Raw genomic sequence first — 108,638 nt, 5'->3', positions numbered from 1 at the left:
AGAAAGTTTATTGGAACTTAGACAAAGAAACTCTAAATTCGTCAACTTGGATAAAGAATCAGGTAACATGCAGACAAAATAATTGTAAGATATCTAACTTCTTCAAATTAGTCATTTTAAGAAGAATACCAGTTGGAAACTCACCATTGAAGTTGTTGCTTGAGAGATTAATCTGTTCTAAAGAATACCTTTAGGAGCAACCGATTTCTCTGATTTGTTCAAGTCGATTTGTCCTAGCCGACTTCTTATAGCCGATCTTACTGGAATCACTCAATCAAGAATCTGCAAAATAGTTTGTGGTAGTAGGAGAAGAAGATGATAATGATAGGAAGAAGAAGAAATATAGCAAACTGACCGGTTGGGCGATGATTTACAGATCTCGCACCCTGGAGAAGAACTCGGCGGATGAAACTTGGGAGAGAGGGAAGACGAAGAGAGATACAAGGAAAGGGAAAACTGTTTTAAAATCCAATGATATTAGGGATAAATTTGGGCCAAAATTAGGTCAAATAGCGGGAATATTTGCGCCAAAATGGGCCGCCATTTTTTTATCCCACTATTCTAAAAATCTGTCCCCAAAGCACATGAATGGTCCCTATAGTGATTTCATTAGGGACAAATAATAAACAATTGTCCCTATTTAGAAAATATTAGGGACATACATAAAAATGTATGTCCCTATTGAGCCTGTTTTTTGTAGTGCGGTGGGACTGGGCCCCATGCTCTCGGGCTCCCAAATGGGAGCCCGGGTTGGGGGGCTCCCAACCCTGAATGTGACCGTTGAGGTGGATCCCCTAAAAAGGGGAGCCCGATGTTGAAATAGAGAAAAGTCTCGGGACTCTCAAAATTGGGAGCCTGAGCCCCATATTGATTTTGCTCTTAGTCCTTAGAGCATCTCCACTGCAACACTCAAATGGAAAAACTTAGAGTGCCACCTAAGATTTTTTGAGTTTTTTGTAAAAAATTCTCTCCAATGCAACACTCAATTTGGATCTCAAAATGATGTGGCATCATTTAATATTGAGATATCTCAAGAAGAAACTCAATATTTGAGATTTCTTTTGAGGATCTCAATAGGCCAACATTAAAAGCAAATCTAACCATCTAAGAAATGACACCTAAGTTATTTTTAGGTTTTTAGAGTGTTGCATTGGAGATGTCTTTTGAATTGCGGATCTCAACATTGACATCTAGAAAAGAGAAACTCAATTGAGCATTAACACATAGAACTATTTGAATTTTTTTTTTAAGTTTTGCATTTGAGATGCTCTTATGTCGGACAAACTTTTCTTTATCCACTAGAACCTCACTAAATAAAGTATAAAAGAGCTTTTAAAAAAGAGTATTAAAATATTTCAACAAAAAAAAGTATTAAAATATTTGCATTCATATAGAGATTCACATAATTACATTGGCTCCATGAATATACATTATTTGACAGTCCACTGTGAAGAGATGTGGGCTTGAAAAAACAAAAGAGATTAGGATCAAAATTCTCTGTTCCACGTGTTGAGGAAGGTATTTAGCTTCCACATATCAGCATATCCATCCTATTTTGAACTCTCTCAAGTTTATCCTCTCCTCCACCTTCCAACTTGGACAACTTTAAACTTTCTCTCTCTCTCTCTCTAAAACCCTTTTTTTAAATCTTTTAACTTTCTCTCTCCTCCCTCTCCAGAATCTTGTCTTGATACAGGAGCCCCGCCGCTGATTTGCGTTTTCTCTTCTCTCCATTTTTTCATGCAAATAACAAGATTTCTTAACTCTAATTAAGTACTACTATTTATATTAAATCCTAATATCTCTCTAATTATATAATTTCTTTCTCTAATTAATCTCTCTTTCTTTTCTTGTTTATCCGTCACTATTAAATCTAAATCACGAGATCACCGTTCCCTCTTTTTTCTCTCTACCTTCTTCCTAATAACCGATTCGGATTTCTCCCTCTCTCTCTCTCTCTAGAGCTTTCTCTCTCTAGAACTTATGGCAATGGATGACGATGAAAGCTGTAGTAGCAGAACTGTGGAATCATCGCCGACGCATCCTCGACAACAAAGACAAAAGCTAGAAGTTTATAACGAAGTTCTTCGAAGATTGAAGGATTCGAATAACGAAGAAGCAATTCTTCCTGGATTTGATGATGAACTTTGGTCCCATTTTAATCGTCTACCTACTCGGTATATTATTAACCTTTTTCTTTATTTCTTCTAATTTTCCTCATCTGTGAACTCTTTATTGACTACTAGTTATTATTATATTCACTTTGTTTTCTTCCGATTACGATCTTCCTGTATGACCTAGCTCAATCGTTTTCTATCTATTGATTCCTGTCAATCGATTTTGATTTCGCTTTTGATTTTCTTTTTTAAATTATTTATAAGGATTCATCTAACTTTCATACTTGATCATGGCATCACAATTGATATGGTTAGGGTTTCTGCATTAGATTAAAACCTAGGGCACAGAAGGAGAGGTGTTTGTTATTTTATTCTTCTTACCTGGAGAAAAAAAATTCGATTTAGTTTCCGTGTATATATTTTGAATCCCCAATTCTGAATTGTTATATTGCGAATTTCTATGTGTTAGTAGACTCGTTAGGTGCTGGAGGATTACTTATATAAATAATTTTTGCCATGCTTGATTATTTTATTTGTTGAATCTTAAACTCTTTTATTATAGGTATGCACTAGATGTGAATACAGAGAGGGCAGAAGATGTGCTTAGACACAAGAGTTTGCTGCAACTAGCTCGTGATCCTATTAATAGACATGCATTCGATGTTCGTCTTGTGCAGGTAAAATATTCTCAATTTTTCACCATGTTCATCAATCCCTGAGCTAGATAATATTTATTTTAGACGGTTTAATCAATCGATGCTTGAATATCAATTTTATGGCACAGATTGATCATGCATTGTTTTTATTATCTACACTGTTCAGTATGTATGATGCGAAATTTGGTCGACATCGTGAAATCTCTGAATAATGATAGCCATAGTATAATTCCTATAAACTTTCTACAATTCCGTACTTTGTTCAATTATACTTTTGTTATTGTTGAATTGGTTGGATGCTTCTTTTTTCTCCTCTCGGCTGTTATTTGATTACATTGTCATTGTCTGTAAGCTTGCAACTTATATGGCTTATGGGTTGCATTACATGCGTATAGGATCCAAATGTCAATTCTAATACTTCCGGCTCCGGGGATTACTACAATTTTAATTCTTTGTTGTGTTTAGTTGTTCTACTTCTTTACTTGTTTTATTGTTTAATGCGCATAACGCTTCCACTTTTATCCTTTCAAGCTATTATTTTGTACGAAGTGTGAATATATTTGGCTTAAGTGTAACTTATTGTCATAACATTTTCTCATCCAGGTGTCTCCTATCCTTAACGGAGATTTGGATGATTCTTGTCTTCCAAATTCCCAAAGTGAAAGCACTGGTGCCCAAAGTCTTAAATACCCTAGTAAGCAAAGGTATATTTTACTTGCTATAGTACATAATTTACCAGTCTTAAATTCCTGAGTGAATGTAATGATAGTTATATGCTTGTTCGCTATTTCCTATGCCTGATTATTTCCCAATGTCGCTTCAGCATTCATCCTCCTCCTACATTTGGTTCATCTCCTAATCTTGAGGCCCTCGCACTTGAAGCTGGGAACTCTCATGTTGAAGATGGAGGTAGTTCTGAGGGCACCTATCTAAGATTTTCACGGTAAGTTCTGTTTGAAACTAATCTTTGAATCGAAATATTAAAAGAAGTATTCTTGGATATTTACATGTCTATCAATTATGTGTGCGTGTATGTATGCATGTTAACTTTCTTGTTAAATTTCAACTAATTGATTGCTATTTCCTTTTGGGTGGTCTTTGTTATTGGATATTCAGACACTTAGATACTTTTTTTTCTCATATTTTATACTCGCAGTCACCTTAACGAGTATGAGGTTTTGTATGTAAATCTTGTGCAAACTCAAGTTAAAAAAACATTTTATGCACACTTACATTTAAAAAAAAAAAACTGTGACCATCATATACAACTATAGGTTAATGTCCTTTGACATAATGTGTTAATGGTTGGGAAGGGAAAAGTTGTGAGTAAAAAATAAATTAGATGATAACTTGCACCAGTTTCAGATGTCTATACTCATAAATCTCAATGCTACAGAGGTTTAGAAATAGTTCTGCATATTATCTGATGAAAAATTGCATTTAAATTAAAATTTGTATGATTGTTTAATTAACTAGTCGTATTTTATTCCAATATAGCTCAGGATTAGAATTTGTCGGTTCTCGAAATAACTTGCTATTTTTGAGTTTTCTCAAGTCCTGGCTAGAAATTTTGAGGTAGTTGTCTTTTTGTCTTCTTCTGTTCTCTAAAATATACTTTTTATTGTTAGTACTAGTGACATACTTTTTTGATCCATCTAACGTTAATAAGTTTTTTTTAAATTTTAATTTAATGTATGAACGGCATTGTATAATTTTTTTCATCTTCTAATACCGTCTTTACCTGGCCAATGGACTTTATTCTGTTCTTCTTTTGACATGATGTTGTTAGAATACAGATGATAGTTGGCGACTGATATTGATGTATTTCTGTTCTTGGTCAATTGTGCTCAACAAATGTTTGGACGGTTGGTAATTCGAGAGTCGTCAGTGTTCAACAGTTTATGTTCCCCGATATCCGATTTGTATCTGATTGGTTGATCATTGTGCAGGCCCATGCATGAAATTACATTTTCAACAGATGATAAGCCGAAACTTCTCAGTCAGGTATATCTATCACTTCTCTTCTAGAATTATCATATAGTTATGAGTCAGTGATTGAGGAAAATGAAATTCAATCACACAAATAAGCATCAATTATTCACTAGATATTTGTGAAAATTTTCCATGGTACTCATGATTCCTCCGAGGTTAAAGAATTTCTTCTATAATATTGGTCCGCTCGACCAATATTCCTCTGCCGATAGCTTTGCGATCTTCTTAAATATTAACTATTTCGAGCATCTTATGATGGATTTATTTCATTTAAATTTTCAGTTGACTTCATTACTTGCTGAGATTGGTCTAAATATCCAAGAGGCGCATGCATTTTCCACAAGGGACGGATATTCCTTGGACGTCTTTGTCGTCGATGGCTGGCCAAGTGAGGTATGTCCTACTAATTTCCTCTGCATCCTTCAACAAAATGTTGAATGTGCTTAGTCTTGCTAGAAGCACTCAATTTTTACTACTCATGGGCATCAGAACATGGATTATACTTGTACGAAGGCCCTATGACATGTCACCCTTACTTTATACTTTACGTGTGCATGTCAAAGCTTTTTATTGGTTTGTGATCCTAAGGATACTCTGATCTTGATTATAGGTTAAAATGTGTAGGATTTTGTTATAACCCTATAAGTAATCGTGCTAAGCATTTGTATGTCCTTCGAAAAGTTCATACCTATATTCTATGCTTTTCACCTCTCCGGGTTGGTGAAAATTATCTCAACTACTTTCTTTTTCAACTGTTTTAGGAAACTGAGGAGCTTAGACATGTGCTGGAGAAGGAAATGCTAAAGTGTGAAGTAAGTTCTTTGCCTCCATCAACACCTATTATTTTCAAGATTGTCTAAATTGTTCCAGTATTTGCCAAAACAGTATAAACTTTTCTCGATTTGGTAGTGATCCTATGATAAAGAATGAATCCATCAATTAATTAAAAAATGGCACCCAGAGTGATCTGACATTGTAGTTTTTCAGTGTTTTTATCTACTGTTTACTGCTCGTGGATAACATATGTTTCTAAACCTAAATGTTATGTATGCTGCAGAAGAAATATTGGTCAAAACCCCAAACTCATTCTTCGTCATCTATTACCATTGATGGAGAAAGTGCTATAGAATGGACAGCAGATCATGTAAAGATACCTACTGATGGGACAGATGTCTGGGAAATTGATGTCAGGCAATTGAAATTCGAGAACAAAGTTGCATCTGGGTCATATGGGGATCTGTAAGTACTTCAACTCTAGAATCACATTATTGTACAACTGCTGCGTAACTGTATTCTAACCTTACCCTGGACGCGCTCTCTGAATTTTTCAGGTATAAAGGTACCTATTGCAGCCAGGAAGTGGCTATTAAAGTCCTTAAACCCGAGGGGGTAAATGTTAATATGCAACAGGACTTCGCTCAGGAAGTTTATATTATGAGGTTTGATGATTAAGTAAAAAAATATCATTGATATTTGCTTCCTACTTTTCTTTTCTCACTAATATGCGTAGAATTCATTTCTAAGAAAAGTCTTCTCCAAGAGAAGATTTATGAATTTAAAGATCTCCATAGAATACTTCCTCACTTGAATGTTTCAGGGTTCTAAAAGAAACAATTTTTGTCATGGGGATGTCTTAGAAACTTGGTTGATGTTTTATAGGAGTGCATCCTTCATCTCTTTGTGGCTGTTCGTTTTTATAGGACATCTTTAAAGATAAAATTAATTTTCAACAATCTTTTCCTTATCTGGGTTCTCAGGGTCTCGTTTTTTTCCTCTCAGGAAAGTTCGTCATAAGAATGTTGTTCAATTCATTGGTGCATGTACAAAAACTCCTAACTTGTTCATTGTGACAGGTATACAATTATTTCCTGAAATCTACCCTACATATCAATTATGGATATTGAGTTTGACATTATTCTTTTGTGATTGTCACTTTAAATTATTTGCAGAGTTTATGTCTGGTGGGAGTGTGTACGATTTCTTGCATAAACAAAGAGGTGTATTTAAACTTCCATCTTTACTCAAGGTGGCAATCGATGTTTCAAAAGGAATGAACTACTTGCACCAAAATAATATAATCCACAGGGACTTAAAGGCTGCCAATCTTCTAATGGATGAAAATGAGGTAAAATATTCCTATAAGTTAATAAACTTCCTTTCTCATCTATCATATATCGCCGTATCAAACCTGTTAAGTAACTATCAAATTTTTTTCTATTTAAAATAATTGTTAGCATTAAAATTCTTGTCCTTGTTAAAGATAAACTACTTACACGAATTGCATTTCTCAGCTTGAGTTGTCTTAGTCAGGGCCCCAAAAGTCACTTTGTATTTTCGAGACAGCAACCTCTTAATTTATATTGTGTCGGACTCAATTGGATCCAAAATCAGCCCGAGTCAGACATACAGGCGAGTCAAACGTCACAAGTCAAACAAAAACATGCATTCTGAAATTTGACTTGAGTCAATTTAGCTCTCGAGTCAGATTTAAGATCTGACATGGGGAAAAACAAACCCCATCTTAGTTTCATTTTGGCAAGGATGTGACATGCTTTCTATGTCTGTAGGTCGTAAAGGTTGCTGACTTTGGAGTAGCAAGAGTGCAAATGCAATCTGGAGTTATGACTGCAGAAACAGGAACTTATCGCTGGATGGCTCCAGAGGTTAGCATTCCCGATTATCATTTTGCCGATTAATTACTTTCCTTTACTTGCTTAGATGTTTGAAGCTATAAATACGAGCAATTTTCCAGAAAAATTAAAATGATGTGAATGAATGATATTCTGGTAGAAGGTTTAGTTGCATTTGCTTACTGTTCTAGTTTTGCATTGAAGGTTATAGAACATAAACCATATGATCACAAGGCCGACGTTTTCAGTTTCGCGGTTGTGCTGTGGGAGCTGTTAACAGGGAAGGTAACAAAATTTTATTCTCAACCCTAGATTTTACAGATATTTGGATCAATGAAAAACTTCTAAACAGTACTAACCAACAAGTTTACGATGATTTTACCAGCTGCCATATGAATACTTGACCCCATTACAAGCAGCAGTAGGGGTTGTACAGAAGGTATTCACCCTTTTCTTTCTCCTAAAGGTGTTAGGTTTTGGCAATTTACATTTGAAGTTTTTGTGTTGGTTTAAGAATTTTCGGTTATTTGATCCCTTTTTCGAACGTCAAACTCGTCTAGATGGCCGACTCAGGCAGATTTTGGGTCTATTCATTCGAAGTTTGAAATAATTTAAAATGATTATTGAACCCCTGAGCGAAACAAGTCAGACTTAGGTAACGCAGATTCAGATTACTCACTCGCTCGAGTCCAATTAATCCAATAAGAAAAGAAAACAAACACCTTCTTGTTATTATCACTTCTCTTGTTTTGGGTTAAGAGGCTGAAAGGTCGATAATTCTACTGTAGGGCCTCCGTCCAACAATCCCAAAGCAAACACATCCAAAGCTTGCAGAATTACTAGAGAAATGCTGGCAACAAGACCCAACTCTACGGCCCAATTTCTCCGAGATTATCGAAATCTTGAAGCAAATTGCCAAGGAGGTAAGTCCAGATTGATTGCAGTTTTGAGCCTCAAGATAGTTTCTCTTATTCAGGAGTAAATTTTTTTTCTAGAGCATTATTCTCAAAAATTGTATTAATATAGGTTGGAGATGATGGAGAAGAACGACGTAAGGAGAAACATAACAGATTTTTCTCAGTTCTTCGGCGAAGTCACGCGTGAAGAGAGTAAAAATTATGTATATTTATATCCTGCTCTAGCAATCTGGGCCATTTCCCGTCTTCTCTCTCTAACCTGTATTGTACAGTAATTTAGTTTGTGTTTTGAGTGACCTGCTCTAGTTTTAACCTTTATATTTCTTCTTAGGGTTTCATTTTCTTTCTTTTATTCCCTTTTATTTTTTTTAACATGTTTAACGTTTTTGACTGTTCGTCACTCAACCAGATTCCTGGTTCGGAATTACGTCGTAATTCCTTTGTTTTGGCAGTATTAAATTTATTGAATTCTTTCGTTTAGTGTGGGGTTTTGTTTCAGTAGTTTGATTTCTGGTAAGACTCCAAGTAGAATCACATTCTTTTCCATACCCCCAACTTTTTTTTTGTTGAGAAATCCGTATCTCCAACTTGTTCATGTTCGAAAGGATATTTGAATTTTGTTAAAATTTTCGCTCTGCCCTTGATCCGAGTTGCACAAGATCAAAAAAAATTTGTTATAAAACTACAATTTTACTAATTTCCGTAATGAAACTAGTTAAAATTATAAAACTATTTGACAAAATATTGAAGTTAGAGAAAATCCAGAAAGGGATCGAAAATGTAGCAATCGAAGAGCTCTTGCCATTGGACTAAGAGAGAGCTGTACTTGTTAAAATTTGGGAGAGTTATATGAGTTTGTGTAAGTAATTTGTTAGGGTTTGCGGAGAAGGGTTGCCGCGAACTCATTCGCCTCCACTCGTATCCTGTCTGTTACTGCAAACTCACTCTCCTCCATTGGAACCCTGTCTGTTGCCACTGCAAACTCACTCGCCTCTGCTGGAACCCTGTATGTTGCCGCGGACTCACTCGCCTCTGCTGGAACCCCGAAACACGCCTCTGCTGGAACCCCGGCTGTTTCACTCGAACGCTGTAGCAGACATCATGAGCTAAATACAGAGTGGAATAGCTTACTGAAAAGAAGACAACCCTGACAATTTATCTTTTGCTTTGTGCAGGCAACCCTTATCTTTATACAGCAAACACCTTCTTAGGCAAGACTGTTGACGTGGATACATTAAATTCCACAAGGAGAATTCTTTCCCTAGCCAACAATCTTACCAACCAAGAATCACAAAAAAAATAAAGAAAAGGAAATTCCCATTTTTTTCTTCCTCTTTTTTGTTTAAAGCAATTGACCTATATCAAGCAGAACAAAACCTCAAACCAAATAACCAATCAACTACTGAATTTGGTGCTCTAATGGCGACTGTCAAGGTTTACGGGCCACCCATGTCGACCGCTGTTTCAAGAGTTTTAGCTTGTTTGCTCGAAAACGAAGTAAAATTTCAACTCGTCCAGGTTGATATGGCCAAGGGCCAACATAAGTCACCTGATTATCTCAAGATCCAGGTAACCCAAACAACAATCTTAAATCCTTTTTTTTTCTCAAAAATGAGCTCTCTCTTACTCAGTGTATGATGGCAGCCATTTGGACAAGTTCCAGCTTTCCAGGATGGAGAGTTCACTCTTTTTGGTAATTCGAAAGAATACCCGATTTTTAATTTGCACTTTACTACAATGGGTTGTTTTTATATTTTGATAATTGAGGTAACTATAATTTACAGAGTCGAGATCGATATGTCGATATATATGTGATAAGTACACGAAAAAGGAGAAGAGGGGACTTTTCGGATTAGAGACATTGGAGAAAGCTTCAATTGATCAATGGTTAGAGGCAGAAAGCCAGAACTTTAATCCTCCTACATCTGTGCTTGTTTTTCAACTTGTATTTGCACCAATTATGAAGCTCAAGCAAGACCCTGGTGCTATTAAACAGAACGAAGAAAAGCTTAATGAGGTGCTAGATGTGTATGATCGGAGGCTTGGGGAGAGTCGATTTTTGGCTGGGGAGGAGTTTACATTAGCTGATCTTTCTCACCTCCCTAACACACAGTACATAGTGAACAAAACAGATAGAGGAGAACTATTTACTTCCCGGAAGAATGTGGGAAGATGGTGGGACGAAATCTCTGGTAGAGATTCATGGAAGAAGGTGGTGGAGATGCAAAATTCACCACCTCCTCCTCCGGCAAAGGCTTGAATTTACCTTGTTGCTAATTGTCGTATGTACCAAGGAATGAAATTTCGGTTTCGGTGGAAATTTCGGTCGGTCCAAAAGTGGAAACGTTTCGTAAAAATGTGTCGGTCAGTGTGGAAATCTTACAAATCTACAGAAATGATAGAAATATGATGCAATTATGTATAACAAGATTATTAAACCATAATGATGCATAAAAATGATGTTTAACATTATCTATTAGTTTGAGGGAGTATTAACAATTACACAGTTACTTCCGGGGGTAAATTGAATAATTTTTTGGCTATAACACCCAAAAGATAACATTCTTACTGATAACAAACTATGTTAGTTTGAGAAGGTATCGTCAATTACGCAGTTATATTAGAGGTGTTACTAAGATAAAATCAATTTAGGCAGAATTGAAGACGTTAAGGGAACTATTTTCTCATGGGTTAGGAGAATTGATAAGCTTAAGAATGTATCCTATCTAGATGTTGTAGTTCATTGGGAGGCTTGGATGTCGTGAGATATCCGCTTTAAGCCACCCCTCTCTCTGTATATAGCTTTTTCTCCTTTAATATATTCATTCTAAGTTTCAAAAAAAAAAATCAATTTAGGCAGTTAAGTCAAGGCGTAAATCATTCAAATAGATTTAAAAACCATGGAAAACATAACATAAAAATCAGGAGAGATCCAAGAGAAATGAAGATGAAAAAGACGAAGAAATGGATATGTTTCTAGTATTAGTTTCTCCCGTTTTTTTGCTAGATTTCTACTATGTCGGTCGAAATTTCCATCATGTCGGTGGAAATTTCGATATTTCCAACAACTTCGGTGGAAACTTCGATCATGTCGGTGGAAACTATGCAGGAAATAGTTGCAAGTGTTATTTCGTGCACCTAATCTCATTTTAGGAAACGTTTCGCGAAATTTCGGTGAAATTTCGGGAAGTTTCATTCCTTGGTATGTACTTTGGTTAAGTTTTCCTTGTTATTTCCTTTACTTTTTCTTCTCAAATATCCGCTAAATTTCCTTCTTCAGAATTGAGAGCGTAATGTTGGTCCATTTCATGTTGGTTTATGTCCATTGAATTCGGGGTGCTTGAGTTCTCTATTTCAAAACTATTTCGTTTGATAGAGAGGGTATTACTTATATAATAAATGGTTATCATATTATGACATTTTGGAGTAATTTCTACTATTGTTCTTGGTGAATTCATGAACATCGATGGGGTTTTGATCAAATTATTGCTTGTTGAACTGATTCTCACACACTCTTAAGAAATAATGAGGTATCGAAAGATAAATTTACAAAAATTCATCAAGTTTTAGTACAAAAAGAGAAGAAAAGCAAAATGAGTAGAGAAAAAGAAAGATTGAACCAGATTGAATTATCTGTTTAGGAGTATCAATAAACGATAATGGCAGGCGGTGGACGGTGGTGGTTACAGTTAGATGCTCTGGATGAGGAGCTGCCTTGACCGAACCCTCAGCTGCAACCGGATGAGTGCACCCATGCAAAGCAGAGCCATTCTTTGCTGTTTCCGTACACGCACCCCGCGGACCAATGCCTGCACTTTTACTAGGCTCCTTAGTGCTCTAAATGCTCGTCGAGCCTGCAGTTATACACAACAATTAATGGAGCCATATCTACTTGAAAAACGAAAGAAAACGATACAAAAAGTTTGTATATATTACCAAAAAACCGCGGAAGAGAGATTGAATCTTTATAGCAGAAGCTTCTAACTTTTCCTTTTGAGCAGAAGCATCTAACTTTTCCTTTTGAGCAGAAGCTGCCAAATTTGCCGCATCTTCACCACCGACATCGTCTGGTTTTTCAATAGGAGGAGCAGCTACTACTGTAACAACTACCTCATTGGTGTCCAATGTGGTGTTGTTATTTGTACTAGTTTTCTTCTCATTTCTAACTTCATCTTCTTCTTCTCTGAAGCTTCTGCTGTTATTAATATGAACTACTATAATGGTGTTCTTTCTCTCTGATTTCCCTATCTTCCTTCTTACCCATTTCCATTTCCCTCCCATTTCCCACTCTCTATCTCTCCCTCTCTCTCTCTCTGCTCTTTGTCAATGGAATATTGAGATTCAATCTCCCTTTCTACAGTAAACAAATATATTAGCTTTTTTGTTGTATGACGTGCCAAGGAACAATAGTTGTTGGACACATTTTAGAGAGAGTGATAGAGTCTCCCTCTCTCTAGTTTAGAACTCTAAGGGACGTGAAGGGATGTAAAGTTATTTTGTTAGGTTGGACTCTGGAAGCCGGCAGGCCTAGTGTTTGAAGAGGGTTGAAGGTTTCCACCATGTCTCATTGTTTTCTAAAAGGGCTACTTCAATTTTCTATTTTGGTACTCCAATTTGTGACCAACTGACAAATTTAGCCCGTAATGTATAAGGAGTATGGACGGGAATCGGGTTGGGCCGACACCGACACCCTTACAGGTTGACTGTTACAGTAGTCTGAAAAATTAGGTCGGACAATAATTTAGGATGGGCGCTTTGGGGCATCCTAAGGTTGGGGGCGTGTAAGACTAGTTCAATCGGTTTTGACCCAATTGACTAGAGGGTAACCAAATGTTAACTTCCAAAATGAAACATGTTTGTAGTTTATCTTTTAATCTTCATCTTCACAACCACCTCCAACACTACCATTATCTCTTCTTCACCATACCACTACGCGCGATTGCCATCTCCAAATACTCTTTAATAATTCTTTAGTAAGATGAACAATGGTTATTTGGCTATATAGTCGAGCTTACATGTTAGGTACCATCAAAGGCCCATAATCAGGCCACATTCGGTGGCTAGCCAACATACTTTCTTGCCCACGTCTTGCCCTCCTATTCAATCAGTTAGTCAGGCTTTGCCTGACACTTGCTTGGGGACTTTCATGGTCTTACTTAGAGTTTGACGAACAAATGCAACAGTAGGCTGCTGCCAATACATTGATAACTGTCCACCTGACCGACGGGTTGAAAAGAAATAAGAAGACGAGAAAGACAAAATAAAAGCATACGCAAAAAAATACATTGAAAGTGTAAAACTGGAAAACGGAAAAAAAATTGCGAACAAAACTGACATCCAGAAAACATATGGGTGTTGGGGTTAACCCATTCAAAAAATTATAAAACTAACATACCAAGTCAATTGAAAAAATTTGCAACAAAAATAGAGTTAATTCTTCCCCAAAAAAAAAAAATCAATTAAAAATTACTCCATCAAATAACAAGCATTAAAAGATAACAGTTGGATACCTCATTATCTCGTAGGTTCCTCGTTTGAGATCCTTAGAGCAAGTCCAATGGGTGTCTGTCTTAGGTCGAAAAAATCACTTTTTCACCTAAAATTTTTTGCCTCAGTTGAACCTCAAAAATTCAGCTCCGACCCCAGCCTCTCTTGATGCCGAAAATTTGTTTATGTGGGAAATGCGTGTATGGCGTTTTTGTTGGTGTGCGAGAAACGTGTGTGGTTTTGTGTATATACAAAACACGTGTTTGAACTATTTTCGAAATAATTTTTTTTTCCTAAGGTTGAAAAATTATTCGGGGACCGACACTTTCATTCAATGTATTTTAATTATTAATGTGGATTTTTTTTTTTGAGTTGAAAAAAAATTAAAACTAATTACATTAAAAGAATGCAAAAAAAATAAGAGAAGATCTTGGCCGTTGGATTTTTTCCAACAACCAAGATCATCCCCAACATGATCTTTGGGTCCCCAACGGTCATGTTGGGGATTGCTATGTTAGGGGCGACTGAAGCATCGGCTGGGCCTTCGTCCCAACCGACTGCCGTTAGAGGGCCTGGTTGAGGCCAAAAATTTGAATTTTTGACCTCAGTCAGCCCCGCGTTGGAGTTGCTCTTATAACGTAGTAGCAGAACAAGTAGGAACCACAACAAGAACAATTATTAATAGGTTTCGCGAATGAGATACCCTAACCAGAGCGAATGTGTTTTTATACACGTACACCGTTTCAATTATGGAGATTGAGATCCCCCAAAAAGAATTAACCCTTTGACTGTATGCTTTCAGCTTTATTTGCTTGTTAATTTACTGTTCTCCTTAAACCAACTTTGATCTAGGTTTAGCAATTAATTGCTATTGGTCGGTTCCTATTTGGAGTTAACTCAGTTACATAAATTGAAATTGGATATGGGAGTGTCTTATTTTTCTTGAAGGTGGTAGTGGTGACTGATGAGGGTGATCATGGGGGAGAATGTTGGTGACGAAAGGAGGAGGAAGAAAAACAAAAGTATAGACAGAAAAATTGAAACTCACCTAGAAATGGCGGGTTAGTAGTTGTTCACAATCATTCCAGCTAATGAGAAAGGGGTTATAACGTAAAGAAAAATTTGAACGTTATTTTTTACTAATGGAAATATAATATTGGGAGTAAAATTGGAATGTTAGAGCAACCCTAATACAGGGGTCTCAATTTTGAGAGCTCCTGAATTTCTTCGATTCCACTATCTCGCTTCCAAATTGATTTTGATTTCAATTTTCATTTATAAATACTAATTCAAAAAATAAAATTTAAGTTTGATATTATTCTAAAGAGAGGGAATACTACCATCTTCTTCGCTACATTTCTTTTCATTTAACTGAATGATCCATGGATTCTGTTACTGAATTATTTTAATCTATCTTGGACTTAGTTTTTTTTTCTTTTTTTTTGATGAGATTTGAACTTAGTTAAAGATGGGTATCTTCTTTTTTTTTTTGTTAAGGAGGTATCTTCTTCTCTTTCCTCTTTTCTGATCAGTTTAGCTTTAATTGCGTTTTTGTTTGCTCAATTCTTGAAGCATTACCCTAAACCCTAGGAAACAGACTTCCAAATTGTATCCTGACCTGTGATTTCAAATAACTGTAGTTTTAGTTAATGGAAACATAGTCATTACACGCTAAAACATTGGCATTTACTCTTCTTGGCCGATGGTATGACAGTAGAAGCGGTAACATCTACCAATTTTGATCTGCCTTTCGCTGCTTCGGCTCAAGCTCATCCACCAGAGAGGTATTACCAACACGCTGAGTTTGAGAGCATACCTATCGTCTAGAATCCACTCTCCCAAAGGAAGTGAGACAAAATGAAGTGAAAAGCTGAAATGAACTTGAAAATATTGACAGATTTCTCCTTCACTGTTGCTTCGATCCATATGAACGAATTTGGTGGTCAAGCTGCGTCGAATGACTAGTAAGAAAACCATGAAATCTCAAATGAGAAGATAAGGAAAATACATCATAAAAGCAAGGAGAATACCTCAAGATAGATCTTGAATCTACTTTCCAGTTTGCGGTACTCGTTAGTGATAGTATTCAAAATCCGAATGCACCTAAAAGGGGATAGAACTCTCGTCAGAAGATCGGAAAATCTTTTTGAGTAACATGACTCTTTCGTAACAAACACCAATGAACATGGTAGGGTTTGGATTATTTCGTAAATGAATTAAATACAACGAAAGGGCCAAAACAGTGACCATATGTAAACTTAGATCTCCTACACAACAGATACGGCCTATGTGTGGTGGGTTGCAGTGGGCTGGTTCTAGCCCAACCTGTTAGATTCACCTGTCGTTAGCGGTGTAAAAGTAAGGGCCAACCAACTGTACATTTAGCGTCTCCATGAACAAATGATTTTCACATGAAATATTTCTGAAGTAGATAACGAGAGCGAAATAAGTAGCACAATCATGACCTAATAAACGGTTTAAAGCCTACTCAATATCCATCTATTCAAGGAAATGAATCTGCACATGTCCATGTTACTCAATGTGTGAACCTCTTTAAAAAATATCAAGAGCTCGATTCTGAGTATTCGGGAGCACAACTTAGATTTATCCTATGTAATTTACACGTGCGAAAATAAAACATATATTTGTTCGATAGAAGGTTTAGGGTTCTTTCGGAGGTCCTTAAAGGGCTATGTGTACTACCATTTATGAAAGTTTTGTGGCAGTTGTGTTGATTCCATTCATATCAATGTGATATGATGTGCTCATGTCTTGTGATGTAATGTATCAAAAGAAAAGAAACTAACCTAAAATTCAGCAACATAGAATAGAAATATTATATGAAAATGACTTCATACCCGTCCTTGTCACGATTCTCCAAAACTTGACGAAAGTTAATGCAATGAAACTTTATACATTGTGCGCCAATACTGCAAATATCAACAAGGTCATAAATTAGAATGAATATTGATCTCTGATAGTGGAGATTTAAAAAAGTCAGGAAAAGTAACATAGAAAGAACAAAATGACGACACTTCTTTTTGTCCTAGACAGTTTTATGGTAATTCCATGCCGATATCTATAATATCTAATCCAAAGTTCTCCATTATAAACGATGAGACTCAGATTCTCTCTCCTCTTTCTCCATCTGAGTGTATCTGTCCTCTTTTAGCAATGTTTGATATTCTTTAGTTTCATAGATCAAGTGGTATCAGATTTCAAAAGCACATTAGAACTAGGGTGCGAATAATTGTGCTTCATTTTAGGTATTCTCACGGTTAAATGTCTTCCTATAGTCAACCATAAATTAACATTATTTGTGTCGCTAATCTCAATTATAAGTATTCGAAGGTATTTACTGAATTTGAGAAAGATTGTTCACCTTGAGCTACTTCCTTTTAGTTGGTGAACATAAGCTCCAACCTTCTCATAATCCACAACCTCCATATTCCTATATACCAAAAAAGAAATTATCAAAAAATGAATTCGAAACAGATATCTTAAAAACCAAACAACTTTTTTTTATTATGAATCAGACGGCCAGTATAATGTAATTTTGAGGCGTACATAAGTTTAGAGAGTTCCATTAAGATCCTATCAGTGTCTTGGTGGAACAAGCTGATAACTTCAGCGACGAATCCAGGATTAGTTTCATCATCTAATTCTTGTAGTTGAGCGAATTGGGAATCCAACAATTTCTACATAAAAAATTGGTCATAAAAATTAAACCCAAATTATGAAGAAACATAGGAAAATCTAAGGAAAAAAAAAAAAAGAACAATCAATTAATCTCTAAGACTAGTACAGAGAGAGAAACCCCTAGAGTCAAAGGACAGAGAAGTTTAAATTACCTCTTTATGAATCAAAGAGGCTACCAAATCGCGAAGCGATTGCTGAACATCCATCCATCTACGAAACTTTGAGGATCTGAAAAAAAAATTCTAGGGTTATTTTGTATATGGGTAAAACATAAGTTTCTACAAATTGAGAAAGAAAGAAGGGAAATAAATTGAATTTTTAATGTACACTCATTGAAATTAAATTTCATTCATAAAAATATTTTTCTTTCCTAAACTACTACTTATTAGGTCAAACACTTACCTCTTTGGATCTATAAAATTGAATAAGACGTGTACTATTGAGCTTCAATTTATTTCCCTAGTTGTGCATAAAAAATAGCCAATCTCTCACTGCTTTTCCTCTCCCAACAAAACTACCAACATCATTCTTCTTCCCAATTCTCATTGGACTATTCAATCTATTCATCATCTCCCAAACCAGAGATTTCAATGGGGATTTCCCAATTATATTACTGTGTTTTCCTAACCCACAAACCACCTTAATCTCTACTGGTATTATAAGTTCATTTTCTTCTTCCTCAAATCTTGATTTCAATTCTTTCATCCATTCTAACATTATTAAATATGCAGTTCCTAAGTGCATTCCATGCAAATCTAACTTTCCTTCTGAACAATCCCATTTTAGATTATCAACTAAAACTGATGAATTTATTAGTTCTTCAACCAATAAAGCTTCATCTTTCTCCAATTTCTTAATCAATTCTTCGATTCGAAGAGGAACGAATTTGGGTTCTTGTAGTAATGACATTATAGTTGGGCATGAATTTAGAACTGAGTTATAAGTTCGAATCGAAAATGGTATTTTTGATTCTTTCATCTTTTGAATCCATGAAACCATTTCTGATAATTCTCCATAAGTACCATATGAAGAAAGAACAATGTTTGAACTAATTGTATCTAAAGTATAACAAGATTTCTCCATTAATTCAAGAACTCTTCTCATCTCATTAAACAAACCTAATCTTCCATACCCAAGAACAATTGACCTAAATTCAAAATCAGAAGGTTTAAATCCTTCAATTCTCATCTCTTCCATCATTTCCTCTGCATCATTAGGTAAATCCAACAAACATAAACCATTAATCATAGATTCAGAAGCTTGTCGATTCAAAGAAGAAGAGGGAGAAAACCCAGAGAGGAGTTTCTTTAGAGAAGCATAAGAATCAAAAACCCCTCTTTTAGATCCAAATTTAGAGTATGAAGTAATAAGATAACAGTAAAAGGTAGCAAGATCTCGTTTTTGAGCTTCTAATCTTCGAATAGAATCAGAAATTAGTATCTGGGTAGCATCAAATCGTCCTTGATTATCAAGAGAAGCAATGACATTGGAGACTAGTTTAGGGTTCCAATTGAACCAGGGTGTTTCAGTTATCCTCTCGTACATCTGCAGTAATGAAGTGAAGTGTTAGTGAGAGAAAGATAGATAGAGAGAGAGAGAGAAGGTTAGGGCTTACGGGCAGGGAAAGGGAAGAGTGGTGGTGGATGTCGGAGGAGAGGAGATGAGAGAGAGTGTTGAGGGCGACTGATTTAGAAGATGAAGCGACAAACTTGCGGATAAGTCTTTGGGAAGCGGCGAGGTCTCCTGAAACAGCGTCGAGGGAGGAGAGAAGACGGTGACCTTTCTTGCAGATCGAGCATACCACGACGGAGGACGGTCGTTGGTGGTGGTGGTTAAATGATAAAGACACCATTGATGAGTGAAGAAGCATCTTCGTTTGGATGAGGAAAAACCCAAGTCACTTTTCCACCCACCACTTTATGACCAGTTTTGTTCCTAGCCCTTGTTTTTTTTCCGAAATGTCTAGATTGAATTTTTAAACAAAGGAATATAACAAATTTCACACAAAAGATTGGAAACTTTTGCACAAAAGCTTGAACAAATTCGACAACAAAAAATTCGAACAATTACAACGAATCTCAATTTATGAAAGCAAAAGTTCAGACGACTAGGACAAGGAATAGTGAAGAAAGCGAATCAATAGCTATTCTGGAAGGGATGCAATGGGCAGTGGAACATAATGTCAGACATTATCATAGAAAGCGACAACATCAACTTAATACAACACTTAAAACCCCAAGGCACAACATCCAATGGCAATCAAGGTTCCACATTACGCAAATCAGAGCAAACACTCTCGCAGATAAGGTGGTTAAATGGACAAGGAAGAAGAATAGATCGAAATTCTGGAAATATGTTCCTCATTTCCTTTCTAATATGTATTGTAATCGAACTCTTGTTAATAATATAATGTATCCTTCAACAAAGAAAAACAAAAGGAGATTTTGAACAATTTTAATAGCAACATACATGGGTAAAATTGAAAGACATAAACTAACCCTAACAAAATATGGATGGGAAAGGCAACAACCCTTAATTGAAGTGGTAAGAAGTATAATCTTCCACCTTAAAGGTCAAGGGTTCTAGACACACGCTGAACAATTCAAGAAAAAATTTAGATGGGAAAAACATACAGGAGCCATTAGAGTATATCGAGAAACACAAGATAATAGGCAGGAATCTCACCATTAACTACGGGCCAAACCCTTTTTAACCTTCTTATATAGAAGCTTGATAGGACCTTCAATCTATAGAAATTGATGGGACTCTGTAAAATTGGTAACTTATCGATCTTTCTAGTGGGGTTGGTGATGGCTTGAATTTTCTTATGTTGTCAGAGCTAGGTTATTTTTTGACAGAGGCATATAAAAACAATCTCAGCGGAATAAAAATTTTGGTCAATTAAATTTGACCTAGAGGGCAATCTTGCTTTGAGTCTACACATCGACTTGTTTGCCTTTTGCCTCCTAACTTCATCTTCTACCCCACCACTTCCGACCACTAACACCACCACCGCTTGTGATCACTAACACCACCACCGCTTTCGACAACTATACCACCATCACCACTTCTTGTCCCTTCCTCTTTCTCTTTATTTCCCTGAAGGAAAGCCTTCCCCGAAACCAATTTGGTCTAGGGGAGGTTCCCCCATACTACATTGCAACTTGGTACTAGGCCCTAACCTAGTTTAGGGGATTACCAAAACCAGATCGGCGTTTGGCGAAGGCTCTTTCACCGGAACAGAGAAAGACGAAGAGGGAGGAAGAGATATATAGAGGAGAGGGAGAGAATGAAAGGAAAAGGAAAGGGAAATAGTGGTGGTGGTCTTCAGAAATGGTGGTTGGAGTTGGTGGTGGTCGTCAGAAATGGTGGTGGAAAGTGGGAGATGAAGATTAGGAAGCAAATATAATCAAGAAATTTTTTGCACTAAAAATAAAGATGCACCTAAATAAATCTTAATTGATAAAATCTTTATTCGATGGAGAATTTTTGGCTGCCCCAAGACCACGAGCTTTTTATGTTGTAAAGGAGACCATTTATTATTATCTTTGGGGGCTATTTAGTGACTTGCTCATCTTTGCAGGCCTAAGCAAAAATAATCCCATCATCCTAACCACCAAACCGAACTCTTCTTTGGGGCGTAAACCATTCAAATTCATCCGCACTTGGATGTCTCACCCAAACTGTGCTCAATTTATCAAAACCAATTGGGCCTTTCTTCCTAATCATATCCAATCCAAACTTAACTCTCTGGCCATTCGCTTATCGAAGTGGAACAAAGAGGTCTTCGGTCATTTGGAGACTAACATAAAGCAACTTACCAATAAAATTCAAAACATTCAAGACCCGGTAATCTTTAAAGAGACGTTCACTCAAATCGAAACCCTTCTTCTTCAGCAAGAGAGTCTTTGGAAAGAAAAATCCAGAATTGCCAATATTAATCTGGGTGACAGAAATACTAAGTACTTCCACGCCAGAGCTGCCACTCGTAATCGTAATAATCAAATTTACTCCATTAAAAAAGATGATAATTCTTGGACTAACGACGAGGCGGAAATTTCTTCCATCTTTTCCAATCATCTTCTTAACATCTCCACCTCGGTTGGCTCATGTTTCTCCACCAATCTTTTAGAGTGCTTCTCTCACCAAATCAGTCCCCTCCAGAATGAGTCTCTTATCTCTATCCCAATTATGGAGGAGATTAGGAAGGCTACTTTCTCTCTCAAGCCAGAGGCAGCCCCTGGTCCAGACGGATACCCCCCTTTCTTCTACCAATCCAACTGGGAAACAGTGCAGGAGGACATAAAAGATATGGTTACTCACTTTTTTAGCACTGCATCCCTCCCGCCCCAGTCCAATCACACTCACATCTGTCTTCTCCCTAAAACTAAAACTCCTCAAACCCCGGCTGACTTCAGACCGATTAGCCTTCTCAATACAACATATAAAATTATCACCAAAATCATGGCGAATCGTCTCAAAATCATTCTGCCAGATCTCATTTCCCCATTTCAGGCAGCTTATGTTCCAGGCAGGCAGATCACTGACAACATTCTCATTAGCCAAGAACTGGTCCATTCCTTTAAAAAGATTCGCGGGTCTAAAAGCTACTTCGGACTCAAACTTGACATGTCTAAAGCTTTTGACCGCATCGAATGGAGCTATCTGGAGAAAATCATGGGTATCCTGGGTTTCTCTTCTCAATGGATAAATCTGATCAAAGCTTGTCTAAACTCCAGCACCATGGCAGTGCTTATAAATGGCCGATCTGGATCTGCTTTCGAGGTTAGCCGAGGAATTAGGCAAGGTGATCCCCTCTCTCCCTTCTTGTTCGCTATTGCCATGGAAGGTCTTAGTCGTTTGCTGGAGAACAACAACAACCAGAACACTTTCGTCGGTTTTCCTATTCCCAACTCTAATCTTATCATTAAACACCTCTTATTTGCGGATGATTGCATCATTTTCGGCCAGAATACTCTCGAGAATGTGCACAACCTCAAACAAATGTTGAAAGAATTCAGTGAGGCCTCCGGTCAAATGATAAACTATACTAAATCCAACATCTTTTTCTCCAAAAACTCGCATCCCAAATTCAAAAGAATGATCATTCGTAACCTCAAAGTCCATCAATCTTCGTCCGGAGACAAATACCTTGGTACTAATCTTTTCATCGACAGAAACAAAAATAAAGCTTTCAAATCCCTTCTCACTCAAATTAAAAACAAACTCTCCAAGTGGCAAACCAACCTTCTTTCCCAAGCTGGTCGCTCGATAGTTATTTCAACTATTGCAGCAGCCGTTCCCCGATACCAAATGCAGTGCTTTGCCATTCCCAAAGGCATTTGTAACAGCATCGAGTCCCTACAAAGGACTTTCTGGTGGGGAAAATCCAAAACATTCCATACCATCAACTGGTCCGCCATTTGCAAGCCACGCAAATTAGGAGGACTAGGGTTTCGACTTCCTCTCCTTGATAATCAAGCTTTCCTCAACAAACTTAACTGGCGGCTGCTCAATAATCCTCATGCCATCTGGGTTCAAGTCTTCAAAGCTAAATATTTTCCTAAATCGCATAAACCCTCTCCACCTAAAGCTAACCACTCCTGGCCTTGGAAAGCTATAAGTAAACAGTTTAGTCAAATGGATGGTCTAGTCTTCTGGGATATTAACAAAGGCACTCATATTAGTATCTGGCACGATTTTTGGATCTCGAACCACCCCCCACCTATCACAAATCAAAGTAACTCTAGCCTCAACTGGGTTGCCCAGCTCATTACTAATAATACCTGGAATACTGACTTGCTTAATAATTGTTTTGATAGTGATATTTGCAGTGCGATTTTGAGTATTAATTTGCAGACTGATCAGGAGGACACAGCAAAATGGACACTCACAAAAGCTGGTAATTTCTCGATTAAATCAATGTATAATTATTTAAGAACAGGTAGCAATGGACCTATGCATGACTCTAACGACTGGTTTTTCATATGGAATCTGAATACCATACCACGTATAAAACTATTCCTTTGGAAATGTTGTACGAATAGCCTACCAGTAAAAGACAAAATTGGGAGGTATATCGGTATCATCTATACTTGTATAAACTGTAATGATAACGAAACTTTAGACCATGTGATGTTACACTGCAACTACGCCAGAGCGATATGGTTTCATTTTCAGGTTAGATCGGAACAATTAATTACGGTGAGACAATGGATTCAGCAATGGAAAAATTTGGATGAGGAGATTACTAATTTATATGCCAAAATCCTATGGTTTATATGGAAAGCTAGGTGCGAAAATTGTTTTACCGCTAAAAAACAAACTCCTTTGCAGATGATCAATCGCATCAACAACACGTCAACCAAGCCACTCAAAATTGGTTCCATAATAACTAACAAATGCAGGGATGAACCACGTCAACAACAATGGAGACCCCCATCGACACCGTATCTTAAAATCAATGTTGACGCATCATTTACGCAACTTACAGAACCAGCAGGAATAGGTTGTATTATCCATGATGAAGAAGCAAATTTTATCATAGCGGCAGCAAACACAGTCAGGGGACAAAATGCAGAAGAATGTGAAAGTCTAGCTATACATTACAGCATTTTATGGGCCATCCAACTACGAATACAACATGTTCACATCGAAAGCGACAATCAAAATATCATCAAGTACATTAATGGTCAAAGCGATGGTTTACATTGGCAGTCTAGACAAATCATCTCAAAGTCTCTAGATCTAAAGAATCAGTTCACAGATATAATCTTCACTTATGCTCCCAGGGAATGCAACTCCAAAGCCGACGCTCTAGCTAAATGGGGTAGAAATAATATTCAGGAAAAAATATGGAATGTAGTACCATCTTTTATTTCTTCTTTAAATTAAGGATCTAATGTAAGAATAGCTTGTTGTTTTATTCTAATATATTTCATCAAAAAAAAAAAAAAGTTCTCCACTTCCTTTACAAAATCACTTTGCGCAACAAAATAAATACACTTCTGTGGAATAAAAACTTTCATCAAACTCTTTTTTAATCTGTTCAACAAAAAAAAAAACTTTTTTTTAATCTTAAAAGTTTAAGATCAAATATATAGATTATCTCATCGGTACGTTGAGTGAGACTTTAGTCAAGCCCTAGATGATTGTAACACGTCTTACGCTTTTTCCACTTTATTAATATCAATACAATTGTTAGTATTCACCTATATCCTATGCCAAGCTGTTCAGTTGAACTTGAAATCTATTACATTTTGCCACATTTCGCGAGTCTAGGGCTACAAACAATTGGACATAAAAGTCTAACATCAAAACTATTTCCCTCTCAAATACTAAAACTAATAATTCTTTTCATACAAAAACCTGTGCATTCTTTTTCGTCTCTGAAATCCACAAAAGAACCAAATTTATTCGGCACGTAAATATAAAAACAAACGAATCATTTAAAATTACCTTTGTTTTGTCTCATACTTATAAATATATAAGTTATAGGGGACAAGAGAGGGTAAGTAACTTTCACTGTCCTTTATTCTTGTTATGAAAGGATATATATAGCTAGCTTGAATTTGCAACTTAGTAATGTATATGTATAAGAAGATTTATCAGAAGCATTACTCTGTAGGAAGTCCATTCTGTTCCCAATCCAAATAACCACCAGCTATGTCTGTAACTTGTTTGAAACCCTACAGAAAACAACAATAAACACAAATTCATTTTAAATATAGAAATACGATATTTCAAATTATGTTGGAGTTTGCTATTGCTTTTCGAGTTATATTACTACTTTTATCTCATATCATTTGAATTTTGTTATGCTAAGTGGTTTTGGAAGAAGCAATTCCAATTCAAAGCAGATCGGTTAGAGCAACTCGAAAAATTCATAGTGATACTAAACGTTGCATGAATAGAGAAGATCAATATAGAGTAAAAACAGACCATCAAATAAATGTAAAGAAAAATGGGACGGCAAATGGAAAAACAATAACAAAAGAGAATAAGAAAAGAAGTACAATACGAGTGTCGAAGTTACCTCGCAGGAGAGATCGCTCGCAGCCATAAGTGATCTCTTTCCACTCCTGCATCCCTGAGAAGGAAGGAACCTTAAAGGTTCTAGAAGGCACTGGAGATAAATAAGCCAAGAAATTAAAAAAAGAATTCTATGTTTACTCACAATAATCATCTCAGTATCGCGTCCAAAATGTTCCAATACTTGCTCCATAAACTTGGGATTTTTCTTCATCCCTGTGTGCATAGAATAAAAGCAAAACAGTGTTGAATATAAGAAAAACAAAGTGCAAATGATAAATTAGGGAGAGAAAATTATGGAAAGCAGGATATATTCATTTCAAAAGACGCTATTAACTGAAAGATGTACAAACGAAGAACTACCAAGAATGCAATTGCCTAAGGCATAAGCCCCATTTTTATTTCTTTTCAGTAAATGAAATATATTTACAACTTAACCAATCTAAGTAAGGGAGAACACACAATTCTAAGGAGCAAATGGGGTTTACTATCAATGACAGTAATTTTTTCTCAAAAACTGCTTACTAAAATATGGTTTGAAGGAGTAGACATAAATTAACGAGCAAGTAGAATCTTATTTGAAAGATATGTCGGTGCAAACAAAGAGAGGAACCAAACCGAGTAAACTACAAGAAAAATGATTATTCCGCTAGTCTATGAAGAGATTGTCTCCCGCGAATGTCTACTCAAGATGAAGATGCCCAAAGGTTTGTAAAATAATATATGCGAAAAATATAAAATAATATACGCGAAAAATATGTCGATGCATAAAAAGAGAGGAACCAAACCAAGTAAACTAAAACTATTAAGAAGATTGTCTCACACGAATGCCGACTCAAAATGAAGATGTCCAGAGGTGTGTAAAATAATATACGTTAAATGGATATCACAATTGGCCATCAAGGCAAGAAGGCGGAGTGTCTTCTTTAGTTTGCAGGCTTATAACTTAAAACTAATTGGTAATGGGTGGAGTGGTCTTAAGATCTCACATTCTTGGTCTACAAGCAATCCTCCATGTGGGAGGCTTCCAAAACACACTTTAGCACATGTAATTTTTACTATAAAGTAGCACATGCCGTCGTTTGGCCTATCTATGTCCCTAGCTTTGCGCCACATTAAGTTTGTGCAGTTCCACCTCAATGTCAATTGGTTACAAGTGGACATATGAAGTGTTAAAAGGCACATGAGGCACGTCTCGGACAAAATATAGGTGTACCACATCATATCTTATGCCTATATACAGTACAGGGGCGTACGCACTAGGAACAGTTAGTCATAATTTCAAGTGACAAGTCAATGAAGCGACAACACCTATGTCCTTTTAAGTGGCAAGTGAATTTTGGTGTTCTCTCATTGTTTCTCTTTAACTTGTAATCATTATTCTAGAATTTGGTAAAGGCGTATACCTCAAGGCGTGCCTTGGAGCAATTTGCTATGTCTCTTCCTCGAGGCATACACATTTACCACCAAGGACAAAAGGCACAAACATTGATTAAATATGCTATCTTCTGATGTAAACAGGGTATCATCTTTTTCTTTTCAAAAGAAATTAATGTATGCCTTTCACACGTCGAGCATACACCTTAAAGCGACGCCTCTATTTTTTGAAGCAAACCGCCTTGAGGAAGAGAAAATTTTCTTGCTGAAAGAGGTAGTCAGAAGGGTCGAAGTGACCATTAAAAAAAAATTCATATCCTCCAACTTTACTATTAAAAACTTAAAATCAAATTCAATATACTATTAACAGAATAATGTACTATTATTTTGTAAAATACTATATTATAATATATGAAGTTGAAGCTACGTCTCTTTACCATCTCAAGACACCACTTAACATTGTCAAAAACAGAGGCGGAAAAACGTTTTTCTAGACATTGGATTGATCTAGGACTCCAACCTTCTTTTTAAGGAATCGTACGATCTTAAGTGCACTTGGTTCACAAGTTAAACTTTGTTCATTTAGGACTATTCTCAAATTGTCGAACACAAAATGCAGATAATGCAACCATATGAATAGTATATATCATCACCATTATAGGCTTAAAATAACAGAATGGATTCAAAATGCAACGAAAACGGCGGTTCTTCTCTTTCTTATGTGTATACCTTCTTCACTGCTGAACATGTATGGAATATTTATAGCCCCAGGTACATGTCCATCCTTAAATTCTTCAGGAGTCCTTCCAAAATCACCAATCAGAATGAAATCAAAATCTAACCAGAATTAACAATAGACAAAAATCTTCAAAAGAAAACTCAAACCTAACATCCAAGTAAGAATATCCAGATTGAAGAAGCTTGTGAGCAACATTAACTGGTACAGACTTCGGAACTAGGGTTTTTACAGAGTCATCAACTCCGCCATGCATAAACCTGCGATATTGATGGATTAATAAAGGAAAAAGTAACCCAAAAAGGAAAGAATCAAGAAACCCTAAAATTTCAATTGATGTAGAAAAAAAAATGTACCTAAATAACAAATTGCTCTGGTTTCTGCCATGTCTCTGGTTAAACAATTTTTGAGGGTGACGAGTTTGAAGGTTTCTAGCAATGCAAGATAAATGCCTGTATCTTTGGATTGAAGATGAGAGAATAAAATAATGAGATATTGAATGGAGTAGAGAGAGAAAGAAGTAGAGAGAGAGAGAGAGGAGGAAGAAGGGTGATGATATGTTTACGTACCTGTTAAGATTGTGAGGACGAAGAAGGGGAAGAATGAGTGCGATGAAGGGCGTGCTTGTCATTTTCGTCTTTCCTTTGCCTACTTCTCCTTACCTTTGTCCTGTCTGGGGATTCTCGACTCTGGAGACAGTACAAAAGGAGCATATTATTTTTGTAATTTTCTGAGGGAAAATTGGGTCAGGTTTGGTTCAGCTTCAAATCATTTATTTTGGTGGGTGATTTGGGAAAATAAGAAAATTATCTGAGATATCTGGGGTATAAAGTTTTTGGTAGAGACAAATATTTTTTGACACATTTTGTTTCCTCCAAACACTTCAATCTTTCAGCTTCTTGTTCCTCAACAGAAATTTCGGCGATCCCCATCAGACTTCGGCGACATCTACCATTAACATCGGCCAACACACTTCAACCTTCGTCTCTTTTTCCTCTCTTTCTTCCCTCTTTCTTTTTGCCCTCTCTCTTTCTTTCTTTCTCTAAGTTCCGGCGAAGGGGCTCTCCCCTTCGCCGATAACTCGTCTTGATCGGGACCAGATCTAGACAAAGCAACTCCTGTCTGGATCTGGAAAACCCAGAACCAAACAACCTTTGTATGATTTTCGAACGAAGGGTTCCGACGAAGGGGCTCTCTCCTTCATCGGAACTTACAGAAATAAAGAGAGAGATAAGTAAGGAGAGGGATGGAAAGAGAGAGAAAAAGAAGAAGGAGAGAGAGACAGAAAAGAGAAAGAGAGAGAGAGAGAGTTGTTGTCGGCATAGAGTCGTCGGCCAAGAGTCGACCGACGACTCTCTACTGGCAAGAAGGAAGGGTGTGTTTGGCTAAAAAAAATTCCCACCCTTTAAAATTTTGTACCCTAGATAATTTTCTTGTTTCCCCAAGTCAACCACCTTTGTTTTTTTTTTTTGAGTAAAGAAAATACATTAATATTTGAAAGTTTAACGAATTGGTTGAAGGTCCATACAAGGTGTCCACCCGCAAGTATACAGGTGTCAAGTAGTATCTCGGTAAGAACGAGGTCAATCTACGAAAATTAAACAGAATCATCACTCCTTACTTCAGTTTCACGAAAAGCTTTGGTGCAACCTGATTCAAAAAAGTCATTTCAGTAAAAAGAAGACAGACAAAATTCCATTACAAGTTAAATCGATCAAACGATGGATACTAGGCGCTGTGCGTATCGACCCGTGCAGTGCTGTAGCTAACGCGTTAACTATCCCGCCTGGGGAGTACGTTCGCAAGGATGAAACTCAAAGGAATTGACGGGGGCCGCCCAAGCGGTGGAGCATGTGGTTTAATTCGATGCAAAGCGAAGAACCTTACCAGGGCTTGACATGTCACGAATCCTCTTGAAAGAGAGGGGTGCCTTCGGGAACGCGGATAGAACAATAAAATGACGCGTGTTCAAATATATTAAAATTCTTGTTTCCTTTTAGGAATCACAACTCTGATTATAGAATGTTCACTGTATTCTAAAACGGGTCCATTGCTATCTGCTGACATGGAGGAAAGTGAAAGGTAGATGGTGTAATCGGAATCTCTACTTATTTACTATTGCACTACCGTTGTCTGTGTTCAATAGCTCGCGTCTTGCTAATAAAAAGAAAGATCCAATACAATCATGGGTCAATGGGGATAAGGCCCAAAAATAAAACCCAAAAAGGGATCAGAGTCCTATCTTTTTCACAAAAAAAGATTTTAGTCCTTCAATTAACACTTTGGATCCTATTACCCTCACAGACATGAAATCTATTCCGACCCAATCCCTCCTCAATTCTCGCCCAAATTTTAGAGAGTCTGACGCCCAAATCTTTTTCTCTCACTTTCTCTCTCTAGAAAACAGTTTGTCTCCCTCTCTAAAACCAGAGTTTCTTCACCTAAACCGACATGAAGCATCTCTCTCTCCTTCTCTCTCTCTCTCTCTCTCTCTCTCTCTTTCTCTTTCTAGATCTCTCAATATTTTTTGTTTCCTCACCATACATTTTTGAAGGTTCATCAAACACATTGTAAAGCACAACCGCAACCCTAAAAGTCAGAAACAAAACGCCATGAATAATTCATCATCTACATCTTCAAGCTTTTTCTTCATCTTCAAGCTCCATTAACGACTGGTATTGTTTTATTAAGGTTTGTACCATTTCATCTTGAACCTTTCTGTAGGTTTTCATTTTTATTGTTTCATCTTCAAGGTTATGTTTCATCATCTTTATCTTTTTTTGGGGTTTCATCTTCAAACTTATGTCTCGGCGTTTGTACCATTTCACGAATTGTTTATTACAAAACACATTTTGTATCATCCATTTCATATATTTTCTGTTCATAAGCATGTTGTTTCATATTATGTCTTGTATTATGATTTACAAACCGAGATTTACATTCATAATAATGTGCAATTTGATGTGTTATTATTAAGTAAAAAAAATATATATATATATATATATATATGTAATACGTGACAAAATATATTTTTTTACGCAAAATGATGTGTTACTATCCAATAAAATACCAAAAGCGAAAATGAAAGTTTATTAGTGGAAGCAATATGTCTGTTTTATCACACATTTCCTATTTAAATAGATAGATAATACTAATTGTTGATTGGATAATGTTGATTTCAGAAAGCTAAATCCTTTTTCTTTGCAGATTGTTGGAACAAGTTTTAAGAACAAAAAACATAAAGGGAAGTCAATGCGAGGTCGCATGGTTGATGTGGTTGAAGAGCCTAAATTTATACCAGATTGCAAATCAATTTATACCAGATTGTAAGTCGAAAATGGAAAATCTTTTGATATTTTTTCACTAACAAACAATGTAATTTTGTTAACAAATACAATTTGTTATTGAAATTTATCTATTTTATTTGAAGCAAAATGTGTTTTTCATCTATTTAAGTATGTTTTTCATATACAAATGTTGTTCTGTAAACAACAAAAAACTGTTATGTTATATTTCCAGCCAAACAACCGATAGCCCTCAAGTTGAAAAATATATTTTTTTGGCGGCAAAATGAATATTTTCATCCGACAAACATATATTGATTCCTGAAAGTTATATAAAACAGACACAATAATGAGAATAAGTTGGAACATAATTTATTTTACTATATCAATAACAAAAAAATTTCATTGCATTTGAATGGTGCCCAACCATGATTTTTCATTTCAACGATGGCCAACCATGAACTCGCTTTAAATCATTCTTCACAAAGTGGAAATCGTGACCCATGTCTATACTTTATTGACGAAGGACAAACCCAAATGCCTTCGCACCCCCAGAGAATAGCTGACCAACTTGAAATCGTGACTGATGCTTATACTATATTGACGAAGGGCGAATCTAAATGCTTTAGCACCCCCAGGAAACAACTGACCAACGTGGCTGAAGATTTTATCCGAACCATCGGATTTCAGAGTTGTCTTCTCCACTCCATTTGGTGAATGAGGTTGAATATTGATGTGACACGAAAATGTCACATTTGGAGAGCCTAACTAAGCCTAGTTAGTTCGTTTTGAGTATTATAAATAATATTTTATGTGTTTTCATTGCTAGGTAGTTTATTTGGGGTTTGGCGTGTAAATCGGAATAAAGAGAGTGAATTATCACATTTTCATCTTATGCGGCAAAAGGGAAGAAAAGAGTACCAGGGGTATTTTGGTCATATTGGTCAATATCAGAAGTCAAACAACAAGTGAGGTCAATGACGAGTCCGAGGGTGAAAACGGAAGTCGATTCGGAGTTCGGACGGAAAAGTTGTGAATGAAAGAAGCCGAGGTTCGGTCTTGAAACAAGGATTCTATGAAGGCGCCCCCTTGGTTCTAAATGTAGAGACAAGATGAAGGCACTCCCTTGCTTTAGAAAGAAGCCCAACCCAAGAGCCCAAAGAGGAAGAGAACAATAGAGATTCTATGGGCACCCTTTTTGGTCCAAGTCAAGAGTCTTTAATGATGAACAAAGTCAAGGGTTTGAAGTAGTCTAAAGACTTAGTCAACTTGACTAAGTCTAGGGTTTTTATTCAAGTTAGACACTATTCATCATCTTCTTCACCAAGCAACAACTAAGAAGAAGGGAGAGAGAAAAGGGCTAGGGTTCTTGGGGTGTTTTTGAAGTTTTCTAGGGTTTGGTAGTGAGAGAAAGAGAGAAGAAGGAGAAGGAGGAGTGCCGGCCAAAGCAAGGCCGGCCAAGCTCAAGACCGGCCGAGCCTTGGCCGGCAGCAGCTCGGGCTGCACGGTAGCAGCTCGAGCTGCTCGGGAGAAGGTGCAAAGCAGCACGGCAGGGCAGCAATAGTGCACGAGCAGCAGCTTACACGGGAACAGCCATGGACGCGCACAGCTGCTGGCTCGGCCGGGACACACAGCAGCTGCTCCGGTTGCTCACCAGCTCGGGACGCGATTTTCATGCACGGGACAGCAATAGGGACGCGTACGGGAGCTGCAAGGACGGCCGCAACTTGCTAGGAACGGCTCGGAACAGTAGCTTCTTGCCGGGACAGCAGCTTCTTGCCGGATAACCTAGGGTTTTGGCCGGAATCTTCATCTCTTTAGCCGGTTTTTCTTGTGTATTCCGGCAACCTTCTTGATCCAAAACCATGGGGCTTTTACTTCTCGTGTCCTTGGCTAGCTTCTCATGTGATTTGATTTGCTTGAAGTCTTTTTCTCTCGTTTTCGACACATGAAATGATAGTGACAATTCGTTCCCTTTATTTCAATTTACATGTTTAACTCCAAAATAGGTACCTAACATAAAAACACATAAAATATTATTTATAATACTCAAAACGAACTAACTAGGCTTAGTTAGGCTCTCCAAATGTGACATTTTCGTGTCACATCAAATATCCATAACTAATTACCTAACTCCATATACAAAAATGCATTATGTGAGGAACATGATCCATTGTGAATAGTGTAAAATGCATAATGCTTCATCAATTATATGAAATGTTTAATGCTTTTATAAATGTTTATAGTAAATAAGATATTTTTAACAGTTCAGAATGTGTTGTGTTAATGAAATGCATTATAAGGTTTATGTAGACAAAAGATGTAACGTAGTGAATACAAAATGTGTTATGTATAAAACATACAATAAAATGTAAGTAAGGTAAGAATGATACTGATAAATGAACGGTTATTTATCAAACAAAATGCAAAATAGAGAACAAAATATACATTGTTGTATAAAAAACAGTATATGTGTAGTATATTTGATAATATTCAGAAACGGGTTGAAACACTGACAAAGTTTTATCTTAACTAAAGAAAACGTGTTTTGATATATATAAAACACGTTATGTATACAACATAACTTAATATTCAGAATCTGTTATTAACGAAAAAAGTCGAAAAATATCTTAACAAAACAATGTGTGTTATGTGTAATAAATATGTTAATATTCGGAATCTGTTAGTACCTACTAAATCTAAAATAATATCTTAACAGAGATGAGGATTTGGGGTAAGATGATGAAGAGGTTAGGAATATTAAACTGCTTCTGAAGATGAAGACAAAAACGTTTTCATTAATAAAAGATTTTAAACTAAAAAATTTAAGGTTTGTGTAGGAAGACGATGAAAACTGATAATGATAATAGAGAGATAAAGTATGAAAACGTTTTCATCAAATGAAGATGATAAAAACAGAAAAGGGTAAAACGATTTCGAAAATTTACCTGATGGGTTGGAAGATGATGAAACAGCGATGCAAGAACTCGGATAATAGAGAGAAAAAGTATAAAAACAACCGATTATAGAGAAAGAAAATATAAGAACACTTATTTGATGAAGATGATGAAGGTAAAAGATGAAGATGATGCTGGGAGATCTTTTGTAATCGGCTGGTGTTCGTTTTAGTGGATCAATATCAGTGAGGGTTTTTAGTTTTAAAGAGAAAAAGGCAGAGGGTTTCAGTGATGGGAGAAAAGATTTGAGAGATTTGGGTGATTGGTTTTCAAAATTGGGTTTTATCTTATATATAAGGTTACTAAGGGTATTATAATAAAATAGAAATCATAGAGATTTGTGTTTCCATGGAGATGGGTTCATTTGGATTAGATTTCATTATTATTATTAATTTTGCTTAAAACTCTATTATTATTAGGGTGGGCTAAATGTGGGTTTAGCCGTTTAGGGGTTGTTTTGGACTATAAGTCCAAAAATTATACAATCATCTATATAACAAAACACATTGGTTGTGACTAGGACAAACTGACTAAGATCAAAAAAGAGAAAAATTGCCAACTGGATTTGGATCTTATATTTAATTATTATTACTTTGGTAGATGTTAATCGTTCAATTTTTACTCTTAGTTACTCTAATGTACTCTTAGCTACCGCATGCAAAAGCAATGTAGAGAAAATACACTTATGTCAGAACTCTTCATATTCTTTCTCTTCAATTTTTCTCTTTACAATTTTTTTCTTTCAATGGTACAAAAATTTATGATCAATTTCTTTGATCTTGCTTTAAAGTTAAAAAGGTTTTTTCTTTTTGATGCAAAAACGTAATTTAGTTTGGGTATTTAATTTCTGAAGTTTGTGAGAATTGGAAGTTCAAAAGTTAATTCAACACATTTTTGTGAACTTCAAAGTTAAAAATTACTTCAAAAAGAGTATCATTGGTGCTCAAGCCTATTTCGTCATTGTTCTTGAATACCTTCCGGCAAAATTAAATTTCTTTTTAGTGATTTAAATTTTTTCCCACTTTGATTCTTAGATTTCTGATTTTCACTTTTGTGGATTTATTTTTTGTATTAATTTTGTTTTTCATAATAGGTTGTTGTAATTTCATTCATTGCATTCTATCTTTTTGATAAAATCTCTAACTCAAAATATTTACGATTGCAGGTTTTCCATGGGTATGCAGTTGTTGATTTTTGTACCATCTTTGAGTTTAAGGGGATTACATCTTTCAAAATTTTCGTTAACATCTTCCAAACGGGTATGTTCACTTTTTTTTAGTAAGGTTTATATATGATTTCTTGTTTTCTAGAATCGATATACCAAGGAACTATCATAAAAGGATTGATAATACAATTTATGGTATCGGTTCTTCATTTGTTAAATTTGAAATTTCAACCCCTGACTTTCTCTCTCTCTCCCCCTATGTATATGTATATCGTTTATATAATTATATTTGTGTATTTTATTGTCCAGGATTATTAAAGAATCATGGTTGGCGTCATGCCACCTCTAAAGTAATACCAATGCGCACTTATCTCTCTTCAGTTAAGGATGAACAGTTTGATTATCTCTTCAAACTGTTTTTCTGCGTATGTATCTTACCCAAGTTGTTGGTGTGTACTCATTGTTAAGGTTGACTCCAATTCTTTACTTTTTTTTCTTGTTGGAAGGCATGTGTCTAATTCTTGATGTGGATGTAGAGACATGTCAAATGTAATTTGTTGGTGTCTTCTATCTCGAGTCTTATAAATACTGAGTATAAACTTATGGGTGATGAAATTTCTAGCAAATTGTATTTGATTATATATAATTCAAAGAACCTAAATGATATCATGAATTCCAAATTAACTTGCATATTAGATCAAACTTATCATAACTATATAGTATTTTATTTCCTGCTTACCTTTAGAAACTGTTTTGGTTTTGGTATATTCATTAGTTTGCAATCAATAGTTTGTTTTCGAAATTAGATTATCAAATATTTAGTTTGATTTGTTTCTATTAAAAAAGAAATCAAATCAAATAATGATAAAAGGAGATCTAGTTATCGAGTATTTTTGCAAATTGAGGTCATTCACTGTGGAAAAATACAAGAGAACAAGAAAATCAACAGAAACCTTAAGTTACTTGTTTTAATGTGTCTCCAATATTCTTAAGGATGCTAAACCGGGAGTCAAGAACAAGCCACAAAAGATAACAAGTTTTGTGAGTGGCTAACAATTTTGACTATATTTTCTTATTACCATACCATGTGTCTCCTTCATAAGAGATGATATGTTTTTATCGAAATTTTTGTTTCAAACACGTAAAATACTCGACGAGAGCATCCATGCCGGAGGCACCTGTTATGCCTAGTACTAATAAAAAAAAGGAAGTATATTCATCTTAGAGTATGTCCAATGAAAAACTCAAAAACAAAAAGTCTAATTAGCTTATTGTCAATCTCAATTGAGATTCTCTTTCCTATATATCTAACTTGAGTGTCTCTACTTCAAGTCCTTCTCCAATGCGACACACTAAAAACCTCTAATACTTACACAACGTCATACATACATTTAATAGGAAAAAGTAGATGAGAGAGAAACACTTTCCGTTGGTCCTAAAATTAAATTTGATGACTTCGACACTTAAGACTCTCAAAAGAGATCTCAAAAATAGAATTTCTAATCGAGACATCTTAAAATTAATTGCTTCTAAATCATCTTAAGATCTCAATTGAGTTTTGCATTGGAGAGGTTTTATCTTAAAAAAAATTCTAAAATCCTATGTGTCACTTAGGATTTTAAGATTGAGTCTTGCATTGGAGATGCTCTTACTATCACATTATATGAGATAAAGATCTATGTGGAGTTTTGTGAATATGCTCGGTAAAAATTACGATCATATGAAATTATCAGACCTATTGGCCTCATATGGGCAGTGGATTTGATACCAAACAACATAAGCTGCTTAAACCTTGTTAGCATGCGCCACTGACCTACACTGCTTAGGTTCAAGATATAAAGATTACACTGCTGCATTTACCTGATATTCAATCAAAGGTTTCACACATTTTGGCTTGCAAGACTCCTCAAAGTATTGTTTCTGATCAACTGGTTCCTCTTTTTCAGTCCTTTAGAAAATTGGTTATTTCGACTTCAAATTTGATATTTGGTTATTCAATCAAAGGTTTCACACATTTTGGCTTGCAAGACTCCTCAAAGTATTGTTTCTGATCAACTGGTTCCTCATTCCACCTAAATTGTGCAATGAAAATTAAGGAACTTCAAAAACAAATTTTGATGTCTCTCAACAAGAATCATGAAGAAACAAAATTTTATCCCAGTGTGCGTTCATGTGCAATGTTAGGTGTAGAATCAGAATCGACTTGCGAAACAAATTTAAAGAACATACTATGGCGAGTCGCCATGCCAGGGACCCGTCTAGCATTACTCTTAGATGAGTCGTGCACTGCCAACAATGGAACACCACGACCCGTTTATAAACCGGTTGTGCGTCATGATATTTAAATGGGTTAGGTGGCCATTCTTAGACGACCACAACCCACAATGAGATACTAACTGTATCACAAATTCACAATATGAAATAGAATACATCACTGACATTTTGAATGAAGATGGGATAACAACAGGTAGATCAAAACTGTTACTAGTTCTTCAACCTGCACAAAGAAAAACATTACCACCCAAACATTGTCAATGGCAAAAGCATATTTAGAACAGGTCATATAAGTCACTACAAAGAGTTGATAAGACGAATTTTTCCCGTTGTTAAACTGGTCAAGGTTCATGAGATGAACGATCTTTAATTTTTACCAAGTCTCCAAACGACCAAACTGATATATGCATAACCTTAAGTGGTATTTTCTTCTCTTCTATTTATGTAAAACTGACTCGTCTATATCTGAATACGACACAATTCGGGCTTTGTTAGCTTACGAAATGGAGCCTAAAAGTACTTCCTTTTTTGGCAAATATGAGTATGGTTTTTAAAGATTGCCATACAACTCCTCGAGATCGAATTAAAATATATTGATGTTTTTTTTCCTCACCGTCCGTATTAACTAATGTGAATCTAAATAATCGAATCAAACGAACTCAAAGCAGCTATTTTATTGAGTCATACAAAAACAAATATTATGAAATAGGACTATTACAACTAAAGTCCCATGTCAAATACCTAAACTGGTTTATTTCAAACTGGCTAGCATGAATTTCTACGGAACTCTGGAACCAAACTTGGAGGATAATCAAATTCTCAGAGTTCAAGCATTACCCAGTTCACTACAAAAAAAACACAACAAACAAACACCCAAGAGCCCTCAATATGAGAAGAGCTTCATTTATGAAGAGAACAAGCACAATTTTCCTTCCCTACATCTTCAGCAATACAAGGTTGAACTTTCCCTTCCTTAAACCAGACAGAACGTTTCTCAACCAATTCGTTCAAGAAATCATCAAGTTTCTCAATATTGACACTCGGCATAACGACAATATGAGCAATGTTTCCCTGACAAGCTAGTTGCCAACGACGAGTGAACTCTTCATCTTGTGGTCTTTCGAACACGACAGTACTGCTAAGCTCGTTAAGCATTGCTCCGACTCCTTCAACTTTAAGACGATCTTTCAAATAGTGAGCATTTCTAAGACATTTTTGGACTTCCTTTTGGAACCCTCGGTATCCTTTTTTGTTTAGTGTGTACCAGAGGAAGATTGGAGCATGGCCATTTCGACTTCCCATGATTGTGGCGTCTCGAGAAGCTAGGTATTCGACATTTCTTGAGAGAACATTGATGTGAGATAATCTTGTTAATTGAACACCACAGGGCATTGGACAACCGACAAACTTGTGACCAGAGACACTTACACTGCCAATTGGCTTCTTGAATGAAACTTTAGGTGCCTGTTGGAAAACAGGATAGAAGTTAAGGACATATCAAGCTTTGAAAGAACGTGAAACAAAAAATTAAACAAAATTTGATAAACTAACATGAAGTATGTAAGGTTACAATCCGAATCTAGCAATCTCGCCCACCAGTTATAAAATTTTGATAAAGTTAAACTAACAAGCAGTACGTAAGGTTAGGACCCGAACCACAAATCACGTGCACCAGTTAGAAAAAAAAATTGTTTCCAGGATTCTTTTATGATTGCGAAAAAGTAGTCTTCGCGGCACATCTTAACCTTGTTTGTTAAGGTCACAAAGCTTGTGGATTCTAGATACCTATATGTAGAAAGAAGCAAAGAACGCCTGCCACTGGTTATCTACTAAAGGCGGGGTTGGGTTCTAGTGTTACCTATATGTAGAAAAAAGTATAGAACGCCTGTCACTGGTTATCTACTAAAGACGGGGTTGCTGGTTAGGTTCAAACTTTAGATATCATAATCAGATTCATCAATCAAAAAATTAGGTTTGTGGTTAATAATAACTTTATGACGAAGAACAGACAAACTAGAAAAGGACTAATGAAAGTAAACAACCACAAAGAACACGAGATATACGTGGTCCGGTTGGTGAGACGAGTCACGAGTACCATGGCTAACAATCGCGCCATGATTTTCCCTATTTATGAAGAACACGATTAGAGATATTTCTCAAAGTTATCAGTATTTGTAGTTCACTTAAACCCTCTAGCACTCCGCCTCCATGACTCTCGCCCCAAAACTGAGAAAACAGGAAAGCCACTTAAATTCATAACCACCCTTGATAAGCTCAGAGAAAACATGAGCAAACGAGTTGAGACAAAATTTCATTGCTTTTCGGGTTAGATATCGACTCATGTTCATAATACTCTCAACAATAACTGCAACAATTCTAGGGTCTTCGATCAGATTTTGCTAAGACTCATGGACCGGAATCTTATTCCAAATGGGGAATGACCACCCACACGCCACAACCCACACTAACTCCCTAGCCTCCAGTATCTTCTTTGACCCAGAATCATTTAAACATGTAAGTTTCTAAAACAGAGGTAGATAAGGATACTTCCTACATGTTTCAGGCTTTATTCTTCTTCCTCCGTTACCAGAAAAGCTCAACATACAAAATACGAGAGAGAGAGAGAGAGAGAGAACATACACGTTTAACAAAAGGCATCATGAGCCCAAAGAGAGCCCCATCACAATGGATGTAGAACCTATCTTCTGAGAAATCGCATTGCTTAAGTGTTTCAATAACAAGATCAAGATCATCAACTGCTCCTTTAACAGTTGTTCCTGCACAAGTTTAATAACATAAGGTAGAGCACCAGTAGCCTTCTATCAATTCGTTCCTACGGAAGCAAGATGGGAGTTAAACAGTAATATTGCCATACCTATGTTGACATTAATGATGGCTGGCTTGCTCTTGTTAAGAAGTAGTTTGGCTTTGAAATCTACACAATCGATTTCCCCGGAGATCAAAGTATCAACTTTTACACATTCCATTCTGTACATTCGTGCAGCTTTAAAGACAGAATAATGTGAATCTCGTGATGCATATAAAATTCCATCCGGATGAACTTCTCTCCTACACAACCATATTACATTCCACTTATCATATGCACCAAATAATGGCAAAATCATATCATTGAGAAAAAAAGATTATATTGTACATAAATGGTATGCCCAAATTGTGTCTGAGAGTTGATCAAATAACTCTTGTGCTAAGTCACTATGTTACTACCTCCTGAGACGTGCATACAAAAAAAAAATGAACTCTCTCGATGCTAGCCATACAGTTTTCAAGCACTGATCAGACATAGCGGGCACATTAAAATTGTTGTTTGAGAAATAAGAGTCAGCAATGGTACTAACCCAACCAAGATACCATGAAGATTGCCTTCTGTTCCACAATTCGTAATGTAACCCCAATATTCATTTTTCTCTATTTCCCATAGACGAGCAAACCAATCTAAGACACCAACTTCAAACTGTCTTGAATGGACACCGTAGTTGCTCTCGATGAAGGGGTCACCAAGATTGTTGATGGAAAAATGTTGTAGTTGGGCAAGCGCACCATAATCGAAGTCAAGATTGTAAGGATAACCTGTGTATATTTTATGAAGTCACTAGATCAGATCAAATTTGCATAACTAGAATTACTTTTAGAGATCTTAGAATTTTCCCCTTCTTCTTAATCATACTTCAAACATGAATCCTATTAGATCAGCTAGATATGCCATGAACTCTTGCAAAAATTCTAGAGCTAAATTATGCTTGTATTTCGAACACGACTAGATGAATTCAGCACGGAAAGGGATCCCCTCACAAATTTTACCAATTATATGAATTGTTGTTTGTCTGTTGGTTTGTTTTGAAGGTCTGAATTTGAGTTTTATTTATGTGCAAAATAATTTGATATATTGTATATACTAACTTCTCTAGTAAAATCATACCTTACAACTGGTCTCTTCTCAAATTCAGACTTGTTCGAACCGAAAACACATACATAGGGTTAGGGTGATTGATACAAAGACTTATTCTGATATCTAACTCCTAAAATGATAGAAGAATGCAAAACAACAAAACATGCAGTCCTGCACACAAATGTGACTCAGATTTTCAGACCTAAAAAAAAATCAGCACCTAAGGTGTAGTGTTTTGTCTACTTCAACAAAACAATGCATCTGACTCGTTTAAATTGTTGACACGATCTGAATTTGGGTCAATTTTAAACAGGCATATCTGAAATAACTATTCTACCTTTGAGCAAGAAAATCAGACTCAGACGACCCAGATTCACACCCAAAAAAAAAAACTAAATTTATTAACAAGTGCATGAGATAAAACAAAAAAAAGGTTCGGTCTTTCTATACCTAAATGATATTTTGTTCTTTCAATTAGAGATCTCCTGTATCTAGCCAGTACACTAGCCATGGAAGCTTCTCTATCTCCGGTGACTTCATCATCAAGACCAGGTTCAGTTACAGCATGACACGTTGTATGAACATTTCTCCCAAGCACAATTTCTCTGATCTTATTATCTTCAATTCCTTCTCCATTTTCAGTCACAACAGCTGGGACAAAATCATCTGGTAAAGTTTCAATCTTTTCATTCAATTCACCAGATAAAACATTAAGTCCAGTTCCAACACTTCCAACCATGATTCCTTTTAGGTAACAAAAAGAAACCTAATTTTGAATTTAGTAGATCTGATACTTCACCGTCTAGTTAAGCTCCAGACTGTAAATGTTTCACTGCAATAAAGCTTCCAAATAATGATCAAAATTAACACAAAAAGACGATTTGTATTACAAGTAAACTGTCACAAAAAAATACTGTAAATGTTTCACATAGACCATTTGATAATATGGATCACATTTTTAGTAGTAAAAAAGTTCTTCGTATTAGCGGGTGAAATGAAACTGATTCTAAAAAGAAAATTGAAGTTAATAGGTAGAAAGAAGCAGAAAGATGATCTTACTATTAATCTAGATCAGAGTTTCAAAAAGAGAGAAAAATAAATGGAGAAGTTAGAGAGAGAAAGGAAGAAAACTCCAAACCTTGTCGCTCGCGTGAATGAGAAGAACCTAATCAGATTTTTCTCCCAATGTGGATACAAAAGCACCCAAATTGGTTCTACCCAAGAAACAGAAAGGGAATATATTGTGGTGGTGTTAGTTTCGGTTCTGGGTCGTTTGTTCAATCACACATTCACACGTCTAAACTATTGGTAGGACCGCAGGACTCAAGGACCATCCCTAAATTGACCCAATCAATGAGTGTACTGTTATTGAGCACATATACTGGTTTACCCAATCACTTGTAAGCCTAGATCAGCTACCATCATAAATTTGCATGAACTCAAATTTAATGGATTATAAAGATTACACATATAATATACTTGGTGATGAAAATTCTTTTAATGACGGTGTATAATGACTTTTGCGGTCTATAATTCAAATCTTTTGCATAGCTAGTAAAGACTTGTCTTCAAATGTAAATAACTTCAGATGAATATCCACATCACAACAATGACCATGTCTTCAAATGTAAATAACTTCAGATGAATATGCAAATCATAACAGTGACTATGTCAAATTCAAATCTTTTGCATAGCGACTGAAACTTTAGTCGATTACTAACTTCAACTGTTAATAACTTTGGACGATTATGTGAATCATAATAAAAATTATTCCTATTGGTCCAGCTAAAAGTACTTTCTTTTTGGAAAATATGAGTATGGTTCTTAAAAAGGGCCACAAAACTCCTCAGACCAAATTCCGCTAAATAGAAAACAACACAATTAGAACACATTGATGTTTTTTTTCCTCATTGTCAGAATTAACTGAATCAAACGAACTCAAAGCAGCCATTTTATTGAGTCATAGTGAAATATGACTCTTACAACTAAATTCCCATGTCAAATTTCATATTTGACTTAGAAGCAAAACACACAACCTAAGATTTTTATAACTTAAACTGGTTTATTTCAAAACTGATTAGCTTGAATTCCTACTAAACTCTGGAATCAAATTTGGGGAGTAATGAAATTCTCAGAGTTCCAGCATTACCCAGTTTACTTAAAAAATACAACAAACACATAAGAGCCCTCAATATCAGAAGAACTTCTCAAGCACAATTTTCCTTCCCTACCTCTTTTGCAAAACAAGGTTGAACCACTGACTGCTCTGGCCAGCTTGTTAGCTTGGTTTAGGCCTGAGTGACGACCAAAAATATTTCTCATTTCAACAAATAGAATGGGTCGGGATCGATACTCTGGTAGACTGGTACATATAACTCCAAATCAGTTATCCGGAGTAGTTAGACATCGCGAGTTCGGGCTTTGAATTAGATTACATATACGAATTTGGATGAAATAAACTATCTTAGTCAATCTCCTGACTTCATTGGTATCAGGTTTTGTTAATGCACAAGAAAGAACCTAATCAATATTCACACCTTCGAGTATATATCCATTTTAACATATCTTAGGTAGGTTACTTGTCCCCTTTCAACTGAAATACCAATATCTATGGGCTACTATTGATCGAATCATGTAAACATACCACAATAATTTTAAAAAAAGTTCATCATTTTCTAGGGTTTCACTAATTATCCACTAATCTTCTATCTCAGATGAAAAAGATTCACAAACAGATCAGAAAGGATAATGAATCGATCAGACAATTATTTTCAATTTACGAAATTTTACTAGAAATGCATCTAGAACCAAAAGCAAAAAAATTTCAAAAACCCTAAATCAAACTGAAGAAACAGAGACCATTTCATAAGATGGATCCACATTTTTAGAAGTAAGAACTTCCAGTTCTTCGTATTAGCTGGTGAAATGAAATAGATTCTCAAAACAAATCCAAGTAAATAGGTAGAAAGAAGCAGAAAGATAACCTTACTATTACTACGATCTAGATCAGAGGTTAAGAGAGAGAGAGAAATAAATGGAGAAGTTAGAGAGAGAAAGGAAGGAAACCACATACCTTGTCGCGTGAAGGAGAAGAAGCTAATTTTTTTTTTTTTTGTTGAAGCTAATTGGAGGAGAAGAAGTTAGAGAGAGTTTAAGAAAAGGGCACCCAAATGGCCCAAATATGGAAGTAGAATAAATATGTAGTGGGTATAGTGCTATCAATAGTTATCATAAATTGTTTATCAAATGGGATGATATAAAGATAAGAGAAGTAAAGTTTTATTAGTTTTCCTCCTTATCCAAACTAACTGTACAAAGGGGTATATATACCCAAATGTGCTGACTGGGACAAAATAAATGCTCCAATTTATTGACTAGGATCCTAATAGACGCCACATGTACAAAAGAAAAAAATCTTACACTCAAGATGAATTACAAGCGTCAATAATACTCCAACCAAACTCCCTTCTGGTTTTCTCTTGACTGTTACATCTCTTTCTTCCTTCTCTCACCCTTTTATCTTCCTTTTTTATTAATTACTAAATTTCTTCACAAAATTACTGCTCTTTCATGTCCATCCATTCTCCTTTTTAAGACAAAACTTGACTGCCCATGTGCATTCTAAAGTCCCTTGAGCTACTACTTTCAAGTTTCAAATATTATGTGGTTATCGAAAGTCAGACCCTCCATTTTCCTCTCAAAACCTTACTCTTTCTCTCTGCAATAAAAAATGATTGTTCAACGTAACAACGCTTCCTCATCTTTAGTCGTTCTCTCTTTTATCTCATGTCTTTTTCGTTATCTGAAACTTCATTGGTTTATCTTTAGTAACCTAAACCATGTTACATCTGTTGCTGGAGCATTAATTGAAGCAAATTGTTAGGAAGAGGCATGAAGTCACTCCTTCATCTTCACACACCCGAAGAAATTTTAAAACCTGACTTTGTGAGGTCTATTTGATCTAAGATGGAAGGGTATTCCATGAGTATGAGACATTTGATTATTTGAATATCCAATCATGAAACGAGGTATTCATTGGTCACACATAGATTAACCTTTTATCTTGTTAACAATTCTAGCTAGATAAATCATCTTAATATGTCATCTTAACAAGGCCTAAATCATGTTCAACCATCATCTTAATAGTGTATTATTACCTATTGTGATCAAATCTTTAGTTTCTTTGGATTGAAAAGTCTGAATATCAGAACGAGTTTGTTATAGTGTAGTTCGATTTGTGAGGCTCAGGAGTTTTATGGTTCCATTTGTTTTGAACTTTAGAGTCTAAATTTTATTGTTATTTTTTAAAATTACTTCTTCATTATTATTGTTTTAGTCCTCAAGTTTGTGTTAATTGGTTGATCGATTTTCTATATAATTTGTATCACATGGATTTTTCAAACTAGCTAATCTTATCAAATTTTCATATGTCGATCGATTTAGAACGAACAAATACTCTTAAATATGTATGGAAGAACTACTTTTATTTTTGACCTTTAATTTCTTTCGATGAGAATAAAATGACTTATGTTATTCTTTTTCTTTGATTTTGGGTTTCGTTTCCAGTAATGAACTCATTAGAGGGTGAATTGAAGAACATTAAAGACGCTCTCGACCACGAGTTTACCATTGAGAAGCTTGACTTTTTTTATATTCTATATTCGATTTGTATCTATCTACCTAAATAATTTATCTTAGTATTGTTTTAAGTTTTTTTTTTCGGCAGAAGAGAGATGTAATAATTTGGGTTATTTTACAAATAGCCCCTAACTTTGTGACTAGCTTCCCTAGCCCCTAACTTTAGCAAATATTCTCATATGGTCCCTTTTTTTCAGTTACCGTTAACACACCGTTAACTAGTCATCACCTTCTCTCCTCCACCTCATCTTCTCTCTCTAGCACATCATCTTCCCCGACAAATGTCGCCGACCGGCCAATTTTCCGGCCGGTGACCTTCAACAATTAAAAAAAAATTTATCTCTCTCTCTAAAAAAAAGAAATTTTTTTTTTAATCTCTCTCTCTCTAAAACTCCGGCGAAGGGAAACCCCTTCGCCGGAGGTGAGTTTGTTCGTTGAACAGGCCTTGATCAACGAACAAACTCACCTAACCCCTTCGCCGGAGTTTTAGAGAGAGAGAGATTCAAAAAAAAAAATTTAGAGAGATAAATTTTTTATTATTGTTGAAGGTCGCCGGCAGGAAAATTGTCCGGCCGGGAAAGATGATGTGGCAGAGAGAGAAGATGAGGTGGAGGAGAGAAGGTGATGACTAGTTAACGGTGTGCTAACGGTAACTGAAAAAAGGGGCCATATGGGAATATTTGATAAAGTTAGGGGCTAGGCAGGAAGCTGGTCACAAAGTTAGGGGCTATTTGGGAAATAACCCTAATAATTTTAGAGAGAATGGGAGTATTGTAGTGAGTAAAAACAGAGAGTTTATGTTTTATAAATCAAAGAAAAACAGAGTGATTAGAGAGAACAAAGAGCTCAAACAGGAGGGATTTGTACTTTATTATTCATCAAGGATACTTCTAACATTTTGGTCTTCATTCTCTTCTTTTCTTTGTGAGAGAGAAAAGGGAGTGAATAGAAGGACAAAACAATTTTGGTGATTTCTCTACAACTCATTTGTTTTTGTTTGATTAAGCAAGATGATGATGTTTTTCCTTTGTCGTATGGATTTATAATCTTCTACTCCGTATCTAGAGTTTTATGATGAGATTTTGACTATGTATGATTCCTGAATTTTCATATCAATAGCTCAAGTGCTTAACTTGCATTGATTCATTTTCAACCATGTTCATGATTTCTCCATTTGAGTATAGTATCAAGTTGATTTATTATGTTTAGAGTAATATCTTTAAGGGTTATTTCCTAAATAGCCCCCAATTTTGTGACCAGTTTCCTGTCTAGCCCTGTATTTTATCAAAAATACCCAGATGACCCACTTTTTTCAGTTACCGTTAAAAGTCTGTTCCTTCTCTCCTCCATCTCATCACCTCTCTCAGCCACATCATCTATCACGCCACATCATCGTCTTCAGCGGCGAAGGTCGCCGACCGGCCAAATTTCCGGTCAGCGACCTTCAAACTTCTGTTTTCTCTCTCCTCTCTCTCTCTCTCTCCCTCTCCTTCTAAACACTCCGGTGAAGGGAAACCTTTCGCCGGAGTTTGATCTCTTCAAAAAAAAAAAAAGTTCACAATTTGAAGTGTTTTTAAGAAATAAAATCTAAAAGTTGTTTAAAAAATTCCAAGAGCGTGAAAATCATGATACAAAATATACTATATCAAATAAATCGCAATTAGATTTTAAATTATAAGTTATAAATTTAATTATGTTATTGGTTGTAATAAACTTATAATCTAATATTGCATGAACAAATATTTTTACTCACCAGTGATTGTGGACTCTTAGACTAGATTTCCTACAAAACTGAAAAATTATAAAATGAAATTTTTTTTATACGGTTAATTTCTTCAAATACAACCGTCTTCATTTATCCACTAATAAATTATCTGATATTTAGTTCAAATTTTCTTTGTAATCCTTTTTGTCGTACAAAAAGTTTCGAATTTTCGCATGTGGCCCCCAAATTCTCGACCACGACCCTGGTAATACTATAACAATGTTTAAAACGGTCGCAATAATTGGAGAAAGGTGAAGTTTGAAGAGTTTTGTCTTCTCACTAAAAGCTATTCGGTACTAAATTATTTGTGAAAAAACCATTTTCTATAAAACGTCATTATATATGCAAGAAACGATAAATAATTAATTTGCTAGAGTGATAAATTTACAAAATTAATATTTCTCAATTATTATAAGAAAATCAATTAATTAAATTGATCATGAAAAAATTATGCAAATGAAGAAATCAAGATAAACCAGAAATGCATTTATTAATCACTAGACATAACTAAAAGTCACACACCATTAATTACATCGGAACCAAACCCCTAAAGTTCGTGTCGATCTCAGCTCGACATAGTGAAGTTTTACAGTTTCTGGCTAGAATGGATTTAGCAGAAGAAATGGGGTTGGGAGTTGAAACCTTTTATACTTGAAGGGATTCAAGGGTTTAAGGGCGGAACCAAGAATTTCAGCTAGCCGAAGGAGACTTAAATGACACGAATCAAAGAAAAAAGATTTTAAAAAGTTACAAAATTATTTAAGGGACTATTTTAGAAGCTAGTTAATATTTTGGGGGCATTTTTGTGATTTGATCATATTGTAAAGGCATAATAGAGTTAGTTATCTAATTAAGAAGGGTAGTTTAAAGATGCCCCCCACAAAGTTGTAAAGACACTTTTTTCCATCACAAAACTTTGCATGATGGAGGAGTCTTTCACATATACACGGGATGCATTTAACACTTCTCAAAAAAGATAAGAGCAAAAAATGAAGATGGAACGGGGAGATTGGACATCTAAGCTCTAGTGCATATGGTGGGATCCCAACCACTAAGCTACAATCCCAAATTTGCTATAAATTTAAAGGAAAACAAATAAATTTCATTTTCGGTCGAGATCCATTCTAGTCCACACATGGGTCCGCTCCTGCTAGGGGTTTGATTGATCACCTCATCTCGACCTTTGATCCAGACATGCCCTGGTGCCTTTATAACGAGAACGATGGCTTCTGTTGACGCATGTGTAGCAGAAACGTGATTCTACCTTTCTGCACAAGAAATTGCAATCAGGCTGCCCATGACCTTGCGACTTCATGTTGGGTCCAAAATACGTAAGTATTGTCTAATACCCCCTCCTATATGAATGGTTAACTTTGTTACAAATTAGTCCTCTGGTTGTAATTTCATTGTTTTTAGGTTTGAGGTCTACAACTTTGTAACTTAATCTATATGGTATATTCTAAAAAAAATCACGGTGTGTTTGGATGACAAAATGATAAATTCGTAGATTCACGAGTCTTTCGGATAAACGATTCCACAGATTCACGAGTCCAAGTAATTTTTTTTATTTATTTGGTAACTAATAAAATCCTAGAATTTATTATTATCTGAGTATTTTTAAATGCTTTTTTTAAAAAGATATATTAAAGTAACCCTGTTCTCGAAACCCATTTCTTTCAAAACCTTTATTTTTCAAATACTAGAGTATACAGTTCTATCAATCAAATTTGACGACTTTTCATATTTATTATCGATGTATTGTGGATACCCTAATTTTTTGGTATTCTAGTTATTTTTTATTTCTTTTGTTTCCTTTTTTCTTAAATCAGTTATTTTATTGAGAGAGAGATAGAGATAGAGATTTTCAATTTCTCTTTTTAACCCTTATAATATTTTTTGTCTTTTTTTTTTCTTAAATTAGTCATTTTATTTCTAAGAGGACACAGTTAATCTTTTTTTAATAGGTTATTTTATTTCTAAGAAGGACTATAATTTAAATTTTGAGAATGACTTCTAAACAATATCTTATATTTAAAAGGATGTTTGTCTCAATCAGCATTTTCCTTTCTGTTTTAATATATAGATTTTCTTCTTCGAGACACCTCCGTTTTCTTCAAAAATTGTTTATTCATAATTTTTTTTGGCCACGGCTTTGGGGAATAACGAAAATTCTCCGGGGAATAAAGTCTAAGGGAGCATATTTACTTTTAACCAAAAAATTTACAAAGTTGTATCTTGCCCCCTAATCTTCATCTTCATCTTCCATTAAGTTTATCTTCTTCTTCTTCTCTCTAAAAACCCTAATCCAAGAAACTCAATAATAGTACTACAAATCAAAATTCCTAATAAATCAAGAGAAGAAGATTGAGGGATTAGGGTTACAAATTGAGTTTTAGAAGTAATATTCATACACCTTCAAAATTCCAATTAGTTTGAAACCTACAAAGTAATGTTATATCAAAATTGGGTGAGTTGATTGACAATGATTTAGTATACATTCCAACACGAATTTGATGGAAGAAGAACCCCGTTGGTCTTTAAATTCCTCAATCTTCTTCTCTTGATTTATTCGTGATTCTAATTTGTAGTACTACTATTAGGTTTTTTGGATTAGGGTTTTCAGAGAGAAGAAGAAGAAGATGAACTTAGTGGAAGATGAAGATTAGGGGGGAAGATACAACTTTGTAAATTTTCGGTCTAAAATGTAAATATGCTCCTTTAATATTTATTCCCCGGAGAATTTTCTTTATTCCCCAAAGCGGCGACCTTTTTTTTTCATAAACATTTTTTTTTCAAAAGCCGTTTTTTTTCCTCGAAATCCTTCTTCCGAAATTTTTTTTTCCAGAATTATATTTATTTTTCGAAAGCATCTTTTTCAACAACCGAGATTTCCTGAAAAAAGTATTCACGAATTTTTTTTTCCCCCAAAAATCTATCTTGGGAAAAAACGGTTCTAATGAAGCAAAAAGGTTTTAGTAAATTTCGGTTAAAGAGAAAAATGCTTTTTGGGGAAAAAAGTTGCGAGAAAAAGCGGTTTTCGGGTACAATCTATTAAAAATTTTGATTTTTCCGGTACAAAAAAATGGCTTTTGAGAAAAAATTGTTGCGGAGAAAAATCGTTTTTCGGGGGAGGGGGGAGAGGGGAGGGGGGTGGGGGGACGGTTGTCGGGAAAATTGGATTCTGGAAAAAAATAGTTTTAGAAAAAAGAAATGATTTTCGGGAAAAACAATTTCATTTTGGAAAAAAAAATTGAAAAAGTATTTTAAAAACTATTATTTTGAACACAAATGTGTTCACAAGGAATTATTTTATTGTTAATTTTAAGCTTGAAATTTAGGTTTAGTAATTAAAAATCCTAGCAAACCTGAAGGGAGGGGTGGGATTTTGGTCCAATAAAATTTTTGAAATTAAGAATCTTTAGGATTTAGAAATATTAGGATTCATGTTAGCCAAATGGATTTGAGATTCTTGATTGCTACTAAATCCCACTTTTAGCAGGAATCTGCAACCAACGCACCATTAATTTAAACTTCAAAGAGATTCCACTTAGGACACAACTAGATCTGGATCACTTTTTCTAGATTTTTAGTTGTACCTCTAGCATTTCTCTTTTGAAGTAAACCTCTGGGAAAAAGAATGTTTGTACCTGGGTTTACCAAAGAAACCTTCTATAATAATAAAGAAATAGGCCAACCCTTGGTAGTCCAAATAGTCGATAATGTTGACATAAACACCAAAGTCTTGGAGGCCTTAGGTTCGACTTCCAGCAGTCATGTTTAGCTGGGTTTTGGGTCTCTTTTATTATCGGTTTAATTTAGACAATTATCGTGTTTATCAAATCTTCTTGTAATGACTAACGTAGATCATTTTCGATTTCTCAAAAAAATAAAATAATAACAAAGAAATAGGTTGCCAACCAAGAAATGACACTTGGAGTACACGTATGCGGAAACCCAGTCCTCGCAAGTTAAAGGACAAGCCTAATTAAGCGATTTAAATAACTGCTTCTTTGAAAGAAACCATCAAAGGGGGAAGAATGTGGAGAAGAGAACGAAAAATATTGAATACAAATTGATGGAAGAAAGAAATAGTTAATAAGGAGGAAGATAATAATCTGATTTCACAATCCATTGAGATTTCCAGTTGAGTTTGTGTTTGTTTTGTGATTAATTTTGAAATTGAAATTGGGGGAGTTTGATGGTTTGTGGTGCAATTAATTCATCATCAACAAGGAAGATGAAGAAGGAAGAAATTTGGGAAAATGAAGGAGCATTGAGGAAAAGGAGAAGTGGGTGTTTTGTGATATCAAGAGAACAGCGTTCAAGATTCTTAATTTTCAGAAAATGTATTGTCATGCTTCTCTGTTGGCACAAATACAACAAGTATTAGAAGTGGGTTTGGATCCCTGTTAGGGTTAAGGTTTAAAAAAAATAATCATTTGCTTCTCTTTCATTCTGTATATTGTTTTTTTTTTTTATGGATCATGGGGGTCGTACATTTGTAATTGTACTTAGGGTTTTTGTTTAAATCAATTCAGATATTACTTTCACAATTTTACAACTGTAACAACATTTTTTATTTAAAGAGATTTTAAATTTGGGGAATATTAAACTATGAATTCTACCGTTGTAAAATGAAAGATAGGTTCCACATGATCGACTTACAAGGGATATTATGTCGAATTTGAGTTTCTTTGATGAGTGATTCGATCATATCCGTTCATAACTAAATGAGCCAGAAATGGGCCAATTTATCACAGGGTGGAGGTCGCTGCCGCATTGGACAAAGCCAAAGGACAAAGCCAAACCATTTGATCGAATTCCCAATATCAACGGTGTCAGATTATCCGCGACACACGAGGATCTAACATATATACCAGTATCTTGGTCTTATCTTTTCTTTTTGTTTTTTTTTTTGGAACTCTTTTCTCTTTAGTTAAAAGGCAAATATGTTTACAGAAGCAGAGTCTTATTACATACAACAATGATACTCTTCCCGGCTGATTTCCCGGTCAAAACCCGGCCGGGTGAGTTGGCTTGCCAACTGGGAAGAGTATCATGAGTTGGAAAGCAAAAAAAACGATATTTTCGCTTCAGTCCCTAATAATATATATAATTACAGTTGAGGACTTCATTAAATTAATAGAAAATAAGTAATAGAAAGTCAGGTTTGTAGAAACCAAGAGGATGGGTCGGCTTTTTCATCATCTTCCCGGCTAAAAAATTACCCCCAAACCTTTGCTAGGCTTTTTCAATATCCTAAATCACACAACTATTAATTAAGCTTTGAATCAACCGAAATTTATCCCCCAAACCGAGTAAGTTTGTTTGATCTCTAATCTTCTTCTCATTTTGTCTGTCTAACTCTCATGCTCTCTCTCTCTCTCTCTAGATCTTAGTCTTTTGATTACTTTTAATTTGTTAATTATTTTGTCTAGATCATGAAGTGTTAGCATTTGTTAATTACTTTAAGAAAATCACTCGAGCAAGCACACAATATCTGTTTTCTTTCTTGTACAGAATCCATTATCATAGATTTTCTATTTGTCAAAAATAGATAACCTGTATTATAAGCTCAAAATAGTTTTTAAATAAATACACACGACCACACCATTACCTTTCACTTTCGGTTAGTCGAGCCATCGCCTGCAAAACAGTAACCTAAGCAAACAAAATATAGCATCACATTACAATCCATTAATTTAGACAAATTAGACCAAACAGAACTATTTAGGCATGGTTCTAAATTTAGAACATATATGTGTATTTCTCCTGAGGGACCTAGGTTCGAATCTTACTGCATCTAAAAAAGAGCTCAAATTACCACTGGAGAGTCTACACCAAGGTCCGAATCTTACTATACCTAAAAAACTATGTTATAATTTTTGAGAATCTATAAACCTAACACCCTTAATTGCATGCTCGAATAACATCATATTTCCCTAAACTAAACAATTAGAATAAATTCTAGAACGACCTAGAAATCATAACAAGCTAAAATAGACAAAAAACACAAAGTCAAGCACAATCAACTGAATAAGCAAATCAAACAAGCATGAAAACAGACAATTCTAATCATTCAATTCAACATTCCATAAATTTACCGAATCAAACACTCTTATCTCATCACACTATTTTGTAATCCCATTATACTCGACGACATAATCACCTCACTTATTTGTTTCATCCGGCGAATTCATCACTACTCATCTATGACCACAATCACCAATGACAGTCCTTTTTGGCCAATCCCAAACAAGAAAAGAAAGAAAATTTGAAGTATCTTTCATTCCCAAACTTGTATGGAAGAGATTATTAAGAGCAAATAATAGGTAAAATTCAATACAATTGGAGGAACTAAAGACAGTGATATATTATGAATGTTTTCTCCGGTGATTTTCCGTCTAGTCTTACACAATTAACTAGATTATTCCGATTAGATCTCTCTTCCAATAACTTCACCGGAGAAATCCCCATCTCTGTTAACAATCTTACCCACTTAACTGGTATTTTCTTACAAAACAATGGTTTTAATGGGAACTTACCCAGAATTGATATTAAAGGATTAATAAGTTTGGATGTTTCTAATAACAATCTTAAGGGTTCAATTCCTGAAACCCTAGGAAACTTCAAGGAAGAGAAGATCGATGATGATTTGTTTTTATGGCATCAGAAGATGTACTAGGATCAAACAAATGCTAACACTTCATGATCTAGACAAAATAATTAACAAATTAAAAGTAATCAAAAGACTAAGATCTAGAGAGAGAGAGAGAGCATGAGAGTTAGACAGACAAAATGAGAAGAAGATTAGAGATCAAACAAACTTACTCGGTTTGGGGGATAAATTTCGGTTGATTCAAAGCTTAATTAATAGTTGTGTGATTTAGGATATTGAAAAACCCTAGCAAAGGTTTGGGGGTAATTTTTTAGCCGGGAAGATGATGAAAAAGCCGACCCATCCTCTTGGTTTCTACAAACCTGACTTTCTATTACTTATTTTCTATTAATTTAATGAAGTCCTCAACTGTAATTATATATATTATTAGGGACTGAAGCGAAAATATCGTTTTTTTTGCTTTCCAACTCATGATACTCTTCCCAGTTGGCAAGCCAACTCACCCGGCCGGGTTTGGGCCGGGAAATCAGCCGGGAAGAGTATCATTGTTGTATTACATAAATAAGACGCAATCAATGGAGGAATGTTGACTAAGGCTTGGAGTTTTTCCCTCCTTGCCCACTTTGCATGAGTATTGGCTTGGATGTTAGTCGTTCTTTTGATGAAGGAGAAGGTAATTTGGATGATGACTTGCTGTGTTTCGTGTTTTTGATGATAGAAAACAAGAAAATCCAGACATACTCTGGACATGCATCCTTTGTGTCTTGTTATGATTCGTGTTTTTTGATGATTCTAATTCACTGGAAAACGAATCACGGCAAGCCATATAAGATGTATGTATAGAGTATGTCTGGATTTTCTTTTTCTCTATCATTTCTCTTTTGTGAAGCTGAAGGATGAGACTTGTGATCTTTTTTTTTTAGAAGTAGACTTGTAATCTTCTGATTGTATGGAGTTATGTGCCGATGGATCTTGTTTATACCGTCATTTAGATGATGGATGATCTTCTGGCAATCGCTTTCAATACTAATGAATTTGAAGTTATTTTCTGCTGTCCAATTAACCCCCGTTAATATGGTTGGCGACTCACTTTATTTGCTACATCTGGCACACGATACCGATGTTTTAGCTACAATAAATCTCTACAATTGAGAGTAATGAAATTGATTCCAATATGTTTGTTAATACTTATAAATGAAGCAATATGTTTGTTAATACTTATAAATGAAGCATCTGTGTTAATTTTAAAGTATGGTGAGATAGACGCCTAATATTTAAGAGTTATTAAAGAGCCCGTGTGTTTTGGAAGATTACCATATAGTTTGGGAAAGGCCCAAATTTGGCAAATAACTTCCATTGGGATGAGATAGTGCATTGGAAATAGTGATCATACCGTGCTTCCCATATAAACTGGAGGATCGTAGAGAAATGTATTTGCATAGGAAAAGGAACTGAATCATTAGAGTTATTCCAAATTAATGTCCATTCAGTGATAGAAGTAATCTGTATAGATACAACATTAAATAGAACCAGATGTTTCTCGCAAACGCGCAAGTAAGGCATGTTCAATGGATTCAAAATTAAGGTATTATCTTTCTTTTTTTTTTTGTTGAAGGGAATTAAGGTATTATCTAGTATGTAGAATATCTTATTTATAGATTTTTCTTTTGATATATTTATAAAAGATTGTGATATTTAAACGTTAGCCGTCTAACATAGTAGTTGATAGTCCACTACTTTATGGTGGAGCGGTTGGACACCCCCTAAGTTCATGAGGTCGTGAGACCGAATCCCGATGAAAACAGTTTACCTATTTGTAACGCTATACTGAGCATTAATATCCAAAGCGGTCATGAGGATATCCTAGATGGACGCTCACTAGATCAGGTAACTTTTCAATTAAATCTATGTACAATTCTCTGAGAATTAGTTATACTAACCTCATGCAGGATCAAACTGACTGGTTCTTTATATGGAACATGAATACTATTCCTAGAGTCAAACTATGTTTATGGAAATGCTGCACCAATGGTCTTCCAGTCAAGGAAAAAATAGGTAAATACATTGGTAATCAATTCTCTTGTATAAACTGTAACGATAACGAAACATTAGATCACGTTATGTTGCATTGCACTTTTGCTAAAGCAATATGGTTTCATTATCAAGTTAGAACATATCATATTGACTCGACGATCCAATGGATTCACCAATGGAAAAACATAGAAGAGGAGATTGGACTACTTTATGCCAAAATTCTATGGCTTTTATGGAAAGCTAGATGTGAAAACTGCTTCTCCGATACGAAACAAAACCCTAGACAAATCATTGAAAGGATTAATAATACTACCATCACGCCTATTAAGATTGAATCATGTATACCTAAAGTTTGCAAGGAAAAAATCAAGCAGGAAAAATGGAGACCTCCATCGACACCATATCTAAAAATTAATGTTGACGCTTCTTTCTCCAAGCTCTCAGAACCTGCAAGGATCGGTTGTATCATCCGAGATGATACAACAGCTTTTGTTATTGCAGCAGCAGACTCTATACGAGGTCAGAATGCGGAAGAGTGTGAAAGCATTGCCATACTTTACAGCATCAAATGGGCCTTAGAATTGAACATAAACTACGTGCATATTGAAAGTGATAACCAAGCACTCATCCACTTCATCAATGGACAAAATGTTAGTCTCCACTGGCAATCTAAAAAGATCATGCAACAAGTCAAAGAGCTCTGTGATAAATTTGATGGTACTGTTAATAATATATAATAATAAAAATAAATTTCCTCTATTGATTTTAAATAACCTTGAAATAAAATAAAATAAAATAACTTATCTATTTTTGATGAAGATATAGATGTCTTATATCCTGAGGAAAGATTCGCCCCTTAAGACAAAATTCGCCCCTGCTATCCTCTCAGAAATGCTAGGCAGTTGATTGGACGATTGCCTCTAGGATTCAACAGTCAATCAGAAATATAGTAGCATTCCGTATTTCTGATCTGTAAGATCTTGACAGTGTAAGAAAATGCAAACTGAGAAGAAGACTGTTTATGAGAAATAAGAGATAAGAAATAGAGAAGTAGATTTTTTTTTCTGTGTCTAAACCAAAGGGGAGGACCCCTATTTATAGTGTTGAACGCCCAGTTAATATGTAACACAATGTCGACATAATGTTGACATTCCACATGGACGGTCTAGATTTTGACAACAAAATCTCTACAATCTAATGACTGAATTAGATTTAAAACCTATGATCTAACGGTTAAAATGGAGAAAGAATTTAAAAGGAATAAGAGAGAATTTGCCATATTTGATTTTATATTAAAGGAGAATAAAATCAATAATAATGACAAATCAACCAGAGAAGGAAAATAAAATAATGGCATATTCTATTAAAGAAGTAAAATTTAGTTGACTGTGATTTGAAATTCAAATTTGAATTTTATAGATAGACCAAAAATTTCATTCAATTTTAATTATTTGTTAAGAAATCATTTAGTTACCAAAATCCTTACAAAAATAATGTTAACAATCCCCCACATGAATGAAATAACGATAAATCAAAAACAAGAATTGTTATGCTTTAGTGAAGGTATCTTTTGGACTTGAACCTTTACTTAGTGAGAGTCTGTTGAGACTAGTGGTTGGTCAGTGAACACAATGTCTTGAACTAACCTTCCATGTTACAGACACAAACAGACTTCACACATAACTATATTCTTTACTGTCAAGATCTAGCAGTTGTGCGCATTTCGGCCTTGAGCCATATCCTAGTATTCATGAGTGCTCTAGAGAATTAGCCCAGTTCTCATAGGAAGCGGCCCCACTTCCACACTCATATAGGTGAGTCTATCAAGAGTGGCATGTTCCACCCCACTTGGCATTTCCAAGCTATAGATCTCATCCCCACATTGAACAGGTACCACTCTTAGTTGTCCCATTGAACCATGTGCATGGGGTTTCCAATTCCAAGGTTGGGTATCTGTCACAGATGGTATCATGTGATGATAGGCTGTAGCCCCATCCCCCTCGACATTTCATGTATTACTTCTCTCGATAGTCCTTTCGTCAAAGGATCTGCAAGGTTATCCTTAGACCTTACAAAATCTATAGATATTACTCCATTAGATAACAACTGTTTAACAGTGTTATGCCTACGACGAATATGTCTAGACTTCCCATTGTAAATTTTGTTTTTAGCCTTAGCTATGGCAGCTTGAGAATCACAATGAATCAGAACTGAAGGCACTGGTTTAGGCCAAAGAGGTATATCCACTAAGAAGCTTCTCAACCACTCAGCTTCTTCTGCCGCTTTGTCTAGTGCAATGAATTCTGACTCCATCGTAGATCGCGCTATACAAGTTTGCTTAGAGGATTTCCAAGCTATAGCTACCCCACCAAGTGTAAAAACATATCCACTAGTAGATTTAGAATCTTCTGAATCAGAGATCCAGTTTGCATCACTATATCCTTCCAACACAGCAGGATAATGCAAATAATGAAGACTGTGGGAAAGAGTATACTTCAAGTATCTTAATACTCTGATTAGAGCATCCCAGTGAGTCCGGTCAGGATTGCAGGTATATCTGCTAAGCTTGCTTACTGCATATGCTATATCTGGCCTAGTGCAGTTCATTATATACATTAAGCTCCCAATGACTCGGGAATACTCTAGCTGAGATATGGGTTCACCTTTATTTTTCTCTAAGTTGGTTGTATGGTCAAAGGGTGTCTTAGCTGGAGACGAGTCAAACTGGCCAAACTTCTTAAGTACACTTTCAATGTAGTGGTTTTGACTTAAGATGATACCGTATGGTTTTCTTATGATTTTAGTCCCTAAGATTACATCAGCAGGACCTAGATCTTTCATTTGAAAATTTCTAGTCAACATGTCCTTGGTAGTATTGATTACATCTAGGGAAGTTCCTAATATTAACATATCATCAACATATAAGCACACAATCACATACGACCCATTAATGCATTTAGTATACACACATTTGTCTGACTCATTAATCTTAAAACCATTAGATATTACGACTTGATCAAATCTTTCATGCCATTGTTTAGGAGCTTGCTTTAACCCGTATAAAGATTTTAAAAGTTTGCATACTTTGTGTTCTAGTCCTTTTACTACAAACCCCTCAGGTTGATCCATATAGATCTCTTCGTCAAGTTCACCATTTAGGAATGCAGTTTTGACATCCATCTGATGTACTTCTAGGTTGTACAAGGCAGCTATTGCTATAAGTGTTCTTATTGAGGTAATTCTAGTTACCGGAGCATAAGTGTCAAAGAAGTCTAGTCCTTCTTTTTGCCTGTAGCCTTTAACTACCAACCTAGCTTTGTATTTTTCTATGGTCCCATCTGGTTTTCGTTTTCTTTTAAATATCCACTTACTCCCTATTGTTTTACTACCTGGAGGAAGGTCAACTAGTTCCCAGGTTTGGTTTTGAAGGATAGAGTCCATTTCACTTACTAGAGCTTCCCTCCAGAAGGGTGAATCTGGAGAAGTCATTGCTTGACTGTAGGTTAGTGGCTCATCTTCGGTTAAAAAAGATACGAAATCGGGGCCGAAGGTTTTTTTTGTCCTAACCCTCTTACCTCTTCTGGGTTCATCTTCTATGTTGGGAGTAGGATGACTACTAGAAGGTAATACATCCAATTCTGGTTCTTTTCTTTTAAGGGTTTCAAGTTTCTTAGGAAATGTGCTTTCAAAGAATTCAACATCTCTAGATTCTATTATAGTGTTCTCACTTACGCTTGAAACTGAAGAGTTGTAAACTAAGAAGCGATATGCATTGCTATTTTCTGCATAGCCTATGAAAATACTATCTACGGTTTTGGGACCTATCTTTGTCTTTTTGGGAAAAGGAATTGCTACTTTGGCTAGGCACCCCCACACTTTCAGGTGTTTAAAACTTGGTTTTCGTCCTTTCCACATTTCATATGGAGTAATTTGTTGTTTTTTAGAAGGTACCCTATTCAACACATAACAAGTAGAGAGAATGGCTTCCCCCACAAGTTGTAGGGTAGCCCTGAACTTATTAACATAGAATTCATCATTTCTTTTAGTGTTCTGTTTTTTCTTTCTGCCACTCCATTAGATTGAGGTGAGTATGGAGCGGTTGTTTGATGTATTATTCCATTATTCTTGCAGAATTCCGAGAACAGGTCTCCTACGTATTCTCCTCCTCTATCTGATCTAAGTATTTTTATTGTCTTATTAAGTTGATTTTCTACTTCTAGTTTATATGTTTTAAATACATCTAATGCTTCATGTTTATTATGTAGTAGGTATAGATGACAATACCTAGAATGGTCATCTATAAAAGTTATGTAGTAGTTTTTTCCTCCTCTAGATGGAGTAGATTTTACGTCTCCTATGTCAGTGTGAATTAGTTCTAGAGGTTTATTAGTTGTTCTGTATACATTTTTAAATGTTTTTCTTTTTAGCTTGGATTCTACACATATTTCACATTTATTTCCATCTTTGAATTTTTCTTTAGGTAAATATCCTAGATTCATTAGTCGTTGGAGTGAAGAGGAACTTATGTGTCCTAGTCTACCATGCCATACATTCATATTAGATAATTCAACAGAGTAAGCAGAAGTAGATGCTTTATTCATTTTAGAGTCAAGAACATTTAATTTAAGTAAGCCCTCAGTGGCATAACCCTTCCCGACATAAACTCTCCCCTTGGTGAGAATAACTTTGTCAGACTCTATTACAAGTTTAAACCCTTTCTTGTTAAGAACTGAAACAGAGATTAGATTCTTCCGAATATCGGGGACGTGAAGGACATCATTCAGAGTCAAGTTTTTTCTAGAGGTGAGATTCAGGATCACCTTGCCCTTGCCTACAACAATAGAGGAAGAAGAGTTCCCCATGTATAATTTTTCTCCATCTTTTATTGGAGTATATGAGGTGAAGACCTCTCTAGATGAACAAATATGTTTGGTGGCCCCTGTATCCATCCACCAATCCTTCACATTGGTCACTAAGTTAACTTCAGTGATCACAACACAAAAATTCTCTGTTTCAGCTACATTAACAGTATTAGGCTTAGGGTTTTTGTCATTATTAGTTTTCCGGTGTCTACAATCTTTAGCTCTATGTCCGGGTTTGCCACATACAAAACAAGATCCTACTTTAGCCTTAGTGATACCCCTCTTAGGTTTAGAGTTACATTTGTTCCGCGAGATATGAGGTTTAGAGTTAATAAACCTTTTCTTTTCTTCAACCACATGAGCTTTAGAAACCAAAGATGCAGCAACTTCGTTTTTCTCCTGTTTGAGGTGTTCTTCCTCCACTCTGATTTGAAGGATTAGATATTGCATATCTATATCCTTCCTTTTATGACGCAATTTTTTCTTATATTCACTCCAGCTGGCGGGTAGTTTCTCTATTACTGCAGCAACTTGAAAAGCCTCATCAATCACCATTCCTTCTGTCATTATTTCGTTTATGATTAACCGGAGTTCCTGGAACTGCTCAACAACTGATTTAGCATCTTCCAGTTTGAAATCGAGGAACCGTCTGACTACAAATTTTTTGATTCCTGCATCTTCAGAAATATATTTTGTTGTAGGGAATCCCACAATTTTTTAGCAGATTTTGTTTGACAATAGATATCATATAGAGTGTTGTCAAGGCAATTTAAAGTATAATTCCTGCATAAGTAGTCAGCTTTTTTCCATGCTTCCTCGGCCCCATATTTTCCCGGTTCATTTTCCCCAATAACTGTGGTTGCTGGGTCAGTTAGGACGTAATGAATGTTGAGGGTGATCAGAAAAAATAATAATTTTTGTTGCCATCTTTTAAAGTTTTGGTCATCAAATTTTTCTGGTTTCTCAAAGCTCATTTTGTAGTCCATGTTAAACAAATAAGCAACTTGGTAAATTAATAAGATTTGTTTTCTTTTCTTTTGACCAAAATAGAGAAGTTAAAACCAAATAGAGGTGAAAGATAAATAGAAGAATTTTGTCTTAAGATTGTTAATAATATATAATAATAAAAATAAATTTCCTCTATTGATTTTAAATAACCTTGAAATAAAATAAAATAAAATAAAATAACTTATCTATTTTTGATGAAGATATAGATGTCTTATATCCTGAGGAAAGACCTGCAACCACAGAGATGATAAAGGTAAAGAACTCGACTGAGGCACGTGTTTAACACGCTGTCCTTAAGACAAAATTCGCCCCTGCTATCCTCTCAGAAATGCTAGGCAGTTGATTGGACGATTGCCTCTAGGATTCAACAGTCAATCAAAAATATAGTAACATTCCGTATTTCTGATCTATAAGATCTTGACAGTGTAAGAAAATGCAAACTGAGAAGAAGACAGTTTATGAGAAATAAGAGATAAGAAATAGAGAAGTAGATTTTTTTTTTCTATGTCTAAACCAAAGGGGAGGACCCCTATTTATAGTGTTGAACGTCCAGTTAATATGTAACACAATGTCGACATAATGTTGACATTCTACATGGACGGTCTAGATTTTGACAACAAAATCTCTGCAATCTAATGACTGAATTAGATTTAAAACCTATGATCTAACGGTTAAAATGGAGAAAGAATTTAAAAGGAATAAGAGAGAATATGTCATATTTGATTTTATATTAAAGGAGAGATTTTATATTAAAGGAGAATAAAATCAATAATAATGACAAATCAAACAGAGAAGGAAACAAATGATATTGGATATCAAGGCAATAAAATAATGGCATATTCTCTTAAAGAAGGAAAATTTAGTTGACTGTGATTTGAAATTCAAATTTGAATTTTATAGATAGACCAAAAATTTTATTCAATTTTAATTATTTGTTAAGAAATCATTTAGTTACCAAAATCCTTACAAAAATAATGTTAACAGGTACTATATTCACTTTCATCAACCGGGAATGCAACAAATGGGGTAGAAGGAATGTTAGTAGGAAAATATGGAATGTATACCTTCTTTTCTTATGGATGTATGCTAGAACTTTGTATTTATCTTTTTTGTAATGCTATGTTTTCTTCATAAAAAAAAAAAGTCCCCAAGATGTCCTTAATTGTCTTTTTATGTCTGATGTAATCGATAATGTAATCATGATGTATCAATCTCATGTAATCGTAATGACTCTTGGAGTCCTATATAAAAAAAGTGGTAGTTGATCTTTTAGTAGTTAAGTTTATTGGTTGTGTGGTCAAAACTCCCTATAAATTTTTTGTTTTGGTGAAAAATGATTAGTTTTTTTTTGTTTTGCTAGTCTTCAACTCTTTATATATTTTCGTAATTTGCAACTAATTGTAAGAAGTTCGCAACTAGCTGCAAGAGGGTTGCTCTTAGAAACTCTGAGTGACACATAAAATTTTTCGACTATCTTCTTTACATGCTTTCTCCCGTGAAAAACTTAATTTGAATCTCTAAGATGATATGGCGGTAGTTAAATAGAAATATCTCAAGTGAACACTCTATCTCCAGTGTGTCTTCTTGAGATATTTCGAATTGTCTCCTTGAGATATTTCTAATGTCTCCTTGAATAATCTTTAATTGTCCATCATCATTTTTAAAATTTAGAGTAATAGAAATCAAGTCTTCATGTATCTACAAAATAACTAAAGTTTTCTTTACAAACGTTATCATGCCACACACGTAAAGAAAATAACTTTAGATTTGCATTTGAGAGGCACAAAAAATAGAAGATCTCTACTTTGCCACTTAAGACTAAGAGCATCTCCAATGCAATACTCAAACTCTAAATTTTAGAGTGCCACGTAGGACTTTTTAGAATTTTTCTTTAAACTCCATCTCCAATGCAAAACTCAACATGAATCTCTAAAGTGATGTGTCAAGATTTATTTTAGATATCCTTCAAGAGGACACTCTAAATTTAGAGTGTCCTCTTGAAGGTCTCTAAGTGCCACATAAACAAATCAATTAGTTTTAAACCAAAATATAGGTTTTTAGAGCTTCTCTTGAGTGTCCCATTGGAGAAGGTTTTACAATAGAGTGTCTTTAAATGTCCAAATATGAAAGAGATCAATTTTTCACACTTGACACATAGAATTTTTAGAGTTTGTCTTGAGTTTTGCATTGGAGATGCTCTAAGAATCTCAATTGAGACTTGACACATACGACTAATAACTTTTTTTGTAAGTTTTGCATTAGAGATACTATAAAGTGTGGCTCCTTCTGTAATTAAAAGGGCGTTTGATTTTTTAGCACTTATAAGTGCTACCACTAACTAAATACTATATCGTTTGTTTTTTTTATCATTTCTAAGTGCATGATTTTATTATTATATTAATTTGAAGTATTATAATAATGAGCAATTGTTTACTTTGACCTTAAAGTATTCAAATATTATAATTTCATACTAGTTCATCAAGCTCGCAATTTTAGTTAAAAAAAGAATTAAGATTTATGGTTGTGTCCAAAATAAATTTGGCGGTTCAGAGATTACTGAAGGAATCACCTTGCATCATGAAATTTGGGTGGTTCTAAGATTAGTGAAGGGGAGAGATGAAAATAATTTAGGAAAAATGGTGAGGGAAAGAGTCTTCGCTAAAGCCATAAAAATAAATTTGTAGTTTTCAATTATTTAATGTTTTATTTTTAGGTACGAGTACATAAGTCATTGTTATATTAGGAGAAGGTAAAAACATATTCTTTTGCACTTATTTTGCCACCCCTTGTAAATAATTTTCACTTAATAAATGAAAATCAAACGACCTAAAAATCCAAACACACTTAATAAATAAAAATCAATTAATAAGTACAAAAATTAAACATACTCTAACTCTCTAAAAGTATATAATTGAGCTCAATTTGAAATTCCAAGTTTAGATTGAGTTAATGAAATATATTTCCATTTCGTTTATTAATAACTATAGTGATAAATAAATTGATTTCTTCAGAAATAGAATAACTAAAAAGCTTCCAAAAACTATCTAATTATTCACATCAAACGGGTAGATATCAAAGAAAAGTTCGTCACAGTTTCACAACATTTGTTTTACCTTTTCTAGGATTAATTCGTCTGCATTAGAAGATAAATAGACAAAAATTTACAATAAGATAGAACGTAGGATTTTAACATAACCTATTCTTTCTGCCTAAGAGCATCTCCAATGGGACACTCAATCTCTAACACTTAGAGTGCCACATATGACTCTTTGGAGTTTTTGTTAAAAAATCATCTCCAATGGAACACTTTCTTAGACACTCTATTATGAGTTGGACACATTTATTATAGAGTGTCTAGAGAGAGAATCTCTAAAATGAGAGTGTCTACTTGAGACTCTCTAAGTGTTACTTTATTATTTCAACCAATAGAAAACTTTGCTTTGCAACTACTTTTTATCTATTGAATTGAAGAGGGACATGTGTATTAAGTAAGAGATTTTAGAGATCTCCGTTGGAGACCAAACAAATGTAGAGTGTCTACTTGAGATGCTCTAAGACAATGCAACGTGGCAGCGCACTCTCTAACCCCATCTGTCATGCCCCCGAGCAGAGTCGTGGCTGAAAATTTGAAAGCCTTAGCTAAATTTAATTGTGGGTATTTCGTACAAAAACAAATTACGAGCAAAAAATTGAACAAAATGTAAGATGATAAAAATCATAGATGATTCACATGTGTACTAATGTATTATTGGATTTAAAAAAAACGCTTAGCTTTCTATTTCTTAAAAAATACTTCAAAACTAAACAAAATACACCAAAGATAACAAAATGTTTAAGAAAAAGTGTAGTGGAGCAAAAATAAATACCGGTTTAGCATTTATACTTCATAAAAAAAACAACTACAAGATGTGGCAACAGGATTCCAACCCGAGTCACTTGTATGGAGGCCCATGATCGTTACCAGTGGAGCTACTTGTCGTTACATGTTTAAGTGGGTATTATAGATATAACTTAACTGTGGCATTTTATAGGAAATGTGCCCTTTTGGTGGGGGCCAGGGCGGATGTCCTGTCCGCCCCCCTTTCAACACGACCCTGCCTCCGAATCAATAATTAATCTCATTTAAGCCTCTGATGTTAATTCTATTGCATTTCGACCCTCGATGGAGATTGTATTCTACGAAGTCAATGTCGGGGTCTATGTAATTGCCTTTCTTTAATGGAATTTCTCTTTTCTAAAAAAATTATATAATTGGAAATAATAGTAAAGGACTGAAAACCATTTTCTTATGTTGGGTCTCAAATCCATTTTGGATTTTATTTTGGAGTTAGGACCCATCGTATGGGGCGAATGAAAATTACGCAAGAAAACTAATCGGCGGTACTAAGAGCAACTCCAAATGTCAGTCTGTCTTAGGTTTAAAAAAAACACTTTTTCAACCCAAAATTTTATGTCTCAGTTCAACCACCAAAATCAACTCCAATGCACTCGGGGCTTCGACCTAAAATTTATGCATATGGGAAGCGCGTGTGTGGGCTTTTTGTGGTTATGCGAAAAATGTGTGTTTTATCGTCTTGGTCGAGTTAGAAGCAAGGGAATTCATACCCGATTGAAGGCATATCTTGTTGAACACTTGTGGAATACGAGATTTAACGATGACAATGAGTAGGGTTTGGGTCGTTGGATTAGTAATGTAAAAGTTTAATTAGTAATGTATTCTAATTATTAATGTGTGAGTTTAGTTAGAGTTTAAAAAAAATTTAAACTAATTAAAGTAAAAAAATATTAAAACTAATTAGATTTTAAACAAAAAAAGAATTTAGTCGTTGGAGCAAATCCAACGGCCTATATAGATTTGCTCCAACACATGACCGCCGGGAAGTCCCCAACGATCATGTGTTGATCTTCAAAAGAACCCCAGTGTAAGTCGACGAAGGTCCAAAATTCAAAATTTGGGCCTCCGCCCTTGCATCCAACGGGCGCCTCTTGGGGCTGAGCTTTTGGTCGACTTAAGGCACTCACACGACCAAAATTTTTTGAAAAAAATAACTAGTGTTTTGTTTTTTAGTCCAATTTTTTTCTGAAATCCAATTTAGTTTTTTTAATCTAATTAATTTTTGTTTTTGCAAAATTTATTTCGGAAATAGTTCACACACGTGTTTCGTACACACAAAAGATCACATACATTTTTCGCACATCATAAAAACCCACACCGACATTTCACACGTGCACAAATTGTAGGCGCAAGCCCCGAATGCATGAAGTTGATTTTTGAGGCTGAGCTGAGACTTTAAATTTTTTATTGAAAAAGTGATATTTTAAGCCTAAGTCGGGTTGGCATTGGAGTTGTTCTCAGTCGACTGAATTGCTTGAGTCGACTAAAGGCTCCACTTGGAGCTGAGCCTAAGCTCAGACCCAAGAAGTGTCCATTAAACCAGTCGGCGGAAGCCCAAAATTTGAATTTGGGGCCAAAGCCGAATAGCATTAGAGATGCTCTAATGGAGCTAACTAGGGGTGGGAATCGGTCCGGACAATATGGGCACAAGTCCTAAGTGTCCACTCGGACATCCGGACAAAACGGGCGGACATTTTTGATTTTTCTCCAACAAAGTGCCCGTCTGTGACCGTGTTGATAGTCGGACAAACTGGGTATTTGTCGCCGGTCAATAATGAACAAAGAAATAAAATTTTATTCGAAACTAAAACAATTTAGTAGCTAAATACAACTTTCTAAACTCAGACTTTACAATTTCAAAAAGTAAATGAATACAAAATTAAAAGATAACCATTGAGATTTCTCATGGATTGCGATCGGTTTTATTCTTCTTCTCATGAATTACGATCGGTGTATTGTGGATTCTATGGTTACTGATGAGATTTTGAGATTTTGGAGGAGGTAGAGACTAGAGAAGTAGAGAGACGAAGACAAGATTAAGAAAAGTGATTCTAAGGATATATATCTTTAATCTTGACATCTAACGGTTGTAGCTAATCCTACAGATCTAAAGGCTTAAAATCAATCATATAGGCAGGCGGATATAACGGGTAGGATAAACGCACGGGTATGGACGAGTTCGGTCGGGCAGACTATATAAGCAGTCGGACTCGATCGAATCACCGAGTAAGGACCTATGCCCGCGTCCGTCCGCTTAAGCTCTTTCAGACGGCGCGGGTATAGACCGCTCCGGGCATCGGACAGTCACGGACCTTCGAACTCGGACGGTCGTGGGCGGGTTTCGAGTTTCCGGGCCAAAATCCTACCCCTATAGCTGACAGGAACACCATGAAAGGAAGCAAAGAAACATTCGTACTCCTTGGCAGTACAAAATCAGAGCCCGAAGATATTTAGGACTTGTGAAGGAGAGAAATTCCGCGAATCATCATCGTCCCAAAATAAAAAACAGAGAAGAAATCCCCACAGAATTCCCCCCTTTTACTTTCCAAATTGATCCGCATGGAAACCCTAAGCGCCTCTTCAACTCTTCTTCCTTCTTCATCTCTTTCAATCTTTTCTACCAAAAGAAATTCACTCTCTACAAGATTCGTTCGATTTCCAGTTGCTTCAAAAAGTAAACATCTTTTTCCCCTTTTCAATTCTTTTCTCTTTCTATTAGTACAAAATTCTAACTACTTAAATTTTTGTTTTTTGATCAGATAATGAAGATGAAGCTGATCTTCAATCTGATTCAAACAAAAACAACAACAAGATTGTTCCTTTTCTTAACAATTCCATCTCCCTTTCTCCACTTTCAAAGGTAACATTAATTCTTCCTCTTCTTTGATTATAATTGAATCTAAATTCTTAGGGTTTTCAATAATCCTTGTGTAATTTGATTGGGCTAGGATGCTGCCATGGGATTAGTTCTGAGTGCGGCTGGAAGTCGTGGCTGGACGACTGGATCAGGAATGGAAGGTCCTAAAGTTCCTGCCGGATTTGATTCCAATGCCGGAACTGATAAAATATCAACTTTTCCGTGGTCACTCTTTACCAAATCTCCTCGTCGAAGAATGCGTGTAGCTTTTACCTGTAACATTTGTGGTCAACGTACTACTCGTGCTATCAATCCTCATGCCTACACCGATGGCACCGTCTTCGTGCAGGTAACTAATAATCGTAAATGAATAAGCCCCACTTAGGTTAGAGAGCTTTGTCTTGGGCCTGGGTGTCTAAAGCGAGGATAGTTATATGTGGTATCAGAGCTCTGATGACTCGTCTGTGAGGGTGGGGGATGATGTAATAATCCCACATACCTCGGAGAGCTTATGGAGCTTCGACTACAATTGCAAGCCTAAGCCTAGTAATTAGAAAGTGTCGAGGCTTTCTGAGTGCGTTTGTAAGCCTTTTGCAAAAAACAAAACCGCACACTAGTTGGGCTAGTGCCTGGATGTTTAAACCTCTAAGAATAACAAGAACGGCAAAGGCTTGATTTGTTACGGGTGGTATTAGACTGAGGGTGGCTTACCTCCGATGATGAGGGATGTAATAGTCCCGCATTGTTTGGAAAAGCGCCTGGAGTCTAGGTTATAGATGCGGGCTCAAATTTAGCAAGTGTCGAGACCTTTTTGGGTGGGCTAGTGTAGTCTTCACTAGGTACAAAACTCGGTACCAATTGGACTTAGACCCGAGCTTCTAAAGCGGAACAATTATTAATAATAGTTTCGTTTGATACGATTGATTGCAGTGTTGTGGATGCAATGTGTTTCATAAGCTAGTAGATAATCTGAACCTGTTTCATGAAATGAAATGTTATGTGAATTCAAGTTTCAATCCAAGTGGAGATATGAACTTCAAGTTTCTAGACATGGATGGTGATAATGATGATGATATTTTCACGGGTTTTTGAATTTGGTGGTTGTAAGGAGATGAAGTTATAATGATCTGTTTTCAAACCAGAAATTCCTCGAGTAGTGATGGTTGTACATATTGCTCTGTAATTGATTGTTCCGTTTACTTGTAGTGATCTTCCTGAACTAATAGCTGATTTGTATAATCATCAACATTCTAGTTCTCTTTTGTATATATTATGAATCACACTTGGCAATAAATTCGGGTTTTATGTAGCCATTGATTTTCTCTGAGCGATACTTTATATACTGGTATATGATTATTTGTTTTCTCGTTCAATGCTTGACTTGGTGGTCTGGGTCAGATACAATAGTGACTTTCTAAATTCGAAGTCCTGCCATAGTTCTCAAATATTGTTGAGAATTTCTGTTAGTTAAGTCATTTGGGCTGCAACTTTTGAAACTTAGGTGGGGCTTGTTTTTGTTCTTGTGTACTTTTCTACTTGGGATCTTAATTGACTTGAGTTGAGATTTTAGAATATTTATTTTTTGTCATAGTTTCATTTGTGGAATGATCGATCATGGGACATAAAATAAGTTTGAAGAGTAAGCAAATGTTCGTAACAACCTGACAAAAAGGAACTAGAGTTACTAGACCCTCACAAACTCAATATCAACGAGTCAAGTGCAGAGTATCAGAAAACTAACCTCACGCCGTCGGTCAGTTAGTAAGGCATTCATCGCTTTCTCTCAACACGTAGGATCTCATTGTCAGTTTAATAAAATTACAGTTTTCCTTATTCCTTTAATTGTAGGCTGATAATCACATCAACTAAGAGATAAAAAAAATGAATTACAACAAACTATCACAAATATTAGGGAAAGCATTTGCATATGGGTCTCTCCCTTTCTTCGGGGTAAGGTTTCCCGGTATGAGAAGATCAGATGAACTGTCTAACAACAGCTATGTGGTTAGTGCATCAGGTAGAGAAGTAGCAGCACCAAGTATCTTTCCACCAACATCAGGAAAACTATCTTGGTCTGGTAACGATTCGACCTTCCCGTCTGCATCAACCTTGAGTGGATACCTGAGAATGTGCCCTTGAAGAGCTGTCACTTCATCTGCCGTGAACTTTCTCCAGTTTTCTTCGGCTGTTTCATTAACTTTCTTTACACATTCCAAACTCTCTGGCTCCTTGAAGCTTTCATCTAACCTACCTATGTGCTCTGCCCATAGGGACATTCTATATCCATAGACCTGCCAGAATTACAATGATTATTTGATGCGAAATGGAAGGTACATGTGTAAGCTACTTAGTCCCACATTCGCTTAGAAAGATCTGTGAGACCTCTGAGTTAGGAAATAACACACGTCTCACTGGCTAGGCCTTCCTGGGTGAGTTTGGCCCTTAAATTGGTCAGGTGGGGAGTTCTGGAGTGGTCTAGGGTAGGCCCGCGTCAAAAAAACCCTTCTACCATGAGGGACTAGGCTACTGTGCCTAGGTGATGCCTTCATAGAGGAAAATATAGCTGGTACTAAGCCAGGGTAACATATAAGGTTGGTATAGGTTTAGTTGATTAAATCAGTATGTATAGAAATAAAAGGTTCAAAATAAATTTCGAAGCTTGGGATGGATATAGCAAGTAAGAGAAAACCTAAACCCAATCAAACAAGAAAAAGAAAAGTTCCAAACCTGGCCACGAGGATGCTCGTTTTTCAACCCCCAAGCGTAGTGCGGCTGGTACGCACCCATTGCTATCTCAGTATCTCTCAGACCAGCCATAGATCTTTCATTTATGTTGGCGGACCCCAATATTACATACTCGTCATCCACTATCATTCCTTTTGCATGTACATAAATCATAAATCGTCGAAACTTCTGGGCGTCTGATGCCTACAAACATAATGTAATATATGTAAAGATTAATTTCTAGCAATATATAACAAAATAAACTAGTAGGATTGCAGTTCATCATCATATTACCGAATCACCACTGGCAGAAGGCTCAGTAGATGACATTTGATCAGGTAGCGGCTCCCTGTTACCGAGACAATAGAAATTCAGGTAGTCTTGCGGATGTGATGTCTCCATTTGTGCAGCCTTTAGCTCCGTGGCGATTATTTCATACATCATTTGCATTGTTTGAGACTGCAGAAACAAGCATCTTAATAACTAATACGCAATATCAATGTGCCAAGAACAAGAAACAAGCATGAAATATGGATCCAGTTATTTGTACATGTCCTCATTTCGTCACCTATCGAAGTTTCAAACATTAGACGGAAGCTGAAAATACTAAAATTATTGACCTAAATGTTATTACATCAGCATTTTCATGTCGCTTACCTGCCAATACAGAATTTCTTGCACTGCATTAGTAGAGGGTGATCCCTCAGGCCACATAGGCATGATAACATATACTGCAAATCTCTCTTTGGCCCTTATTTTGCTTACTATCTTTAACGCCAGTTCCATTGGAATTAAATTATCCGCACCTTATCAAGTCAAACAGTGAAGTCGCTTATAAGCATCTGGATTGGTTCGAAAAAACTAATCTGCAGTTTATACAATAAAGTTGCTTCTTACCTGCATTTTTGTAAGATGGCCACCCGTAAGATGATCCTAGAAAATACTGATTTTCAATATATATGAAGTGTTGTGCAGATCTGATTGCCTGGATATATCCTGTTTGAATGCTCATATCTATCACTAGATTTTTTGAGCAAACAAGATTCTGCAACACGAAGCAGAATATTTGTAATTAAGTTGCTTATCTAGCACTTGAAGACCTTGTTTTTATGGCTCGTTTATCTGGAGGTACAATTTGGAGTAAACGAGAAAGAGAAATTAGTGAGGGAGTAACCTGCGCTTCAGCTTGTTGAACGTTCTTTGTCGGGAAGCCTTTTACAGAACCAGAGTCAATGGATCGGAAAATCTGTCATGAACCCGAAATTTAAGAAGAAACCATTAGTGATTAAGGATAAAATTAACCAACTGGAGTTTGACAATGATAAAAAGTTCATATTAACCAACCTGAACTTGCCAATTCTCTGGATCTTCTTCCTTGTTAACCCAGAGGACAGGATCATCATTTGGAACAGCTGGGGAAGGACTCAATATCCACGAGATTCTTTCGAGCTTTATTAAAGCATCATCAAGCGTATGATGATGTATTCTTTTGAATAGTCCAAACTCTGACCATTTTGTTGCTTTCCTCCAGCGTTGTTCAAAGTTTGTAAGGACATCATATGCAGCAGGACCTTCGATTCTGCAGTGTAGATCATGCCACGGTTGTCTTGGAGCTTTAGTTCCCACCTGTGATACAGAACGTTGTACAAATTTTTTCAGCATAAGAACAATGCAAATTAAGTAGGTAAAACGAAATGATTATAGTGACCGATTGAAAGAATAAGATAAATTCTCACGGGAAACGTAGGATTGTGATAATCATCTTCAAATACGGTATCAAGATCACGGAACAGTCGATGCTCTGGTGTATCATATCTTCCATCACAAAGATCAAGACCTCCTAAAAAAGCTGTTATCTTTCTGTTATTTCCAGATGCTTGTGAATCTACAAGGACACACTTCTGATGGTGGGTAAAGAGGGTTCCTACGACCTGGATATAGATATTGTGATAGCAACATCAGAAAATCATACAGTTCAAATTTCATAAAATGTAAGACTCCGAACTTTTCATCTTATTCTTGATTTCTTTAACCAACTCAATTTGAGAACAAGGAGAAATAACTTAGGTCCCTCTAAGCCCTTGAGAAAACAATAGTCGTCAAATCATGTTTGAACAGTAAGACCGGGACTAGATACTTCAGAGTTAAATTAACCGATCAAATTATTGTAGTCCATAGGAAGAACAAATGGAATATAAAACCTGCCTGTTGCTTGAAAATGCTAAGCTTACTGCTAGCATAACGAGGTGATAGAACACAAATTACAGATGAATGCTTAAAAAACTTCCTTGTTTCTTCATCATGGGTGCCCATCACTCCTGCCTACAACCAAAACCATGTCATACAAGATTAAAGGAACTCTAACTAAATCATCATCGAAGTAAAGAAACATATACACATATCATAATATTCATACTTTCGTCAGGGGCAAGGAATTAAATTTCAATATTTCCATGTCTACCGAAGTTTCCATCGAAACCAAAATTTCACTAAGTTTCTCTTAACAATGCATTGTCAGTAAATAAATTTCGAATGACCGAAATATTTCCATTTCTATGCCGAAACCGAAATTTCATTCCTTGGTCAGTGGAGGTAACTAACACTCATGGCCTTTAGCCATTCTCTGGGTCCAAAATTGGTCTCAAGGCCAAAAGTGAGTGAGGGGAAAAAAAGAATGATGTTGATAGCTTATATCCAGAATTGCATCCAAGTCACTGAATATCTAAACTTGGCATTCTGAACCAGACAAAGAAAACCCAACCTTTTTCAAAAAAGTTACCTCCCCAACTAGCAAATATGATTAAGGAGAACAACAAAAATTGGAGTTTTTCTCCTGAAAGTAAAATCTTTATTTCATTTTTATGTGAGTAACAACAAGAATAGACACTGAATTAAGAAACTTAATGTACCAAAAACAAAAAAAAAATTGAAATTACTTACAGTATTGATGAAGAATTTGTTATGAGAAGTTTTATCATCCCAAACTAACAAGAGAACTCGAACCCCTTCTTGTGATTTATACTTAAGAAGTTCACCAAGATTCAAATTCCCACCTCTAGGTAATGGTCTGGTTGGTTCTCTAACAAGCTTAACTTTATGGTAAATAGACCAACCCACTATATAAATCAAGTGATGAGCTTCTAAAATAGCATGACAAATATCTTCCCAACATTGTTCTTGTCTAAAAATCTTCCCATTATCCAATTCAATCTTGGGTAACATTCCATCAGGAACATGAGCATCTTGATATAGAGTTACTGATCCTCCTCTTCTAACAGGAAAATAAGTATTTCTAACACCTAAATGGTTTGAATCTGATGCAATTCCTTTGTGATATAATGGGTTTTTTTCACTAGGTATAAACTTCATTTCAAATCTAAGAGCTGAATCTGGTTTTGGGGGTTTACCTGATGGACCAATTATTGGTAACCAACCACTAATTAATTCTCCATCTCTAATTTGTTGAGCAGAAATTGTAACAGTTCCAATTAATTGAGCACCAAATACATCATCATCTTTTACCTGAATTTCAACTCTAGAAACTGGATGAGCAAGTGGAATTTTGAAAGTTTCATTCCAACTAGGGTTTTGAGAGTTTGAAATAACTCTAGTTCTAGCAACAGTAGCATCAGATAGACAAACAGTTACGTAAGAATCTGTTGTGATGATTTTCCGGTGGTGGTGCCGCTGCTTACTATTGTGAGAAGTACATGGAGTACCACAAACGGTGAAACAACGACGGAAACGGTCAGCCATTAAATCCATATTGGGTAAGGATTTAGCTTCTATAATATTCAAATCAAGATCTCCATGAAGGATAATTATTTGATCAGAAGAAGAATCCATTGAACTCAGTACTGCTGAAGTGGTGGTGGTGGTGGTGGTGGATTCACTTTTCCCGTTTAGATCTGAAACCATTGTAGTGGATTTTTCTAGGGTTTACACAGAGAAACAATGAGGAACATTGACGAAGAAGAAGAAAAGAAAGAAAGATGGTTGAGGAGTACTCATTGATGTGGGACTACCTAGTTAGAGAGAGAGAGAGAGAAAGCTTAAGATATTTTTTTTTTACCTATTAACGGTCGAATTTGATGTAAAAAATTAGGGTTTACCGGAAATCTAGAGAGAGAAAGAAATGAAAGACAAAACTAGAGAGAGAGAGAGATGAAGAAGAAAAAGGAGTAACGTGGGAGGAAGCGGTTTTCATAAATTGAATGGTGATGTTAAAAACCAGTTACCGCCATTTTCGCTTCATTGAAAAACGAAGACAAATTCGCGGCATTTTAGCCATGTTCTTTTTCTTGCTGTAAAGATCATGAGACCCTTTTTTTTATGTGTTCACTTTTCAGCCAATACAAGCAATTTTTTGTATTGATATATATATATATATATATATATTTTTTTTTTGAAGTCGACTACGATCTACGTATGTCGTTACATTTGGCACTTGATACATCATAGATGTGATAAGCTCGATAACCGCCTACTCAAACACTAACATAACCGGGCCTATAGCCCAACAAAACATGGCCTAAAGCCCAACAAACATTATTCACACCCTAATAATCCCAATTCAAATAACCAAAGATTCCACCTTCTCTGAGATTCGAACCTGAGACCTCCAAGGCTTTCTGGAGTTTATGTCAACACCTTGGAACCACTTGGGCTACCAACTGTTGACTTTTCTATTGATATATATACAAACAATTTTTTCTATTGATATATATGGATATAATTTATAAACTTTAGTTTGTAAGTAACTTTCCAACTTTTTTTTTTTTTTGTTGAACTTTATTAACTTTCCAACTCAATTTAAAAAAAGAACCTCAATTTAGAATATGGGGGGGTAGTGGATCAAGACATTGGGGGACATTTTCATGTCCCCCAATGTCCGTGTTATTCGTTGGGGACATTTGAAATGTCCCCAAATGTCCGTGTTATTGGTTGGGGACATTTTAAATGTCCCGAAATGTCTGCGTTATTGGTTCGGGACATTTCAAATGTCCCGAAATGTCTCCAAATGTCCGTGTTATTGGTTGGAGACATTTCAAATGTCCCGAAATGTCCGTGTTATTGGTTGGGGACATTTTAAATGTCTCCAAATGTCCGTGTTATTCGTTTGGGACACGAATTTGGGGACATTTCAAGACAAATTAGTTTTGGGGACATTTGGAGACATTTTAGTGTAAATTGGGAGAGCTTTTGGAGAGAAAATGTCTCTCAAAATATGGAAGACATTTGAGGAAACTTGGGGACATTTCAGTGAGGAAGATAATAAAAATAATTATTATTATCAAATTAGATTAAATAATATATAATAAATAATATATAAAATATTATCATATTATTAAATTATACTATTATTATATTATTATCTTATTATTATATTACTATATTATATTATTATTATATTCTCTTATTATATTATTGTATTATTATATAGTATTATATTATAATATTATTATTCTATTATAGTAATAATGATATTATTATCATATTACTATATTGTGCTATTATTATATTATTATAATATTACTTTATTATTATATTACTATATTTTATTATTATAGTAATATAATATTATTATATTTTATTTTATTATTATATTAATATTTTATTATCATATTATATTATATTATATTGTATTATTATGATATATTATATTATTATATTATTATTGTATTATTATTATATTATGTTATTTTATTATTATATTATGTTATTTTATTTTATTATATTATTATTATATTAATGTCCACAGATATCTACAGATGTCTATCAATGTCCACAGATATCTACGGATGTTTACGAAAGTCAAAAAATATATTTCAGATTAGTGGTACAAATATATCATTTCATATGATTATATAATAATGATAATATTAAAATAATAAATGTCCACTAATTGTCAATCAATGTCCTCAGATATCCACGGTTGTCTACAAAAGTCTAAAAATATATTTTTGAAATATGAGTAAAAATATATTATTTCATAATTCATATGGTTAAACAATAATAATAAAATTAAAATAATTGTCTACCAACTGTCCTTCAATGTCCTCGGATATCCACAGATGTCCACAAATATCGAAAAATATATTTTTGAAATATGAGTACAAATATATTATTTCATATGGTTAGACAATATTAAAATAATAAATGTCTACCAATTGTCCTTCAATGATGAGATAATAATAATAATAATAATAATAATAATAATAATAATAATAATAATAATAAAAATAATAATAATAACAATAATAATAATAATAATGATAATAATGATAATAATAATAATAATAATGTCCACTACACATTTGGTCCATGGATTCAGTATGTTGAAATGTCCCCGGAACATTTTGTCCGTGAACCAAATGTCTTGAAATGTCTCTTAAGACATTTTGTCTATGAATCAAATGTCTTGAAATGTCTATAAAGACATTTTGTCTACGAATCAAATGTCTTGAAATGTCTATAAAGACATTTTGTCTACAGACAAATGTCCCGAAATGTCTTGAAATGTCCACGGAACATTTTGTCTCTGATTGTCCCCTAATGTCCCCCAATGTCTTGATCCACTACCCCCCTCCCCCCCCCCCCCCCCCCCCTAAATGATTTCAAAACGTAATAAAACTTACAAAAGCGACGAAACTGTTATAGTTCATTGCTAGTATATCCATTATTTGTCTAAAGAGTACCCACATTAATAGATTTTGACAACTTTTTCTTTTTTGATTAAAGATAGATTTTGACAACTTACCATATGATAGAAATTTTCTTGTGGAACTAAATATATAAAAAATAATTAATTTGCGTTAAAAGGCTTCATACCAGACTAAAAAATATTTAAGCAAAACTTTTATTAATGATTGAAGTAGTTTGCTCGGCTGGTAAGCTCTTATTCAGTGGACATTTGGACACTCTAATATGTGTTCGAAACTCTGTCACCCATTTTGCTATTTAATTTCAAGATGAGTGTATATCTTCGGCCTTGAATATTTCTCTACACGTGTTGTTTTGTTTCATCATGAACATTGTCAACATGATTTGAACTTCTAGTTCTTTTATCTTAGTGACTTAATATGACCTGTGTTGTTGACAAGATTTCATTTTACTAAAAAAAAAGGACATTTGATGTAAAATCATCACTCTTGCCTACTTGTGTTATAAATCACAAAAAGATAACTTTCTTCCAAAAAAAATGATATTGCGAAAATAAGATTAGATTTTGAAAGTAAAAATATTATTTGGAATCACGATATCCAAATAACAAAAGGAACTCGGTTAAAAAATTTAACCCTTTTTACTTTCGCCTCTTGTAAAAGTAAATACTCAAACTACCTCCAATTATTCATAATGCAATATATTTTAGACTAGTGGAGTTCAAATACCTTCAACTTCAACATCTGATTTTGACATGGCTAGATAGAATTCTTCTTTTTTTTGTTTACTAGGGTGTAGACTTATTTGTTTGACTACTCTTTGTCAAATTGATAAATCTATTTCAACAAAAAAAACAAAAAAAACAAATGTAATATACTAAAACTTCTCAAAACTGTCAACAGTTGGTAGCTCAAGTGATTCCAAGGCGTTGACAAAAACTTGATAAAGCTCTGGAGGTCCCAGGTTCGAATCCCAGAAAAAGTGGAATTTATGGTTATTTGAAACTTTAGGCCATAGTTTAGTTCGACTATAGGCCCGATCTTGTAAGAGTTTGAATGAATCGTTATCGAGCTTATCACATCTTTGATGTATCAATGTCAAATATAATGACTATCGTTGATCGTAGTCAGATTCCAAAAAAAAAAAAGAATCTCAAAACTAGTTTCCTTAAAATTATTTCACAATAAGAGTATCTTTCTATTTGAAACTAATCAAAGTCACCCGAAGGGCAACAAATCAGACTCTAATTTTTTGGAATTTTAAAAAAATAAAATAGACGTGAAATTATCTCACAGTATGGGTGTAGTTTTCTAATGAGGAGTTGGGCAAACCGTCCAAAATAGGCCCAAGAATAAGAACCCAGCCCGCGTCAGAAAAACAATACGCGTCAAGTCCATTGCGTCAGGTTTCCAAAATGAAAAACGAGAATGACCTTGGTTCTTTAAGTATTCACGGAAATACCATTCAAAGAAGCCCGCGAATTAAGGCAGCCGTCCCATCTCCAACTTTCATTTACTAGAGAATTTTCTTTTCTCTCTCTCCAAATCACTTGAAAACCAGATGTTCCCATTCATCTTCCTCATTTCGACTCCAACAAAGCTCGACCGAAAAGCTTCGAATCTCTTCAACAAATCCATTTACAACAAACAATCTGCTTCAAACAGTAAGTTTTTCATACTCTCTCACCATTATTATACAAAAAAACCCTAAATCTGAACATCTTTCTATTTTATCTTTCCCTTTGTTGGTGCAGATGGTGAAAAAAATTGCACCTATAAAGGCTTCTTGGAAACTTAACATCGAAGAACCTGTATCAACAAGATCTAAATCAAAGAAGGAAAAAAAAACCCTAAATCTTCTTCAGATCCCCTTTTTCCCCACTAATCAACGAAGAACGAATAAACAACACTTAGAAACCGTAAGTGTCCTCTTCATTCTTCAACCTCTTCTTGTGTTTGTTAAAAACCAAATCAATTACCTTTTGTTAATTTGGGGAAGAAATATTGAGATTTAGTTTTGTGTTTCTGCTCTTTAAAGACCTTTGTGTTATTGTTCTTCAACTTATTTTACTTGATGTCGTCTTAGGAATGTGTTTTGATTCTCAACTTTCCATGATGTAGAACAAATCCTAGGAAGAAAAAGGTGATTATGACTAACTTTATATCTTCATTACTGTACATAATATCGTGTACCTTTAATTGATTAATTTACAGTACAAATTTGGGCTAATAGGGCATTCTTGGATCCGATTAGTTTAATACTTTAATTCCTAAACTTTATATCTTCATTGTACACGATCTAGTTGACTGTAAATTGTTTAATTCCCAAACAATTAGATTATGATTTTCTAATGTATAACATAGAGAGGTTTTATGTAAATGATTAATAATATGATGTGCATCCTTCTCCACTTTACTGTGGATTTACCAAGTTAACTGAACATAAAAAGTTATGCAGTACATGATATAATTCACTGTGCACGGTTCAGTGGACTGTAATTGTTTAATTCCCAAATAAATAAATGAAACGATGTATCTTGTAATGTAATGGATTACACAATACAGTTCCACTTACATATAAATCATACCGTTTATAATAACTTTTTATGCCCTCAGGTGCTTGAGCCCCAGACAAGTGTTGAAGTGAGCCCTGGACGGCGGGATTTACGTCATGCTGCATACAAAAAGAATCTTCACGGAGACCCTAGATGAGTACATGGCAAGTAGTTGCTCGCAGAAAGAACAATTTGGGGACCAAGCTAGAAGAAAAAGGACTTACAATTATGTACTGTAAAGTTTATAATGTACATGACATACAATTATGTACTGTATATTTTATAATGTACAGGACATACAATCATTCACAGTAAATTGTATAATGTACAGGAAATAACAATATGTATTATAGACTTCCATGATAACTTTGTTAAGATACAGAGTTGTACAACTTCGACTAAAGATAACATTAATCGATTTGAAGACTACGTGAAGGGAGAACTATCTGTGAAACCTTTAATGGTCTAGCTTACATCTTACAATGTACATGACATGCAATTATGTACTGTAAATTTTATAATGTACAGACAATAAAAATATGTATTATAGACTTCCATGATAACTTTGTTAAGATATAGAGTTGTACAACTTCGACAATATTGGTGCAGTATCCCAGAAAACTTCAAGAAGTTTTGTACAAACTGTATGGAGAGAATATTGGCATAATCCTATAACAAAGTTGAGAAGAAAAAATCTCACTCTAAGAATGTGGAATACAACAATTAGTATACCGATTCAGTTCTTGTGGAATCAATGCCGCTGATGATCTTGCAACAGTTGAAGAGAAGGGACTTAAGATATCACATGGCAACCTTCACAAAATAAGGAAAAAGTTAGAAATATAAGGCGAAGGAAATTAAAAAAATGTACAGTAAACTTCCACATAACAAAGAAACGTGGTAAAGGATTGGGAACGGTAAAATTTACACTAAACCTGACCACGAAAAGGGGACTTTAGGATAAACAATTACTGACTGATTCAATTCTGGTGGAATCATTGAGGCTTATGATGTTGCAGTAATTGAAGAGTGTGGACTGAAGAATTCACTTTCCAACCAGCAGAAATTAAAGAAAAAGATACTAAATATAAGGCGAAGGAAACTGAAAAATATAGAGTAAACTTCCAGATAATAAAAGAAATGTGGGAACAAATTGGGAACAGTAAAATTTACACTAAACTTGACCATGAGAAGGGGATTGTATAAGGAACAATAACTGTACCGATTCTTTAAATGATAACATTCAAGGCAAGAGGATGTAGTTCATCTTTGAAATTAAGCAAACCCTCCAACTTCAGACATAGACCTCACTTAATATGTTAATGTCGATTTTTTGTTATTCCCCTTAAATTAGTTGAAGAGAAGCAAACCCTCCTTCCAAAATGTAAAGTATTTCACTGAAAATTCATAGGATATTTTGTTAGGCACTGGACATTTTTGTATGTACCGGACATTTTGTTATGTATTGGACACTTTCTGAAAAGAAAGTATAGGAAATTTTGTTATGTACAATAAATTTTGTAGGACAATTTATTATTTACTGTACATAATAAATCTTCCTATTCCGAAATGTAAACTATTCACTTTGAAAATTCATAGGACATTTTGTTATGTACTGGACAATTTTTAACTTACTAGGCATATTGTTATGTACTGGACACTTTTTGAAAAGAAAGTTTAATTTTGTTTTGTTATGTATACATTCCTTCCAAAAGGTAAACTATTTCAATGAAAATTTATAGGACATTTTGTTATCTACATTTCAATATTCCCATGAGAAAGAATGTAGTGTGGACAGTGCACCGACATAGGTAACAAGAACTTGGTAGTGTAGCGGGAACGGAATAGTGTACATTTTCTTAAAGATTTTTTAATGAAAATTATAGAATATTTTGTAATGTACACTACATAATAAGATGTCATATACATACCTTCCAAAACGGAAATTTTCTTAATGAAAATCGAGTATTGCGAGGTCTACCGAGACGTTTCTTTGTTAAAGGAGGAAGAATCATCGTGTCTTTGTTATATGATTTGGGAAAGTTCACCTCTGTCATTTTTCTTCTAGCTTGGTCCACAAACATTTTTTTGGCGAGCAACTACTTGGCATGAGCTCATCTTGGGTGTCCACTTCAACACTTGTTTGGGGCTCAACCACCTGGGAATATTTTAGTTATTAATTAAACTGTATCATTTATATGCAAGTTGAACTATATTGTGTAATCCCTTACAGTAAAAGATGTACTTTTTCTTATATTTATATGGGAATTTAACAATTTACGGTCCATTAAACAGTTGACAGTGAATTATATAATGTATTGCATAACTTTTTATGTTCAGTGACTTGATTAAATCCACAGTTGGGTGGAGAAGGATGAACGTTCATATTGTTAACCATTTACATAAAATCTCTTTATGTTTTACATAAAAAATCATCATATAATTGTTTGGGAATTAAACAATTTACAGTCTACTGGACTGTGTACAGGGAATTATATACTTTACTGCATAACTTTTTATGTACAGTCAACTAAGTAATTCCACAATTTGGTGGACAAGGATTAACATTCATATTGTTAACCATTTACATAAAATCTCTTTATGTTTTACATTAGAAAATCATCATCTTATCATTTGTACATACATTTGAGATGTTGTGAAATGCAGTTATAATCAATACAATATATCGAACTGTGTACATTTTGAAATTTACGACACTCTGATTATAACTGCATTTCAAAATGCAGTTATAATCAATACAATATATCGAACTGTGTACATTTTGAGTTCGGAAAAAAGTTTCCAACACTCATAGCCACAACAGTGAAAAAAGTTTTACAATGTGTTCCAACTGTACATTTGAAAAGCTTTACACAGGTAACAGGAACTTGGTAGTGTGGCGGGAACTGAAGAGTGTACACTACACTTCACCACGTAAGTGTATATCTGTGAAGCTAAATACAACTGAAGATTTCACTCTACATTTTGTAATGTACTACACACATAATATTTTACTGAACATCGCGCAACTTCTTGTACATTTTGTCATGTACTGTACAAAAACTAACGCATTGTACAAAAAACAACTAATCTTTAATGTAAGGTGCAAAGGTTATGTATTGGTAACCAATATTGTCATGTAAGCTCATCTAGTTGAGGAAAACTATGTATGTATAGGACATAAAACTCTGCAAATACATTGGTTGAAATGTCAAAAAGAAAAAAATGTTGGAAATAGTTCTAAAGATTCCATCACTGAAAACTTTGAGTTTTACTGTGTTGATATAGGAGTATTGATCATCTTTAAGAAGCTTACTATTCTGTATATGTAAAAAACACTTACATAAAAATGTAAGGCATGATTCAAATTTTTAGCCAAAATTTAAAGAAGTTTTGGCGACATGAGTTTTTAATCTTTTAAAGAAAGAAATAGATGAAGAAGATCAGAAATTCTTGATCTTTTATAGAGAGAAAGAGATGAGGAAGATCAGGAAGCATACGCTAGGAGTTCTTAATCTTTTAGAGAGAGAAATAAATGAAGAAGAAGATTGGAAATTCTTAATCTTTTAGAGAGAGAGAGAGAGAGATAGAGAGAGATGAAGAAGAAGATTAGAAATTCTTGATCTTTTAGAAAGAGAAAGAGATGAAGAAGATCAGTAAAAATGGCATCAAAAGAAAATGAAATCAATTTGAGAAATTTCTTAAAGTTTTAAAATTTTTATCAAAATCAATAACCTTAGGCCTGATTTCTTCGCCGTTAAATTTCTATCAAAATCATCATTATTTACTATATCCATTATATTAGAAATCTCTATTAAAGAAAAAAAATTGTCACCGGAGTGATGGAGATGAAGATTTCCGCAAAAAATTTAAAGAGAGGGAACAAGATTTTTACAAAAACTTTAAAGAGAAAGAGAGAAACAAGAAGTTGATAAAAATAGTGAGAAAAATATAGTGAGAGAAATAAGAGATGAAATTTAAAATAAGAAAGAAAATCTATCTTAATTGATTTCTTTCTTTTTTTTTTTTTTTTTGTTATAGGGAATAGATTTCTTTCTTAGATGGGAAAGATTTTAATGTGTGGTGTCCTTTCCAAAAGAAAAAGAAAGGAAAGCTGGATTATGGACGGACAAGGGTAGTCTAGGAAAGAAAAAAGAAAAAGATAAGGAAAAGCTGACACTGACCGTCCTTTTCTGGTGTGAGGACCTGCGGCTAATTTACAAGCTGCAGAGGGGTTGGGTCTTATTAAATGGGCTTTTTTCGGACGGGAAGCCCATTTTTCCTTTTCTAATCAAGGCTCATGTGATTGTGTTCCAATGTAACATCTCTGACTTCTCTAATCTATTATTTATATTTAATTTTAGCATAACTAAGATTATCTCACACAAAGGGTGTTGTTCTTATCAATGATTGCTCATGTTGGATAAACACTGTCATGACCCAAATTTACCCTCTAGTACTTTTATGTGGTCTTCCCAAAGTAGTCTCTCATTTATTCTTTTTACTTTTTATTTTTGTTGAAAATGGAGAAAGTCAGAAACTAATCTCACTTTATACAGCTTTATAGTGGAAAATTATATACAAACTGACAAAATTCCCAAATCTCAGTCAAAAGCTATTGACATATTAGTCATTGCCTTATAAGCTGATGGTCAACAGTGGCCATAGGCCATATGGAATAAAGTATGCCGACAAACTAATTAATATTTAATATGCAAGTGTTGGGTTATTGATTGGGACTTTGTGAGCTTGCTAGTTGTGCCAAACATATCTTTTCTTTTTTGTTGAAAGTAGTTACATTAACTTAAGAGTCTATTACAATATTCAAATTTAAAAAAACAAATATAACAGTAAACAAAGTAATACAACAAAATACAGAATTGAGGAATTGCGTAAAATAACTTCGAGTAGTGGATCTTCCTTTATTTTGTAGCTTATACGCCTTGCAGCTCTTCAAGAGGAGGATGTGAGAATTGGTCTTGAGATTCTTTCCTATAGATTGAAAAATAAAACTAGTTCCTGTCTTCCTGTTACATTGAAGATGGATTAAACAGACACCCGAAGTTCTAGAACGAAACAAGGGTGTCTGTAAGGTGGAACCAAATGATGGTTCCGAGTTATCCCGCCAGTATTCTCCATAAGCAGAGATCATATCCGTTCGAGTTCTACAAATTAGAATCTGATCAGACACCTGGAAAATGGGATCGCCATCATAGCCCGAGTATAAATACTCAACTAATCGGACAAAAGATCACAAATGAGTTGCGACAAGGGGTGGAAGTGAGCATGTTAAGGACCTTGGATAAGTAGTTAAATCTATTCGAAAATCAAACACGAAAGAATTCGACAGAGGTTGAGCTAAAGCGTAAGAGATAAAAGGTGGGCTACTAAGATGGACATAACTATGTGAATCTAAGTGTCTTCCTGGGTCGAAAGGTAAGTTAATACTAATGTTAAATTTCTTATAAGACAGACAACATGAGCTCATTATCCATAAGGTTAAGCGATGGATCCAAATAAACATGAATTGATCCCATACGTGAAAACCTTCCTTGGTGATGAAATATAAGATGATAGGATGTGGGCTAATGTTAGAGTAATATTCAGTTAAAATAAAAGAGAAATTTGAATCTACGGTATGATCATCGGTTAACCGGAGTGGGATGAAAATCACCCACCAATGTTGAACTATATGTTGTGCCAAGCATATCACTTGGGTAGAAAGATCACAAGTGCTATATCTACACTTAAAGATGATGTGACAACAATTAATTTTAAAATATCTCAATATGAAGCTCGATATTTAAGATTATTCTTGAAGACCTCAATTACCTACATCAACATGTGTTTGTCAACATGTTTAATTGAAAGGAAATTTATTCATGTAACTAATTTTAAGTTTTTACCGTGTTAATTTGAGATGTATTTTGATTAGAAAATCTCAATAGTCTGCATCAATAAAAGATAATCTAAACTGAGACTTGACACATAAAACGATTAGTATTCCTTTTAGTTTTGCATTGGAGATGCTCTTGGCGTTGACATTTTACACAAAAGAAATACCATAGGTCACATTTGCACATATATGCAAAGATTTACATTTTCAGGGATTATCTCCCTCAAACTACAAACGGCTGTAAGAACGCAACTCTACTTATTATTTTTCATACATGGTCAGCCTCACTGCAAGAGAGGTTGAGTTTGTTAAAGACCACGAACTGAGATAGAGTTTCTAACGACGTTTTAACGGAATTTTGTAACTGCAAAAATAGATATTTGACTACAAACTACACGACAACTCTTGTGCGATAAGAGACATTGCAAACAAATATAAGATCAATGAATGTTTTTTCAAAATTTGACCTCCTAATCAAAGTCGATATAACGTAATTGGTTTAATTTCAATTGGACTCCTAATTTCTGACAACTGAAAAATTTAGCCCTCATAATAGTCCAACATTCAAAATGGTTCCAAGATCATAGTTTTGTTAGTCAACAATTTTTTTTTTTTTTACCATTTCTTCCACAAGTATCTCTTTTTATCCTTTCTTTATATTTGTTGGGATGAACATCGTCGGTTTGATCCAATTTTTTTACATCTTTCCCTTTTTCAGTTCTTCTTCTCATTCCATCACCACCATCTCCATTACTCTCTTTCTTTTCATGGTTCTCTCTCTAAGCTAAATCGATTTTTAAGATTGTTGTTTCGTGAAGGAGATCAAACAGCTTTGGAAACCCCAAAACCAAAGGTTTTGATTCTTCCATTTTCCTTTCTAAAAAAAAAGATTAATGAACTTGATTCGAATAAAAACAAAGAAAAAGTAAGTAAAATATTCTCATCCAGAATCTTGGAATCAATTTTGAGTATGTTATGTTAGTGTGTGCTTTAACAGAGAAAACAATATTGAAGAAAAAGAGTATGTATTGCTTCACTTGCTGCTTTATTCATCAATCACTTAGATATTTATAGACAAGAAACTAATCCACTACTCCACTGACTAAGTCCACTTCCTAGTAATTCTGAAACTGAATTTGACTTTGTTAAACACTAACAAACTGCCTAAATAACATGACCACTTATTCAACCTAACTAGCTAACTTAGACTTAGTAAAACATTAACAAAAAAAACCATAACAAAAAGACAGCCACGTTAATTAAAGCTAATGAACTTCTAACACTCTCCCTTAAACTAATTGTTCTTTAACAATCAATTTATCTTCGAGATAGAACATACTCCAAGGCATTAACGCAGCTTCACAAATGGAGCTAATTTCAGGGGCTTGGTTAATATAGCAGCCACTTGATCTTCACTTCGACAATAAACTAAATCAATTGAACCATCTTGTGTGAGATCGCGAAGGAAATGATACCTCACATCAATATGTTTGCTTCTGCCGTGTAGAACTGGATTCTTCGAGAGTTTAATTGCCGAACTATTATCACAATAAATCATTATAGGCCCTTGCTGAAAACAATGCATCATTTCGAGTATCCTTCTCAACCATATAGCTTGGCATGCACATGAGGTTGCTGCTACAAATTCCGATTCAGTTGTGGATAAAGTAACAATTTGTTGCTTTTTTGAAGACCACGATACAGCACCTGAACTCATTAGAAACACATTACCTGAAGTGCTTCGTCTTCCATCAATATCTCCAGCATAGTCACTATCGCTAAACCCGATAAGATTTGATCCTTCTCTTTTGTAGAAAACACCCAAGTCAATTGTACCTTTTAAGTAACGTAATATTCTTTTCAAAACAAGAAGATGATGTTCAGTTGGACATTCCATATACCTGCTCATGAAACTAACCGCATACATAATATCAGGCCTTGTTGCTGTTAAATACATAAGGCTGCCAACAATTTGCTTGAAATGAGTGCTATCAACTTTCTTTTCACCAGAATCCTTTGATAGCTTCAGTCCTTGTTCCATTGGAGTTCCTACTGAATTGCAATTCGCCATTTGAAACCTGTTTAGAATTTCCATAACATATTTCTGTTGTGTAATGAAGATTCTTGAAGGTGATTGTACTACTTCAATGCCCAAAAAGTAATGCATCAACCCCAAGTCAGTCATTTCAAATTCAGCCATCATGGATTTTCTAAAATCATTAAACATCACCTGGTCATTGCCCGTGTAAATTAGATCATCTACGTACAGGCAAACAATCAATAATTTTCCAGCACTTTCTGACTTAACAAAGAGTGTGTGCTCATATGGACATTTTTCAAAGCCTTCTTTACAAAAATATGCCTCTATACGACTATACCAAGCTCTAGGTGCTTGTTTAAGTCCGTATAGAGCCTTTTTTAATTTGTAGACTTTGTTTTCACTTCCTTCTCGTACATAACCAGGAGGTTGGTCGATATATACCTGTTCACGTAACTCACCGTGTAGAAAGGCTGACTTCACATCTAGTTGGAAGATAGGCCATGAGTTTTGAGCTGCAAATGACACTACTAGTCGGATAGTATCATGTCTTGCAACCGGAGCAAAAACTTCCTTGTAATCGATACCAAACTACTGTTTGTACCCTTTTGCGACTAATCGAGCTTTGTGTTTGCTGATTTCCCCCTTTTCATTTAGCTTCGTTTTATAAATCCACTTCACACCAATTGTTTTTTGGTCTTAGGAAGATCAACAAGTTGCCATGTATCATTCTTTTCCATAGATTGTATTTCAACATCCATTGCATTTTTCCATTTTGTGTCTTTGATTGCTTCTTCAAACGATATAGGATCGCAATCTGCAAACGAAGCAAAATGGGCAGTTGTATCCTCGTCAGATAATTCATCTCCACTTACATAGTCAGACATCCATGGCGGCCTTTGTGTTTGACGCTGAGTTCTTTGATTTGTTGAATTTGATGAACTGTTGACATCTAATGGCAGCACTTCTGTACTAGGTGGATCCACGTTCAATACTTGTTGCTGATCTTCTCCATTTTCAACTATTTCTTCCTCAAAATATTTTGGAATTTGCTGATTTCCACTATCATTCCAGTTCCATGACGTTCCTTCATCAAATATGACATCTCTACTAATAATTATCTTATTAGTCAAAGGATTGAGTAATCGATTTGCTTTAGACTCTTCACTTGTACCAAGAAAGATACATTTCAATCCTTTATCATCTAGTTTTCTTCTTGTTGCATCTAGAATGTGTGTGTAAGCTACACATCCGAAGATTTTGAAGTGACTAACCGTTGGTTTGTGTCCGCTCCAAACTTCTTCAGGAGTCGCATTTTTAACAGCAAAAGTAGGACTCCTATTAAGTACGTGAACACTCCAATTGACTGCTTCGGGCCAAAATATTTTAGGAACTCTTCTTGTTGCCAACATACTGCGTACCATATTCAGAATTGTGCGATTCTTCCTCTCCGAAACACCATTTTGCTGTGGTGAATATGATGCTGTCAATTGTCTACAAATACCATGCATTTGACAAAAATTAATAAACTCAGTAGAATTATATTCGCCGCCACGGTCTGAACGCAGAGTTCTGATTTCTCTCCCTGATTGCTTCTCAACTAAAGCTTTAAAGTTCTTAAATACAGCAAGAGCTTCTGACTTTTCTTGCAACAGGTACACCCAAGTTTTCCTACTATGATCATCTGTAAAAGTGATAAAATACCTCTTGTTGCTGTTTGAAGTTGGAGTGATTGGTCCACATATGTCTGAGTGAATTAACTGAAGTGTTTCCCTGGCTCTCCAAGAACTTTTCTTCGGAAAGGGGTCACGATGTTGTTTCCCAACAACACATTCTTCACAAATATGTGAAGGATTGGTAATTTGAGGAAGACCAATTACCATATCCTTTGCTTGAAGAGTCTTCAACCCATTGAAGCCGAGATGACCATAGCGATAATGCCACAACCATGTTAAGTCTTGTACTTTCTCAACCATACATGCCTGAACGTCATCTTGTATATATAAAGGGAACAACCTGTTTGATGTCATGTAGACGTGGGCTATTAAGCCCTTCTCTGGGTGCTGAATTCTGCACTGACCTTTGGCGAAAGTAATTGTGTACTCCTTTTCTTGTAGTTGACCCACGCTGATGAGGTTAGACTTCAAGTCTGGAACATAGAAAACATCAACAAATTTTACACTATGATTTCTTACTTGAAATTTGATAATGCCTTTCCCCATGACAACAATTTTAGAATTGTTACCAAGTTTCACATAATCTTTATAAGACTCATCCAACTCAGAAAATAAATACTTATTACCACACATGTGATTGCTGCAGCCTGAATCTAAATACCACAAGTTTGATTTGGACTCTTCATTTTCATGGTATGCCATTAATACGATTTCTTCTTCTTTTTCTTCCTTTTCATGGTATGCCATTAATATGGTTTCTTCTTCTTTCTCTTCCTTTTCATGGTATGCCATTAATATGGTTTCTTCTTCTTTCTCTTCCTTTTCTGCAAAATGTGTTTTCTCTTGTTTATTGTAATGCAAGTTAGCAAAACATTCTGACTTAAAATGACCATACCTATGACATCGATAACATTCAACGTTTGACTTATCAAACCTGCCCTCTGATTTGGATGAATGATGATTGTTTCGACCTTTACCTCTGCTAAAGGAATCTGTATGCTGGAAATTTCTACCTCGTCCTCTTCCTCGTCCTGTACCACGACCTCTATTATACCCTCTCCCTCTCACTTGACCAGTATGGGTTGATGCCTTCAATGCGTGTTCTTCAGAGGGAGGTATTCCCATCCTTTGTTCATGTACCAACAATGAACTTTGTAATTCGTCAATTGATAGTTCATCGATATCATTCGACTCTTCAATTGAACATACAACAGACGCAAATTTTGGTGTCATAGATCTAAGAATTTTTTCTATTATTGAGACGTCACTCAACTTATCACCATGAATGCGCATCTGGTTTGCAATCGCTAATGTTGTAGAAAAATAATCATTAACTGACTCACCTTCCTTCATATGCAGAGTTTCAAATTCTTTGCGAAGAGTTTGAAGTTGTTGTCTTTTCACCCTTGTTGTACCTTGGTATTTCTTTTTCATGGAATCCCATATCTGTTTAGAAGTATTTTTCTGCAGAATTGTTTCTAAGATGGAACGATCGATTGCTTGAAATAAATAGTTTTTAACTTTCAAGTCCTTTAATCTCTGATCATCTAGCTTCTTTTGTTGAATTTCTGTCATCCGTTTCCCGTTTTCTGGTTCAACAATACCAGTTTCGACGAGGGTCCAATACTCCTTCGATCTCAAGAAGTTCTCCATTAGCATACTCCAATGATCGTAGTGACCATCGAAACGAGGTATCGCTGGTTGAACATAATTGTCGACTGCTCTGTCGGACGCCATAACTGCTTGCTGCTGCAATGAATAGATCTACTGCTTCTTTGGAGAATTTTTTCGAACAAATGATATGCTGGCTCTGGTACCACTGTTAGTGTGTGCTTTAACAGAGAAAATAATATTGAAGAAGAAGAGTATGTATTGCTTCACTTGCTGCTTTATTCATCAATCACTTAGATATTTATAGACAAGAAACTAACCCACTACTCCACTGACTAAGTCCACTTCCTAGTAATTCTGAAACTGAATTTGACTTTGTTAAACACTAACAAACTGCCTAAATAACAGGACCACTTATTCAACCTAACTAGCTAACTTAGACTTAGTAAAACATTAACAAAAAAACCATAACAAAAAGACAGCCACGTTAATTAAAGCTAATGAACTTCTAACATGTTAGTGATATAAATCTCTCTCTTGTCCATAAAAAGCAGTATCTAGATGTGAGAATCCATTAGAAGTTTAAAGTTTTCTCCTCTAGATTACTTCCCCGTTGTCATACATAAACCCCACAATCTCAAGCGTGGGGGATGAACCAAGTATTTAATCTCCCCACACGAAAAATAATGGGGTCGTTTTGCATTTATTGCTTCCAACGGAGTTAACTTCAATTTAGAAATGATTTCATTAACAGGTGTCAGGTAATTCTTCAATTTTGATACAATGAGTTTCTATGAGGTCTTTGTTATTGCGAAATCAAATATCATCTTTTTATACGATGAGTTTCTTTAAGGTCTTTTTTTTTTTTAAATATAAGGTATTTGTTATGAAGACATTAAATTCATCTTTTTAGATCTTATCTCTCTCTACCAATTAGGAGAGGCACATTAAATATATCTAGGAACTGAAAATAACTAAAAATATTTTTATAGTATTACAACATTTTTATAGTACATATATTATAGACCCATAGAGATCAAGTAACTACAAAACTTTAAACTAAACCGAATTTTCTCTCTCTAAGCTACTTTTTCTCTCTCTACTTTTTCTCAGAACAACAGTTCCAGATCTTGGTTGGCTTCTCCGGCGAAGGGTCTTCCCTTTGCTAGATTCCTCTTTTTCTTTATTTTAATAATTAGTCATATCTATCACTTTTGCCTTGATCGATCGTCTTCTTCTCTTCGGTTTCTTCTCTTCTGCACTGGAAGGTTATCTGCTTCAAGCCATGAAATCCGTTATTGATACTAAGATCGACGTAACCGGTTGATTCTCCAATATCTGTACTTGGAGAAGAGGGTATTTGCAAGTAGGAAAATGAAGTGGTTTCTAAGGGCAAAACTGTCGCAGATCTAGATGGAGAAAAGGGGGATTCTTCTGTTTTTATCAAAAATGGCTGACATAGTGATGGTGGTGGAGTTGATGGTGAATGCGCCTGCGAAGATGGGGGTTTTGTGGTTTGCTACAGGGTTTCTAGCAGTGTCGGTGGACATCGGCGGTGGGGTGGTGACGTGACTGCGGTGGTGGTGCGATGGTGACGGTTATCGGGTAACGGAGGCGGTTTTCCGGCGACATCAACGATTTTTCCGGTGACTGTAGCGGTTTCCCGACGACATTGAAGATTTACCGGTGAAGACATCAGTGGTTTTTTTAATGTTTCTTTTTGTCAGACCTTTAGGGTCTCCATGCTCGGATCTTTAGGATCCTTTTGTCAGATCTTTAGGGTCTTTTTTCGGATCTTTAGGATCCTTTGTGTCTGTGTCTAGTCCAATTACTTTCCCTTCTTGAGGCACTTTGCATTTAAAGGTATGTAACTCTCATGAAGTTTTCACAGGAGAGAATTAAGAATTGTCAGTCATGTAACATTGTGATTTTATCACTATTAATGGATACGTTTCTCTTGACTTCAAAAAAAAAAAAACATTTTTATAGTACTAAGTTTCCGCCGCGTCCTACGGAGTATCTACATGAACCACCTCTTTGAACTCCGACTAAACCACATGTGAGAGAAAGTTTCTCTCTCCTCCCACAGAGTCAGTCACGTGGAAAGATAAACCCTTGTTATTCTCATACGTGATTCAATTGGGAGTTCAAGGAGGCGGTTTGAATATACTTCATGTAGAAAATATCATTTTTTTTAGATCTTATGTTTATATATCAATTAAGAGAAGGACTTATATATAGGGACTGAAATAAATAAAGATATTTATATAGCGATAACAAACTATCTTTTTTTTTTGTTGAAATATAACAAAACTATCTTAACCTGGAAATAAAAATACAAACATAAAAATTTCCTTTATTTTCATGTTCAATTTTTTAATCTCTAATAAACATCATAATTTTATGTATTTCTAAATTCTTATCAATTCCTTTATGTTTAATGAATTTATTATTTCTCTAAGTTATTGATGATGCTTCATTAAGGAATACTAATAATGATTCCTCACTAACCATTTCTTTCAGTCTATTAGTGATAATGCCCGTGAACAACCATTCAATCTCCTTGCGGTAATGTGGGTGAGCTAGATTCTCCCTAATGTAAAAAATGCGTCCTTGATGTTTAGTTTGTTGGGTGGTCTTGAGCCTCTTTCACCCCGAAAGTTAGCTCAAGAGGTAAGACTTCTCCGACACTTATTAACATACCACATGCCCCTTCCACAACCAATTAGGATTATCCTAACAATCTCCCCCTCACACATTGGCTCTTAACTTCAATAGTTATTGGGCTGAGACTTGTTATTAACCTGGCTTTGATACCACTTGTTAGGAAAAATAACTTAATTAACTTGTTCAGGAATATGAAGATAAACGTTGATAACTATTGGAATCATCATCAACCTCAAGAAGGTTGTGTCCTTCAGTTACAAAATACCAATATTATCAACGTTTTAACAATCAAAATTATTTTGAGAATTATTGGGAGTATTGTCAACTTCAAGAAGATTATGAGTCACACTATGCACATCTCAATAGTTCATCTTACCGTCAACATAATGAAGAGTTTTATGATTTGAACATGTCCTAACCATCTCAATGGGATATCATTCAAACTAATGACTCTTCATCATCTTCATTAGATCAACTTTATAGTCGTCTTGTCAAGACTAATATAGAGCTTAAGCAGAAAGGTCAAGAGCTACGAGCTGAAAGATTAGCTCTAAATGAAAGAATTGGTAAAAATCTAGAATTGCCCTTCAATGAGAAACCAAACATCATAGAAGATGAGTCCTTTGATAATATGGAGTACAATACACAATACCATGAGTCTTATGATGATGAGGATGGTAGTATAAGTGAGGCAAATACTTTATTCTATTCTACCTCATATTAAGTTTCTGAGCATAGTATTTTGCCAACCGTAGAGTCGTCACTATCATCATATGAGTCTATTGCTGAGGAAACTCTTGAACCACCTTCAAAGAAACCAAAAGTTGAGTCTGTGTTGTCTCCCGAGTCTAAACCTTCTACTCGTCTTATCCATGATAATCTTTTGGATCAAACTAGATGTCTTACTAAAGATGAAGAACAATGGCTAATAGAAATGTCTAAAGAGAGTGATGACTCACTCGATTTAGGTGAAGTTCTAGACACTAATGAGATCATAATGAAAGAAAGTTTGGAAAGTTTGTCTCAGCCTTTACCTAAGTCAGAATCTGTGGAACTTGAACCTAACTTGGAGGTGATTATACAATGAGCCAATGAGGTTATTTTAGAACCTCCTAGTTTGAGTGTCGAGCTAGGTGAGTCGAGTCTCTTAAATAATTATGCACCATGTCCCTCGAAAGTTCAAGTAACTTCGTGTCATCACTTGTGCATTCTACTATAGTCTCTCAATCCATTTGTCATGTTTATGAGGATCCGTTTTATCCAGTGTCCATTAACTCTAGTGTATGAACTTAATGATTGTTGCTTCATCTAAGTTTGGGCATAACTCAATCACATTGAAAGTCTCACTCAAACTACCGTATAATTCTATGGACGTGAGACTAAACCTTCCTGGATACTTCATTTTTTGGGTTGATCATCAAATTTACCGGTTACTATTGTATGGGGAGTCATCAACCCTTAATCCAGTAGGTTTACAGTAATTTTTCTTTGTTTTTTTCTTAGCCATCATCTGAGTGAAGACGATAAATTTAGCGCTTCTTGGGAGGCAACCCATGCATTTGGCATAGGACATTGGAGTATGGTAATATCTTTGTTCTCATCTTTTTATTTTAGCATAGTCTTCAGAACATTGAGGATAATGTTCGGTTTAAGTTTGGGGATAGGGAAGAACTCTTGTGAGTCTAATAGCTGTTTTTGGCATGTTAATAGCTATAGAGTTGAGTTGATCGTACTATCCAGTTGTTAAAAGTTTCTTCATGAATGTCGAGTCTTGAGGTCGTCTGTGTGCTATCCATGTGAGTATTATGGAAGTGAAGGGTAGACGGTTCTGAGAGAACTAGATTAATCATTAGTGGGCACTTAACCCTTGTGAGATTTCTGAGCCTTTCTATTACCTTTGAGCGTACTCTTCTCCGCTGACTCTGAGTAGAGTGAAGAGCTACTCAACCTCGCAACTTTAATAAAAATAGCTCAATTGATCTCGTGGGCTCAACTTCCATAGCCACTAAGAGTGACACTAGGATAGCGAATAAACCTTACTCTTATAATCCATGAAACTCGATAATAGTGTCAACTTTAGGAAGACGGATACTCTACCATCCATTCATCATATGATTCCCGAGAATGAAGGCATGAAAAGTATAAGAAGAAGAATGTGAAAGCAAAGTATGAAAGAAAGAAAAGTTGATTATTGAGAATACAAGTGTTGGTATTTGTATTGTTTGCAAAAATAAAATAAAATAAATAAATAAATAAATAAACAAAAAGTGTAAAAAGTTCATGTGAACTCTAGTTTGTTGTGCAAAATAAGTGTTCAAAGCAAAAAAGCTAAGTTTGGAAGTTGCTTGAAGTTCTCTAACATTGAAGACGTCGACATTCTCGCGATCTCATCATCATCCATCTCATCACTTGTATCCGTTGACCTTTAGGAAGCATTATTAGAGGGCAGATTGGGTGAGAAAGGTAAGTGAGCTTCCCCACTCCTTTTAGTGGTTATATTCCTTTTCGTAGATCATTCGTTCTAAACTGTTGTCCTCACCCCTTTTTATGTGATGAGTCTATATTAGTGATCTCACTCACACATACGAGCGAACCATTCTTGAGTGATTTCATCTTTAGAGCGTATGTCTGTGAGGCCAAAGTCGAGGCGAAATGTATTACGATGGGGATAAAGGTTCTGGCTGTTCGTAACTGAAATGATTCTCATTGTGGCTAGTCGTGTATACTTCGAGTCTAGATGATTTGTGAAGAGATTTTTAACGTCTGTATAGTGTTGTTAACTTTGATTGATTCCTATTAGCTAGCTAAAATTTTCTAGGAGATAAATATTTTTTTGGTCTGTCTTGAATGATTTTGAGTGCTTTTGAACCTTATTGTATTTTTGAAATGTTTTTGAATTTTGTGGGTACATTCTTTGACAACCCTCACAAGACAACACTTGTCCACGAGGGCAACCTTGGGGTTCAACGGCTTGTTGCATATGCTAAATGCAACCGGAATTCCTCCGAAAGTGAGTTTGGTTTTTCTTTTATTTTGTTTTACTCGAGGACTAGCAAAATCTAAGTTTGGGGATGTTTGATGGGTCATGAAAATGTCCCATTTGAGTCATTTAATTTAGCCGAGTTAGTCTGTTTCGAGTCTTTATTATAAGAAAATGGTTGGTTTTCTTGATTAGGCGTCTTTTGCAGAGTTAGGTATGAAAACGGTTAGAAACGAATACAAAGGGTATTTTGGTCATTTGGAGTCAAGGAAATTCTGGTATTTTGGCCAAGGTGAGTACATTGGTCAAAATTAGAGTCCGAGACGAGCCCGTAGGAGAAAACGAAAGTCAAATCGGAGTCCGGACGAGGGAATTATGTGAAGTCAAAGTCAGGTCAACATTTGGTCAGCATTCGGGACAATGTCGGGTACAATTCTGGCGCGTGGTATACCAACAGACGCGAGTCGCTTCAAGGAGACCTTCCCATCGAACTTCTGTATCTTTGCTAAGCAGCAAAGAGCCCCTAAAGGGAATGATCCAGTACATCACGTTTCAACTTAGTCCTGTAGTCCCATCCCCACGTTTTAATCATATCCATACACTTCCGCGTTTTCAAGATCAGACGGTCGCGGAGCGTCTTCCCATTTGTTCTGTTCCCGTGTTACCGAAGTAGTTTAGATTCCGTGCTCCCTTCACGCGTGTCCACTTCCCAACCATCCAGATTCGTTCCCTGCTTAATCTGACGGAAAACAGCTGCAGCTGCACCTTGTTCCTTCAGCCGCGGTACACGCTAGCTTCCAAATTCCCAGCAGAAACCCTAGCAAATCCTAGGAGTCGACAGGTGTCCACCTATTTCCCTCTTATGGAAACCTAGCGGCCAGAATTAGGATTTTATCATGTTAACCCTTCATTTTTTCGAAATAGCCCTCCAATTTACCCCTTTCTACCATTTTAACCATAGCAAACGCTACCTTATAAATAAGAACTTAATATCTATCATTGAAGTTAGACTACAACAACCCTCTCAACAACCTCTCATTCCCACTCTTTTTCCTTCTTACTCATTCCCATTTCTTCTCTAACATATCTCTTTCTCTACTATCTTTTCTTTCTCAAACCCTAAAACCATCTCCTTCTTCTTTTTCTAGCCTCCATCACCTCTTCTATCCAATTTCTCTCTCTTCTAATTTCTAGATCTAATTTCTAATTCTATCCCATTTTCTTCCCTCATTTCTTTTCTACAACCATTCCTTTCTAATTTTTTTCTAAACCTCTCTACTTCCACCTACTCTCAAAGTGCTATTAATTGGATTTGGAGCATAATTTGGATCGTACTTGGGAAAAATTAGAGCAAGGAGTTGGGTGACTTTTTTTTCTTTGTCTTATTTATTTTCATGTATTTTGTTTTATCATGTGTATGTCTCTAAATTTAATGAGTGCTAATCTTGTATTTAGAGTTTTAGAGGAAACCATATTTGATCTTTTTTGAACCATGTTGTTGATTAATAAATCATTCCTTTGAGCTTTAGTGTGTATTAGTTGTCATTTCATATAGATTCTATAATCTTTTTATTGTTCATGTCTCATAGTGAGATATTTCATGCTTTTGTTAAGTTATTAGATGAGATATACTTATTAGATGATAAGTGATAGTTAAGGAGTATAGTTTTATATGATGGTCAATTAAAATATATGATTTTGAAATGTGTTATTAAAGAATATCTTGCGAAATCTAAATAGTTTATTATGTTAGATTTTGAGTTATATATGAAAAAAGGAATTTGTTAATTGAATGCATGTTTTAGATGGTCGATTTATGTGGTGGAATAAAAAACTCTGATTTCTTTCCCATCTTGTTTTCTTTCTTCTTAGTCTATTACCCTTTTTCTTATTTAAATTGTTTTCCAAAACCAACCAAATTTACAAAAGGGGCGTTGATTTAAGATTTAGGTGAAATTACTTATCCCTTGGGACGATTTCTGGACTTACAAACTTACTATAACTTGATCCCGTATACTTGCGGGAATTGACCTATTTTGGGCCTATCAACAAGTCATAAAATATAAAGTCAGAATGTTGATAAGGTTCAAATAAAGTACAAACAGAAGTAAAGAATCACCTTGGCAAGAAAGTCTAACACTTGATAACCATCAAAGGAGTTGAGAAACGGCTTCGCAACTCGCTCCATGGAACATCCGAGGGATGGTGAATCCAGTGGAAGTAATCGAACACTGCTACGTATGATTCGATCAGTGATGGATTTAAGCCAGTCTTCCGAATTTTGGGATATATTCTAGAAACGGTTATTTTCTCACTTAAGCGAAATCCGTCTACAAAACTAAAAAGGCCATGTATAAGGATTACAAGGCATAAATTAGCAAAAATCTGACGCAATTTCTTAGAAAAGAAATTTGGGCTTCACACAACCGATCAAGTGAACAAAGTGTTTGTTGCTCATGATGGTATCATCCTAATAATTAGTTCCGAAAGGAACAAGGGATTAAGTAGGATAAGTGGGAAGGAAGGTCGAATGCTTCGACCAAGAGCAATAAAATTGTTATAGAACAAATAAGAAGAAAAGGTCTGAACACCTACCTCACAAGATGAATGGAGATTCGTCAGAGAACTATCAAGTAGTTGAAAGTTACTCAAAAGGAATATCTCAAGGAGTTGAGAGTATTCCGAATTGTTCTTCTTAAGCCCTAAAGGTCTTTGAAGATTATCTAAAAGATCAGAAGATTGAAATCATACTGATAAAAGATAAAGAATATAAACCGGCGCAGAGACGAAAACCAACTCTACTATTGGCTAAGAGTCAATAAACTATGAAATCCTTTCTCGTCAAGATCGGAAACTTGATAATTGGTCAATAGAGTGAAACCATTAGACGGAAATTAGTTTTCACGGAAGAAAACTGAGAAGGATGGAAACTTAGAGTTTCCCAAAACTAGATAAAGAAGATTAAGATCATGGATTCATACCAAGAGACTATGAACGGGATCTTGTATCAGTCCATGTTTAAAGTCCATAACTAACACAAGGAAATCAAAACCGTAAAGGTCACCGACTTTAGAAGTTAGTAAATAAGCATGCTTCAGAAAATCCACCAAGGGATGAAGCAAGCTAGAGTTGGAATCTTCGATGCAGTTGAGGAGATAAAAAACGTTTGATTCATAGAGAACAAAGAAAATCTTGAATCACGGGATTTCAAGAAGGTTAGTGAGAAATGCTTTTCAGGTCTGGTGTGCAGTGTACACACCAGAATTGAGAACAACATGGGGATGTTGGAATCAATTAATGATGGACCACAAAGGATGAAATGCTTTGGGCATCAATGATCTGTAGAATAGATCAAGTGATAATAGGACTAAAATAAGAAGAACTTGGGATTCTTAATAGTCCAAATACGAAAAACTCTAAAAGAGATACTCGACCCAAGTCTCATGGGGTATTGCTAGGCAAGACTCAGAGTTGGGAGACTCTTATGAGCAAACACGCATGAGAAAGATAATTATGCTATAGGCATAAGATCGGTCATGTGGGACATGATTTAGCATTTGCCCAAGACATCGTGAATACTGGAGTATTAAGAGATGTAAAACATCTCAAACCACACTGACATATGATGTGACACAAAAATGTCACATTTGGAGCGTCTAACTTAGACTAATTAGTCCTTTTCGAGTGTTATCAATAATATCTTTTGTGTTTTTCATGTTAGGTACCTATTTTGGAGTTAAACATGTAATTTGGAATAAAGAGAGCGAATTATCACTATCATTTCATGTGCCGAAATGAGAGAAAAAGTCTTCAGGCAAATCAAATGACGAGTCTGACGGTGAAAACGGTATTCAATTCAGAGTTCGGACGGGGAAGATATGAAAGAAAGAAGTCCGAGGGTGTTCTAGTCTTTGTGAGAATTTGAAGATGTAGAGACAAGGATGGAGGCACTCTCTTGGTTTCTAAATCAAAGCCCAAGAGCCCAAGGAAGAATGACAAGGAAGAATTATATGGGCACCCTCTCTTTATGGATCCAAGTCAACATAGTCTAAATAAGTTGACTAAGTCAAAAGACCTTAGAGTTTGAGTAGTAAACACAAGTTAGAGTTTACTATTCATCATCTTCTATCTTGGAAAAGAAGGAAGAGAGGGAAAGAGGCTAGAGCTTTAGGGTTTCTTGGTTGGAGATCTTTAGTTGAAGAGTTTGAAAGAAAGGGAGGAGAGAGAAGAGGAGTGTTCTTCACCAAGAGAAAGGTTTCTAAGGTTTGAAAGTTTGAGAGAGCAAGAGGGAAAGAGAGAAGGAGTGTCGACCAACTTGGCCGACACAACAAGAGTCTCGGACAGCAGCTCTGGCAGCAGCACGCGTGGGACAGCAAGGGAGCAGCCGCGATTTTGCTCGGAACAGACAGATCCGGCACGGGATGTGGCTGGGACGCATGGGACAGCTCGTACCTCACGCGTAACAGCACGGGACGTACATACACGACCGGAACAACATCGGGGAGCTGCTGCAACAGCAGCTCGGGCAGAGTTCCGAACTCGGGCTGCATACCATCTTGCTCGGGACACCTAAGGACAACCGCATCTTAGCTCCTTTGGCCCGGATCTAAGTATTTTGGCCGGATTTCATGTCTTTCTTTGGCCAGAGTTTCATGGTGTTCCGGCCACTTTCTTGGCCGGAAACCTTAGGGCTTTTACTCCCATGTCCTTGGCTAGCTTCTCATGTGGTTTGATTTGATTTTGGTTAGAAATTGCTAGAGAGAGAAAGCTAGGGTTTAGCTTTAATGGAGGTTTGTGATAAATGGAAAAGATGATGGTGGTCGCTATGGGGAACCCAGAATTTGCTAAGGGGAGATCGGATGCACCTTAAAGACTCATATTTTCCGACGATCTTAGCCTCAAACCACATCGAAAAGGGGGATTCTCTCATCATCTTCTTTACATTTCTTATTTAATCACCATGTTTAGCTAACTTTAGTGTGTCGATTATATGAGATGAAATGTGATGAATTCGTGATTATGTTTAATATGATTTGATGTTTTGATTATAAATTGATGTTCATTTATTTCGATTATCATTTTGATCGTATTTTCATGTGTCTTGTCAAGCACTTCGCATAGTTAATAGACGAAACGAAGTATTCGATATCGATCGTAGTCTAAGTCATAATTTCATGTGTCTTGTCATGCACTTCACATAGTTAGGCGACTAGACGACACTTTCGATGACTCGGGATTAACCGATTTAGACGTTTGTTTGACTTAGTATGATCTCCGGATATACGCAGTACTTAGAGACATCTACTTTAGGAGTCGAATATCGTTTGTACCTTGACACATTAAATCGGACTACACATAGTCGTAGGTTTATCATTATGGATTCCCGTGTAGGATTTTGTGTGTATCTAGTGTTCTAAGCGGAATCTCAAACATCATATGTTAACACTAGAATACCCAGAATCATAAGCATGAACTAATCAATGAACTAGAAGAGGGATAAATACCTTGAACGCGTTTTTACCTCGAACCTTTCCAATCGCGTGTGAAGATCGAGAGCTCCAATTGTAGCTCCTCTACTTGAGACACCGAGTGTGTTGACTTGATCTACCTTCCTTTTAGACTGATAGGACTTAATAGAAGGTTGAGAAGAACTCTTCTTCTTGACTAGATTGATGGAACGGGAGCTTTTTCTCTACAATCCTCTCTCTCCACTAGTTGTATATTGAGAGAGAAAGAGAGAGAGAGAGAGCTGTATATTTTTCTTCCAGAGAAAAATCCACCCCTTTTCTGTTCTCTAATGATCCTATATATAGAGAAACCCTAATTAGAATCATATTCAGACTAGGTCTTTCTATTTTCGGGTCACAGAAAAGATAATTACCAAAATACCCTTTTGGGGTATTTTGGCTATCCCCTTAAGTGTGGCCGGCCAGGGCAGCCCACTATGGGCTTTACATGGCCGACCCACTTACCTTGGTCGCCCATCATATGGCCGACCCAAAAAGCCTTACTCCGGGCACCCCTTTTGAGGTCCGGTTCTTTCTATCTTGTTCCGAATCTCCATTCGAACCTTTTCGGCCTTTTTAGTTGGATCTAATCCATCTTTAGCCTGTTCCCCTAGTCAAGTCTCTCCGATCAGGTTACCACTTTAATGTGTAACCCGTTGTAGGATCCGGTCTATGTTAGCCGCGAATCACCGAATTGATCCGACGATCGTAGTTGGCTTCTAGCAAAGCATTACGACCCCTAATTGGACCGGACTGGATGATCTTCACAGTATGGTCATCGTTATCCTAGCTAACAAATTGATAGCATTGCCATCTTGGTCGAAAGACACTCCTTCGGAAGGACATCTCCTTCAGACCGAACGTATATATATATATATATATATATATATATATATATATATATATATTTATATATATATATATTTATATATCAGTATCCAATTTTCCATATAGATACACAGTGACCACATCCATTAAGTTCATCTCGAGTTCTTCTAGAACTACTAAACTGATCAAATAGCGAAAGGTTATTCCATCCATAACTAGAGAATATGTTTCTTAATAATCGATCTCTGGTCTATGCAGGAAACCTTTTTCGTAATATTTGCTTCAGACAAATTTACTCTTCCTAATGGCGGGAAATTAAAGCGTGCAGTGAAAGTCTCAGCCGTCAGGGGTTCGAGATGTCGAACAATAGATGGAGTATCAAAACCAATATATATTCCTAGTCAGCTTTGAGACCCAAACTTTGTACGTTGTGGAGCTGTAATAGGAACATATACAGCACACAAAAATACGCAAATGAGATATGTTAGGCTGCTAGCCTTGAACATATTGCCAAGGTAAGTATTGGTTATTTATAGTATGACGTAACCTTATCAGCGTTACAACACGGAGGACTGTAGGTCCCCATGCAGTAACAGGTAGCTTCGTTCTCATCAACATAGGTATCGCAATCAGGTGGATATGATTAATGAGTGATTCAGCTAGACCATTCTGAGTATGAACATGAGCTACAAGATGTTCAACATTAAGTTCAACTGAGAGACAATAGGAATCAAAAGTACTCGATGTAAATTCTCCTGCTCCATCTGGACGAAACGACTTAATCAGATAATCAGGAAAGTGAGCTCGTAAACGATTTTTCTGAGCCAATAACTTTGCAAATGCCTGATTCCGCGTCGAGAGCAGATTTACATGAGACCATCTAGTTGATTCATCGATTAATAGCATAAAATATTTAATGCTCCACATTGCGGGTGTATAGAGCCACATATATCACCTTGAATCTGTTATAAAAATTTGAGATATTTTATATGTACTTTTATCAGGGATGGGCGAGTAATAAACTTTCTCAATGAACAACCCGTGCAAGTAAAATCCTTATCTATCAGAAACTTCTGGTTCTGAAGAGGGTGTCCCTGTGAGTTTTATATTATTCAACTCATCATGGTAGAGCCTGGGTGTCCCAGTCGGTCATGCCAAATCTTGTAAGTATGTGGATTGTGCAACTTCGGGTTGACAACTATATTGGATTCAATTGTTTTAATCTCTGTAAGATATAACCAAGAAGAAAGAGCTTCAAGTCTTCCTAGAACACACTTCTGGCATGATATACTCGAGGTGATATATAAATATTCTTTATTATCTTCAGACCCAGTTTCGACGTGATACCCATTTCGGCGTATGTGTTTGAAGCTCAACAAATTCTTCAGGGATCTAGTAGAGTATAAAGCGTCGTCAATAGTTAATTTCGTACCACGAGGCAATATTACATTAGCTCTTCCGGAGCCCTTTATAAGGCTTGATGAGCCAGCAATAGTAATCGCATTTGCCTCATATAATTTTAAGGTCGAGAAATATTTTGTCTTTCAAAGTATCGAATTTGTGGTCCCACTTTCTACTAGACAGATATCTTCATGACATTTAGATATGTTTCTTCCAGAATCCATATCTTTCATAAATTAAAGAATATAATATTAATAACTATTGTAAAAGAAAGTAAATAAATTACAATACCAAATCTAAATAAACAAATCATAGTTAGATAAGTTAACATATTAGTTAGTAAAATCAAATATATGATTAGATTGATTGACTCCTTCAGGGAGATAATATCTTATACATAATGGTGGATCAAGCTCATGAGATTCATGTCTATAGCTTCAGGCTTCAAAGATGCTTGATAGAAATCCACAAAGTGTTTTGAACGTACAGCAGGTACGGGACCGACAACTAAGCATTCTACACCTGTTACAAGCTTCTTCCCGATCATTGGGAAGGTTATTCACCTTATAATTCTTATGTTCGGTACTATATATCGAGTTTCTCTCTTTTCCCACTTCCGGTGGTAAAGGACTTGTCTGTAATTTCTTTCCCATTTATTTGTGTAGGATACATGTTGGTGGTTTCTTCTAGAACCACGTTTCTCATTTGTAATTTTCTTTCCTTCCATGATCATTTGACAATATTGCAAGTGCTTCAGGCATAACTGCAGACCCAGTAGGTCGAGATTCATGGTTGTGTAACAAAAACTGGTTGTTTTGTTCGTTTAAAACGAGATAATTAAGAAAATGAAAATATTTGAGAAAACGATGCTCTCGATATTGAGTCTGCAGGACTACATCTGAGGCGTGCAAGGTGTTCAGTGTTGTCAATCACTTACTCATTTGTAATAGTATCTCCTCCATCTAAATCTGTAACAGGAGATTAATTTAGGTTAGTCATAATAAAACCATGAATTTAAATGTATACTTTTCACCGGGCAGAGTAACGATTTAGTTTGTTTGATCTTTCACCGATGTTGGCGTCGACAAACGGACTGAATAACAACTAGTTTGTTCGACTTAGATGAACGAATAAATAACTGACTTTTCAACTGGCTAGAGACTCGTGCCGATAACGTATTAAAAATAAATAGAATACAGAGAGATGGAGAACTATAATTATATGTTAAAGAACTTCTCTTATTAGTTCATGAAAGGAGAAAAAGATTACAACCAAAGTTACTAAAACCAAATAACAAGAGGGTACATATAGGGTAACAGAGATAAGGAGGTGAACTGGTTTTGAAGTGCTTATAGTCGGGCACCTCTTCTGCCAAAACCGTCCATTTAACATCATCCCCAAGCTTCACATATAATTGGATGTTGGATAGGTCCATCCTCGTTGAATAATCAAGTGGCAATTAATATAAGACTAAAAGCACCCAAAGCCTTATCCTCATTACACATTACCATTAGCCTATAGGCATTCCAATTGCTTCTAGCACTTAATCTAGGCATCCAAATATATAACAAAAAGACGGTTAAAGAGGGGAAATTGGGTAAAATGACCCTTGACTAGGGCTGGGAAAACGGTCCGGGAACCCGGGGTCCGGCCCGGACCGTTTTGACCCGCAGCCCGAGTCCTACCCGAGCCGGGCATACCCGGCCCGATGGCTCGGGCTTATTGGGCCGGGACTCGGACATACCCTCGATTCCGAGTCCCGGCCCGTTAGGTCCGTCCGCCACCCGCCCGCATCAACCCGCCCGCGTCAACCCGCCCGCGAAAACCCGCCCGCGTGAACCCGCCCGCGTCAACCCGCCCGCGTCAACCCGCCCAAATCTATTATAAAAACCCTCCTCTCTTCAACAAAGAAACCCTAATATCAACCTAACTTTCTCTCTCTGCCTCTCTCTCTTAGCCGCCTCCTCTCTCTACTGTCTCTCCCCTTCTCATCTATTCAACACCATTTAGTGATGTTGGTTGATGAAGTTGATAAAATCCATGAAACCCTTGTTCGTGTTGATGAAGGTGAAGATGTGGGTGTTGATGAGTTAGATCTTCTTCTTCTTCTTCGTTTTCTTCTTGATGGGGATGGGTCTGATGATGATGATGATGAAGCTGATGATGATATTGATGGGGAATGACTTATTCATATTCCTGTTTTGTGTTTAAGTGGGAGCAAGACCTAGACCATATGCACTAATGCTACTATCACGGGTAGAGCATTCATAGTTAACACACTGACACATTAGTGAAAGCTAGGGCACTGCACAAACACATGCAACACACACACGCACACGCACACACAAACACTAATACGATTGGGCATGCAAATAGTTTACACATTTGATAAGAAAATTACAGGAATAATTTTCTGATAACTTGAATTTCGGTCTGATGAATTATAAACCACTAGGGTTTAGAAATAAATAGAAAGAAAATTTTGATCAGAACATAAGAATGTATATTATTTCTACAGGAAAAGTATTTGGGCTGGAATAGAAATTGGCTTGAAGAATTAATCAATAATCAGTAGCTATACAATTGAATCATAAATATTCATGTATCAATCTAGTATTCAAAAATGGCTTGATAGTGGTAATAATATAATACATTTTTCTAGGGGTGGGAATCTAGGGTTTCAGAAATAGTTAGGTTAATTAATAAAAAAATCTTCCCAAAAAAAAAAAGAAAGGAAAAAAAAAAAAAAAAAAATCTCAAAAACCCGAGCCCGCCCGACCCGAGCCCGTTGAAACCCGTTCGGGTAGTCGGGCTCGGACGGGCTACGGGCACTTCAAGTCTTTGATACGCCCGGCCCGATCCGCCCGGCTCACTACCTCGGGCTCGGCTTATCCGAGCCCGATCCGCCCGAGCCGGCACTTGGTAGCCCGAGCCCGACCGAGCCCGCCCGATTCCCACCCCTACCCTTGACCAACTTGAATTTGTAAGAATGACCTTAGTTTTCAAAAATCTCTCAAATGACCTATTATTTTCGTTTTCTCCCAAGATTACCCTTTATATATATTGAAGTCCAGAAAATCTAGACTTCATTTGACCCAAGACAGAACCGGGGGTTGCTTCTCTCTCTACAATGCCATTTTCATTCCTTCAACTCTAGAACCCATCCCACCATTCCTTCTCCAAATT

The 108,638-nt window shown here is 35.6% G+C and overlaps 9 protein-coding genes and 1 long non-coding RNA gene across 19 annotated transcripts; 4 read left to right on the top strand and 6 right to left on the bottom strand.

Annotated features, from left to right (window-relative positions):
- The first annotated feature begins 1,397 nt into the window (after positions 1-1,397).
- On the top strand, positions 1,398-8,792 carry LOC147538749 (serine/threonine-protein kinase STY46-like). The gene is made up of 16 exons (XM_086639453.1): positions 1,398-2,177; positions 2,680-2,794; positions 3,377-3,477; positions 3,597-3,716; positions 4,723-4,777; positions 5,048-5,158; positions 5,527-5,577; positions 5,823-6,004; positions 6,097-6,204; positions 6,545-6,618; positions 6,715-6,890; positions 7,333-7,428; positions 7,600-7,680; positions 7,781-7,834; positions 8,184-8,318; positions 8,422-8,792. Exons 1-16 carry the CDS (start codon positions 1,984-1,986, stop codon positions 8,497-8,499), a joined length of 1,731 nt encoding a protein of 576 aa, XP_086495579.1. The 5' UTR covers positions 1,398-1,983; the 3' UTR covers positions 8,500-8,792.
- Positions 8,793-9,537: 745 nt separating this feature from the next.
- Positions 9,538-10,619, top strand: LOC147538748 (glutathione S-transferase F10-like). The gene is made up of 3 exons (XM_086639454.1): positions 9,538-9,881; positions 9,957-10,005; positions 10,097-10,619. Exons 1-3 carry the CDS (start codon positions 9,732-9,734, stop codon positions 10,570-10,572), a joined length of 675 nt encoding a protein of 224 aa, XP_086495580.1. The 5' UTR covers positions 9,538-9,731; the 3' UTR covers positions 10,573-10,619.
- Positions 10,620-11,768: 1,149 nt separating this feature from the next.
- IQD20 (IQ-domain 20) lies at positions 11,769-13,387 on the bottom strand. The gene is made up of 2 exons (XM_086639455.1): positions 12,249-13,387; positions 11,769-12,166 (listed from the first exon to the last, which is right to left on the bottom strand). Exons 1-2 carry the CDS (start codon positions 12,591-12,593, stop codon positions 12,002-12,004), a joined length of 510 nt encoding a protein of 169 aa, XP_086495581.1. The 5' UTR covers positions 12,594-13,387; the 3' UTR covers positions 11,769-12,001.
- Positions 13,388-15,319: 1,932 nt separating this feature from the next.
- LOC147538746 (histidine-containing phosphotransfer protein 2-like) lies at positions 15,320-18,958 on the bottom strand. Of its 4 annotated transcripts, none has more exons than XM_086641567.1 (7): positions 17,901-18,958; positions 17,651-17,726; positions 17,367-17,497; positions 17,182-17,250; positions 16,658-16,729; positions 15,830-15,902; positions 15,320-15,747 (listed from the first exon to the last, which is right to left on the bottom strand). In XM_086641567.1, exons 2-7 carry the CDS (start codon positions 17,702-17,704, stop codon positions 15,706-15,708), a joined length of 441 nt encoding a protein of 146 aa, XP_086497693.1. In that variant the 5' UTR covers positions 17,705-17,726; positions 17,901-18,958; the 3' UTR covers positions 15,320-15,705. The 4 variants fall into 4 exon arrangements, with proteins under 4 accessions (XP_086497693.1, XP_086497694.1, XP_086497695.1 ...); XM_086641568.1 differs by lacking the exon at positions 15,830-15,902 and adding an exon at positions 16,288-16,376 and having other exon boundaries at positions 17,901-18,139; XM_086641566.1 differs by lacking the exon at positions 17,901-18,958 and adding an exon at positions 16,315-16,376 and having other exon boundaries at positions 15,627-15,747; positions 15,830-15,864; positions 17,651-17,773.
- On the bottom strand, positions 17,904-19,450 carry LOC147538745 (pentatricopeptide (PPR) repeat-containing protein). Its single transcript, XM_086641565.1, has 2 exons — positions 19,114-19,450; positions 17,904-19,043 (listed from the first exon to the last, which is right to left on the bottom strand). The coding sequence occupies exons 1-2, from the start codon at positions 19,366-19,368 to the stop codon at positions 17,958-17,960; spliced, it is 1,341 nt and encodes a 446-aa protein (XP_086497691.1). The 5' UTR covers positions 19,369-19,450; the 3' UTR covers positions 17,904-17,957.
- Positions 19,451-24,928: 5,478 nt separating this feature from the next.
- LOC147538744 (thiosulfate sulfurtransferase 16, chloroplastic-like) lies at positions 24,929-28,327 on the bottom strand. The gene is made up of 7 exons (XM_086639452.1): positions 28,212-28,327; positions 27,999-28,100; positions 27,792-27,902; positions 27,636-27,709; positions 25,675-25,745; positions 25,534-25,587; positions 24,929-25,186 (listed from the first exon to the last, which is right to left on the bottom strand). The coding sequence occupies exons 1-7, from the start codon at positions 28,271-28,273 to the stop codon at positions 25,115-25,117; spliced, it is 546 nt and encodes a 181-aa protein (XP_086495578.1). The 5' UTR covers positions 28,274-28,327; the 3' UTR covers positions 24,929-25,114.
- A 9,651-nt stretch (positions 28,328-37,978) lies between these two features.
- On the bottom strand, positions 37,979-44,527 carry LOC147538743 (serine decarboxylase-like). 7 transcript variants are annotated; one of them, XM_086639446.1, is made up of 7 exons: positions 44,303-44,526; positions 43,461-43,523; positions 41,680-42,061; positions 40,679-40,910; positions 40,198-40,391; positions 39,963-40,099; positions 37,979-38,786 (listed from the first exon to the last, which is right to left on the bottom strand). In XM_086639446.1, exons 3-7 carry the CDS (start codon positions 41,966-41,968, stop codon positions 38,223-38,225), a joined length of 1,416 nt encoding a protein of 471 aa, XP_086495572.1. In that variant the 5' UTR covers positions 41,969-42,061; positions 43,461-43,523; positions 44,303-44,526; the 3' UTR covers positions 37,979-38,222. The 7 variants fall into 7 exon arrangements, with proteins under 7 accessions (XP_086495572.1, XP_086495570.1, XP_086495574.1 ...); XM_086639444.1 differs by lacking the exon at positions 43,461-43,523 and having other exon boundaries at positions 44,303-44,527; XM_086639448.1 differs by lacking the exon at positions 43,461-43,523 and having other exon boundaries at positions 41,680-42,072; positions 44,303-44,397.
- A 23,908-nt stretch (positions 44,528-68,435) lies between these two features.
- Positions 68,436-70,220, top strand: LOC147538742 (Zim17-type zinc finger protein). Its single transcript, XM_086638733.1, has 4 exons — positions 68,436-68,724; positions 68,810-68,910; positions 68,999-69,256; positions 69,838-70,220. The coding sequence occupies exons 1-4, from the start codon at positions 68,610-68,612 to the stop codon at positions 69,997-69,999; spliced, it is 636 nt and encodes a 211-aa protein (XP_086494859.1). The 5' UTR covers positions 68,436-68,609; the 3' UTR covers positions 70,000-70,220.
- Positions 70,221-70,684: 464 nt separating this feature from the next.
- Positions 70,685-76,011, bottom strand: LOC147538741 (phospholipase D delta-like). The gene is made up of 10 exons (XM_086638732.1): positions 74,572-76,011; positions 73,837-73,953; positions 73,368-73,562; positions 72,976-73,257; positions 72,806-72,877; positions 72,529-72,676; positions 72,289-72,437; positions 71,926-72,090; positions 71,635-71,835; positions 70,685-71,198 (listed from the first exon to the last, which is right to left on the bottom strand). Exons 1-10 carry the CDS (start codon positions 75,547-75,549, stop codon positions 70,905-70,907), a joined length of 2,601 nt encoding a protein of 866 aa, XP_086494858.1. The 5' UTR covers positions 75,550-76,011; the 3' UTR covers positions 70,685-70,904.
- A 3,797-nt stretch (positions 76,012-79,808) lies between these two features.
- On the top strand, positions 79,809-81,411 carry LOC147538740 (uncharacterized). The gene is made up of 3 exons (XR_015226048.1): positions 79,809-79,957; positions 80,048-80,212; positions 80,910-81,411. It is a non-coding gene; the product is annotated as an uncharacterized LOC147538740 (long non-coding RNA).
- Positions 81,412-108,638: the final 27,227 nt, after the last annotated feature.

The sequence above is a fragment of the Eschscholzia californica genome, unplaced genomic scaffold (assembly GCF_041429995.1).
Source record: "Eschscholzia californica isolate CP2 unplaced genomic scaffold, dmEscCali1.0.p SCAF_5, whole genome shotgun sequence".
Taxonomy (NCBI): Eukaryota; Viridiplantae; Streptophyta; class Magnoliopsida; order Ranunculales; family Papaveraceae; genus Eschscholzia; species Eschscholzia californica.
Note: the sequence above shows the minus strand (reverse complement) of the source record. Positions and strands in the feature narration are given on the sequence as shown.

Excerpts from the sequence above, each read along its gene's own strand:
- LOC147538749 (XM_086639453.1), top strand. The coding sequence starts at position 1,984 with ATGGCAATGGATGACGATGAAAGCTGTAGTAGCAGAACTGTGGAATCA. Across the intron at positions 2,795-3,376 it reads TCGATGTTCGTCTTGTGCAG|GTGTCTCCTATCCTTAACGG; the intron begins GTAAAATATTCT and ends TTTCTCATCCAG. Across the intron at positions 7,835-8,183 it reads CAGTAGGGGTTGTACAGAAG|GGCCTCCGTCCAACAATCCC; the intron begins GTATTCACCCTT and ends ATTCTACTGTAG.
- LOC147538748 (XM_086639454.1), top strand. The coding sequence starts at position 9,732 with ATGGCGACTGTCAAGGTTTACGGGCCACCCATGTCGACCGCTGTTTCA. Across the intron at positions 9,882-9,956 it reads CTGATTATCTCAAGATCCAG|CCATTTGGACAAGTTCCAGC; the intron begins GTAACCCAAACA and ends GTATGATGGCAG. Across the intron at positions 10,006-10,096 it reads TGGAGAGTTCACTCTTTTTG|AGTCGAGATCGATATGTCGA; the intron begins GTAATTCGAAAG and ends TATAATTTACAG.
- IQD20 (XM_086639455.1), bottom strand. The coding sequence starts at position 12,593 with ATGGGAGGGAAATGGAAATGGGTAAGAAGGAAGATAGGGAAATCAGAG. Across the intron at positions 12,167-12,248 it reads CTCTCTTCCGCGGTTTTTTG|GCTCGACGAGCATTTAGAGC; the intron begins GTAATATATACA and ends GTATAACTGCAG.
- LOC147538746 (XM_086641566.1), bottom strand. The coding sequence starts at position 17,704 with ATGGATGTTCAGCAATCGCTTCGCGATTTGGTAGCCTCTTTGATTCAT. Across the intron at positions 15,865-16,314 it reads TAACATGGACATGTGCAGAT|GCAAACTGGAAAGTAGATTC; the intron begins TCATTTCCTTGA and ends CTAACGAGTACC. Across the intron at positions 15,748-15,829 it reads GATTCAAGATCTATCTTGAG|CTTGACCACCAAATTCGTTC; the intron begins GTATTCTCCTTG and ends CATTCGACGCAG.
- LOC147538745 (XM_086641565.1), bottom strand. The coding sequence starts at position 19,368 with ATGCTTCTTCACTCATCAATGGTGTCTTTATCATTTAACCACCACCAC. Across the intron at positions 19,044-19,113 it reads ACTCTTCCCTTTCCCTGCCC|ATGTACGAGAGGATAACTGA; the intron begins GTAAGCCCTAAC and ends TCATTACTGCAG.
- LOC147538744 (XM_086639452.1), bottom strand. The coding sequence starts at position 28,273 with ATGACAAGCACGCCCTTCATCGCACTCATTCTTCCCCTTCTTCGTCCT. Across the intron at positions 25,588-25,674 it reads GCGATACTGAGATGATTATT|GGATGCAGGAGTGGAAAGAG; the intron begins GTGAGTAAACAT and ends CTTCCTTCTCAG. Across the intron at positions 25,187-25,533 it reads CGAGCGATCTCTCCTGCGAG|GGTTTCAAACAAGTTACAGA; the intron begins GTAACTTCGACA and ends TGTTTTCTGTAG.
- LOC147538743 (XM_086639444.1), bottom strand. The coding sequence starts at position 41,968 with ATGGTTGGAAGTGTTGGAACTGGACTTAATGTTTTATCTGGTGAATTG. Across the intron at positions 40,911-41,679 it reads AAGAACAAAATATCATTTAG|GTTATCCTTACAATCTTGAC; the intron begins GTATAGAAAGAC and ends AAATATACACAG. Across the intron at positions 40,392-40,678 it reads CTTCATGGTATCTTGGTTGG|GAGAGAAGTTCATCCGGATG; the intron begins GTTAGTACCATT and ends ATGGTTGTGTAG.
- LOC147538742 (XM_086638733.1), top strand. The coding sequence starts at position 68,610 with ATGGAAACCCTAAGCGCCTCTTCAACTCTTCTTCCTTCTTCATCTCTT. Across the intron at positions 68,725-68,809 it reads ATTTCCAGTTGCTTCAAAAA|ATAATGAAGATGAAGCTGAT; the intron begins GTAAACATCTTT and ends TTTTTTGATCAG. Across the intron at positions 68,911-68,998 it reads CCCTTTCTCCACTTTCAAAG|GATGCTGCCATGGGATTAGT; the intron begins GTAACATTAATT and ends TGATTGGGCTAG.
- LOC147538741 (XM_086638732.1), bottom strand. The coding sequence starts at position 75,549 with ATGGTTTCAGATCTAAACGGGAAAAGTGAATCCACCACCACCACCACC. Across the intron at positions 72,677-72,805 it reads TTCAACAAGCTGAAGCGCAG|AATCTTGTTTGCTCAAAAAA; the intron begins GTTACTCCCTCA and ends TTCGTGTTGCAG. Across the intron at positions 71,199-71,634 it reads ACGAGCATCCTCGTGGCCAG|GTCTATGGATATAGAATGTC; the intron begins GTTTGGAACTTT and ends TAATTCTGGCAG.